General features: G+C 41.8%; 3 protein-coding genes across 4 annotated transcripts; 1 reads left to right on the top strand and 2 right to left on the bottom strand.

Moving 5' to 3' along the window:
- Nucleotides 1-11726: 11726 nt before the first annotated feature.
- Nucleotides 11727-39434, bottom strand: Asic5 (acid sensing ion channel subunit family member 5). Its single transcript, XM_003476985.2, has 10 exons — nt 38901-39434; nt 36230-36536; nt 27820-28057; nt 25488-25613; nt 23364-23513; nt 22405-22552; nt 20438-20494; nt 18311-18479; nt 13278-13369; nt 11727-12028 (listed from the first exon to the last, which is right to left on the bottom strand). The coding sequence occupies exons 1-10, from the start codon at nt 38983-38985 to the stop codon at nt 11838-11840; spliced, it is 1563 nt and encodes a 520-aa protein (XP_003477033.2). The 5' UTR covers nt 38986-39434; the 3' UTR covers nt 11727-11837.
- Nucleotides 39435-54427: 14993 nt separating this feature from the next.
- Tdo2 (tryptophan 2,3-dioxygenase) lies at nt 54428-69658 on the top strand. Its single transcript, XM_003476984.4, has 12 exons — nt 54428-54562; nt 54761-54866; nt 55894-55984; nt 57380-57450; nt 58505-58632; nt 60288-60474; nt 61809-61916; nt 64352-64463; nt 65612-65669; nt 66691-66770; nt 67221-67311; nt 69089-69658. Exons 1-12 carry the CDS (start codon nt 54531-54533, stop codon nt 69240-69242), a joined length of 1218 nt encoding a protein of 405 aa, XP_003477032.1. The 5' UTR covers nt 54428-54530; the 3' UTR covers nt 69243-69658.
- A 2234-nt stretch (nt 69659-71892) lies between these two features.
- Ctso (cathepsin O) lies at nt 71893-91447 on the bottom strand. Of its 2 annotated transcripts, none has more exons than XM_063260883.1 (8): nt 91198-91447; nt 82514-82622; nt 81793-81932; nt 80624-80716; nt 79333-79454; nt 77043-77206; nt 76276-76368; nt 71893-73975 (listed from the first exon to the last, which is right to left on the bottom strand). In XM_063260883.1, the coding sequence occupies exons 1-8, from the start codon at nt 91315-91317 to the stop codon at nt 73941-73943; spliced, it is 876 nt and encodes a 291-aa protein (XP_063116953.1). In that variant the 5' UTR covers nt 91318-91447; the 3' UTR covers nt 71893-73940. The 2 variants fall into 2 exon arrangements, with proteins under 2 accessions (XP_063116953.1, XP_063116952.1); XM_063260882.1 differs by having other exon boundaries at nt 80549-80716; nt 91198-91442.
- Between the last annotated feature and the right edge of the window lie 32962 nt (nt 91448-124409).

Raw genomic sequence — 124409 nt, 5'->3', positions numbered from 1 at the left:
AGAGTCAATGGACTGAAGGTCAAGCTAGAGTAAAGCGTGTTTCAGCAACAGAACCCTCAAGTATTCAGTAACCCTAACCCTCAAGTATTTTGTTTCAGTCACAGAAAATTGACTAAGGAGGGTGCCTCAGTGAGCCTTTGAAGACCTCATATTCCAGGCAGTACAGATTTAATGTTTTGATGTCTATTATGCCTACACCTCCTTCTCATCTCTAACCTGAACAACTGCAAAATTTTTCTGATAAACATTCCTGCTCCCTCCCTCTGCTCCCCATTCCCGAGGTGCCGTCACAGCAACCTTTCTGAAAATCAAACTATTCTGCATAGTCATGAAGTTGATACTGTCTGTAACACCTGGTAAAAATACAGTGTCATCTTTCCAAGCTGTTGTGGCAGTTTTATGCCTTGCTGTCTGGAACCCTCTGAACCCATATTTTGGTTGCACACTTACTTCTCTTTTCCGTTTGGTTCAGTAGCCTCTGGTTGGCAACGTCCCTGACTCTTAAGTCCTGGCTACCTAACCACTCCTACAACACTTGCAATTTCCTGAGCCTCTTCCTGGATATCCTGTGAACCCATTAAAGTAGACATTTGATAAATATGTGTTGAGCTGAAATATAGAAGCAATTTCTTCAAAGTAGAGAGGCTAGACAGTAGATGGGAAGGTAATGAGGCATAAGAAAGGAGATTGGGAAAAAGAAGACTGCAAGACATCGTTATTAGCTGTGCCAGGAGGAAGGCCGTGCTGTCCTGGTGTCACGGGCTGATTTAACGGGGGAGGACGCGGTGATGCAGTCTGGGAGCTGCTGTGTTGGGTACTGCCCAGCATTAACATGACAGCCAGGGGGAGGTTAACTGAGGAGCAGTGAGGTTCAGAATGAAAAGCGCTTAGTAATTGATGGGCTAAAGGAGGGAAGAGGAAGGGGTGGCAAGTAGGGAGCTTCTGGTTTGAAAGGAGGTTGATGATGACACCTTTCAAGAGGGGCTGGATGTAGAAAAGGGAGTGAAGTTATGGGGAAGATAAAATTATTATGTAAGGCCACTACATTTGAAAAAGGAAGTAGCATGAGGCCACGTGCATTTTTAAACAGCCAATTAAAGGGGATAGAGATTTAGCTCAGTGGCATAAGCGCCTGCCTTGCAAGCAGGCGGTCCTGAGTTCGATCCCTGTACTGAAAAAGACAAAAAAAAAAAAACAAAAAAAAAAACCTGTTGGTGGATTCTCTGCTCTTTAAGCTGACTGTGGTGGCTCACGCCTGTAATCCCAGCACTCGGGAGGCTGAGGCAGGAGGATCGTTGCGAGTTCGAGACCAGCCTGGGCTACAAAGTGAGCTCAAGGCCAGCCTGAACTGCACAGCGAGACTCTGTCTCAAAAAGACAAAAAACAAAAACAAAAGGTTTTTGATTGTAGTCGTCACCTAACTTTTCTGTAACCTGGTTCTCTTATTGTAGAGTTGAGCATCGTAGAAACCATCGCTAAGGCCACTGGTAGATCTCACTAACATAGGAAGAAATGCTTTGTTCATTTGTGAATCCTAGAAAGGAAAGCTAAAAACCTCAGCTGTAAGATCTTCTCAAAGCTAAATCATGATCACACAGGCCATGAGAAACCCAAACCAGGAGGCACATTTTTAACCTTGCCAAATCCTGACCCAAAGCCAGTGAAAATCACCAAACAGGACTGAGGTGTAGCTCAGTGGTAGAGTACTGGACTCACATGCCTCAGCATGAAAAACACTCAAAACAACAAAAACTTACCAAAATATTTAAAACCAGTTCTTGTGGAAAAGCAGTTAACTTGCTTGATTTGAAGAGATACATGCATGTTCTTAACTTTACCATTGATATTCTACATCTATGTGTCAGAGATTATTTAATTTTGTTTAAATCTGTGATTGATTCAGCAGGATGTATATATATATATATCCTCAGCAGTAAACAGAGAAACATAATTTCCTGGGCTCCTAGAACCGCCAGAGGGCAGCAGAGGACGCTGTTTGTTACTGAAGTCGGGAAAAGCTAAGCGCAGAACACAAATTTTCTCATAGAAAAGAATCACTTTTGGCTGTCACGTGACATCACTTCCTGTGTGTCAATTTGAATCCATTCTTACTCTCCCACAGGTTCAAAAGAATACAAAAAATAATTGTTTCTACCCAGGAAGACTGTCCATGTAGTATCAAATCCATTCATGCATAACTTTTTTTTTTTTTGGTGGTGGTACGGGGAATCAAACTCACAACTGCACACTTGCAAGGCAGGTGCTTATGCCGCTGAGCAAAATTCCCCAGCCCAATTCATGCATATCTTGTTCAGAAATGGCAACCAAGTATTTCCTACTAGTTCTAGGAAGCCATAAAAATTTGTTGAAACAAGCAATTTATAATGGAAATAATGACGCAGTATCATAACATCGAACTTACATGAGGCTCATGTTAAAAAACTATCAAATGTGCATAAGTGAACACTTTATTTGCAAGAGTGTGTTTTTGAAACCCTTTATTTTGCATTAATAAAAACAAACACTTTTGAGTTTTCTTTGCAGCTTCTGTTAGAGAGGAGGAATGTCATGATGATGACCAGACCACTACACTGGACAGAGGATCAAGCGCCTATGTCCATCTGTGGCAGTAACACCCTGTGACCTTTATTTAATTTATTAGTACTTAATTTCTTAATCTCTTAAACAAACTAATTTTTTTTTTTTTTTTTTTGTCTTTTATCGGTACCAGGGATCAAACTCATGACTGCCTGCTTGCAAGGCAGGCACTTAGGCCGACAAGCTAATATTAAATATATCAAAATTCCATAAGTTACTTTGCAGAAAATTCCAAATCATTTGTGCCTTGATTTGGTTTGGCTGTTTTGGAATAAGCTAAATTTTAGCAATTAAGGGACAGTAAGGCAGTTGCTAAATGATTGCAAAGCTCACATCTAAGAAATTAATCTGAAGCAAGCACCAGGGGAAAACCAAGTTAAGTTCCAATTTAAATCAGAATGTCTAGACCCAGATTCTTGTGAGTGTGAGGTGGTACTTACGCACACCGTGACAGTTACCTGATTTCACCAGCTAAACCAGATCCTTTAGTAAAGAGCTCTATGTCTGATTATCCAGAACGTGGGGGGAAGTTGTGTCTCCATCCACTTACTGTCCCCAGTTCCAACAGTGCCTGTAGTACAGTTGATCTCACATGGATCTTCAGCACCCAAATCTCCATGTATTCTTCTGAATAGAAGAGCATTTTTCAAAAATTAAAGAAAGGAAGTGTCAGTGTTACTTAAGGCTGTGTTATTACTAGTGAGGTTTATGGCCCATCTCTGTGGCCACTAAAATGTTAAACACAGTTGCCTACCAAATACTTTTGGGTCATGCGGAGGGAAGAGTTACAGGCAAGTAAAATATTAACACATCTTTTTAAAAAGAATCCATGAGTCCATTTTTGTGGTTCTGTATCACATGAATGAATTTCACATGGACCCATAAAGATAACATAATCAATACAATTCTGGACAACAGCAGTACCTAAATCTGACCCTGATTGCTGACAGTTTTGTATTAGCAAACAAACCAAACTGAAGAGATTTCCTTTATTTGTGTTTAAAAATCACTGCATTTGGTGTTGGCTGAACCAGCTACTGCTTGCCATGTTCCTGGGGCATCTGGGAATTGGAATCTGGCTGGGCAGCTTGGCCTGGAAAAGTCTGCCATGTCCTGGAACTGGGTGTTGGGGTGGACCCAAGTGCCCAGGGGTCTCTTAGAAATGTGCAGAACCCAAGCTCTGGGTGTGGCAAGAAGCCTGAGTAGCCTGGCAAAGGGACCCAGGAGCTTAGGCAGAGAGCAACAGATCTGGGGGTGAAGATTGACCGGAGTCAGATGCCTTTTCAAGGTGTCAGCTTCTCTGTGTAGTGAAACTGGACCTTACTGCTCTGATGGTTCTCTACCCTCAGCTGTAAACATAGAATAGGATATTAAACAGGTGCCTGGCATTCCTTGATACATTAGTATAATTTTTTCTCTCCAAAGCCTAATACTCTGGAGTCTACTTAGAAAACACAAAGGTAATTGCTATCAGCATAGCCTAATAGAGATAAAAGGTTAAGACACACATGAGTCAACAATGATGAGTAACTTTTTAAGTTAAAAAAAAATCCCAATAGCCACACTTTAGAAAGCAACCAGGTGTTGGGAGCCGCAGCCCCGAGCCCGGTCGCCTCACTTGGCGGACGTGAGGCCTGTAGTAAAGAGTAAAGCCTGAGGTAGATTACCCCTCCCATCGAGCACGTTAGTTTCCTGCTTACCGCGTAAGCAACCCGCTCAACAATATAGTCTGCCTGGCAACTGATGATGTTAGCCAATCAGCTTGCCTTGCTTACTTTAACATGATTGGACACTGTATCCGTATATATACTGGTGCCACCCCTGGGGGGGAAGAAGAAGCCCGGAAGTAGAAGCCCAGAAGGAGCCGCGGGGAGCGGACCAAAGGAGGCTTCGGCTGGGAGCGATCCCAGGGCAGGCTGTACGGAGAAGGAAAATAAAAGAAAAGGTTGTCCACTGCCAGACTTTGTCGTGTGTCCTTCCTGCCGGCCGGGAGCGACATCGACAACCAGGGAAACTAATTTTAATGCTGTATTTTATTTAACCCGGTATAGACAAAAGAGCACTTTAATGTATGGTCCTTTTCAAATGGCTAAGTAGCTATTTTACATTCTCTAGTTTGTCCCAAGTCTTTGAGATTCAGTGTGTACTTTACATTTGAGGCACATGGAGCTGCAAAGCGGGTACATTCAGGAGCCCAGCCTCCTAGGGAGCCCTGGGCATCGCTGGGACTCAGCAAGTCCCGACTTCTGGTGGGGACTTCCGTGAGACAGGCAGTCAGCCTAAGTGTTTGCTTTGTTTCCATTTGGCAAGCAAATTGAATCAACTTTGCTTTTATAAAAAGGGAAGCAAAGTAGCTGAATAGTTGAAAGAGAAAGTGGTCCCTGAATTAAGAAAACGTATGTAGATATTTATACTTTTTACCTGGCTTGCTAGTTCTGAATAGAGTAGTAAGTATTTTGAACTTCGATGTGGTGTAAACCGTGGTAAGAAAAGTAATCAAGAAACAAATGAGTTCCATAGGGGAAATTTTTTGAAAAGGAGGTTGGTCCTTTTTTATAAGTTACTGACATTAGCAACTTCACGTTTTGAGATGATAAATGATTTCACATTTGCATTTGACAAGCCCTTTGCAATTTTTTAATGAGGAGCAATTATGTGGCATAAAATGACATCGCTTGTCTTTTAACAAAGTTAAGGCTTTTTATAAAGACTTAATTCATCATTCAGTTGCCACCGACATGATGTTTCTTCTTTTCATTTGCCCTCTTGTTAAGGATGGTTCTTTTCCTATCAACCCAATGTAGTCTATTTGCATGGTGGGGAATATGACCAAAGTGTTCCCTGAGTTACACAAAAGGTGAACACCAGAGCGGTACACTGGTGTATGTACACGTAGTGTTTTTAACTTGTGCTAGGCAAAGTGTTCCAGAACTATAGGAAATCTTTAGTCTTTAGAGAAGGTAAATACTCTTACCTCCTTGGACATACTTTACTGCTTCAGTTTCCTGCAAATTTTCTAATATTTATTCCTGACTCACAAATATGGCCCATTGTATCTCTAGACATAAAAATGCTTTTAAATGAGTTTTATCAGAAGCATTGATACTAATAACATTTATAAAACTCCTTTTGAAATGTCTATTTCCTTAAATATTGCACTGGCAATGCAATTTAGTAGGCACGGGGGAGTGAAGTGGTCGGTGTCCCTGCTGTCCCATAAGAAAACACATACCAGCAGTGTGGCCCTCTGCCAGCCAGATGCCAGTCATCCTGTGTCCCTGTGGGCCAGCTCTGCATTGAGAATTTGCACGTGCATTCTTGCAACCGTCTCTGTAACAGGAACTCTCACTGTGTCCTCTGTTCCACTCATGAGCAAACCAGGGTACGTGCAGCTTAAATATCTTCCCAAAGGTCAAGTGGAGAGCAAGAAGTCAAACCAGCATCAGTGGTCAGGATGGTGGGAATCAGAGGCCAGGCTTCCAGCTAGCGTGCTCTGCTGCCTCCTGCATGAGCCGCAAGCCTGCAGCAGTGATGGCATAGTGTGGGGTGGTGAACTGATAGCCCACGGCCACAGCTGGTTCTTTGTTATCACTGAAAGCTTGCAAAGGTTCGCCATCCCCATAGGTGTTTTAATCTGGTGACTGTGACTCAGGTGACAAAGGCAAGTGGGCAAGATGTTTGAAAAAGAAAAGGCTGGTGGGCTGGGAATCTAGCTCAGTGGCATAAGCATCTGCCTGGCAAGCATGAGGTCATGAGTTTGATCCCCGGTACCAAAAGAAAAAAAAAAAAGGCTGATGGTTTGCCCTAAGTCTGATAACACTAAACAGCGATATCTAGTGGGCTGAGGCACAGCCGAAGACCAAAACGGCACAAGCAGCAGCCTTCACAGGAGATCCTTGTCCTGTAGAACCTCTCTTCCCCGGTAGGTTTGACATGCACCCTCTTTCTCTTTTCACACTGCAGCAGAATAACCACAGGAGCAGACTGACACCTGGATTAGGTGGCTTGGCCAGCACTGCCCTCAGAGTCACCCGATACACTTTCCGTCATGTTGAAGTAGACAGAGCAAAGGGGACTCTGGTCTGCCACTTGCGTGCTCTTGGCATCAGTCTCCACAGTGGCTTTAGTATACTCCAAGTCATGTCAAAGCCGCACTAATGCCCACTCGTCTTCCAGGGAAAGCTGCTCTCAGCTTTTCCTTGGTTGTCTGTTCTCTAGGATATCTTAAATTCTGTGTTGTCATTCAACAACATGCACTGAGTTCTTTCAGCAAAAATACCAGCGTGTATACCTCGCATTAGGATTTAAAAGATCTTAGAAGACAATGGTAGAATCTGAATTCTCATATATTACTGTGAACTGTACAAATTGGTTCAATTCTGTCAAAAAGCAATTTGGTAACATAGAATCAAAGTAAAGATGCATATACCAAACACTGCCAACAATTTTACTTTTGGGCTCATGACCAAAATTATAAGTAACAAAGTTTCATCACAATATGTTCACTGTGGATAAAATTTTGAAATTATATAAATATACAAGCGTGAGGGTAATAAATAAATCACAGTACACTTATGAATGCAATTTTGTGCAACAGTTGAGTAACCTATATTTTTGTGTATTAGAATAAATGCACTCTGAAAATGTGAAGCGAGTTCTAGACTAATTTGCAGCATGATTGCACACACGCTAAATCTGAAGGAAATAAGTCCAGACCTAATGTTGGTTAAATCTGAACAGTGAGAACATGGTTGTTTTATTTTTAAAAAAATTTCCAATTTTTAAAAATATTTAATAATCCTAAAAAGAACATGTTGATTGTATGTTGTATCTACTTTCCTGTGTTAATCTCTGTGTAAAAATGTATTCGACTGTCTAATTGAACGTATTAATTTATTACAATATTGAAATATTTTTAAAAATAGCACTGATAAAACACCTAATGTTTAAGAGACAAGGAATTAAACTGAGATGGAAGAAACCAGGGGCGTGGTTATTAGGGTGGCATTGTGCCCCATGCTGCGAGGTGCCAAGGGACACCAGAGCTGTCACACGCCAGGCGCGGAGCAGTGGATCAGGATGGTGGCAGCACCAAGTAAGAGGAAAGGAGAAAGCACCCAGGGGAGCAGGTGTGGTGATCTGAGGAGAGAAGGGGCACACATCCTGCAGCTAGAGAACCTTCATGCAAGGGCTCTTGTGGTCTGTGACCCCCAAGGACAGCTTCTGATGTGCTGGGAATGTGGGCAGCCAAGAAGGTCCTGACTGGGACGAGGTGAAACTGATGCACTTCAGTCTTCAGGCGGTGAGGGCGAAGCTGTCTGCTTATGGAGGGAATGCCTTCCGTTCCCCGGCGTGGTGTGCTCAGGCTATGCCAGGCTGACTCGTCTGCTCTGGATATTGCGCCTGCTTCTCCAATCAGCATAAGTGCCCGCCTGCTGCCCTCCAGTCCTCTCAAAGTCTGTCACCACTTCCAGAGCTCTGGGCTCACCGGTGATAGTCAGGAAGCTGGCAAGAAGGTTTTGATGTTCAAGCCCATCATTTTGATCACTTTTTTCTTCCAGCACTGTGACAGATCAGTACCTGTCTCTGAAAGCTTTTTTTTCTACTCGCTTTCTACCATTGAATTTAAATTCATCCAAGAGGGATAAGGGAAGTGAATAACACTGTGGGACCCTTGAGATGAAATAATCACCTAAGTGAGGAACAGAACTGTCTTCCTGCAGGAAAAATGTGTGCCCCTAGATTATCCCAGCCCTGTCAGTCTCCTACCCCTGCTCCTCATCCCTTTCCAGCCCTTCCCCATCCCAGAAATTCCTTTTACCTGGCCTGTTTCGTGTTCCAGTTTTCCTTGTTGCCATTTGCTTTTCTTGCAGACACTTGCAAACTTGTAGCTGACTCAGCTCTTTAAACTTCTGTGTATGCATGTAGGCTGCCAGGCACGCCCATCACAGCTTCAGGTCGCCCTGTCTCCTTGTGCAGCAGGGTATGGTCAAGCGCCTGTCTTTGTTATGATATCTAAAGTCTGCTCATGGCTGCCACACAAGGGTGGCTTAATAGTAACCAGCATGCCACAAACTTAGGGCTGCTGGGACCCATGACATTTCAATCGCTTCAACAGACTATGCCGTTTCCCTGTAAGAAAGTTCTAGATTACTTTAGAGAGTTTCAAACTAGATTATTTTCTCAATCGCAGAGAGGTACTATTCAGATATTTAAAATCCTGAGGAATTATTTAGATGCGTGGGTCAAGTGAAGATTTATATTTATCCCGAATAGCTTCCTTTATTTCAGTGTGCTTAGCATAATATTTTCTTACAGATTCAGGTTAGTAGATGGTAATTTTCAGACAAGTGGTCCAATTATGCCCAGCCTGTCTGGTACTGTATAGTATTTAGTTGTTTATCTATATAGTTTTAAATTAAGGTACAGTCAGCAAGCAAGACTCTCACGGGATATCTAGATGGTGTGTTTATTAACAGAGTCCTAGAGTAGTGGCCCTGAGGAGACAGTACTGCAGCATTCCCAACAGAACTTTTGGTAAAAAGCTAGAAATAATTTCTTCTTGCTGTTGTTTGCAACCATCAGTCTTAATTTCATATTGCTTGCGATAAATTTGCTTTTCTTCCTTGATCAGTGATTTCACTACAATGATTAGCAAAGCACCAGGGTCTTCTGTCATAGCATTTGCACCTTCATTCATTTAGCTTCTCTGTTTTAACCTATGCTACAGACCTCTCATGGGTCAGAAGTGTATGCAGAGAAGCTGATGACACCATGTGTATCTGGTCATCTGTTGTAGAGCTTTTATTACTTTAAATCAAGGGTAGGGTCATATCAGGTTGACATTAAAATCTTACCTTCCACATTCCTTGTTTTTTCCCACCCAGGTGCTTTTATTAGTCATTTTCCCAAAGCTGGGACAAATTAAAGGAAGAGGGGTTTATTTTGGCTCACAATTTCTGAGGTTAAGGCCAAGGCTGGCTGTAAGAGAGAAATGGCGTGGCAGAGGGCAACTGCCCACCATGGCAGGCAGCGGCAGAGCGAGGATGAGGAGCCAGGGCCAAGAATGCTGGTTTCCAGGTCACATCTCCAGTGACCTGCCTCCTGCCATCAAGGTCCGCCTCCTGACAGCACATTTAGATGCGTAACCTGTTATCCAATCACCTTCCAGAAGCTTCCACTAGAAACAGGAGACTTTGGGGGAACGTTTTACATGTAAACCTTAAGAGTGCCTCTGCTATGCACATGTGAGAGCTCACAGTCCTCACAGTTCTCTCACCGCTCAGCACTGCCCACACCAGTGGTCAGCACTCCTGGTGTAGGGTCCAGAGTCTAGGTTCTTTGGTCTGGATTACAGGAAGTGAGAGTTCAATTCTAATAAATTCCATTCTCAGCTAGTTAGCTGTCACATGGCAGCAATCACGTTAGTGTCATTCAGAACTACGTATGGTTTTCCACTTTCATGACATAGGAATGTTGGAAGGTAAATTATATGCAATACTTAATATTTCCTTTCCTGCTAGTCTCATCAAGTCCAGAAATGCTGTTTGGATTATATTCTCTAACTGACTCATTCTATGATAACCATACAACAAAATTTGTGGAGTCTTTGTTCTTTGAATAACTCAAAACATGAATTGTTTCAAGATTTAAACAGGGAAAAATATTTCTCTTCTATTTAGTATGTTTAAATAAGTATAGGGATTTTAAGCTTCCAACCAATGCAGCAAGCAAGAAACTGCACTCACAGAACCTTCGAATCAGCTGCAGTAGTATTACCAAAATGAGCCATTCTTTCCAGTTGTTTCTTTTCTGTTGCTGGGTCTTCCAGAGAGTGCATCTGCGTCACTGGCCAGAGATGGACATGCCAACGGTTGGCACCTCCACAGGAGACATGATATGTCATGGTTCCTCTGCTTGCTTTCCAAGACTGTGATTTGTGAGCCATGAGCAGTGTATATTCCCACTGCACCTGAGGAGCACATTGCACTGCCCTCGCTCCTGCAGCGCAGCGCTCCCCTCTTGCTAAGCTCACCCACAACTTCAGAGATTTTTCAGGAGTTGGTCTCAAGTATTCAGGAGGCAAATGCAACCAGAGCTATCTAGGATAAGTCTGGGACAAAAATGTGTGCGCTACATGTATATATGTGCATGTGTGTGTGTGTGCATATGTCTGTGTGTGCATGTGTGTGCATGCATATGTCTATGTGTCTTTGTGCATGCATACGTCTGTGTGTATGTGTGTACATGTCTATGTGTCTGGTGCACGTGTGTAGATTTCTTTGTGTGTGCATGTGTGTATGTGCATGTGTGTGCTTGTGTGTCAATATGTATATGTGTATGAATGTCTAAGTATATGTGCACATGTCTCTGTGTGCATGTGTTTTTGTCTGTGTGTGTACCTATATCTGTGTCTGTGTGCATGTGTCTATGTGTCAGTGTGCATGCATTTGTGTTTGCGTGTGTTGGGGACTGGACCCAGGTCTGCATGTGCTAAGCATGTGCTGCACCACTGAGCTGCGGCCACAGCCCTGTGCTAGAATTCCCTGACCTGATTATTATTGCTTCTTCAGTGACTTAGAGAAGCTTCTGAATAATTCACCACTGAGTGTGCATTCTTTGAGGGGAAAAAGTAGGTCACTGCCCCAAGAGTAGGCACTGAAACTTGAATTTTCCTTCTTTATGATATCAAGTACATTGGTACCCTTGGAAACAAAGGGTAAGATACCAATTCTGATGGCTTTCAATTTAAATCATTGTAAGCATCCATAACCATAGGTAGCAGATCCCTGCCCTCTAAAAGTCAGTTAAAATAGAGCCATGCAGACAAAAGAAGATAAACTGTGTTGAAACTCAGTGAAAACCAAAATTCTCAAAATTTTATAAAGCATAAATTATATCTACTATTTCCAAATAATGTACTTTCTTAAGTGTGATTTACATATTTAATTATAAATAGGGGTATTTTCCCATTATCAAACCTTTTTTCATTGGATGAAATATGAAATGTCTGTGATATAATTTTTACTGTTCTAGATGCTAATACAGTGGCAAAAATAGGACTCACTTCTTTTATAGAAATAAATAGTAGCGAATGGATAGAAACTTATGGAAAGAAATCAGTGTCTTCAATGGCTTTTATTCAACTCTCCAAACATAAAATTGAATAACAATGAATTAACCTTGGTAAATCTGAAGGAGTGAATGGGAAAAAAATACACTTTTATTTTAACTGAATATTAGCATTCTTCTATACTATTTTTATTTCCAGAATGGTTCTGAGATTGCAGAGTCCATTGGGTTACTTTAAGTATCTTCAGCAAAAAGAAGATGCATACCCAATAGAAATTGGTGAATATGTACTCAATAATTTCAATAATTGTAATCAGACTGGCTCCACAGAACAGGCCCAGTTGACCCCCAACATCTGCTGTAATAAAAAGTGGTAAAAAAATTGAGCCAATTAGTTTTCATAAAAACATAAAAATTATTAGAAATTAAATTATTCAAAGCTACAAAGTTAGTTAGATGATAATGGAAAAAAGATAAACAATATTATATGAAGACAGATTATATAATGTCAGACAACTGATATTGTATGAAAATTGATTGCACTAAATTAAAATTTGGCATCATTAAAGTAAGAATGATTCATAACATCTGGCAATGTTATTCATTCAAGTCATTGCAAAAAGGAGAAAACAAATATAAAATCTGTTTCTAGAAATGTACCTTAAAGACTTTAGGAGATATGCAACCCAGCTAAACTCTAAATGATCCCAAATAATACCAAGGTCATTTCTGTGTGTTTAATGACATACAGAAGAAGCATCATGGGATGGTGGCCTGAACTCACTCACAGCAATCCTCCTGCCTCAGCCTCATGAGTACTAGGATTACAGACGTGCATCGCCACGGCCAAGGCAAACACTGCTTTTTAAAATTTTTAAAAGCCATATTTATCTCACTTGTTTTTTATTGTGACAGAATACACATGACATACAATTCGTCATGCTTGCCACTTCTACACGCGGAGCTCCGTAGCGTGGAGCACAGCCACACTCTCATACACCGGCTGTGGGTGTCCACTTCCCCCCAGGGGATGGTTTTAGCGCCTGCCAGTGCCCGGTTCACGCTCGCCTCTGTGAAGTTGCAAACTGCTGCGCGGCCTTCTTAGAACTGCAGAGCATCAAACACCCTCTCCCTCTCCAGGGCCTCAGTGGCTGGCTCTGCCTCGCTGCTGCCTCCAGGCTGGCTCCCACCTCCAGCAAACCCAGCCTCCTGCAAACACCGGGGGCTCAGGGGGAGCAGGGACGCATGGTACGGAGAGATGGGTGACGGGAGCCCAAGTGCTGGGCTTGGCGCACTTGTCCTCTTTCACCCTCCCTGGCGGAGCTGTGCATGGAGGGTGAGGTGGCTGTAGCAACTCCCTGGCAGCCTCTGCAGAGGTCACTCTGTGCTGGCCAGTATGAAAGGAAGTGGCCACTCTGTGCTGGCCACTCTATCAGAGCTGGTCGGGCCCTCACCTATGCTTTCTAAGAACCACGAGAGGACCGGGCTTAAACAGCTGACAAATGTCAAGAACATTTTTCTCCATTAATAAGTTAATAAGTTAAAACAGCTACCAAAGGGAGGGAAAATCCCCATAGAAAATCCAGGGGCAAATAAGAAACACTCACCAAGTAACTCCGGCACGCTGACTGCTTTGTGCTGCTGTGTGATCTCATAGTTTAAGTCACTGTAGTTTATCTCAATGTTCACTAGATTCTCTCTGGAGATGAACACAGAATTAACACTACCCGTCAGCACTGAGTTAGACACACCTGCATACTCAATATTAATTCCAGGTGACACCATTTGGAAGACACCTTTGTGTCTTTATGTTGGGACTTGGGAGAAGGAATCATTGCTCACATCTCACTTTTTCCTCATTCCTGAGAAACTGGAAGAAGACTTTCATTCTCAACATCTGATAAGTAGGCTAAAGCATTTAAAAATAGTTAAATACATGTTTGATTTTAGTTTCACTCCTGGTTCTTTTCTCTGCTATTTATGCCACTCCGGAGGCACTGCGTTTGTTCACCTGAGATTTGGTTTGCTCATCTGTGGCCAGGACAGTTTTCAGCACTCCACAGAGTGGTGCTGAGAAGAAATTAAATAATGTTGCACAGGACTGCAGAGTGCTCAGTAAAGGTTACTCACTTCCGGTCACTGATGTACTTGAGCTAAGACTTCCTGATGTCTTTAGGAACCCTCCTCTGCTAGGAGATGGTGGCTCTCACACGGGGTGGGAGCTCTTACCCCAACTCTGTCCCAGACTTTGCTGTTCCAGTGGCTTCTTGGTTTTTCAGCTCGGTTGCTCATTGATTTAACACATTCCAGTCAAACCCTTGCTATTTCCTATGTCGGTCATGTAGGCATTGAACCCCCCATCCCCACTGCAGCAGTCCTGTCTGTCTCACCTTTGTAACCTGGCCCGAGGCTGCCACGCTCGCCCTGCTCACTGTTGCCACCTCAGCCAAAACTTCCATACTACCTCACCTGGGTTTTTAAGAGCTTTCTGGCGGGTCCTTTTGCTTCTCACTTTAAAGTGCTACGCACCTTCTCTGCTTTGCACAGTAAGCAAAATATATTTCTGCAAATTGCCAAATCATGACACTTCTGAGCAGTCTCTACCCCTTTTCCACTGAGATTTCCCCGTGTACTCCTGAAGAAAGTTCTGCCTGGACTGTGGGGTGATCAGGACTGAACCCAGGGAACTTCACGAAGCTACACCCCCACACTGAGTTTCCAGTATTTCACATTCTGTTATTTTTACTTTGAGGCAAGGTCTTGCTAAGTTGCTAAATTGCCCAGGTTGGATTTGAACTTGTAATCCTCCTGCCTCAGTCTCCCAGAATAGTGGGATTTCGCTCTCCATGGATTTTCGAGAATCACCACTTTAGGTCTTTGTTCAACTCTACCTTCTTAAAATGCTTCTGACTGATCACAGTCCCCAGCCTTGTGAACGACCCTCTCTGACTCCGGCTTCTCCAGAGCACTGTACTGCTCAGGTGGCTTCCTTAGCAAGCCACCTGAGCCTCGATGTGACTGTACATCCTCGCTGCTCGTTCCCATCTCAGTGGAAATAGACACACAGCAATGTTTTTGTTTTTCATATACTGAGGCATCCCTAAGTCCAGGGGTACCCCTCAACTCCTAATGCATAGCAGGTGTTCTCTTATATTTGTAAGAAATGGAAGCAAATTAAAAAGAAAGCCAATAAATAAATATTAATTTGCTTGTGGTATAAAATAAAGTTAAAACCAACCACCTCATGATTTTTCAGATGACAGTAAAAATGTTCATTAAGGATAGATCTTATTATACTGCTTCCTGGAATTACATGATATTCATTAACATTTCTAAGGAACACGGCTATAAATCACTCTCCTTACTGTTTATAGCTCTGAAATCAATATTCCCAAATGTACTTAATTCAAAATGCATCATTAACATGTGTACTTAATTTCCATTGGTTTAACCCTGAGTAACAGAAGAATGTACAACACTAAAAGAGACAAATAGGACACGTTGTTATATTTACAAATAATAAAGCAGTTGCCAAAGTGAAAGAAATCATAAAATTGTCTTGGCAATGCAGAAATTTTGGTAAGGTTCCAATATTTCTGTCTTCCAGAGTGCTTCTAATTCGCATGTGTACTGATAATACTGTTTAATTTCTCAAGCACCATGTTCATGATCACATCCAGGCATTATCTATCTGTGTTTCTAAGAGAAGAGAAATTCCTGTCCCACAAAAACACCACAGTGTTTATTCAGCTTCTCTCAGGCAGCTGATCTGCCCAGTAATTTGGATCTCACTGAATCTGCTCCTCCTGGTGATAATGAAACTATTCAACGAGGTCCAAGGACATTTGCTGGTCTTAGGAAAAGCACAGTTATAAGATAAAGTCTGGATTTTAACAATGACAAAGAGGTGGAAAATGAGCTTCATGTTACAAAACACTGAAGAAATGCTACCTCTCAGGTACCTCAACAGGAGTGGGACCTTCAGGGGAATGTGGTGGTTGATACATTGTATCAACTTGAGAAGTTCACAAGTTAACCAAGAGACTTAGCAGAGAACTAGGGTTCTTAGTTCTTACATATCCAAGAGGAAGGCAGGGAGATTTTGTAAGTGCTACACCCCCCTCGCAGGGATATAAAAGGGGAAAAGAGACTTGTTTTTGCCCCCTTTTTGCTCTGGCTGCTTTTGCTGGCTGCTGCCTTGAAGTGTGCCTCAGTGCCATGCCATCCTGCCTCAGAGTCAGCTGATTATGGACTGAAACCTCCACATTCAGTGAACTAAATAAACCTTTCCTTCCTTCATTTTGGGTGTTGGGTATTTTGTCCCAGCAATGAGAAAAAAGTAACCAAGGCAGAGAATGAAGTGGTGTTGCATAAAACTGTCTTGTAAAATTTATTTTCAAAATATATTAAACTTAGTTACTTTTCTCATTGCTGAGACAAAAATACCTGACATCCAAAATTGAAGTGGGGAATGTTTATTGCAGCACAGAGTTTGCAAGGTTTCAGTTCATAGTCAGCTGGCTCCAAGGCAGTGCAGGTGGCAGAGCGCATCACAGAGAAGACACAGTTCATGGTGGGCAGAAGACAGGAAGCAGCAAGCAGTGGAGTAGAGGAGCAGAAAGGAGCAAATAGCAACAGCAGAGGCCTCTTTCTTTTCCTTGCATTGTATCCCGGCTGCTCACCTTACAGGAGCGCCCTTGTTCCAGCAGCACATTGGAAATCAATCCTGCATCGAACCCTGGAACCCAGCATCACACCCTGAATCCATCCTGGCATCACACCCTGGATCCCAGCAGCACACACCCTAGATCCAGCCACTTTTGAAAATCTCTGTGATTGCATGGGGCTTATGGAGGACACTGAGATACAAAATGTAACAATAGAATAATTTTAACAGTTCACTTGAGGACTAATGAAATCTCCCAAGTCCAGCCACAGTTTACCCTTCACACCACCTTCATCTGAACTGAGCTTCTCATCATCTTCATAATGACTTCAGCAACTGCCACATGCTTGGCTCTGCCTAAGAAGAGCTTCTGCTATCCACAGCCACTTCCTCTCCATCAGTTGTTACAGTGATTGGAACACTATATATATACATCAGATTTAAAGAAATAGTGTTCCCCAAGATATTCCCATTTAATACATGGGCTTGCTTTCTGCTTTACCAGTGTGCCTCTGATACGTCGCCTACCTTCTGTTCAAATCCAGACACTCTGGATTCGGTAGATCTCTAAAATTCAAAAGTCACACAAAGTCATATTTAAGCATAGCAGGCATAATGCTACAAGCAAATCCCATATTAAAGCAGAATATATTGCCATAAAGAAAGATAAACTTTATTAATCTTCAGGAAAGTGAATATACTTTGAGGCCATAATGTTAAGTGAAATAAGTCAGAAAGACAAGCTTAAATATTACATGGTTTCTCTTATATTAGAAACCCAAGATATAAAAAGACCAAAATAAAAAATACGTAATAGGAAACATGGGGATAGATCCTTCCAAATGGGGAAGAGCATAAAGAGAGGGAGAGAAAGGGGAGGGAAGAGGGATTAAAAAAGAAATTAAACTGTGCTCTGTACAGTACCAGGAATGCAGGCATTCTGCACTACATACATGTAACTAATAAAAAAATAATAATAGATCCTTAATACTAAAAATAGAATTGAAAATAAAGAAATATCTGTTCTGGAGACAGTAGTATAATTAAGTTTATGCCTTCCCTACTTTTTGTCTCTATTTCATTTAATATCCCATGAACTCTAACTTAATGAAAATACTTTTTCTTTCTGATTTGTAAAGATCATTTTGTCTTTTATGTATTTACATGGAAGAACTTTTCTTTTATTAAAATAAATGCTAGGACAAAACTGAATCAAAACATACTCTAATGCTATGTAAAGATGCTGTGTACAGATAAACCAACTTTAATTTACATTTGTTAAAAGATATAGACACATACCAACATACTATTATTGTTGCTTCAGGTCCTAGGCCTAAAAGTAAAAATAAAAATCAAAGAGAAATGTTTCCTCATTCACTGATGAAAAAAAAAGGACAAAGCAAGAGTTCTTCATGAAGCTTAATTTAAAATTTCTAAGCAGAAAAAACCAATTTAATACTCAGTTTAGAAGCAGAAATGGAATCTTGTGTCCCTGAGGAAAAACGTTGAGACCAGATCACAGTTCTTGGACATAATTCCATTCTAAGCCACTGATTAGAAAATCATTTGAAATCCAAAGTGCTTCAACTTCATGTTCTGCAAATGAGAAATTGCTATTTCTCCTCAGTCTACGGATACAGTAGTTAGAAGATGCGAACTACACAATACACCGATAAGAGCAGCCCCTGTTTTAAACTGTTGATTGACCCCAGTCAGCGGGCTCTTCACCCAGTGAGGTGTGAAGGTGGGCTCTTGCACAAATTTGTCCAGCGAGCAGCTTTTCCCTCCTATAGAGGAAGGGATGGAAAGGCATCATCTTTCCTAAATTCCCAATCTGTGCTTGCACTGTTAAGCTCAGCGACATCGAGTTGCTTCCCTCCATGCGTACACATTTCATTTGCTGAAATTTTAATGTTTCCAACAAAGACAAACTTCACGTGAATTATGGATAATTTACGAGACTAACAAGATCACCTGATATAGGCTTCGCTTTGATTCAGCCTCCTGGAAAGGTGTTTCAGAGCGCTCTGCCTCGGGAAGGTGGAGTAGGAAATGGCAGCGGGGTACTCTGTCTCCTCGCAGGACACCGGGCAGCTGGAATTGTGTGTCCCCATGGTGCACAGCGCCTTCAGCTCTATGTGTTCTGGAATAAAAACCAGCACAGAGGATGGAAGAGTCTGTCACAGTGGGGAAGACAGAGGGTTATAGGGTTGGCAGAGGTTCCAATTCCAGTATTAAAAAGGGTGGTCAATAATTTTTATCCCTGCAGGGCTGTTTATATTTTACCACAATACAATGAAGGAAAGGAAATATAAACCATAAGAGCTGCTATCCTTGAGTTCCTTGAGTCATTCTGGGTTCAGACCTTTGTTAGGAATAAGAAATGCTTCTAGGAATCTCTGGGTCATTTCCATAAAGTATCAGCAGCTTGGCTAGGAGAAAGGTCGGGAATTGTGTGACCTCCTGTCACTATGAGAGGACTTTCAAACATCATCCCGGAAGCAGATGGCTTAGGTTAAACTGAAGTTGTCCTTCCGCTTGGCTCAGTGTATATTTGCCTGGAATGAGCTGCTATGATTTCTCATGCTGGGCCCTGTGACTACTCTGGGAGCCGCTGTGCTCTCCTCCCTCCTCCTCTGCACCGTCAGTCACTCTGGGGTACGTCCTGGTAAGAGCCCTGCAAGGGTGACTTTGGCCTTCCTGTTCCTTAGCACCGCCTGCCCCTGCCTGCTCCCACTGCTAAAGACCACTAAAGACCCTTGTCCCCGTGAACCTGTTGTCACCAACACCCTTGATTAACACCCAATCTTGGACTTGTTTTCTGTTCCCTAAGAGTGCACCACTTTTAGGGTGTCCTCCTGTATTTTAAGACTGCTGGTAGAAACGATACTCTTCCTCTCCACACACATCCACTTACATTCTTACACTCGTACACTTACATGCTCACATATCTCATACAATCCTATGCACTCACGCACACACACACACTTGCACACAGAGACATGCTCATGTACACATACTCTTACAGAGTCACTCACGTTTTCACTCTCACTTGCTCACACTCACATATATATGCTTACACACTCATACATACAGATATACACCCTTTACACTTGTTTGAGACACAGTGGCCTATAACCCTAACAGTCCCCAAAGAACCACATGTATGGATTTTTTTCTCCTCAAACTCTCTCTGCCTTTCCTAACAAGAAATTAGAAAACATGATTCAAACTCTTTTGGTCATCAGTGTGATTCTGTTTTGCAATATTTAATCTGTGAACCATAGGAAAACATGAAATCCCCTCCAATTACATTTATATCTTGAAATATTTTACAATCATTAAAAAGAAATTGTCAAATCCATTTCTGCTGTCCTAGAGATATTTCTACATTGGATTAGAAGAATATTTTCTTACTTTTTACAAAAAAGTATGCAATAATATTTCATTAAATAAACAGTGACTTAAAGTCATAAGTCTGAAGTAATAGGGAGAATTTTATGGAAGAATATACTAGAATGTTAACCCTGGTTGAGGACTAAGATATGGATGTAAGCAAAAGAAAAATAATATGTAAGAACTTCTCCCCAATAAATAGGCTTGTGTGGTTCTGATTTGATTTATGTAAAAATTTTAGATATAAAATGTATGTACTATGAAATGGATGGTTGAGTCATGTAGAAAGTGATACAGCTTGAACTAACATTTGGGATTGTCTTCTGTTCTGTAATATTTGATATATTCACAATAAACACATTTTGTTCCTATAATAAAAAAATGGTTCTTTTTATTTTCAAAACCAAAATTTTAAAATCATTGTAAAGATTCGGTAGTGAAACCAAGAATTCTTCCCGTTACTCTCATCGTGTGTCTTTAATTGAAGTCTTCAAATCAGGGAAAGTTTTGTTCTACGTTTTTATTTTACTGTCAATGTTTATGTAGGCCACAGACTAAGAATATTTAACAAATCTCTCTCATAGTCTGTTTCTGTTTCATTTTTGTGCCATACACACACAATATGACTTAATGGTGTATATTACTATAAGTAACTTTAACCTGTAACACAAATCCTCCCCCACCAAAAAAAATTAAGCTACTTACCAATGACCGGAGAGACACAGTTGTAGTACTTTTGTAGGTCACATTCTATTTTATTTCCTTGAGAAAAGTAAATGTAACATAAACAGATTGTTTCTTTTTGTTTTGGTGCTGATTATTAAACTCAAGACCTCACTCACATTAAGTATGCACTCTACCACTGAGTAACACCTTGACCTCAAGATTTCATGTATAAATTAAGCAATCTCATGACAAAAGTAACTGTCACATACATCTGCTGTTTATCCATCCATCCACACACCTGCTCATGTAGCCATATGGACATTTGTTCCTTTATAAGACAAGTATTAAGATATATTAAGACAGGAAAAGTATATGTTGAGAAGATGAAAGATGTTTTTGTTTTCCCTCTATATAATTCTAAAGCCTCTCATTAGGAATAATGTGCACAATGCCTTGGATTTGATTAAAGAATAAAATAAAATAAAATGGCTTTTATTGCTATTATTTCATTTGACTCTGCTCACAATCTTGTGATGTGGGAATTGTTATTTTGCAGATGAAGAAATTAAATTTCAGAAAATGACTTGCCCAAGACTTTGCTACTAGTGGGACCATGGCACATTCCGTATAACTTCTATCCTGCTCTGTTTGTTATCTTTCTATCATCTACCTATCTAATCTATCATCTATCTATCTATCTATCTATCATCTATCCACGCATCACATTTTGAGGTGATTAGGCTGCATTGTGTCCACTTGATGGGTTGGAGCCAACTCAGGGATTAGAAAGCACACATCTGGGTACATTGAGGAGGGTGACTGCAGGAAGACATTATGGCCCCTTTCTCTCTGCTCTGTTGCCCTGCTCTGCTTTCCAGCCACCATGAACTAAGCCTTTTTGCTCCACCACACCCTTCTGCCATGATGTTCCAGCCTTGAAGCCAGATGACTGTGGACTGAATTGTCTCAAACCATGAGCCAAGTTAAACTTCTCTTCTTTTAAATTATGCATGTAGGGTATCATGTCCCAGAAACAGGACACACACTAACAGATGTACAAACAAACTTGTTTTCTTTTTTTTTTTTTTGTTTGTTTGTCTTTTTCGTTTTTATTGGTACCAGGGACCGAACTCACGACTACCTGCTTGCAAGGCAGGCGCTTACGCCACTGAGCTAAATCCCCAGCTCCACAAACTTGTTTTCTTGACAGACTACATTTCTGTGACTAGACAAGGTAGATGCATATTAGTGTTTGTTAAACATTTACTGTGGATTTTGAGGCAAATTATAAAGTCAATATATATATTTGAGTTGAGTTCAATCCCAGGCCTGACTCTAAAACCTCAGTCTGAACCTTAGTAGAGTGTTTGTATGGTGCTGTAACCCGTGGTGTTCTTGTGGTTAATCCCAATGTGTGGTCAGCAGTCCTGCAGACAACCAAAGTAGGCCGTCCACCCAGGATTTGTGAACCGCGTCTGGAATGCCTGCAAGGAAACGCTTCTTGTGAAGAAACTGCAAAAGGTGAAAAACGGAAGAAAACGCTTGTTTCCAGCACCATTTTTCCAAGGTGGTCTCACTTCTTTCATCACTGTTTCTTCCATTATAAAAGGCAATGAAGCTTCAGGAATGACCTGTATCTAGAAAACTGATTTGAGGATGAAAGAAGAATAAAATGGAAGCAAAGGTTTTGTTTAGATTACGCCAAAGTCACCTTGTGTCTTTCAGATGTAACAAAGGTTTTGTAAATAAAGAGGGGCTGAAGGGAGGTGAGGGAGGAGGTGGGGGCAAAAGAATCAAGTTATGTGTTCAGGTACAAATTCCCGAGAATGAACACGATCACTATATACACTTCAGATGCACCAATAAACTTAGTTTAAAAAAATATCAGTTGAGACATTTGGCATTTTCCAGACTAACACTTTATAAGAATGAAAAACCATGAACGGTGTTCATTTTTTTAGTTCCAAAGTCACTAACTACATGGGAAAGTGCCATCCCTTAATTACCTGGAAGTGTGAATGGCAGACAGCCACACTGCCGCTCTATGTGTCGGGCTCTGCACTCCTTCAAGCAACCAAAGGTGCTATAACTGTCCAAACCCCGCAGTTTCATATTCGGGTTGCACTCTCCCCAGGGGTACTCCTGGTGCACTGTCTTAAGGTAAAACAAACACTGCATTCAGATTTCTCACAATCTGCCTGCTTCCATCTGCAAGACTGATGTACATATTTTTACTTTTCCCACGAGCTCTTTGATGTTTTAAAATTGCCTGTGCTGGCCAGCTTTGCCTACTCTCTGAATCTAAAAATCCCTGACGTATAACAGTGATCTGTTAACATTCACCCCAAATACTAATGCATAAGATCAAACCAATAATTTTAGAAATGAACTCATGCAAGGGAAAATCATTTATATAAAGCTCATGTTAGCCTACCAACACTGCCCATGAAATAGCAGGCAATATTCAAAAAAATTTTTTATTGGATACCAACTATGTGTCATGGAACAATTGTGAAAAAGAACCATTACCACCACATCCTCCTTCACTATCCTGGGAGGGGATGCAATTTCACAAAGTCCACTAAGGGAATTACTGGGCAAGCAGCCGGACACAGCAGGCAGGACCAGCCCCAGACTGCAACCTCTTCCGTCTCTCACCCTTTCATTCCCACTGAGTCAATGCACAGCTCAGCGCTTGGGGCATCCTGCTCAGTGAACTTCTCCTTTTCCAGAGGAATTTGGGTTGCCTAGGATCTGGCAGACTTCCCAACTAAATATATAGATTCACTGTCATTAAATATCTGCCTCCAGATATAGGAAAAGAACCTGAAACGAAATTGTGGTATTTTCCCCAATGGTTTAAAGGCATGAGAAAGCAGAGTTTCTGCGAAAACAGTGTTATTCGTGCCTTCCAAACACTCACCGCACTGGTGGTCCCCACACTCCACACGTCCCCGGTGCTCACCCTCAGCTGGCGGATTGTCACCCTAGCATGCATGCCCACGGGTGAGGACAAGCCTAAGCCATCAAACCGTGGCTCCCTTCTAGGTGGATGGATAGCAAAGACAATCCCTGCATCAGCAAAACCAAGGTCTGGGTTGTCTGTAAATTTCTCCTGAAACAAACAAACAAACAAACCATATTCAAAAAGCAAATCAATGACATCAGTCCCGCACAAGTTTAGGATTTCATCTGGTCACGTTGTGATGATGTTTCATCTACTTAAGGTCGTTATGGTAACCATTGTTGAATTTGTATTGTTTTGAAGTCCTGTGTCACACTGGTTTGTTTTGATTGCCTTTATTCTGTTTTGTTTTGTTTGGCTTTGTTCTTATTAAAGTAATAGCAAAAAAAGAAATATAGCAGGAAAGAAAATGGTGTCTTATGATAGAAAAAAATTATTTGTTGTTAGGATTCAATCTCTTTTTATGTAAAAGTGTGAAAATGAAATACCAAAAACATACTTTCATGGCTGAGTCACAGCCCGGAGCTCTGGGAGGTCCCCAGAGGTGAGCCTTTAGCATAGATGCTCCCTGGATGTCTACGCGATGCCTGGGAATGATTTCCTCCTCCCCAGCCTGCTCTTCCCCTGGGGTTTTTAGTGGCTTCCTCCTGGCCTGTTCTCTGCATTCCTTGCATTCGAGAGACTCACTTGGTCCTCTTTGCTTTGCAATTAAAGTCTGAAGCCTTATTTAAAATTCAGGTTTATTTTCATAAGAGTGGAGATTTAATTTTTTTTTTAACACCGGTACTTCTTTGATATAAACCCTATGTGCAATGGAGAAATTTGAGACTTACAATTTAGTTGTAATTTCAGGCTAAATAGAGCCAGAATGGGCTTGAGAATATATTGATTTTTTAAGAAAATGGGTCAGCTGCTTGTGTGACTGCCTCTAACCAACATGCGTAATGTTACATTTGAAACTCAGAATCCAGTTCCTCATGGGCTGCTAGATCTCCACAAAATACATTCCTACCCTAGGGGCATATCACAGTGCTATTTATTTATGTGATACTGCACTAAATTCATAGATTTTAATGACACTGAACAAATATTTGGGAAATGTAGCTTGTGAAATTCATAACTGACCACATGGTTATAATATTACCATAGGGATAATATTTGAAAGACTTGAAAGTGCTAGTAAATACACATACATGCACGCACCTTACACAAATATAGGTAGGTAAAGGCATTTTAGTGTACGTTGTCCTTGGAAATAAAGATCATATCGTGAATAGGATATAAGAGGAAGTTATAAAAGTACCTCAACAGAAATTCTCTTAAAATAATCAATGGCCTCATTCATACAGAGCAGAACAGAAGGAGGCTGGTAAGATTCAGCGTTTATTTATTATCTCTGTCTGTGTAATTTTCAAGTGTAAACTACCAGCACTGTAGAATCCTTATTTATCAGTCTGTGGTAATGGAGAGCACCTCTCCAAGCGGCTGCCGGGGACAGGAAGTGAGTGTTGACCTGTAGGGGGCGCTCAGCCTGCTCCCTTGACACCAACACTGTGTTTCTGTTGTGGGTGTCTCAACACCAGCCTCTCAGGTCTCCTAGCTAAGAATTTATTAGGCCGATGATAACTTTTTGAAAGCCAAGCTTGGAAAAAGCCCATTTATACAACATTCTTTATATAGCAATTATTCTTACATCATCTTTCATGGTACATTTTCTAGGGTTGTCAAATGTGTAGATAATTCCTTTCTAAAATACAATTGCTTGATTTACAGGAAAATCTTACTAATATTACACACATAGAGTCATCTTAAATTAACTGTATATATCACAACTCACAAGTCTCTGGTTTCCTTATTTTCTGGCGTGAACAATTCTTGGAATCGTAACAGAAGTCAATAGTACAGCAAAGATTTCCTGGCTATACTTGAAAATGTCGCTTTTTAAATCTGTAAATCAGTATTTATATAGAATTCAGAGGATACTGGGCTTAAGTGACAAAAACAAATAATATCCAGTTGACTGGATCTATTTGACAGAACAAATTATTCTGTTTTTTGTTGTTTTTGAAATCATGCTTCTTCCAGATTGTTCAAACCCTGGCTATGTTCAACAAAATCTGATACCTGATGTACATCAAACACCAAGTTTAAGCCTCTTCCAGACACGCTCACTTTCTTCTTTTCTTGGATATTTTCACCGTGATTAAAGGTAAAACAGTTTCCATATTCAGTGAAGATGTGTTTAAAATCCTCCAACATGAAAGGAAGCCAAACAAAACAAAATCAGTACAGTATTTTCCTCACTGCTAAAGTTTAAATTTCTATAACATTTTAAAAAATCACATGTCTCTAAACACGAATGCAAACATATCAATGAGAATAGAGATGCTGGGACTCAGGGGAGTAACCAAGAAATCAATCAGCCAGCCTTCCCACTAAGCAGCTCAAGCCGTACCTGCTCTAGGGAAAGAAAGCACAGCTCCTTCTGCGAGCCTAGAGCCTACCGGTGCGCAGGCTGAGAATCAAACACTGCCCATTGCCAGCGGATAGAACTTCTCTTACAAGGATGACAGTATGCATTACAGCAAATATGGGGGATTTCCTTCTGTCTTGTCTTTGTTTTTTTTTTTTTTTTTTTTTTTTTTTCTGTCTTGTCTTTGAAGGCCAATATAGTTTTCATTGTTTTGCTTTGTTTTGCTTAATTGTTTGGCTTTATTCAGTATTGTTTTGATTGGTCTTATTCGGTTTTATTGTTGGTTTGATTTTGCTATACCTAGTGGAATGGGTGACGTTTGTGAAGATAACGAAATATGCTATGGTAGCTATTATTGTTTTCCCAGGATCCTGCTCTGAAGTTCTGTACCAACTTTGCTGCATTGTCTTGATTGGCTTTGTTCGGTTTGTTTTGTTGGTTTTACTATCTTAAGAAAAAAAAAAAAAAGAATAGACAGCCTTGTGATTTACGTGTATATTCCATGCTAGATTTTATTCCTTTTTAATGAGCGTTTTTCAATCTGTATATGATTCTTTAAAGGAGGTTTCATCATATATCATTGGACACAATTTTGAATTTATAAAATTATTTTATGCTTTACTAAGGATTTATCAGAGCATGTTATTTGAAGCTATTGTATACTTAGAATTGTCATTTGCATTAAACAAACTCATGGAGACCTGCTCCACCATCTTTTGTTTGAGGAATACCCGTGGCTCTGCCCTTGACCCTGCTCTGCCACCAGGCTTTGTCCACCCAAGAGGTGAGCAGGGGGTGTAAGCCAGGCTGCTCTCTCCCTCTCTAACCCACCTGTGGCCTCAGTGATTTGGTCATAAAAACTTATAATTATCCAAGGTTACTAGTCGGGTTTCCATGGGATCACTAAGCGGACACGAGTGTGTGAGTGTGTTAACCAATGATAAGACAGCCCTGGTTTCCTGACAACCTCTGGGTGGCAATATGAGTTATGAGATGGAAACAAAGAATCATGTGATATTCTTGAAGGTCTTCAGTGCAGCATCTTTTGAAGCTATTGTATACTTAGAATTGTCATTTGCATTAAACAAACTCATTTATTTTGCTTTTCATCTTACTAGAATTGGGTTTCTATAATACAGAACTGAAAAGGCCACCTCTAACACAGAATTTTCTGGTGTTGAGTTTAAAATATCAGTAAATAAACAGCAAGGAGATAGAAAAGCTTCTTTTCTGAATTAGGAGTTGAGGCCATTTCTGTCTTGTCTTTCAGGCAGGTTTTGTGTGCTAATGGAGACAATGAAAGGATAAAGGTTGGACTTCAGAATCATAAATTCATAAAGTTTAGTTAGAATCATTTAGCAGTGTAGGGTACAGAACTGCTGATACAGGAAATATGAGATTTAGATTGCCTCCAAATCTCTTATTTAATAGATTCTGGATGTCCCACATTCTGTCTTAAATACAGATAATTACATAACTATAAAAGTAAAGTTCTATGTGCTATGAATAAGTATGTAATATATAATGGATATCATGCAGTTGGGAAATAATTCTCATGGCTTGACACTGGGGCACTGTCACTTTCTGTCACCGCTGTTAAATGCCCAAGCACAGAAACAGAATGACAGTTGCTTAAAGATGTTACAAATGCTACCTGGAGAAAGTTGTTTGTTGACAAATGAGAAGAAATAAAATATTTTGCTTTGGGAAGTTGTTTTCCTTTTGGAAGAACTGTGACCCAAGAAAGGCATGAAAATTTCTGTTCTCTATATTTCCTTATCTAGCTATTTGAAGTGGAAAATTTCTCGTGTATGCTCCGTATCTCCTGATATTATAATATCAGATAACACAAAGCAGAGCTAATGAAATATAATAGTTGAGTAAACATAGACTGACTCCCCAATGGAAATGATCTCAATGTGGAACGGTACAAAAAAGTAACATATTGTCTTCATTTTATTTGGAGAAATGTCAAGTTATTACCTCTGGGCCACACCGCATTCCGAAAAAATCGCATGCCAACAAGGTGCTTCTATTGAGGAAAAATCCGTTGTTCTTTACAAACTCTGTAATGCTGAAGTTTTGGTGAGTTTCAACAAAATCAATAACCTTTTGAGAGTCAGTGAAATTGGCATTGATTTCTTGAACACCGAAAACCTTGGACACAATACTCCATAAGTAGAAAATGTTGCCAAATCTGACTACCGCATCTGTTTTGAACCTATTAGGAAAAATAAAAGCAACAGTTAGAATACCAGAAACTTATAATTATCCAGAAAAGGTCAGACATCTGGACTCTATCAACTTTTTCGTATTTTGTATGTTGTCTCTCATTTATAGGAGGTAAGAAATAACAGGATTTCTACAAGGTCTTCAAGGCATTGTGCAGTTTGTCTTGTATTTGTGCACACATTGGTTTACCTCACATGTTGCCTGCATCTTGGTCTGGCTGAACCTTAGTAGATCTTTAGGCCCACTTCTTCCTCTTAAGGAGGAAGTAGAAAACAGTAGCTGTTAAGCTCACCCACTTAGACACCGGGCCCTTGGGTTCAAACCCCAGCTCTGCCACTGTCATGGATTTACTCTATGTGTGTTCAGCGAGACTGAACTTTGTGTCCCAGAATTCCCTTCCTCATATGCATCTGCTCACACCGAGGTTCCTCCCCGGGCAGGAGCCCCAGAGCGTCAGACTTGATCTGCTGACTCAGGTGCAGCAGGGAGGGACACAGGGCTTCTTACTGCTCTGCTCTCTTTCAGTTTCTTCAAATTCTGGATCTGGCGAGAGAGAATGCAGCCCAGTGAGGTGTTGCCCAACCCTCTGGGTAACTGTACTGTCACAGTCACACCAGTGATAAGGATACAAGCATTTCCGTTTTCCTTGTGTTCCTCCCATTGTACATCCATTGTTCCTTCACAACCCACTTACTCTATGCCAAGCAAGGTGTCTGCTTTTTTCCCCAGCCTGGTTAAACAGCTAAATAGTGATATCAATTGCCAAACGCCTCCCTCTCCTTGCTGCTTAGCTTCCTGGTTGTAAAATGCATATATGCTGCTATAACTGACCTGAGAATGTTATAAGTTATTTCTCCTGAATATGTTCAGAAAAGTGCTTAGAACATAGAGAGGGCAAGGTAAGGATTTGGTAAACAAATGTGTCATCGTGGAAGAGTTTTCAGGCAATCAAACCAGAAACCATCTATTTACCTTAGCTATTGTTCTGTAATTTTCTTATTTTGCTAAGCAATATTCACCTTGTATTGCATATTGTTCTTTATTTGCATGTCTTATGTTTGTTTCAAGATGCGATTGCTACTTTTGTATTTTGGATTCTAATTCTAAAACTGGACAAGTTTCCCCTCTTCAAACTGGGTGCTAGAAAGCCTAGACCAGCAAATGTGGTTTTACTTCAGGTAGCTGTAACAAGGTCATGCTATATGTGACTTTTATGTCATTTCTGTATCTTTTTAGGCTCTAGGTTATTTTTGTTTACTCTTTTTCAAAGCTATTGAGTGAATTTATTCAAGCTGATACATGAAAATTGTGTGTACTAACTGGGATACTTGTGATGCTTTCTGATTTAACATACCTATTTCCTCAAACATTTGCCATTTCTTAAGGGTGAAACATTCAGAATATTAACATACAGTATGCTATTTTTATCTTTGGCCACTCAACTGGACAATAGCACAGCAGAAGTCTTTTCTCCTAACAGGAACGGGGTACCCATTGGTCCACCTCTCCCCATCTCTCCATCTTCCTTACTCTCCACAGACTCTGGGAACTGTGGTTCTAATTTCAGCCTCTGTGAGATCAACCATTCCAGATGCCACACGAGTGAGATCATGTGGCACTTGTTTTGCCATACGTGGTTTATTGTGCTTAACACAATGATCTCTGGTTCCATTCCAGTTGTTGCAAATGACAAGATTTCATTCTTTTTGTCAATGAGCAGTACCCATTACATGTGCGTACCACGTGTTCTTTACACATTGATCAGCTGATAGTCATTCTAATTGATTCTGGTCCTTGCCTCTTGTGACTAACGCTGCAATGAGCAGGAAATGCAGATGTTTCTTCAGCAGAATGACTCCATTTCTCTTGGGCAAAAACCACACGGTACGATTGCTGGACCAGGTGGTAGTTCTATTTTTAATACATTGAAAGCTCTCTATATTGGCTTTCCATAGTGGGGGTACTAACTACACTCCCACCAACAGTGGCAAAGACGCCCTGTTCTTCCCACCCTTTCCAGCATTGATAATAGCCAGTCCAGCTGGAGTCAGGTGGTAGGTCGTCATGATTATGTCCTACATCTTATTTTCACTTTTCCTCATGTGATCCTTTGTACAGAGGGACAAGCCATTTTCAGCTCTTTCCCAGTTAAGGAAAGGAATTCAGAAAACCAAACCAAACTAAACCAAACCAAGCTCAGAAAGAAAGAAAAATGAAAAAAATCCCTAAGCCTACATGTAACATCTGAGAGCTGAGAAATTGTTTTGTGTTAAGTTCCTAATTTAATGTGTTCTTTAGCCAACAGTGGTCCTCACAAGGCCAACTCAGGTCCTAAAACACTGTAAATAACCTTTGTCTTCTTTATGCTGTGATGCTATTAAGCCTGAATCATAAGGGTATTTTTCTAAATACTGTTTATTTAATAGCCTTGCTTTTCCTTTTAATTTCTTCCTGGTGATCTTTTCAAGAGTGAACAGTTTACATTCACAATAGATTTGAGGGCAAAGCCCCTTGTTAACGCTTTACTGAGGAGTGGGCTTGTAAGTTACCTCAAGTCTACTTGGAATGACTGACAGGACCTCAAGGATTTGTGCCCAAGTCCTGTGAATTTGCAGTCTTGCACAGGACAAGGTTCACGCAAGGTTCACTGAATTCTTTCCAAAGTGATTATGCAGAAAAACGAAAGAACTGTCACAACTGTAGGAGGTGGATATTAATAAAATAGATGAAAACGATGAAAAGATGGCATTTTAAAATATTCTTTCAAAACATTTTTATTATGCTAATCATGGTGGAGTGCATGAAGGTAATTTCAATAGACGAATTAAATTTAACAAATGAGGTCAAATAAAACCAGAAACAAGGAAATGCAAATTTTGAGAGACGTATTTGGTATAAAACCAGATTGTTTTGTACTGTGTATTTTCAACTTTGTTTCAAACTTCTAAACCCATTACCCTTCAAGATCTTAATAGTATATATTAAAGAATAATTAAAACCATGTACTCTTTAATAAATAATAAGAGCCTAGTAAGAGAAAATAATAATAAAAATAAATTGATTTGTTTAGACCATTTAACAACTATCCTTTTAAATGTTAGGTTTACTAAACCTGTTCTCTCATGTATATTTACTGTTCCAAATGTACTTTTCTAAATTATATGCCCAAATGCTATGTTTTGTCTGATTCCCAAATTGATGCCTGACTCACTTTTTTTGAGTCCTTTCAATCCACCACAATATGTAGATCTATGTGAATTAACAAGAAATACATATTTTATAGGTAATTTTTATAGATAAGGGAATGGGGGAAATCATCTGAAGATTCTCTTGTAAGCCAATTTCAAAATCTTTCCAAGTCTCTAAGTGGCGAAAATTTTCGTACATTTAGTTTATATTGTGTGAGTTGTGAGTTTAACCTTCCAGTAAGAATCCTTTCACACACAAAAAAACACACGCACACTTGTGTGTACTGCATTTACAGAAATGTGGAATAAAAAGTACAGTGATTATAAAGATGAAGAGAGAGCTTGGGCTACTTGATTAAAATTAATGGATTAATTAACATCAGTGCTTAGCATTGTGTCCTTTATCTCTGGTTTTAGTACAAGAATTTCAGAAGTTTTAGCAAAATATAATGGAAATTTATCATGAATTATTTGCTGAAGCTATTTTAGTGGAAATTTTAAATCAATATTTGGAAGCTACTAGAATTTACTCCAAATTTTTAAAAGGACCCAAAACATTGCAAATTATGGAATTTATTGTGAAGTTAAATTTCACAAATCATTGCAAAAGGTATTCTTATGAGTTTAAATCCTATTTGTATAGCCACTGCTTTATGTAAAAGACGTTTTTCAAAAATAAAATAAAATAAATTTAATAAACTCTGAGTGAAGTTAAATTGAAAAAATTGGCTGGGCTAATTTTTGAACATTTTTATGTTACATGAGGGTAAATGTTGACAAGATAATTGGCAAGCTTACTGAAGGAGTCAAAAGTGGAAAAACAATGCTATTATTAATTCCTGAAGCATATTTAAAATATGTCTGGCTTTTTTTTTGTGCTATATCAAACTCATGACCTCAAGCTTGCCAGGTAGGCACTTATGCAGCTGAGCTAAATCCCCACTCCCAAAATGTATCCTTTTCTTAAAAAAAATTAGCATTCAAAAGTACTAATCTATTACCTTTTTATTTTTGTACTATAAAATTTATTTTCATTTTTAACACTAATATTGACACAAAAGTATACAAGGCATTATTGTCACTTGCTCAAACTCAGGAATATTACTGAAAATGATTTTGTCACATAGTGGCGGGCAGTAGAAAAGGATCCTCTCTGACTCACGCAGACCATAAGGCCCCGGTACCTACCGCAGAAACTCTTCCTAGCAAGGCTCACTTCCTTGGGAAAGCTTTAATATTTGGTATTAATTGCTGCTGAGACAGTTCAGCAGAAAGAAGGGCAGGAAGCCCTACCCGTAGCAATGCGATTTCCGTTTTCTGACCTCAAGTCCATGGAAGTGTTTATAAACAGAAATACCCAGTATTCCTGTTGGACTTCCTTATATGTGACCAATTAGTGCTGCTTTCAAGATTTCCTTTTTACCTTTCACCTTTCCCAATTGGATGTTTCCAGTTGCAAATATCTTTATATTTATCTTCTTAGAAGTTTGATGAGCCTTTTGGATGCAGATTAACGCTTTTCTCCAAATTGGAAGTGTCATTGGCCATTACTTCTATGTGTGTCTTTTTGTACTTTGTGGCTTTCTCTCTTCCTGTCACTCTCTTTTTCTCATGTTGTTATGCTGAATGCTGGGTCACATTTGTTCCAGGTTCTGTTCCTTTTTCTTCACTCATTTTTCTGTTTTCCAGTCTTATGCACTGTAACATGTCTTCAGGTTTACCAATTCTTTCTCCAACCAGTTCAAATGTATAGTTTTGCACCTCTAGAGAATTTCCCATTTCTTTCACTCAGAATTTCTATTTGGTTCTGTACATTTTTTTGCCCTTCTTACTCTTTATTTGATGAAGCATGGACATTATAGCTTCCTTTGCTTCTTTAAGCATTATTGAACTGCTTTGCTATCTTTGTGTGTTAAGTCTGACACCATTGCCAAGTTGTTTCTATTGCCTGCTTTTGCCCTCTATGTATGTAGGAAAATTCCCATTGCTTTTTTTATGTCTGTTAATTTTTCTGTTTAAAAACGTGACATTTTAGATAACACACGGTAGCAAATATAGATATCATTTGTAGTTATAGTTGCAATAAAATTTCCACAAATTTGTCTTAGAACGATGCGTATTTAATCTCTCACATTGCAATAGGTCAGAAGTCTGAGATCAAGGTGTCGCCAGGTCCCTCCGACCTCTCAGTGGTTTGGGAAGCTTATTCTTTAAGTTTTACATATTTTGGTGCCAGGATAAGCACCCTCCACTCCCGCTGCACACAGCCTTCTGCCTTTTTATCTCTGTGTGTCTCCTCTTCACCTTCTAAGGGCATCAGTTTTTGGACTGAGAGGTCAACATCCTGCAAAATAATCTCATGCTGACTTCACTAGTCACATCTGAATTACTCAATTCTCAAACATGTTAAATCCAAGATATAGGCACCGAAAATTTTAGGGAGCCAATATTCTGTCCATTTCTCTAATCTTCCTCCACTATGAATGTGCTTTGCCTCTGATGTCACCCACAAAGTGCACAACCTTACACATAGAACCATCTTTTGATGCCTGCCACTCCAGCAGGCCGACCTGTATTCCTGTCTTCCTAATTCCCTTCTGCCTCTGCAGGTATCACACCCAGGCTAGGCTGGCTTTGAGCAACCTGAGTCTATTGTTTTCAATGATGTCCTGTGTTATAAATTGCTCTATAGTCTTGTCTAACTAAATTTGCAGGAAAAAATTTTGTGGTCAGTCTTTGAGAGTTGTTCTGGCTTTAAAAGATTTCTTCTTCCTTATTTCTTCCTTAGATTTTCACAGTAAACTATGAATGAGCTTGTTGCATATATATATCTTTAGATTGTCAAGTTTGAACGATATTCTGTTCTATTATAAGCCAATCGTTTCCCTTATTAAGAGTTTTGAACTTCTCTGTTTTTACAGCCAGCTCCTCATTCTGAACAAAAGCTTCACAAGTGGAGCTCTGCTTGGTGTAGTGACTACTGATTCTGGTTGGCCCTTTCAGCGTGGAACCTCTGCCCCACACCCAGGTCAGGTGTTCTCCATCTGTCGTCCCTGGGCACAGCTTTCACCACACAAGTATGAGTGACTTGGAGGAAGGCAGCCCAGCCCCTCAGCTGCACTCCCCTGGAATTTAGCCTCTGCTGTGGTGGATTTGGATTGAGAGCCACGCTGGAGTCTGCATCCCCGTGGCACATTGTGGGCCTTGGCTGGTGGCAGAGAGACACAGAACCTTTTCTTTCTTGGCCAAATCCATCAGGACTGTAGTTCTTGTCAGACAGAGGCAGTAAAGGGGAGAGTGAAAGAGGCTTATAGTTTGAGTTATATAGACTTTCACTGTTGTTACTGAGATTTGGTGAATATTCCCGAATAAATACTTCTTCAGTCACCATATTCCCTTAGGACAATTTCCAAATACTTTAAATGGCTGCTTTTAAAAATAATTTTCACTACTTATGGTTGTTTTCATTGCAAAAGAGTCAATGGAAAGCTTCACAATATCCTGAAAGGACTGTCCACACTTTCTTTTACTGAAGGGTATCTCAACCAATCTGTGCCTCTGAATATATGCCAGAGGCATATATTATTATTACATTATTAGTCAGACTATATATTAGTCAGAGGCAATATTATTAAGTCTTTCGCATGGCGGCAGAGTGTTATCTTTACTATTTGACACCTTGATACATAACTTGAGTTCTTGAAATAATAGTCACACAAACATGATGTAATATGTATAACTTTTAAAACAATGGTTCTATAATTACCAAAGAAATAAAGCACAGTGGTGCACCTATTGTGTTGGCTGACATAAGAGCAAATATGTAAAATAGATAATGTAGCTTATTTTAAAAATATAGAAGTTGAAGCTAAGAAAAATTTCCTTGTCATCAGTCGAATCCTGATGAGTGGTGGGTCTCACAGAGACCCTCCTTGCAGGAGCAGTCTTCCCAGTATGTTTCCGGTTTCATGGTAGGAAGCTACAGTGCTACATGTGGAGGAAGCTGCTCTCTTCAGCGCAGAGTTGCTGCACAGAGAATTGCATCTTTGTTCAGTGAGATGCAGTCAAAACTCAGAATGGCAACGAGGAAATAAGTAATGCTTTTCTAAGCACGGTGCCGCGTGAAGCCACCTAGGAGCTGGCCTTCCAGCACATTACTTATCCCACCTAATGTGCACCAAGAATTTCATATCTTCCTGGGTTGTGTGGTGCTTCCCTCTTCCAGATCTTCATGTCCACCTAGGGACTTTGAGTCATCTCCAGTACCCAGGCTTTGGTCTCACATGAAGACTCTGTGACAGTTTATTTTGGTTGCCAAGAAATTACACGTGCGGGTGAGGGCATGTGGGGACACGGAGGTAAGACCTTGGGGACTGTATGTGGCCCCTGACCCCTTTTTCTCTAGTGCGCTTTCCCTGTGCTCTGCTTTTCTGTTAGCACAAAGTCATGCCGTGCCCTTCCTCCACGATGCTCTTTCCTTGCAGACAGCCAACCATAGACTAAACCCTCTGAAGCCTTAAGCTAAAATAAAGCTTTCCTCCTTTACATTACAGACATCCAGTTATTTTTTCCAGAAAAGTCATTGATGCATATTGTTATTCTGTTCTCTGTGTTTCTGAAGCCCTTGAATACATCTTTATTGTATTGTTCAATTATCATACTGCATTGTGATTGTTTCTCTTTTTTGTAATTAATACATTTTTAAAGTGCTGGCATCAATACTTGTTTATTCACTTAATCATCCAGTTTGGTATTTACTTAGTATATAATTATGAAAGGAACGAAGTAGTAAGCACATGAGAAAATTAATAAGCTCTTTTACTTCCCTAAGTTTGTGGATTTATGTACAACTTAAGAAGCTCAAAGAATTTAGCTGTGTGAAGCACTGCTTAAGAAAACTCTGCCAGTACTCGAACTAATGTTATACTAGCAGAGTAATAAAGACTAATTCTTATTAAAAGAGTAAATCTTACCTGTTCAAATTGCAGAATGTCACAGCAGGAAACTCGATCTTTTCCACGTACTGCACCTCTACAACTGTGGTGATGGGCCATGTGAAGTAGTTGACCAAACGACTGTAGATCTGCCAAACTAGGAGTGAGACTGAGCCCAGCACCACCGCTAACCAGATTACCTTTCGGATTTTGCTCTGGTTCCGGACAATATTGTGAACGCCATGGAAGGAAGTGGAGGTGGCGAAGTCATGGCCAAACTTCCTTTGGTCAGTGGGAGATGGTAAAGGCTTTCTCAGAAGGTAAAGCTTTATCTTTTCTAAGACTCCTTAGGATTTGACCAAAACATAAAAATATTTCATGAGTTAAGACCTTAGGCTACTTGTAAAGATCACAACTCATATATGGTTAAACAGGCTACTTTTGGATGTGTAACTCATTAAGACTCAACATTCATTTTGCATTGGAAGGTTTGTTCAGGAATTGGGAATTATAGATGTTGGTTATATAGATCTATTGAAAAATGCCAACACACTTCTGAAAGTATCTATTGATAAAGCAAAAGTGTAGGGACTCTATATTAATATATTGCTTTTTCCATCTCCAACTCTCCTTGAGTAGATTGCTTACAACAATTCAAATTCTGAACAAAAAAAATTGCTGATTTTTACAACACTCTTTCTCTCCCCCAAATCACAAAGGAGTGATTGATGCCACAAATGGAACAGGTTTTTTCTTCTGAAAGTTAAAAACAACCAGTTCTCCAGTTTATCTTTGTCCTTGGGTGTTCTTCTTTATGGTGAACATAGCTTCCATACTTAATAGACCTTAGTAAATAACTCTTTTATTTCTTTGCAGGTGGTGTAGTCAGATTGTTTAATGTTAAAGTTGCAATATTAATCTATTTTATACCTTTTAAAAAAGTGGATTCGTATGTTCAGTAGTACCAATAATCAATCAGTCTTTATTAATATCAATTGAAAGGGACTCATGATAGTTTAACTAAAATATATTTACAGCACATTCAGAACTTTCTTTTATTTTAATTTGCTTTCATTTCTCATTAGAAGACATTGCAAATCCTGCCATGGAGGAAAGACTGAAGGAATCAGAGGATGAAATGGCCTTTGGAGTAGAGGACGTCTGTGTGACCTTGGCCAAGTGTCCTGAACTCAGACCTGCTTTGTCAGACGGCATCATGGTATCTTCTTCATGATTTTGCAATATTAAATAAAATCATAGCCAGCAAGGGCTAAGCACATTGCCTAGACCGTGGTCAGGATTCAATGGTGTCAGCTACTTTTATTGTCTTATTAACTTAGTGGTGATGTAGTCCATGGTTGAAATTTCGGAGATATTGCAAACTTTAAAATTCTCATGTAAAAAAGAACTTTTGAATGGCCAACTAAACACTCATGATAAACTTATATTCTTTGGCCCAAGAGTATTATTTTTTGGTCAATTATCCAGCATTAATTATTCCCCAGATCTTCCAAACTGGACTTAGCAGTTATTAAATCATTAATACATTGTTAAACTCTAATTAATTAGCTAAGATTTTAGTCATTATACTGTGGAAAGTATAATGATGTGTAACAGATATTAAACATTTTCTAACTGTGTCAAGTTTATTTACAGCTTTTGTGCACTTATGAATTATGTTGTAATCGTTTTAAAGAGATTTTACACTAAACACAAAAGTTTGTATTAATATCATCAGTTTGAAGCTGGACTAAAGATGTAAGAATGACACTCATAAATCAGTTTTCTTTGAGTATCAAATTAGGTAGCATATATGAGAAATCTGGAAAAGTTGCAGGGTGAAATGAGAAACACGAACAGTTACGGTATTATTTATTAGCAAAATAAATCCAATTATGATGTTTTGTGTATCATTCAGACATTACAGTCAGACATATATGAATAACATTCTTGTGAAAAGATAGTCAGTTTCTAGACAGGTTGTGTACCTCCTATGAAAACTATCAACACTACCAGCAAAAAGAATAATAACCAGGGACTGGCCTAGGAAGTATGCTTGGGTGCAAACATCACCCTGAAGCATGAAAGTTTCAAGTTTGCCTTCAAAAATCAGCTCATCTCATTAAAATCTTCTCCTTGATGTCCGTGCTCATCTCACTGCAGCACTCTTAGAGATGTGCTGGACATTGCTGTTAGTGTAGGGAGGAGAAGGGAAGGGCCAATGGCAGCAGAACGCTGAGGACTGGTTTAGAGAGTGTGTCGCCTCTCCACAGAGCTGACACTGATGCTTTTCCTGCCTGAAGTGCTGTGTATGACTTACTGATGGTAGAGGCCCTGGCACGGGTGTTGATGATCACAGGAAAATTTGGGGGACATCGAGCAAGTTTTGTTACATTTTAAAAATAAAACCTGCAGTCACATGGTAGAGACCAAAATGAGTAAAACAAAGCCATCAAGCATATTTCACCACATAGTAATATTTGTAAACTATTTTCGAGTTGCTCATACAAGTTCCTCTTTCCCTACATAACTACATTTGCATTATGGGTCTTTTAAAAACATATCACTTATATTATCAAATAACATTGAAAATCAAGTTTTCCAAATGAGTAATTTTGTTTTAAATCTCCATTTTCCTTTGCTTGTTTCCAATGTGGAAAGAAGAACGGAAATTTTAATCCCTGGGAGGATCCTCCTTGTTTTTGCCTACCTTTCTCGGCGTGTGACGTTGGCTTCTCACACTGCTCCATTCCTGATTTCCCCAAGCAGGAGCCCTCAGGGACACCCAGGCACATCAGTGACAGTGCTCACCGTGTGGCCTTTATATGAAACACAGCAGTTAAGGTTGTAAAATGTGGGAGCCATTTAAATATTTGTGTTGCTATGCTTTGCCTCAACTAGTGCATAATCTGAAAACCAAAAACGGTGAGAGAGCCAGCTATGGCATTTATGGGTGGATGGCAGACTGTCGTAGAATTAAAAAAAAAAAAAGTATCCTTTAAAAACCACTTTCTGGAGAAGAGGGCTAGTCCTGCCATGTACCTGACCAGTCTGGTGGACACTAACAGGACTTCGTGGCACAGCCTCTCTCTCTCTCTATTTCTCTCTGGGTAAAACTTGGAATCAGAATGCAGGTGAATGGGATTTTTTGTGGACAAGGTATTTTTATTTTCCTTGAAGTTTCTTGCTTGGTGGTCGGAAACAAATATTAGCCAATTAAAATGACAAAATAAAACACTAAGCAAAATTTCTCAGGAAGAAATCATCACTAAAAGCATACAAGCTTAATTTTTAAAAAAGCAAACAATTCTTTTCCTGTTAACCCTTTTGAGAAATGGTAATTTGTGTTAAGTAATAAACTGCAGAATGGGCATTAGTGTGTATAAATGGTGCCACCTATTGACAAATCTCTGGAATTGCACATATTTCTACTTGGAGCTCATTCAGTCTTTCAGATATTTTATAAGCTTCTCACCACCAACAATAGAGTAATATATATATATTTCATATGTTTGGAAACTGTCCAGTACTATTAGTTGAAATTGTTCTTGCTTGGATGCAAACTAAGATATTTCAAGTGCAGTCAGTGGAGTATCTTGGATGGACTTCCCCAAACTCTGAAGAAAAGTCTCCAGGAAACGGGTTAGATCTCAGGATATATGAGTTCTGCATGATGGAGCTCTTCTTTAGGGTTAAATTATAAAGATGATGCCTTGTAATTTCTTCCTCGCTGGAACAAACTACTCAACACCTTCAGTGTAAGGAGGAGAGGTTTATTTTGGCTTAAAATTCCAATCCATTGCTGAGCAGCTCCAGAGTAGATGACACGGTAAAGAGCAAAGAGCAGAGAAAAAGTGGTTCAATTCACAATGCCAGAAAGCAAGAGACACGGAGGACCTGGTCACACTTTGTGGCGACTCCTCAGTGTCTTACTCTTCCTGCCAGATCCTACCTGCTCGTGACCAGTGAGCTACAGCCACGCAATAATCCGCACCACGGGAAACGCTCAGTGCTGGGCACGCCCGGCTCCGGGGAAATTTCCATGTGAACTGTAACAGTCACCCCTGGTCCCTAATGGTACAGGGGAAAGAAACTCCCTATCTGCTAGATGTCAGTACAAGTTCGTGTTCTCTAAAATTAAAGAGTGAATTTTAGTAACAGAGGTGCAGAGCAGCATGTATTTATTGAGAGAAAGAAAGCTTTAGTCCGAGAGACAGAAGGGGTTCCAAGTGGGTTGCCGAGGACCCCACCTTTTCCAGGGATTTCTATAGAGCAAAACCATGAGGTGAGGGGGGGGGTCCCACATGGCAGGCAGGCGTGAGGTGGGACAGAGCTATGCCCGGCTAATAAGATTACGAGTATAACTGCTCAGATAAAACTGTTTAAATTGGGGTAACGTGGGCAGGCGTTGCAAGCAGCAGGGATACAGAATGGGGTCTTTGCTGGTAGAGGTTGGATTAAGGGCTCCTTCTGGCTTCCTCAAGGTGACCCATACCTGTTTAGAATATCTGCCCCTGATGTTTATACTTACGGTGAGGGTGCATTTGTTTTGCCTTCTGTCTTGAGCTCTGGCCCACAGCAGAGGTGTCTGTCTCCCTCACAGTTGCAAAGTTTCTGGTCTCCTGCACTGGCTCCTTTAAGGGCCCACCCTGTCTAACTGCCTATAACATTTCCATCTCACTCAGTTGCTGATAACACTGAGACTCGTACACTATGTCCTTGTGTGAAATGCATTTCATCCTCGGAGAGCCAAAGTATTCACAGCTCCTGCGTCCCTGAATCTGCCAAGTTCTGAGGCTCTTCAGAGACTAAAAGCAAATTCTTGTGAGTCCCTTTCAAACCCCCCTGTTTCTCTATGTTGGAATGGGAACATTTTCTCTGTGCCGTTATAGGTCATCAGTATGTAACTTTCCTTGTGATTTTCACAGGGCTCCAGTGGCGTGCGGAACCTTTCCCTACCTGTGGTTGCCAGTGGCTGCGGCTCTCTTGGCTTCTCTCCTGGGCTGGCTTTGCTCACCCTTCGCAGTGTTCCTCAGTTCCGTTTCCCTACTTTCTCCAGCCGCCTGGGTTTCCACTGTTAGCTTCACTCTCAGCTTCACTCACCGCCCTCTCAGGGACACCCTGCCTGGCCTCCCAGGCCTTCTGAAGTGGAATAGGAGTGGTCTCACCAGCTCCGGCCACACCTCACTAAGCCTAGTGAATTACGCTGCAGCAGCCTCTGAATCCCGAGATGTGAGCACTGAGAACTGAGCGCCTGGGAAGCCAAGTTCCTAAATACCTTTTCTTGAGCATGGTGCCCTGGTGTTCTCTGCTCAGAGGAGACCTCACTTTTCTGCCCCAATGCCTTCATAAGGTGGGGTCTTGCTGGTTCCTTGCTTGCCCTCAAGGCACCATTTTTATTGTCCTGTTGTAAAGTACTTGACTTCTTTTTGATGCTGATCTTTTCAGCAGCCAAGCTCTGCTTCCTCAATGCTTCACAGGATTTTCCTTTCTGGGAAAACTGAAAATTTTTTATATCACTTACTTAGGCCTCATGTTCTTGATTCTCAGTGCAGAGCTGGGGAGATCACCCACAGCAGTACTCGTGCCACAACGTCAATAGTTGGGTACCGTGGAAGTTCTCTTAATCTCAGACTCTTGCAAATCTCAGGATTTAAGTAAGACCTAGAAAATGTTTCTGCCAGGGCTTAACATACATTATTAACGTAAGTCCAGCTGCCAATAGAGCCCTTATTCCCAGTGGAGAATTCCTGAGCCCGGTCTTTGCCATCTGCATTGTACGCTGCATTCAGAGCTTCCCTGAGCTCTGACCAGAATCTCTCATATAGCCCAGCTTCCAGCACTCTGTGGCTTCTGAAGCAGGGATCTCCAGGCCTTTCCCAACCGTTCCTGCAAACCAGTCCCAAAGGCTTTTGCATCTCATGATCACCGAGTCACAAAGGGAGTCTACTTGTCTAACACCAAAATCTGTCTCAGTCACTTTCCTGGTTCCTGGGACAAAATACCCAACTCCTGGGGCTGGGGATTTAGCTCAGCGGCATAAGTGCCTGCCTTGAAAGCAGGCAGTCGTGAGTTCGATCCCTGGTACCGATAAAAACGAAAACAACAACAACAACAAAAAAAAAAAATACGCAACTCCTAAACCTTAAAGAAGGATCATTTTTAGCTCAGGTTCCGGAAGTTTCAGTCCCATGAGTTGCCTCAGATGAGTGCTCTTGAGGGGCTGGTTGCCCCCAGTGAACCTCTGCCTCCCTCAGGTGTCTCTGTTTCTCACCTCACTCCAGCACAGAAAGGGGAAGTGGGGAAGACTGGCTTAGAGCCAAGCCTCCAGCAGAAAATGGGGAAGGCAGAAGTGAGAGTAGAGCGAAGCAAAGATTTATTTATAATTTTGTGAATGTGGGGAGAATCTGCCAGGCAGCAGAACATGCCACAGTGCAGAGAGAGCTCCCTGTGTTTCTCTCGTGTCTTTTGGAAGTGTGCTCACACTTACAGGGAGGGATGGGAGGGTCTCTAAAAAAGAACTATTTCCCTGATTGCTGTAATGTAGGTCAATCAAGGTCTTAGCCTTTGTTTCTGGGGTGAGCAGAATATCAGGGGGCCCAGGGGCACCCAGGAAACGCATGCTTAAATTCCCAAATGGCAGCTTCCCCAGGTTCATAGTGCAAAGTAGGCATGTGGTCGTTTCTGTGGCTGCCAGCCACCTGGATGTCATCCCTGCCTGTCCCTACACACGCTTGCTAAGGGGCAGAGTGGAAGCTCCACGAGCAGAGGACAGCTGTTCACGACCCATCTTAATCACTGCGTCACCCCTGAGACACCGTAGCCAACACCCGTGGCTGGCGGAAGAGGAAGTTTACTTTGACTCACCGATCAATCCATGGTCAGCAGGCTCAGGGGGTCGGGGGAACAGCACGGCAGAAGGGCCGAGCCAAGGAAAGCTGCTGGTGCCATGGTGTCCCGGAGCCCGAGGGCACAGGAGGCGGGGGACAAAGATGAGCCTTCCAGGTCAGGCCCCAGGTGACCCTCATCTTCTGACCTGTCCCACCTGCCAAGGACAAGTCACCTCTAAGCCTCCAGGGCTAGATTTGGGTCTTAGATAGGAAGTGGTGCTGATGTCCTTCTGTCATGTTGTGGGCTGTGGGTGTTGGTTGTTGTGTTTGTTGTGATGTTTTTTATAGAACATAGAAAGGAAGATATTAGCCAATGTAGCTTATCTAAAGAAAAAAATGTCAAGCTCTGAAACAAGAGCTTACAACGCAGAAAGTGACTTCAGTAATAGCAGGAAGCTAGCAGGAGTGGGGAGAATGAGCTGACCACAGATGAGTCCTTTCCCTGCAGGTTTGTCCAGTCACATGGAAAGAAAACCATGTCAGATGGGAAGTTATCACTGAAAGAATTTTGGCCCACACAGGACACTGTAGCCGGTAAAGCCTTCGAGGCAAAACCAAGGAGCTCCATCTCCCCCACCCCTAGGAATTTACCTCTGGCACCAAATGAATACCAACTGGCTGCCTGTGCATCCCTAATGCCTCTCAGGCTCCACCCCAAATCTAAGCTACCTGTGTGCCTTCACTCCTGGGTCCCAAGGAGAGATTGCTGACCCCAGGGAGATGCCACACCCCAGGGAGTTGGGGGGTCTCTCCCCACATTCTTAAAATAAAGGTCATTTATATTTCATACTTCTTATCTTTTCAGCCCCCCCCATTCCATCAATCACGAAATATTATCGAATGGCTAAAAATGCATTCATCCCGATACTGTTTTCATATCAGACTCTATTATAATAAAAAGAAGTAAATTAACTACTTCAAAGTTTATTTTTAAAACTGCACTTGGTGACATAGGCTTATGTTCCTAGTATTCAGGAGACCAAGACAGGAGGATTTCTGTGAGTTTGAGGCCAAGCCTGGGCTACCTAAGTGAGTTTAAGGTCAGCCTGCACCACAGGGGAAGACACTGTTTCAATAAAAAACAAAAACAAACAAAAATTTTTAATGCAAATTTAAAGTTATGGAGATTAGCCTGTGGCTGGCGCTGTACCGCTGGTTCAGCTGACAGCAGGCTCTGAGGTGCTTCCCAAAAGCAAGCTGGGGTGCACTGAGCAAAGAAAGGACTGCACTCTCCGAGCACCCTGGAAAGGCTGGAGGGAGCCAGGAATAGTGAGAGCCACAGGCCCTGACACGAGGGGTCTCCGGACCACTCAGTGATGAAAGCCAGGCACAGCAGCAGCGTCGCTGTCACTAGAAGAACAACACCGTGAGGGTGCAGGTTTCCTGGGCTGCTGGGGAATGCGATCTAAAGGGAATGAAAGGCCTTCCCGGGAGCCTGGAAACCGGGACCCCGTTGGTCTTCCTGGTCCCTTCCTTTCAGCTCAGGGAGAAGTTTGCTGCAGGTTCCCCAGAGCCCACTCACCAAAGAAGAATAAGGGACCTCTGGTTCCTGAGTTTTGGTCAGTGAAAATGTCACAGGCAAGAGAAGTCTGCCAACTGTCGGGCACAGAATCCCCGCTGCCCCCTGCCGTCAGTCTCATTCCCACAGGGCAGTGCTGGGTGCTGAGAGGTTCCACTCTTCCCGGACTCTCCCATTTCCCCTTCCTCCTACACAAAAAGGCTTCTGCAGGATTTTAAATTATGCTGGTGGGCGATCCTACTTCTGTGATTTTTCCTCCTGTCCTGCGATTTTCCCCTCTTTTACATGTTGATAATTTTGTGTGTCTTTATCCTAAATGATCATACAATATCCACATATTCTTTACCTCAATCCATCAATTTTTAATATTTTCAACATTTGCTTTCTCTTGCCTCCATTATGCATGATCATCTTACCTCTGAGGAAGAAAGGCATGCATCCTAAAAAATGTAATATTCCACTGTTTCATTCAGTAGACTCCACATGCAGCCATATGCAAATTCTCCCAACTTTTCTCCAAAGTAAATGCATGGTACTAATTTCTCCAATTCACGATCCAATCAGTGATTGCTGCTTGCGTTCAGCTGCCATAAGGACTCAGTCTTCTTTAATCCGAAGACACGGTACATGTCAGCTTGGGTTTTGCAGACTTCACATTTCCTGGCTGTTTTGTGAACCCTGGAGCAAGGCTTTACAGGGTGCCTCCTGGAGGTTTGGGGCGGTCCAGTTCCTTCTTTACGGTGAGGTTCAGCTCAGACGTTGGTGACTGGAGAATGAGTGAAGCTGTGTCCTCCCTGTTCCTCATGGTGAGAATATGGAGCCTCAGTTTCCCTTGCATGTGGGGGCCTTGTGTTCAGCCTGGCTGTCTGTCAGGTTTCTCCCTTGTGAATGTACCTTTTCCCTTTGATAAGTAATAAATCAACCATGGGAGCAATGATTTGAGATAAGAGTATTCTGTTCTCAAAATTTTTTCAGTTTTTAAAAAGTTTAATAATGTTCTCAGAGGGACCAGAGATTACAGCTAGGAACAAGCATCTGCCTGGCAAATGCAAAGTCATGAATTTGATTCCTGGTACCAAAATAATAATAATAATGTTCTCAGAATTAAATTCCATAAATAATGTAAGCACATTCTACTAATATATATGTAAAAAATTTTTTTATCCAAATCAGTTCTTTTTGTTGAGAATACTATTCACAATATAGCCAGTCCTTCAGGATTTTAAATCACACTGCTTTTTTCTTTATTTTTCTCTTTTCTTTCTTTTTAATTTTTTGATGTTTTATAGCACATGTTTGCAGTACATAATGTTTCTATTCATTGTAGGAAACCGATACACAGACATATCACACTCCTATTCTTTTTTCTTTCCCTCTACCCCTCTTTAATTTTTCAGATTCATTTATTCATAAGAACTTAGAAGGTAAATTATCATATATACAGATTAAAAACCAGACTAGCAAGTCAAAGAGCATATAAAACACATAAAGCAATTATACTAAGTCAAGGCACACTGCTCCCAATCTTTCATGCAATAATTTTAGCATAAACCAATGAATCTTAGCTGAATAAATGCTTACTATGTTGCTCACAAAGTGGTTTCAAGTTTCTCTCATTCTTTTGTAAAGAAGAGCTTTACTTTCTGGTCTTCCTGACTTGAAAAAAGTATTTAAGAAGTGTCTACTCAATTCATTGGCTTGTTTTGTGTTTTAGCAGGCTATTTGTTTTGGGGAGGGTTATTTTTTGAGTTTGTTACACATTCTAACTATTAATCCTCTATCAGAAGAGTAACTACAAAGACTTCCTGCCATTAAGTGGCTTATTTCTTCACTCTGTTGTTTCCTTTGCCATGCAAAAATTTTTAATTTGATGTGGTTTCAGTTGTTAATTCTCCATGTTATTTTTTTGTGCTTCTGGAGTGCAACTAAGGACACCTTTGCCTGGGTCTCCGCCTACAGTTGTTTCTCCTGAATTTTCCTGCAGCAGTTTCAGTGTTCCTGGTTGTATGACTACATCTTCATTCCATTTCAATTTGATTTTCTCACAGGGTGAAAATTAGGAATCTAGTTTCAATCTTCTGTGTGTGGTCATATAGTCTTCCCACCGCCATTTGTTAAAAAAGCTGTCTTTTCTCCAGTATACATTTTGGGTCTTTTGTCAAAGATCATAAATAAATCTGTAAAAAAGGCAAGATGACAGAAAACCAAGAGACAGACTTTTGTAGACTTCAGAGACTGGGAACAGGGCCAATGATGTGAAGTGTTAATGGGGTGAAAAATGATTGAGAGGTGCTGAGTGACACCCCAACTTTGCAGGCAAATAGCACCCTTCTATAATATAGTGAATAGACACTGATGAGAAATGTTTTCAAACGTATTGATTTGATTGATAGGTAGCTTTGTAACCTTATATAATATATAAGGTTACAAAGCCATCTTATATAACCTTATATATTATATAAGTCTTATATATTATAGACTATTCTGGGAGGTATTACTTAGAAATTCTTGAAGAGGGCAGAGTGCCTGAAAGGATTCATTGAAATAAGGTTACAGTGGGCACTGCTCTTTCATGTCCCACAATTAGCTACTAAAAGTGAGCAAATAAATACACTGCAGATGAGAAGCGTTGCTATTTTCACAATGTATCTTCCTAACACATGTGGAGGTATAGCAAAAGAGTCAAGAGTTCAGCGATCATCTTAGCTCTTAATGAGCTAAGCTCTTGAGAGGTTATAGAGAGAAAGATAAGGTGACACGTAGCCCTAATAATTTCTGGGTGTTCTTTGTAAATAACTCAACAATTTCATACATAAAATAATAGTTTTCTGCCATCTATGCTAGAAAACAAATTTCTTGAACATCTTGAGTCAGAAGGAAAGTGATTTTCACTCTTTCTATTTCATTTCATTTTTGTTGTATGACTACATCTCACAAGATGTTTTACTTGTTATCTGGACAGAACTTTTCTGCTTTTTATTTACACATACCGATTGAACAGAATACTCATCCTTAGATCTTTAAATATAGGAAGCTACTCTCCTATGTATTGTATGCCAGAGTAACACACAGAGAGTAAACAACAAATGTGTGATGTCATCACTAAAAACTTACTGACAATGCCATGGATTGATTCTAAGTATTTGTCTATTCAGAAAGCCCACACCCGGCCACTGTGCAGTTTCCTGCAAATGAGCAGCTTTGGGAAGACCGAGGAGTTCCTCATCCTGATTCTCTATCAGACGCTGCTATTGGTACAGCCTGTGGGAGGCTTCTGTTTGTCATTTAGCTACAGCCAAGCCACGAGGGAGACAGCTCCTGTCTAAACACCTCAATGGAGTACTGTGCGGAGTAATGGGAATGTTCCTGCCATTGGTCAGGGAAGGGGGGAGGGACTCCCCTAATGTTTAACCTGTAGGACCAGGAGGTAGCCAAGTGATGTGTCCACCCAGTACATAACATTGCATGTCAAGGTTACCTAGGCAGGGTTTCTCCAAATTCTTCTCTGCAATTTTATGCTCCTGTTTGTTTTCTGAAATTTGATCTTTTATTTCTGTGCAACAGAACATTTGAGAGAAATTCACCTGCTCTCCAACTTAGGACAAAATTATCGATGTGTTATCCTTTTAAGGCCTTTAGAGACTACCCTATTGGAGGGTTATAACTGGTGTGTTTGGGCCTCATTTGAAAAACAAAGCAAAATGAATTAAGACAAAGTAACTCAAAGATGGAAAAATAAAATTGTAGAACATTAACAGGTCACCAATCACGGCCAATAAGATACAATAAATAAATTCAAAATTTCACCACGTGGTGGATTTTATGCACCACAGTAGATTCTTCTTTAAATACAATGGAGACAGTGTATAGCTGCACAATCTCCACTGAATGTAAAGTCAAATTTTTAACATGGTCTACAAGCCATCCAGTAATGCCTGCCTCTCCAGAACTTTCTGGTCCCTCCTTTCTCTGTCTCCCTGCCTTCAGCATCATCGCTCTTCCAAAACATCTCATTGTGTCCCCTCGGGCTTTGCTTAGCCACACAGTTTGTCTGGAATGTTGTTCTCCCCAGAAGTAATTCCATAACTGCTCGAACTTCACTTTCTCAAGTAAGTTTGTACCCACCATTGTGACCAGCACCACGTCCACAAACTCCAGATGTGAGGGCTCCTTTATAATGTCCCACACCTTTTCCTACTGTGTATCTCATCTTTTAACACATTAGGCACCTTCTTGAGGCATTAGGTTTACTACCATCTACTAAGACAGAAGCTCCGATGACACAGGCATCTGAGACCAGAGCATCCCACACTCCTGGACCCAGCACCCAGAAGATGAGAATAATGGTAGTTATTCCTAGGAATGGAATGCTAAGCCTGAGCACAATGCAAAAGTATTTCTTGTTCATGGTTCACTGAAAACACCAACAGGATTCTGGCCTTCCTGTGACATTTATGTTCCTTAACTATTTCTTGCCATCACATTGCAATTGCCTTCCTTTAACATCTCGGCATCTGCATCTGTCATTCATTCACCTGACTGTTGTATTTGCTCTGCTAGAGCGGCACAGGAATGTATTTAACACATGGCCACAGTGGGCATTTAAATCACGGTAGGACTATGCTATATTGTTAAATTCTTGCAGCTCCCAAAGTTCAAATGGATGACTCTTGCATAAAAATTTATCTGATTTTTAAAATAGGGTTAGGACTGTAGTAATAATAACCACATTAATGATCAGGAGCCCAAATTCAAGGTGCACAGGAATCCAAAACGAAGGTGTCCTCAGGGCAGTGTTCTTCTCAAAGACCCTAGGGAGGAGCCTTCCCCCTCAGCCCATGTCTTCTCCCGACTTTAACACAAATGCATGGCAGCGCTCACCCCAGCTCCTACCTCCACGTCCCGTGAGTGTCTCTTCCAACAGCTCTGCGTGCATTTCTCCTTCTCGTTTTCCGTTTCCTTTACAAGAGCATCAGGTGTTGGATTTATAACTCACTGTAGGGCCAGGATAGTTTTATTATGAAAGCCTTACATGATTATATCTGCACAGATCTTATTTCTAAACGAGGTCACATTCTGAGGAGCTGGAAAGGCATGGATTTAGGGAGACACTAACATTATTTTATGCATAAAACCCAGCTACATGGGGAAATTTTGAACTTATTTATTGCATTTTATTGGCCATGATTGGTGACCTGTTAATGTTCTACAATTTTATTTTTCCATCTCTGAGTAACTTTGTCTTGATTCATTTTGCTTTGTTTTTCAAATGAGGCCCAAACACACCATTTGTAACCCTCCCCTAGGGCAGTTTCTAGAGGCCTTAAAAGGATAAAACATTGATAATTTTGTCCTAAGTTGGAGAGCAGGTGAAATTTTCTCAAACATTCTGTTGCACAGAAATAAAAGATCAAATTTCAGAAAACAAACAGGAACATAAAATTGCAGGGAAGATATTTGGAGAAAACCTGCCTAGATAACCTTGACATACACTACTATGTACTGGGTGGACACATCACTTAACCACTTGCTGGTCCTACAGTGCTTTATGTGCTCCCATGTTTACAGCATAGTAGCTAATTCCTGGAAACAATCCAAGTGCCCATCAACTGAAGAATGGACGAAAAAGATGTTGGTATTTTGTACAATGGAGTACTACTCAGCTCTAAAGAAGGATCAACTTCAGGCTTTTTTGGGTAAATGGGTGCAACTTGAGACCTTACTCGTAAGTGAAATAAATCGGACTTGCATATGTAAACACAATATTGCCTCTGTAGTGTAAGAAACTGAAAGAGAGATATAATTGATATAGTGAAAGGGAAAGAAACTGCTCCAAGGGAAAAAACTGGGATGAGGGAAAGGAGAAAAGAAGGAAAAAAAACATAAATATAATTATATATTTACAAGATAGCTAAGATAATTAGCTATATATATGCAAGATATACATATATACTATACATATACAAGGTATACATGTATACTATATATACAAGATATATACACATATATCTATAAGACATATACAAATAGCTAAGATATATATATATATATATATATATATATATGATAGCTAAGATAATTGTACTACTCATTCTATTAGTTCAAGAAAAGGAACAGTCAGTGTTCATATTGTTTGATCAATTTTGCATGCCTATGCCTGGTAATCTGAGCAAATCTTTTGAAGATAACAACATGCAATATAACAACCATTGTTAAATATGTATCTTGTCTTGAAATTCTATATCGCTATTGGGGTTTTTGTTGTTACTATTGTCTGTTTTTCTCTTTTCTGTGTTTTTTTCCTCTTTAAAAAGTACAGTGGAGACTTTTTGCAATAAAGGCATGATCTGACTAGTTTGCGTTTGTTCTTGGTTGCAGGAAGGAGGAGAGAGAAAGTGGAGGCTGGATTAAGGGGCAGGTTACTGGCTGTTTCCTCTGTAGTAAGCATTTGAATCCATCTCTAATGCTGGTTGAAGAGAGGGTCATGGAAGCAGGAGGTTCAGTGTTGTTGATAAATGTCTGTTCTGTTCGCGTTTTCCTGACCCGTGCTGACTTCACAAGATTTAAAGAGAAGTGACACACTGCTAATCCGGAGGAGATACAGCTCATAAACAAGGCAGGTGCAATGCCAGATGATGCCAATCCAATGTGCAAGGGCTGAGAATTCGAATAGGAGCGAAGTCTGGGAACTCATGGAGGAGAAAGAAACTGCTTTTCTTGGAGGCATCTTGGAAAGCATCCCCGCTGTTTGAAATGCATTTTGAAGAGTGAATTAGTTCAGGAGTTGGACCCACATGGAGTCACTCTAAGCATGGAGACTTTAGGAGATTCCAGATTTATCTTTATGACCTGGATTGGTCATGAGATGTTTGCATGGGAAGTGATGTCAAATGAAATCTGGAAATTCAGTGGCCTGCAGTAAGAATAGGAAGTCTTGCGTTCTCTGCTTGTAAGTGTGGAACTTAAACTGGTTTTGTTCTTGTCTAAAGAGAGAAGTTTATCGTAAGACCATCTGTCTTCCTTCTCAAAGATCTGACTTCTCTACTTGCATTTTGCAAACTTTCTTGACTTAGCTGTTGTCTTTAACCTTGTTTTGAGTATTTAATATCTAGTATGTCTTTAATAGGAATAAAAACATGAACATTATAAAATTACTGATGATTAACCATTCTGGCCTATCGGGCATCGATTTCATTTGGTTCTAACTGTATATCGTGGGGATAACATCTAAACTTTTTTATCATATTATTTTATGTAGTGTGTGAGTGATAAATCCGATCCTTGGTACTTCTAAAAACTTAATCAGTGCATTATGATTACAAGTAAAAAAGCTTCATAAAAATCAAAGTGCCTTTATATAATTCATACTATATAATTTTTAAGATTTCTCATTTACTTTTTTTAAAAATTCTGTAAATTAAGTACAACTTATATTTCAAATCTCAATAGAGTTTTAAATAAGGCTTATTTTTAATGAATAGACAGGTAAAATGAAGTTTATTTGTAAGTATCTCTTTCCACTGCCACTTTTCCAGGCCAGGGTGAGAAGGGCCCCTGGTTTTTGTTTCTTGGCAGTATAGTTACTGTTTGAAGAATGTCACTTCCTTGCCTATGAAATTGTTTAGCTTCATCTTATTTACATACTTTTTTCAAGAATTGTTTTTCATTCTTCCTTGCAATCCAGTAATGATATGACCTTGAACTGATCCATGATTAGCAATGTGAATCTTTCTTCTCTTGAAGGCAGGATCTTAATCTTTTCTGCTTTTCCTTGAGTCTATCATTGCTTCTATTATGCAATCATTAGATGTGGATGACTGATCATTGGATTAACCAAAAAAGTATTGCAAAGCTTGCTTTTATACCACAAAGATAGAACCTGGCTAAAGGCTTTTAATTCTCTCTAGACTCTCACTGTGGGAGTGAAGGAAACAATTAAAAAATACTTCCAACCAATGGTTATCACTGACCTTTTTGGAATGTTTGTGGAAGACACCCCTCATAGGAGTTGGGAGTGATGGCTTAGTAGTCAAGCACTTGGCTAGCATGGTTTTGACTTCCAGCCCTTTCCCCCAGTGAAACAGTATATGAAATGTATTAGGTGCAAAACATGAAGAAAAATTTCCTAATCTGAAGTAAACAACAGATCAACAAAATGGATTCCAAGTGAAAAAAATTAAATATTGGCAAGATAATGACCAGAACAAACTGGTCATCAATTAGATAATGCTGTCTATTGCAAAAGTGAGTAAGAATGTGTGGGCTTGAGGGTCGCCACTGGAATCACTGCCCTGAGTAAAGTAATAGTCGCTCTTCTGATGCAAAAGCAAACTTCTGGCTTGGTGGTCCTGCTCAGGAGATCCCAGTGCAATGCTGCTTTTAAAGAAAGGAATTGTTTTGCTTCTAAAATGTTTATTTGTTTCTAATTTATGTAGAAAATTATTTTTCTTTTATTCACCTGTTGACTAATAAGTAAGAGGATTTCTTAGCCCAAAAGAGTTAAGAGTAGAACAAATTATTTACTACTGTTCTTCACAACCATGTATCAAGATGAAGAATCAAAAAGAGTCAGAGAGGCGGTAAGCTTCTTTCTTCCAAGCAGTGGGCAGGACACCAGGAGGTGGTGCAGGTGCTGCCCTGCCTTTCCCACCCCAGGCCTGGTCCCACCCAGGCCATCACCAGGGTCATCCGTAAAATCCCAAAGGGAATATCACTGATGCATGCGTAGTTCTGAAGATTCCACGGTTCTCTTACAGCTTCGCCTTCTAAGTCATCTGTCGTATGTTGTTTACCTTAGAAGGTACTATCCAGCAATAGAAGGATTTCACTGGGGGTCAGGATTCACAATGACAATTAACTTACACAACTACGGTTCTCTTTGGGGAGAAGTGAATGTGTCCGAAAGTTACACTAGTCTTACTGATTCACACAGCCAGTGGTGGGGCCAAGACCAGAAACAAAGCTTCTAATTACTGATAGCTTCGGTACAGTTCACAAAGACATCACGGTCGATGGTAAGAGATGCAGGATGCATCTTTGTGAAGGTCTCAACAAGCAGAGGTGGCTGAAGTGTGGGGGGTCTCTCGTGGGTCAATAGCTCTCAGAACAATTGGGGAACTTGAACCAATTAATAACGTATCCAGAAGAGATTCTTTATCACTGATCTTGTTTAAATTGTGAGCACATGGTTCTAATGTTCAAACCAGCCTTATTGCGATGCAATGTACGCAGGCATCTTGCTACTCTGTCACGTTACTGGTGAGCACAGAAATGTGGTGAACTTACATAACACTGTCTACAAAATTCCAGGGCAGTGCTTGGGGCACTCACCTACCTACCGCTGTGTATTAGAGGAGATGAAGGGGGAAGAATGTTGATGGGGGATGGAAGTGGCCAATCGTGTCACCTTCGGTCATGTTGTGGATGCTCAAATGCAGTGTTCCAATTAGGACTTGGAAGAATATTCAAGTCTGAGAAAGCACTTATTCTTGTATAAGCATATCATCTTTACTTATAACGTGACACCAACATGTCAGGTGTTTGAATATTTAGGCGTAATTTTATCTTGACTTCTGTTGACAGTCTTGATGACTTCTTCTGTGATAGTAGAATTTGGCAAGTCAGACTCGGTCTGACAGAACACACGTTCTTCTAGCAAACATACTGCGCCTAACACAAACCCACTTTGGAGCTCACACAGGCTCAGTCCCGTACCAACTGAAATGAGAACCTGGTTGGGAACCAATTGAAAAGAGATCCCAGTTGAGAGCATAAGGAGAGTGCTGATTGGCTGAGAGCTCAAGGCGAGTGCTGATTGGTTGGGATGCAGCCAGTAGGGCCCATAAAGGCAGCTGTGGAACTTGTACAAAAGTCAGCACCTCTCATCAGCCAGTGTCACAATTCCCTGGGTTCAGGACGGTGCTGTGTCACCATGAGTGGCTGTCCATTCTCAGGACACTTCGGGTGAGTATCGACATTGGTTGTTCTAAGTGGATGTAGGTGCTTAAAAGCCTCAAGTATGAACAGCCTGACGTCTGAAAACTCTCCATCTTATTTTTTTTCTATAAAAAATAGAGCTGGAGACAGAATTTTAAACATTCCTATTATTAGTTGACTGTATTTTTTTGCAATATTTATTTTTTTCTTCATTTAAAACTGTAGATATGCTTTTAAAAATCTATCTGTGGAAGACAGTGAAGAAGATCAATCGCAAATTGGTGTGAATAAAGCCAGCAAAGGAGGACTTCTCTATGGCAACTACCTGCATGTGAGTGACAGAATCCTAACTTCTCTCTCTCTCTTCCTTCCCTTCTCTCTCTCATTCTCTCTGTCTCTGTCTCTCTCTCTCCCTCTCTCTCGCTGCAGTCAATAGTTTTCTGGACCTAAAGATACCCTATCAACAAAAATTTGTTTATTCTACTTTTATAAAAATAATTCCAGAGAATTGTTAGGTGCAAATTGACACTGCTGGTAGAAGCTTAGTGAAAGCAGATCAAGAGAAGGGGAAAGGGAACTGAAAAAAAGAATTAAAATGTGTCATGTACATGGACCAACTCCCCACAATGAGTGTAATCATTACATACTCCAAACTTGCACTAATAAAAATAAAAATTAACCAAAAGCAGAGAATCTAGAGTTAGGACACAAGAGCATAGATAAAAGGCAGGCATTACACAACTTGTATAAATAAAACATGATCAATAAACCTGGGCTGAGATAACTACACAGGCATCTCAGAAGATGTTACTATCAATCTCTCACCACGAAGTTGAAATGATAAAGACACATTCAAAATTTTCTTGAAGCCATTAGTCTTTAGATAAAAGAATCATCAATAAACAGACTGTTTGGAGATTGCTTTGGGATGTTTGTTTTTACGCATGTTTGTCTTCCTTTTTTTATTGAATCTATGGATGTGTTTCTAAGGACTGCCACGTGTCGATATTTGATTAGAACAGGCTCTAAAAGGGAGTAAGAGGGCACAGGACGGAATGACAGACAGCCTGAGCAAGTTGCCTAATTTTCCTTCTTATTTCATCAAATCGTAAGGAAATCATATGAGAGCATCATAGGACTTGTGGCTAAATCCTCCCAAACAAAATTTTGTCTGAAAAGAATAAAAAATCATAAATTTAAGTCACTCTTTATGATGAGATTCATTCATTGTTTAAAATAAAATGGAAAGGTTTTGGGAAGCTTGGAACTGTTTTCAGAATTTCATTCGTTTGTTAAAGCTGACCGAAATATTCAAGTTTTACAATTTTGAAATCAGTCTTTCTATTTTTCATTTAAAGTTGGGAAAAATTTTGAATGCACAAGAGCTTCAGAGTGAACTAAAAGGAAATAAAATCCATGATGAGCACCTTTTTATCATAACTCATCAAGGTAAGCCGCAAAAATTTAGACAATCACTAGTCTGCAGGCACCTGCCCTCCAAACGAGGACAGCTGTCATCTTGTATCTTCAGCTGGTGAGAGGTTTGGGGCTCCTCTTTGTTAGGAACACTTGAAGAGCATTTTGTCAGATAAATTCTCTCAGGACACCTTTTGGGCTTTGTAATGTCATCTTGGTGTCCTTTTTCTCCTAATTGAGACAAGGTTCTAGCTTTGCCCTTAACTCCATCTCTGAGAATTTCATGAAGCATTTGTGAGCGTAGATGATACTGCTTCTCCATGTGGAATGTTAAAAAACTATTCCCATGAAATAAATCCCTCAAGCTAATGAAGTTTATATAATTTTATAGAACATCTAGCACTGGCCTAAACTGTAACTCTTTTCTAAAATGTGTTTATTTTGGCTGAATTTCCTATTTCTGGGCAGTATCTTTAGCTTAAGAGACCATAGCTTGTCATGTTACTGTAAATTGTTAAGACATGAAAGCCTCAGAGTCGATGCGTGGGTGATTAGCTCTGTAACCACTGCACAAATGAGCCAATTCAAGGTCAGGAACAGTGATGTTCACTCCAGTGGCCATGTTCACACAGACTGATTCCAATTCTGCTTCTCCCTTATGCCCAGCTATGTCACTTCTGCCTAACGCCAGCCTGTCTCATGGCCTCCTGTGAAAGCGGAAACAAATGCTCACAGAAGGACCTTGATTCCACTTTTCCATATATACGCTTTCATGAGATTTGGGCTTGAACAAATAGCCTTAGACTCAAATGCGTCTTCTCAGAGAAGATAGACTGAATCATGCTGAATCGAATCTAGTGAAGTCAGACTTGGTAACAAGATTCACATGAAGCTTTGTCACTTTTAGAGTGCCACAAACCTCTGGCCATGTCCTCACTTGTCCTGAGACCAGGAGCTGCTAGGTTTTCCTCAACTTAAAAATAAAACACTACCTTTCAAGCACCTTTGTTTTACAAGCTTAACTTAAAACCTATAGTCTCTTATGCAGGTTTATGCCCATTAGTCTTTTGGTTTACAGTTTAAGCTGAGTATCCCTGCTTCGCCCCACCCACCCCACCTTGCCTACAAGAAGGACTGAGTTATGTGCTGTCTTCCAAAAGACTTGAATGATAGTTTTTTTGAGAGGAGCCAGTATAAAAACATTGAGGGTTCAGCAAGTCGATAATATGCCTGGCACATTAGAGCACTCAATAAGTAGAGGCTACTCTAATACCAATAGCTATTTGTAGCATAAATGGGTCTCAATTTCTTGTATTAGTTTTAAAGTTCCACTTTTCATTTATTTCCAAACATGTGAAATGTGTCTTTTGCATAACTGTGGTCAGAGCGTCTGTAACTTTCTGACTGACAAGCATTTTCTGATTACAGCATATGAGCTCTGGTTTAAGCAAATTCTCTGGGAATTAGATTCTGTTCGAGAGATCTTCCAGAACGGTCATGTAAGTTATCATGCCATGGAATTGTCTTATATATTTTTGGAAGCTTTGGAAAACATTAATGTGAAAAATATAAAACCAAATATTGAAACGACTAACGATTTCAAAAGAAAAAATGCTGCCTGATTTTCGCTTTTGTCTTTTGGTTTTTGATTTTTGTCTTTTGAGTTCGGGCTGGACTTGAACTCACTGTGTGGCGCAGTCTGGCTTCCAACTCAGAGAGGAGGCTGCCTCGGCCTCGGGAGTGCTGGATTATGGGATGCACCACTACACCTGGCTTAAAAACCAAAACCAAACAAAAAAACCAAACATTTCTGAGTAGATAGTTTCAAGATATTTTGTCAGTGCCATTGACTTGAAAGTTTTTTTTCAAACTTTGTTTTTAAGTTCTTTGTGTGGAACTCAATAATCTTTTTTGGTAAAAAAGTGCTATAAACCAAGGTAGATTATCATGCTCCTGAGATCGTGTAATTAATGGTAATAGAATTGTATTTCTTATGACTATGACTTTTGCAAAGAACGGAGCAATAAAAAAGTGAAAAAGGAAGAGGAGGAAGAGAAAGGGGAAAAGAAGAAGAGGGAAGTGGAGAAGAGGAGGGCCAAGAATGGCAGATGTCCCGGGCAGATGTCCCCCGGGTCCAGGGCCTCAGCCCTCCCCGCGTGGCTGCCCAGAGCCCGCGGACGTGCCGTGGACAGAGGCGCTCACCGCCCGGCGGACCAGAGCGAAGCACATTCCGCCTGCTCTTTACCTGCAGGTCCGTGTTGCCTTGGACTCTTTTTTTTTTTTGAAGCAAATTAAACTAAATTAAAATTAAAACAGAAACTTGTGCTGAAAGCAGTGGAAGTGGTGTTCTGGGATTCCCTTCCACCTCGCTTCCATATCGTCTCTGTTTTTAAAGAAAGAGAAAGGATCCGAGTTGGTTGATGCCTCTCCCACACAGCTGGGACCGGCTAGCGCGGGTTCGAGTCCCGTCTCGAGCTGAGGTCTCGCCTCAGCCGGGACCCACAGGGCCGCGCCGCAGCGGCTCAGCCTGACCCAGCTCCCGGTCCCACGCAGGTCCGGGACGAGCGGAACATGCTCAAGGTGGCCACGCGCATGCAGCGGGTGGTGGTGATCCTCAAGCTCCTGGTGCAGCAGTTTTCTGTCCTGGAGACCATGACGCCGCTGGACTTCAACGACTTCAGGTGCAGGGGCGGGGGAGGAGCGCACCGCCCACCTGCAGGGACACCGCTCCTGACCCACCCACTTGGGACTGAACCCGGGGCCCCTACCGACAGCAGCATCACCGCGGGGTTCTTATTTTTTATTGTCCAGACAAAACCTCCCTGAGTCACTAAACTGCCCAGGCCGGGTCAAACTTGCGACCCCCTTGCTGCAGCTTCTCAGACTGCAGCAGCACGGCCTGCTGGTCTGGGGGCTTTTCATCACAGTGGAGAAGTTATCAAAGCATGTATTGCTTTTACATAGAAAAATAATGCGGGTAAATAATTTTAATTCCTTATTGTATACTGCTTTTCTCTAAGGAGGATTTTACACGATGAGATGGCCAAAATAGCTACAAAGTATGTTGCTGATTTAAAAATGAAAACAGAGGGACCCGAGGTGCTGTATAAAGAAGTATGCCAATCAGAGGGGTCCCAGAAAAATGATGGCTTGAGCTATAAATTACCGAGAATCCAAGCCATGTATGTCAGTGTGCAAGTTCAGGGGTGCACACACACATCTTTTTTAAAGAGCATACTGTTTACTTACTAAAATCACAGGAGAAATTTTTTGAAGCAACTTACTTTGTTGATATGCTGTAACAGTCCCAATATGTCTGATGACCATAAAGAATACAGATGTATTTTGTGGTGGATTTTTAAAACACAGTGTTTCAGCATCAGTTAGATGAAAGACATGCACTGGAATCTAAGTGGCAGGGTGAGCTGTAGATGGAAATCCAGGCTTTTGGGGTTGTCTTTTCATACAGGCAGCATCTTGGTTATTTCACTTGGACTGTTTCATTGATGTGCACAGTAACTTCAGAAGTGAGATGAAGGGCAGGGTGCAGGAATGTCTTTGTGGCAGGGACTAAATAGTTGTAAACAGTCTTTGCGCATCGTGAAGCTGTGTCCAACTGTTTATCTGAGGGAAAAATCTAGCCTAGACCCACTTGCATATGCACAGCTGTGCACACTGCCCAGGTTCTATATAGTATTTGTTCAATGGACAGTCATGGAAATTTATATAAAATATGTCATATATACTATATACTAAGATGCATATTATAGGTACAAAATATCGGTGATACTTCTCTACCAGATAAAACGCCTATTGTCAAATTGACTGGCAGAGATGCTGACGTCTGGGTGGCTCATTTTCCTTATGTTAACAAAGGCCAATGTTAAGTGGCTGCCCACGGTAGTTTTCCAGCAGTCCTTAAGGACACAGGAGGCCATGTGCTGTTATCTATACAGAATCATACACTCAGGTCATTTGTAGGAAAAACATGGAACCTTGAGTCCATGTGGGAAGAGAAAGAAGTCAGACAGAAGGTTGAAAATAGCACAGTTGCTCTTTTGTGAATCCCAAAGTACAAATAATTTATGGGCAAAGTAAAAGAAAGATGATAGTAAACAGAGAAACAGACTTCCTAGGGAAGGGAAAGGGATATGGGGATGTTGAGAGACAGGAGGGAGGAGGAGGGCAGGGAAAGCCGGAGGGAGCAGAGCAGGACAGGCACAGGTGGCAGGTCCCCCAGACTAAGTGTCACGGTTTGCTGATAAAACATTAGTGAACTGACCACTGCTGTGATGCGCACTGCCAACCCATCTTTCCTCCCCTTCTCTCCGCAAAGAGAGTACTTAACTCCAGCCTCAGGCTTCCAGAGTTTACAATTCCGACTGTTAGAGAACAAAATAGGCGTTCTTCAGAGCGTGCGAGTGCCCTATGACAGGCGACACTACCGGGACAACTTCAGCGGGGAGGAGAACGAGCTGCTGCTGAAGTCCGAGCAGGAGAAGACCCTGCTGCAGCTGGTGGAGGTGCGCTGCCTTGCCCCGCGGTGGAATCAGTGCATTCTGTGCACCCAGCTGCTGCTGGAACAGAAGTTTAAAACTTAGATCAGGCCTGGGTGGCCGGAGTTTAGCTCAGTGGCACAGCGCCTGCCTGGCAAGTGGAAGGTCCTGAGTTTGAGTCCCAGTACCTCCCCACAAAAGAAATTGGGTTATGCGGAAACGATGGAAAAAAATTTACAGACTACTAACTCATAAATTCAACTTTTAAAAATTAAGTATTTGAGGAAATTAAAAAAATAATGCAACGAACTGTAGGTTAATATTTAAAAATCACATGACATTAAAGCAATTCCTCTAAACATCCCTATTAAGCAATATTTAATTATCTGGCTTTCAGGCTACTATGATGAATTTCTTTAAATATTCTGTATTTTTAAAAAATATAGCATAAGTTTAACTTTTATTGAAATATATATTTTATTTCTTTATAAATAATTGAAAATTTCCACTTCAGTGCTTTTCTTTATTAAGTTAAATTACAAAGAAATTTTTCCTTCATATCTAAATCCTTAGTGGTCTATAAATAGTCTTCAGGGACGGTTAATTTGAACCTTTATTAGTAAGTAATTAAATAAGATTTTTTAATTAAATAAGATTTGTATTGTCCTGATTTACTTCAGAAAGTCTTTCCTTTGCAAATTAAACTTTTAGTAAATTATACAGTGCTTATTAACTTGCTGGGTGTTTTAGATGTGGATTTATGTTATCATATTCTGCATACGCTCCTATAATAACTTATAAGAATGGAAAGAAAAAAATCACAAAACCAAGTTCAAAACTAAATATAGGCTGAAGGAGAACCCACAGACGTACATAAACTTAGTTTTATTTTTAGATGGCATGGTCTTATAGAATCTTAAAGTAATTGTATGGGTGGTTAATTTTAAAGCTGTTAAGAGAACCATGCTCCTGAGATTAAAAGAGATCATGTCTTATACAAGTCAGATTCCATCTGCTCCTAAAATAGAATATTTTGAAAACAAACCGGAAGACATTATTAAAACATGGCTGATAAATGTTCCTAGATTTCTAAAAGAAAATCGGGGCTCCCATCATCAGAAATTTATTTATGAAGTAAGAAATGAACATCATTAATGATGACAACTTTACAGATTTGGAAAGTAAACATGTAACTTGCTATTTTGTAAATGAGGCAATGAGAGGCAAAAATGCAAATAAATTTGCCATGTTTTTAAGTGTTATGGAGATTTCTGGTTTCAAGTTTATGAACGTTAGGCACAGTATATTTTATATGTTTAAAGTTTCATCACGTATTGACCTAAAAATAATATTTATTTTAGGCATGGCTGGAAAGAACACCTGGGTTGGAGCCACATGGATTTAACTTCTGGGGAAAGTTTGAAAAAAACGTCATCCAAGGACTGGAGGAAGAATTCATAAAGATTCAGGTATTTTTGAGGTCTTGAGTTAATATAAATATACAAAAAAGAAACATTAAGGATTTTATTTAAATATTGCCTGCTGTTCTTTTTGCCCATATTATTTTTTCATAAATATATCTTCTTTCACTATTAAATGATTAATTCAGTTTTCTTAATGTGCCATAAAAATCATTATTAAATTCCCTGTGTTGCAGGGAAGATTTCTGCTTGTTGCAAATAATGGAACTTAATAGAATTTTTTATGTCTCTTGAAAAATTCTATATTATGACTAATTCTAAGTATAACTAAGAAGCTAAGGGGCTGCCAACTAAATATATTTAACCTTATTGTTTTTCTTTTGCTCCTGTTTATCTGCTGAATCCTGTCAACTAATCACAGATTATGTCAATTGGCTTTTGCTTAAGAAATACTGGTGATTCTCATTTTCCTCAAACCACATGTCCTGCATTGTCTGTGTGTAAATTTCTCAGATGAGTTATTCAAATTCTCTCTCCTCAGAGGTTGGATCAGGTAATGTTGAAAATGGGGGCTTCGAAGTCTCCCTGGCTGGACTAGAGTTCATTTCTGCTGTGGAACTTTGTAATAGCAAACAAGTCATGCACCTTGCTTTCCTTATCCCATTAGTAAAACAGACAGAGAGAGCGTTTACCTTAACGGGTTATTGTGAGCATTCCTGTAGCCTGATGTTTGTAAAGCTAAATTCAGAGCAATAGTTAGGATAACTGCTCTTTCCTGCCCGGATCAGCCCACTTGGGTAAGCCTCCTCCCGTTCGCCAGTCCCGTGCCCATGTTTAATGTTAGCTCTGTTTGGCTTCTCAACAGTGCGTAATCTAGTGGCCACTGATTGTGACCCAAGCATTTACTCCCTTGAGTTTTAATATGCGTCATAATGTCTGCATACAATTCTCTGGCTCTTGTTTCTCTATTTCCTTTAATTGCTCATAACTGTCTCTCAGATCAATAAAGTAAGTGTTTAAAATGCAATCCCTTAGCATATTCTGTTCCATCTCTTTAATTTGCTTACTATCTAGTTATTTACCAGTAATCATCCAACATATATCTCTAGCATGCATATCCCTTTAAATTTCAGTACATATATATAATGTTTTACTTATTATTTCCTCTTGGTCTTCTTAAAAAAAACAATAAAATCAAACTTAGAAAATTTCCCCTTCCATCCACTGACATAATGACTTGGTTTTCTCAGTGTTCAGGAAGTTTTTCTCTACACACCTTCCATTTGGTCCAGTCTTCTACCTACGGGAGCTCCTTGTCCTCAGTTTTAGCCACCTCTTTAATCTATCACCACATTTGACCAGTTTCATCTTTCAGAAAGTCTCCTGTCCTGGTCTCCCTCTCCTCTCTCACCACCACCCACATGCAAACAGCCTCTGTTTTTGACCTGCTCTAATGGGAAAAGTCTCTGCCTGACCTACCTGCCTCCCAGGATACCTCCATTCCATTCATTCTTCTCCCCCTGGTAGTTGGAGTCATCTTGTCAGAATGTAAATTTGATTGTGTCTCCCTTAAAATCTTCCAATACAGCTTTCTGGTTTGCAGCAGAATGACAAAATCGTCACATGGCCTCTCCTATCTCCCATGTCTCCCCTGGCTCCACACCTCGCCCGTGCCAAGCTACCCTTCCTAATGCTGCTCGTGCTTCTCCTGGGCAGCATGGTTCCACTGCAGTCCATTCTTCAGTGATTATCTGACAGTACTTTCTTTGCATCAAGTTTTGTTCAAAATTTTAACTCCATCACCTTCTCATGAATGGTTATGATTCAAACAAATAATTAATTGGCAATAATAAGCCAGCAGCTCTTCCTATTCCATGTGTTTGTTCTGGGGTTTGAAAATAATTAGGTGAACTAATTTGCTTCACTTCAGTTGATTTATGAGAAAGGCAAGTGTGATAGGCAGAAAAGTAAGATCTTTAAACCAGGCAAGAGCTGTCATGGGAATTTAAATGTAAGCATATTTAAGAAAATATATTTATGGGATGTAGCGTGAAACACAGAGTTTCAATACTGTTAATAGTTTCCCCAAGAATTCTTAACTTTTCCTAGGTGGAATTCATTTAAACTCATGTTAAATAATCGCTGTTTAATGCTAGATTATTCTTGGTGACTTGTCCTTGTCTCTCATTATAACATCGTAGTCCATCTCGCAAGACATTCGCAAAGAAACTATTTGCACATATCAAACTATTTAAATTTAAAGGGTGGCACTGGTGTGTGCGTGTGTGTGTGTGTGTGTGTGTGTGTGTGTGTGTAAGATTCCAGTTCATTAGAAGTAATATTAAAATTGTAATAGTGGCTGATAAAATAAATATTCCAAGTATTCCCTTTATGCAACCTGACAGGCTACTTAACCAAAACCACTAAAACCAGCACCTGTTTTCTTTCTGTGTGTGACTATAACGCCATATTTTTCTCTAAAGGCTAAAGCAGAGTCTGAAGAAAAAGAAGAACAGATGGCTGAGCTTCAGAAACGCAGAGAGGTGCTACTGTCTTTGTTTGACGAGAAACGCCACGAGCATCTCCTTAGTAAAGGTAGGTGTTTCTACCTGGCGGGTTGTTTCCTTAGATACACGAGTGTGAAATCAAAATGTAATTTTATAAGACTGTGAAACCTTAGGTTGGCAAATAGCATAAAATTTGCTGTCCTACTTATATAAAGAAGCACTGGTAAGCATCATGTCCTCTGTTAGCAGGTTTCTATGGTCACTGAATCGCAAAACACTAGCAAACGTTTTCCTAGTATGTGCTCAACACCAGCTGGACTGAGGAGACCTAATCCAGTTTGTGAGTGCCTCACAGTCTAGCAAGGTGTATGAGTGCCTGCCGAAAGTGAGCCTGAGAAGGTGGGAAAGAACAAAATGCTTCTTACACAGACCAGGAAAGGATCTTTGGGCACAATCTTGCAATCTTGAGCTACTATTTCTTGAAACGAATTGACCAGTATGATCAGTAACTTCATTAGTCAGTGACTTTTTTCTTTATCTGAATCTCTTCCGTTCATTTTGATTCAGAATTGTTTTTGTGAAAGACCTTAAAGTCTTTTTAGAAAAACACTATTTAAGGAAAGTATTAGTAACACGTTAATTTTTAGAACATAATTAGGAAGTGTAGCAATACATGAAATTAGTGTTAAATTATTTAATCTTAAAAGCTTTAGCATGTTCCCTGAAGGACTAAAAGGATGGTAAGTCTTGTTTGCTGCTGTGAGGTAAAAGACCTTTTATTACAGTACACATGTGTGATTTTATATAGATTTTATATGGGTCTTTTATATTGGAAACTAATTGTAAGTAAGTTTAGGGAAAAGTACTTTCAAATGTAGTTTGAAAGGCATCTTCTCCAATTTTTTGAAAAGTAAATCATCATAGTATTTTAGTTGAGAACTGATACTTATCCAGCATGCTAAATATTTTTATATCAAGTTTTTCTAATATAAGATGATGCTGAAAGATTTTGAGAATCTAAGGTATACATAGTGTGTTTAGAATTCAGAATCCAACGTTCAAATAATGTTTTGAATGAAGGTTTCCAAGCTCACACAGAGAAATAAAAAATGTAAACTAAAACTTAAATTATTTTCTAAAAACACATGAACCCTTTCATTATGCAAAGTGATGATGCTCAGTCAGTATCACTGCCCTGATTGCCGCATATGTTGGGACTTGCTTTGTGCTTCGCAGGGGAGAGACGACTGTCCTACAGAGCGCTGCAGGGGGCATTGATGATACACTTTTACAGGTGAGAGCAGCAGGAACAGGAGGCGGGGCAGCGAGCAGCCGCTATGGGTCGCATGCCAAGTAGGAAGCTTGGGATCTGGAATCCTAGTTTGATACATAGTTGAGTTTTTAGATAAAGTGCAGAAAAAAATTGCTTTTTACTTTTAAATAAAAAAATATGACTTCATCTCTGAAAGTGTTCTGGGCACACTAGCAAACTATGCAAATATCCTTTTTTAGAAGATACTGTGTTTCCTCACGTGTTCTAGAAAACCCAAGATCATTTTTTTTTTCAGAAATTCAATTATGAAATGTGTTAGGTCACTAAACAATGTTTGCGATTATGTCTGATTTATAAAATGAAACTTTTACACTACTTACAATTGCCTTTACTGCCTGAAATATTTGAGTTAAGTAAACACGTCCTCCACCTCCATGGAAGTGAAGTCCCCTCCTAGTAGCTCACGTCTTGTGACTAAATAGGGAATGCACCAGCCCACAGGCTTCAGACACCAGTGTTATGAGGTGTTCATTTCCTTCTCTTACTTTAATTTAAAAAAAAAAATCCTTTTAAATTTGTTTCTTTGGAGTCAACATGAGCAAAATCCTTGACTCTTTTCTTGAACTCAGAATAAATGAATGACATTCAAACTTAAGTGTCCTAGGGGAAAAAAAAATGTACCCGGAGAGATGAAGGGTTTACGACAAAGGAAAACAAATTCATTAGAGACAGTAAGAAGCCGGGCTTTGTTTGTGTTTTTTAATGTGTTTATCTTGAAGCTTCAAACTTGTCTCAACTGGAAAATGCCAGGTTATGTGTATGTTTTCCTTCTGTTTAGAATTTAAGTCTGACTATGGCTAGTTATTTTATGTGCATTCAATGAAACTTTCTAACCTTTGAGCCAGTGTTGCAAAGTATTACTCCCGTTTTTGAGATGAAGAAACAGAACAATCCTAAACATTCCAGGGCTCTTCAGTGGCAAAGCCAGTTTCTAGATTTGCTTGACTTCCTGGCTGCGGCTCACAGTTTTCTTTGTCTTTAGGGAAGAGCCTAGGTTCCAGGTCCCCTTTCAGCTGCTGACCTTCCTGATGGACATAGACACGCTCATATCCAAGTGGAGGTGTAAGTTCCCCTCGTATCCCCGAATTCCTCCCCTTCGTATTCTTTTGCTTTATTTCCATACTTTTGCTGGCTCAAGAAAATACCTTAACCTATTTTTATAACCAGAAGGAAAAATCAACTTTAGATCAAAGAAATTTCTTCAATACAGCACGTAACAGTAACACAGCCATCATGTGGCAATGCAATTTTAAAACACATCTTCAACCATTTTATTTTTCAAATAAATGGAGGAAGGTCCCCAACAGGGCAAAGCTGTCAAGGACAGCTTTGTGTCCTGAGGGATGCTAGGCAACCCCGCTGTCTCCTGGGGCGCAGGCACCTTGCATATGACCAAGCACTAAGTTGACAGAGCTTTCTTGGAGGCAATAATCACTACACTTCCTTGTATACAGAACACTGTGGGATTAATGGCACAAAAATACCACGGAGTAAATGCATGTGTTTGCCTAGATAACCACGTGTGCTTGGTGCACCGGATGCTGGGCAGCAAGGCGGGCACCGGCGGCTCCTCCGGGTACTACTACCTGCGCTCAACCGTGAGGTGAGGCCTGGAGACCTGTGTCCCTGGGGAAGCTGGTGTGTGTGACCTAAGGAAAGCCCCTCCCCCTTTCATCCTTTGTAGTTCGATGCCCAGGTGTGGCTGCTTGCTGGTAACTTGGTAAAACCCCGATTTTGGAACTTGACCTTGGTGATCCTAGAAGGAGAAGGGGCACGGTATGGGTTGCTACCTGCTGGTGAAAGGTGAAGGCACTTAGCGCCTTCAAGGCTTGAAGGAGAATCCTTCACCTCGTCCTGGCTCAATTTCCAGGACTAATCACTTGTCCTTAATAGAATTGACTTCCTTAAGACCTTTTTGATTGACACAACTTCTTTGTGATAGCTGGGAATTAAACTTGGGACATTCACATGGGGCACATAACAAGCTCTTTTTGTATTTTGAGAAAATGTCTTGCTAAGTCAACCAGGCTATGTTAGAATTTGTAATTCTTCTGCTTCAGTCTCCCAGAATCCTGGACTCACAGGTGTGCATCACCATACCCAGCTGCTGCTTCTTCTTCTTCTTCTTTTTTTAAATGTGATCTCATTTTATATCATTAAGCAACTTTCAGCTATTCCCAAAAGTGCACTTTTCACACTCTTTACAAGGAAGAAGTCAGTACTTATTGAGCACATGTTCCATGCTTAAATAGTTGTGAGGACATTTTGCTTTTTAGTTTGTTTAATATATACATTATCTTGGGTGAAACTGAGAAATCATGTGAAATCAGGACCCCATGGCTCCCTGGAAAGGGGAATCAGCTCAGGAGGTTTGGTGATCAAGTGTGGCACTCCCAGGGCTTTGAAGTTCACAGCTTTCACCCCAATTCTTGTTACCAGATTGGCTGGTTATAAAATGCACAAGTTCCAATTTCTGTCATTTTTATGCTTGTCTAGCATAAGGCACTGAATTTCATTTCCAGCACTGAGAGATAATGAGAGAGAGAGAGAGAGAGAGAGAGAGAGAGAGAGAGAGAGAGAGAGAGGAGAGAGAGGAGAGAGAGAGAGAGAAATATACATTAGTCAACCAGTGGGAACAGTTAACCTAAATGCCATTTTTGCTGTCTCCTTGTCTTATTTAATCTTCAGTAAGTCTCAGCCAGAGGAAGGGACTGTTGGCTTTATTTATACAACTAGAAAGCATTCCTATTTACTCATGGAAGTTTCAGTCCCATGAAACCAGATTTTGTGGCAGAACCACGATTTCACCCTAGATTTGCTTGAGTGCAAAGGCAAAAGTTTGTCCCCTATGAAACTGTAGCAGTGAAAATAGCTTTCTAACAAACTGAAGCACAAAATATATTTTAATCTTAAAACCATGCATAGATATTTTAAGGGATCAAAAATGGCTCTCAGTGAACCAAGTCTTCAGTAGTTACTTGGCAACCACTTTGTATTTGTGAAATATTTTCCAGTGAACTATCACAAGCTCTGTAACATTCCACTGATAACTTTGCATACTATCCTTTGAAGGTAGCAAGTGATAACACTGTCTTTTTTAACATAGCATGCCGGACATTCTAGGTTTTAATAGAATTCACTGCATTCTGAATCATCGAAGGTATAATATTGTCTTATATTCATGAACTTTGCATATGAATTAAACCAAAATAATCTTAAGGCTGCATAACTGGCTATAATACATATTCACTATGCAAAAAAGGTAATATATAATTTTGAACATTAGTCATTTATGGTAAAATACCCAAGACAAGTATGAGGAGAAATTTTTAAATATTTCATATCGACAAATCTAATGATCTGTGTATATGTCTTTTCAGTGACAGGTACAAGGTGTTTGTGGATTTATTCAATCTTTCAACGTATCTGGTTCCCAGACACTGGATACCAAAGATGAACCCAATCATTCATAAATTCCTTTACACTGCAGAATACTGTGACAGTTCTTACTTCAGCAGTGATGATTCGGACTAAGTTCATATGGAAGAATCTGTAAAGAATATTAATATCCCAATGTATTTTTTATTTTCTGAATTTTCCTAAACACATGTAGAGTAAATGTGGTATATTTGATAATGTAATGTATTTGTAATATACAGTTAAACACTATGATCTTCTGATTTGATTCTGGAAATAATTGTCTCATGTTTGTGGTGATATAAGCATTAAGATGAAAAACAATTTAGTTCAATGGTAACATCATACCGAGGGTATTTTGCTACTAAAAGCTCAGTTTCCCCTGGTGCTTACCTTAATGTATCTACTAAATATAACTATTGTATTGATTCATACTCTATAGGCTTTTAACCAATAAAATGTGTCATTCTGTGCAGAAATTTTTGGAGCAAATGGAATAAAATAATACATTTAGTTGTTTTTGAAATGCTGTACTTGTTAAGTCTGGGTGATTAATGGAAGAAGCTTACCTGAGGCTTGTTGGGAGGGGTTGACCGGATGATCATCCTTTGGTTCCCAGACTCCAAGGGGGCCCTCAAAGAGGTGGCTGAAGAACTCTGATGCCTGTGGGGCAGGATGCAATCTCAGGACGAGTCCCCCATGAATGCTGAGGGACAACCGTAGGTGCTTGGTCAGCTTCACACCTGCACGGTCCTCCATGTGCCTGCCGCAGGCATGTGTGCACTGCCCGTGGTGATGGGGCTGAGTTACAGACACCAGCACTTCCCAGGCTAAGCAAGTGAGTTTGAAATCAGACACCTTCAGAGCGAATTCTGTTTCCATCTTCCCCATTCATTTACTCTCTACTGTGGAAAAATCACCTGCGTAATCTCTGATTTTCTGTCTAACTGGGAATAGAAGTACCTACAAGTTTTTTTCCTCTCACAAAGTCATGAAGAATGTTAATAAATATTCTCCCACTAAAATACCCTGGAACCTTGAAATAAATGCTATGTGTCAAGATATACCATTCTTCCTATAGATGGTATGATTTAACTTAACTCTTCATGTCTATAATTTTGGTGTGACTAATCTACCCAGTTGTAAGTTTTGCTTAAAGGATAAGTCAGTAATTCTTATTGTAATTATCAAAAGGACTTATAATAATGACAGTTCCTGTGCTTAACCCCACTGCAACTTGCTTCTGGGGAGTACTGGTGATTACTTTAACTTGTAACTTTTTGCTTTGCTTCTTTTCTTTCTTTTTTTTTTTTTTTTTTTTTTTTTTTTTGTATTTTGATACTAGGAATAGAACTCAGGACACTGTGTATGCTGGACAAGCTGAATAAGTGTTCCACTGAGCTATCCCACTCAAAACCCTTTAAATTATAGCTATTAAATGAATTAGCCAATCACAGTAAGACTGGCTGATTAACATTTTAATTTAATACTCAGCATTTGAAATCCTTGTGAAACCACATCCAAGTACCCTCTGGTGATTTTCCTGGTGTAGGGACTCTGAGATGAGGAGATCACTGCTTTACCTTTTTTTTTTTTTTTTTTTTTTTTTTTTCCTTTTTATCGGTACCGGGGATCAAACTCACAACTGCCTGCTTTACAAGGCAGGCTCTTATGCCGCTGAGCTAAATCCTCAGCCCCACTGCTTTGCCTTTGGATGGCAGCTGGCACTGCCTATGCCTACGTGGGAAGGGACAGAGAAAGCCTTTCCTCATGGAAGCTCCTTGAAAGATCTGTGTTCTCATGCATGGGCAGTGGAGAGCTTCTGAGTCATTTAAAATTCAGGAATGATATGATCATGTTTTTTAGAGTTGTATCTCTCAGGGGAATACAGTAAATGAATCGTTAACATCCTCTAGAATCACCAAGATTCTGCTCTAGGGACTATACTTTGAGAACATACCTGGCCCATGCAATTTACTTAATAGTGAAAACTGACAAAGAAACAGAGTCACTTGGGACAAACTCTAATAAAAAACGAAGACAAGCCAATAGGAAGGAAGAAATCCGTGAACATATGCCTGACAGCAAGAGTTGTCACAGAAGACTGCCATAACTGCACATGCACAAAGGTTCCCCATAACTTTACACAAAACACACTTCCGCGAGGACGCCTGCTAGCGACTGCCTGTTCAAACTTGGACTGACAGCCCTGTAGCTCTCCATCCTTGGAGCTGAGGTTAATCATTTCAAAACAGTTTCCTGCAACATTTTGTTAAAATCTTTTGTGTTCCTTTCCTTTTGGGTTATGACCATCTGGACTTGCATTGAAATGCTTGCCCTTGCATATAAGCCTTGTCCTCAGAAACTCTTGGGGACAGAAAATAGTGAGGCAGTGGAGACAAGACTGTCTGAAGGCCACACCTCCAAGGAAGGACAGAAAGTGGCCAGAGGAGGCAGGCAGTCATGTGAAGGTCTCTCAAGATGTGCATGGCCAGATTAATTAAAATTTAATCTTACTGACCAATTATATATTGATGCTGCCAACCAAAACAGGGACTCTATGAACTCAGTAGATTTGTTGTTGGTGTTGTTGCTCTGAAGCAAGGAATGAGGGGCATGATAGATGCAGTTTGTAGTCACTAAGGTTATTGTGAGTGTGGAAAGCTGAAAATCAAATATATGACACTGGAGACGAGGAAACTGTGTCTGAATGGAAAGGTGCTAGTACTATGTTGATAAAATGTAAACCATGCTCTGGAGAACAAAGTTTTTGTTGGAGCAATTTTTTTATTATAACTTCCACCAAAATCCAGAAAGTCTGAGAAGTAACCATTTTGAAATTCTTAATAATTCTTCAGTGTTTGAAAAAATACTAGAGAAGCATTTTTATAACATATAAAAAGGTAATGACCTAACCATATTAGAACAAACAGGATTTAATTCTTTTCTTGTGTATCTGGATATTATAGGTCAACTGAAATGCCAGTGTTTATCTTCCAGGAACACTTCTGAACCTGAGTTCAACATTATTTTGAGATTGCTTCTGGTCAGTGTAAGAAAAAGAGTTTGATTTTCATTTTGCTTTTCTAATAAAAGGATAAATCATATGAAAAATGATATGGAACAATGGAATTTCTAGAATTCATTCCTAATGTTGCTACCTCCTGTAAAGTTTTATTTGGTAAACCTCTTCTACATTATAAAACAATCATTAATTGGAAATGGTACCACACATAGTAATTCCAGCACCCTGGAAGGCCAAGGCAGGAGGATTGGAAGTTTGAGCCCAGCCTGGGAAACTTAACAATGTAGTGACACCCTGTTTCAAAATGAAAATGCAAAAAAAAGTCTTAGTTCAGTGCAAAGACCCTGGATTCAACCAAAACGAGAAAAACAAAACAAGAACACCAAATCTCACAAATTTTAGGGAAGATATATTTACAGATATAGTATCTGATATGATTTTATATTAACTTTTGTGACTTGTCCTTATATTTGATTAAAAGATCAGTTTTTTATTTTGAGTTTCTTTTTTCAATATAAAATATACATTTGTTTTCTCAGAAAAATAGTGGATTTGATTACAATGTCAAGAAATGTTTTGATGAAACTGTACCTATGTGGTAAAATACTTGCTGAGGGTCTTAGAACACCACCACACAAGAAGTGCTCCCATCCTTGCTGCAGGGTATGGGTATGAGCCCCACATGTCCTTTCTAGGCACAGTCCATTATTAATAACTGCTGAGGAGGAAAGTTCCTTGCAGTGCATCCATCTGTGTCACTTACAGAATCGGACACAGGGAGGACAACAGGCACTGAGCCCCATGGGCCACTCAAAAGGAGAAGGGAAGCACAAAGCAAGAGCTGACAGAGACCAGGCGATCAAAGCAGAAAACAGAAGTCAGAGAACCTGGGGTATGTCACATTTTTCCCCCTTGTTTTGAATGATATGGGAAAAGAAACTTGAAAGGCTCACGGCAGGCAGCCAGGTGTGCTCCTGGTGTTGCTAAAGGAAACCTATTAAGTAAGGAGAAAATCAACATAGAAAGCGAGGTACAAGATCAATTCTTCAGTCAGGGAAACCAAACCAGCAGGCACATTTGGGAAAGATGCTGTAAAGAGTAAAAGACAGTGAGTGAGCATGGAAGAATACTTTGTTCTGTAATGCAGACAGAAGAATCTAAAAAACTGTATCTGTTAGATTTCTGCTGACAATGAAAATTTTCAGAAAATAATTTTCATGTCTCTGTCTTCCTTTGTCCGTCGTCCCCTTCGGTTCAAAGGTGAGCACTATGAGGTGAGTAAAGCAACCAGCGTCCAGCTCTTGACAACATGGTTGCCTCTTGGAATGCTGCTGAGGTTCCTGTGAGGCTCCCAGCCTGAGGCCCATGTTCTCAAGAAGGAGAAGGGTAATGTCAGTCTACACGTTGCATCCCATGAAGGAAAATGAACAACTACCACCTCCTTGATCAGACCTGTACAAAGTTCCATGTTAAAATGAAAATCAGCAGATGTTGACTTCTTCCAGTTGGAAGACCCTGAAGGAGCATCTCGTCCCACTTCCTTCTAGAGTGGGAAACAGACACAGATCTTGCTGGCTGAGTACCGCAACTCCCCTGAGGGGTCCAGAGGGGTTTTGGGGTCCACCTCTCCAAGGAGGAGGCTTCTGCAACTTATTGTAGATTGGACCAACCACGAGACACTTCCATAAGCAGTTGCCAAAGCTTGAAGGTGAGTCATGCTTAACGTAAAATACCTTTGTTAGGTGGCATAGGTTTTATTTTCCTTACTGCGTTCTCATGTCCCCAACAAATCACACAAATACGGCAGAAACAGAGTCTGCAATACCTAAGGAAGGAAAAAAAAATACTAGTTTCAATTCATTTCCTCTTTAGGTGTTTTTTAAAATAGCAGGTTAAAACTTAATTTTCATGTGGGTTTAGAAGTATCTCTACCTGTTAGAGAAAACTGTTACCTCCAAAGTAGATGTAGGAAGAGATGCCTGATATTTTTATTTTCAGAAACCAAACCAAAGAAAACTACTTGTTAACTGAATAGGCAAATGCATTTAAGACCAATACTGCACTTATTTATACCATCTTTCTTAAAGGCAATTAAAAGCTTCTGTATTATTTCAAACATAATTTAAAATTCAAAGTAAAGTTTAAACTTAAGCAAAGTTTCACTGAACCACAGATGTGCTATAATACCCTAACAGCCTGCAACACAGACCTCAGCGCAACAGCAAAGCAGTAATTAGCCCATTTGAAGAGGAGGTGTTATTCTTAGAAATTTTATTGGGGCTATGGAATACTCTCTGCCTTATGCCATTGTTCATATGAGAAATATGACCATGAGTGGACAAATTTCAGGCAACATTCTCAGGAAAGATTTGGACCCCTGTGTATTAATTAACCAGGCAGACACTTGGAGATTCAAATTGTCAAAGCAGGTAGAAGACATTCTCCCAACTCATCCTGGGTAGCTAAGGGCCAGGCAAAGATGTGGAATCATAACTGAGGCAATTATGAAATGATACTTGAATACTATTCTTGTGACTTCCTGGCCAGAGTTTTAGAAACAGTGAAAGTCCAGGCACCAATGATTTCCATAGACAGCACTGTCGGCAGCAGAGGCGGTAATGTATCTAACCACAGAAACACGCCCAGTGATGCTGCAAAGCAACGGCTCATTAGATTGTCAATGCTCTTGCCAAGAGTTGTCAGTGATGCTGACTCTCTTCAATAAACAACTTATGAAAAGAATTCTACTTCATAGAACAATCAGAAAGTAGTCACTAGATTGAACCAGAACTTTCTCTTGAAATTTTTCCTGCAACTTATTTCCAAATCTGGAAGGATCTACAATTTTGAAAAAGTGGTATACTGTGTTCAACTGATCGCAGTCAGGATTATTTCCAGCTGTAATTCAGTTTGGGTGCAGTTTGATTTAGGAAGTAGGTTGATTTTCCAAATCTAAGTTTTAGAATGAACCTTTGAATATAGGTTTTAGAATAACATTTAAAATACTCAACTACTTTAGTTTGGTAACAATTAATTTTAAAAAGTTTGCTATTAAAAACAATGTTGGTATTTGACCAAAAAGTAAGCTACATCCTGTTGCTAGAATTTTTTAGGTTATAAGGAGCATATCAAGTCAGAAAAAAATCATAATACTCAGGTTTTCACATTTTGATGCAAGAAAAATCGACTCATCATTTTTTCTTTCTTCCCCATTTCCTTTCTCTCCTTTCCTTTTTCCTCTTCCTTTAGTCTCTTTCTCCTTCACTCCCTTTCTTCTTTTTCTCTTTCTTTTTCTTCTCCTCTCTCTTCCTCTTCAGCCTCCCCTCCTCCTTCTCTCCCTCCTTCTCTTCAGAGCTGGGGATCTAGCCTAGGACCTCACACCTCACATGTGCTAGGCTTGTGCTCTGTTCAGCTATATCCTTAGCGATTATTTATAATCATTGAACAAGTATTATAATATATAAATTTGGAAAAATATAAAAAGTAAATTAGGAATAGTAAGGCATCTGTGGAGAAATTCAGTCCCCTAACTTGAATGTTTATCTGGTTTTTGAAGTAGTTAATTCTGGTAAAATTATTACTTTATCTTATATTTTGACATATGCATGTGAAATATATGTGTAATTTATAAATTTATATATATATATTTATATATTTATATATTATATATATTTATATTTATATATATATATAAAATTTTTCCACTTCAGTTCGTCCTCCTTTTGAAAATGTGAATCTGTATAATAGTGCTTTTTTAAAAAAATTCTTTTATTATTTCCAACTGGTTAAAGGAAAAATATTAGTACAACAAACAGTATTATGAGTGAATTAGAAACATTTTATAAACTAGATAGTTTTGTAATATATAACATATAGAAAAGACTTCCCAGAAATAATACAGAACTCATCTGTAAATGTGAGCATGGAACTCATTGGCCAGAATGCAGGCATATGGCTAAATGTAGCCTAAAGGAAGACAGGAAATAGTTTTATATCTGGCTGGCAAAGTATCTACTTAAAATACGGAAATTCTTTCAATAATGAGCATATTAGTGTGCACTTTTATATTCTGAGAATCCTGCTTGATATTTAGCATAAAGGCTGAAGCACAAACTCACGACCCACCACAGACGTTGCTTCTCATTTTCACATAGGCGTAGCCGTCCACTCCCCAGGAGCTCCCCCACGAGTTGCGTACGATCCAGTACGGGGTGCTGCCTGCAAAACACAGGGTGGCACAGACCTGCAAAACTCACAAATGCAGCTTCCAGCCTCAGATTGGGGTTCTAGGGGTCTAGCAGCTCTGAGAAAAAGACGATGAATGTAATGTATGATTGAATATATACACATATATGTGATTTTATATATGTCATATAAAGGCATTGCAAATGTACAAATGTAATAACATAATAATTTACATTTGTATTACACACATTATGTTTATCAGCCCCAACAAACTAGCTAAGTGGGCAGGATTAGCGTCACACTTTAATCATGAGAAACATATGTTTGAATTCCTCTTGCTCAACTCAGAGACTCAACAAAATGAAAACAAACAATGAGGAAAGGAAAAGGAAGAATGATTACTTTGCACGATCAGTTAATAAGCACTTTCCCCCCAACAATTATCGTAAGTATTCCAGCTAGAGGATGCATGTTATTTAAGTGAAATTTCACTATCTGGATCCAGGTTCTGGTCAGTGGTACAGGGCTGGCCTGTCACGTACAAGGCCCCGAGTTCCATTCCTGGCACAGAAACAGAAGTCACCCTGACTACAAATGCAAAGGCAGAAGCCACGAGACACCGCGGCGTGCACACGCGGAAAATCCCTGGCGCATTGGTGATCGGGCAGTGCCGGGTCCGGAAGTGGCCACGGCTGGGAGGCACCCACCTGTCTGATCAAAGCCGGTGACCAGCACTGCATGGTTGGCCTCGCCGCTGGAGCAGTGGTGCTGGATGACACCGCCCAGGTAGTCCTGCCAGCTCACCGCGTCCACGATCACCACCAACGGGCCGGACAGCAGTAGCACTCGGGCCATCTCGTCCTCTTGGGCACTGTCAAAGAGAAAATCCTTGGGTGGGGAATTTAGCCATCATGGCAAAAATAAAAGCTACCTTTTCGATCTGTGTATGATTAGAAGTAGGTCTGGTTTCAATTAGAAGATTAACAGAGGCTCAAAAAATGTCTAGAAATCTGGGAAAGAGGTGTTTCAGAACTGTATGTGGATGGAAGATTCCAGAAATCCAGACTCACTCCTTTTCCTTTTTCTTGCCTCACCTCACCTCGTCTTGCCCCTTCTTTTCTTTTTACTACCCAAAGCTCCAATTCTCAAGGTGTCATAGGCCAGAAGGGCTGCGGGAGCCTGAGCCATTTCACACATACTTCAGACATCAGGGAAGGGAAAGGGACAGCCCTTCATCTGTACAGAGGAGGCTTCCAGGGGAAGTACAGGGGGGCTCTGTGTGTGCGGGCACGGGTCCCACTGACCAGAGCGCAGACACACGGCTAAGCGTAGCCTAAAGGAAGACAGGAAATCACTTTACAGCCTGCTGTAAAAGTACCTGCTTAAAATACAGGAAGTCTCTAATAATGAAAGTACACAGCCTAGATACTTAGAAATACTTCATCATCTATGTCACAGATGGACGTAAGAGCCTGACAAACACATGCTAGTGAATATGGGAACTTCAGGGGACAGTTACCCAAAGAAGCAACAGAATCACACAAAAGAGGGTGTGCCTTAAAAGATAAAGAAGAAATGTAAGGTGCCAGAAAAACTATGTAGTCTTGGCTACGTAGCCAAGACTACAAAAGCGATAATTACTGCTTGTACAATTATTATGGACATCTACTGGCAAAAATCTTAAGTTGCACATTTGGGCTTTATCCATCTTGAAAGTATATGATTAATCCATTATTTACATTTTTCACAGGTCAACTTTATGGGTGAAGGACATTGAAACCAAGTTACGGACAGCTCAGGGAGCATTTGGTAGTTCATTGTTCCAGCAAGCTGTGATACATGCATGGCTTAAAAGAGCAAGTAACTATGCCCAGCTGGAGAGCAGTTTCTAGCAAGAGGTATTTTATCCACAAATGAGGGAAATTCTGACTGCATAAAAATGGGAGTTGTTAAAATAGGAATTCCACATTCATTTACATACACAATCATGTAACCTAGTAACTTGAAATGTGTTTTTTATAGGCCTATGAGCAGAACCTTGTAAATTTTGCTCTAATACTTGGAATTCATTATAACAAAACATGCAAAATTATAAAACTTTTCAAAAGCAGAATGAATAGAGTTTAACCCAAATCTGGGTTCAAATACCAGCTGTACACTATATTTTTTACCCCAGTCATGAAGAATCAGCATCAACATAAAATTATATAGTTCCGCTGTTAGCTAGGCATCACTCACGTGAAACATTATACTCTAACCTTGTAAAACACTTTTTATTTATGCCACTTAAAAATGATCCTATTCAGCATACATTTGGGTGTACAGTGTGGAACTCATTCTTCAAATTCATTTAATATTTTGTTATTAAAATGTGAAATATATGATAATCTGTATTAACCAGCAGGTTTGTCTTCACCTAATTAAGCGAATAAAGATACAGTGTAAATATATCATATCAATGACCCAGTAATAGAGATAACATGAGAGAAGCATGAAGATTGAGAAAAAGAAATAATATTAATCTACATAGGTTGTGATATGTCAAAGACACAACATGTGACATCACCATAAAAACAGAGGTATCATTTATATGCTAGCAACATAAGAATCAAATTAAATATAAGGAAAAGAAAAGATAAACAAGAGAGAACAGGAGATGTAAAAAGAATTAAGATAAGTCATGTACAACAGGTACCAACTCCACACAAAAATGTAAATATTGTGTATTGTGAATATGTACCGTGCCCAAAATAAACAAAACAACAGAAGATCAAGGGGTGGAGCAGGGAGGGAGGGAAGGGAATTTAAAAAGTAATCCAGCATGGCTGTACATATGCCAATCCCCTGCAAAGGACATAAACATGTACTGCAAATGTGTAGGAATGAAAAAGAAGAAATACTTTAAACAAGAGTATATGACGAAGCCTTGGATCAAATTATTCATTCTGAAAAGTCAATGGATCCACATTAAGAATAGCAACAGGGGAAGATATTTACCTGAAGTCATATGCAGCATAATCTTGGATTGAAAATCCAGGGTGTGAGCTGGAAAAGTAATGACACAGGCCATTCTGTGCTTTAAATGGGTATTCTGAGTCTTTTACCAGTTTTACTCGTGTCTAGAAAACAAAAACAAAACACCCAAAGTGGTTACGTGCCAGTCATTTTGGGTCAGATAGTTTCCTTTAGCAGTCAAAATGGTTTAACTTCCCCTATTGCCATGCGCCCACCGGGTTAAGATCCTAAGTTACAACCTCAGGAGCTTGTTAGTGATGTCCTAGACAACTACAGTGACTACATTTTTGTCTGATCTGCTCCTTCTTCTCTTGTACCTATATTTTCCCCGAACTTCCAGCCCTCTGCTGAGTTCCTGGTGGGGAATCTTCCTCCCTGGCGTCCACTGAGGGAGCCAATTTTGAGAGCAGCACAGGCGTCCACACTCAGATGAGACTGAGGCCAGGCCTTTTTCCTGCCCCTCCCCCTCGTGCCGTCCATCAGCATGTGTCACATCTTTGTCTGCACAGAATCCTGTCCTGCATTCCGGGCTTATCTGAATGGAGAGGACACAGTTTACCACGGTCCGTAGCGGCTTCTGATTCAAAATGCAGCGAGTGGACAATGGAAGGCTTGGGGAGTCCTGGCTTGGTGAATTTTTTATAAAACCACCACAGTACCATTACTGGATGCTTTCATGCAGTTGAGCCTGGATGCAAATTAATGCCAGAGGAAACTGAGGACCCAGGAGTGTCCTGAGCAAAGCCCTAACGTGGGGCAGTGGCTGGTCGCACACTTCTGGTTCTGCAACTGATGCAGCAAAGCAACTGCAAGGCTTGGTTCTCATTTCTTCATCTAGAAAGTGTTACAGTTAGACGGTCTCTAACCTGTGTTTCCATTTAGAATTTAAAAGTTCTATGGAAATGGATAATAACAGACTTTCATGTTTGTGGGACATTATGTAATACATATCTTAAAAAAAAAGAATTACTGATCAAGGAGTGAAACAGATTTCAGATAACTTTGCTCACCCTTTGATAACTTGATAGTTAATTTGCATGGAAGAAATTAATTATTAAATCTTTTGACAATTAAAGCTTTGCCCATCTAAATGTTGGACTGTGGAAACATTGTTTCATCTGTGGAGTGATTGGAATTTTGTGCAAAATACAACAGGAAAAGAGGATATCGGGAATCCCAAGGCCGAGAGCCTGATTACCTTCTTCAGCCAGGTCAAGGCACTGAGGGGTGAGCCTCCATTGCATCCGAAATTATTATAGGAGCAGTCGATTACCTGCTGGGCACTTAGGTCTTCCAAAGGCTCCCCCCGAATGGCCCACGCAGACTCCACTGCACCCACCACGCTGAATGCCCAGCAGCCCCCGCACTGTGCAAAAGCAGAGAAGGCACAATATCGATTATAAAGCAGCATCTCTAAATATGACAATCTATGAAATTCCACCAAATTCCCAGAGTGTGGAAATCTGCAAAATACACAGGTCTCTTCTCTAGTTCTTCAAGTTCAAAACAAGAAGTAAACAGTTCTCTTTTGAACATCAGTTTCTGAATGTTATAGATTAATTAGCCCTATCGCTTCCGTGCATTAACTACTATAAGATGCAGTGGATTGTCAGAGATCCTGATGGCACCTGGAATAACCGATGGTCTCCAGAGGTCTCTGGTCCCTGAGCTCGGCCTGCGTTACTAGTAGCCCCTTTCCTGGAGACAGTGCCTGGAGCTCCACCCACCTTTCCTCCTTTCTTCTTGTGTATTTCTTAGTCATTCAGTATCTGCAAAGTTGTGCTACATGTTTATTAGTTTCCCACCAGCTTTCAAGATGCATCATGATGGCTTTTAAACATGCTCTCTAACCTGATGTCTACCACAGCTCTGTCACTGTATCATACAATTTTGCACAGCTGGTGATTTTAGAAATGTATGTGTCACCTTACGGTTGAGCTGACCAAACTTTTAAGGATCCTGAATTGAACTGGGAAAGAATGATGCCATAGGGAGTGAGAAGGTGGGTGGTTTTCTGATGCAGCTCACAGGATGAAGCTGAGATCCCTGCAGATCTGGGATGCTGCCGGGTGAACGTATGGGGCTTCACCTTCTGAATTTTCCTTCTGAATTACTTAAGCAGTTGGTGGTCATGTTCCCCTTCACTGCCTTGCTACCTGCTACCAGGTGTGGTATCTTTGGTGTAAGGATGGGGAGGCATCCCCGAGAGAGCATCTTGGCAGAAATGGCATTAACCAGTGGACAAACCCAGGCAGATTTATCTTCAGAAATAAAAGCCAGGCTTTGACACCTGCCTCTTATTCCTCCAACATCCTTCCTTCCTGGGCGTTTTTGAAGGACTGAGTTGCACTTTTACTTGTGTTTTTTTCCAAGTTTGGTCGAAATTGACCTCAGAAGTGCTTTCCACTTCTTCACAAATGACAGAAAGAACCTGAAACTTACCGCCTGCTGGTTTCTCACTTGTGTCACGACATGCTTGTCCCTCCAGTCAAATCTTGGTGGCAAAGACACGCTGCCAACGGAGGTCTGTACTTTTGATGGGTATCTGGGGGACCTGGAAGGTTTGCTTCTTAAATAAATGGCTGAGTGGAGAGAGGAAATGAGAAGACAACCCACAGGGCATTACAAGGAGGACCCGCAGGAGTCTTCTCTCTGGATCAAGGTTTTAAGCAAAAATAGACGCTTTGTGGTAAATCTGACATTTGAAAGTTTCCTCTGTGATTTTCTAAAACATGAAATGCCTTCTACTGAAAGCTATAATAGAAAATTCCTACAATTAGGTTGAAGCTGACATACAAACTGACTTGTGTGATAGATTCAGGTCAGTAACAAAAAATGAGCTCAACTGACATTTCCCTCACTGTAACTCACGAATGCACGATGCCCTAATAGAGGTGCTTATGGCCAGCTTCTTTACAGCTGCCTGAGTATGTGTGCCATGACAGTGTTCAGTTCTTAAGCAATAATTAGTACAGAGGGGCCAGAAATAAACTTTTCTTAAAATCAGGACACAGTATCTGCTTGATACATAGTAGTGGGTAAGCATTTAATAAACCTCCACTATTACTTGATTTGCCAGATTTACAATGAAACAATGCCTCAAAAATTAAGCAAAGAATTTTAAATCAGGAAATGAAAAAATAATAGTGCTTCTAGACCATACCTTTAAACTCTTCGGGAAACAAGTAAGAAAACTGATTTATTCCATAAAAAGCAGTGGAATTTTCATGAGGAAACAAAGAATTCAAGTATCGATGTCTCTTAAGACTTTCCTAAAACAAAAAAAAGAACATTTTACATACACCACATAAACTTTCCACAGCAATCTCTTGCATAATTAGCTTGCAGCTGTTCTTTGGCAGAAATGGCAAATCTTGGGTGCAAAACACAAAGCTTGATTTTCCGCATGTTAGTATGAGACATCATATTTATAAACACTTCCTATTGAAAACCACTGTGTATTTATATTTTAAAGGCTGAACAAGGATTTTATCAATTTATGTTTCCTCTTCACCGCTTACACTGAGAGTAGTGCATACGCATGGTTAGAGTACAGACAAATAGCAGGCAAACTCTGGCCACTAGCGGGAAACTGTTTCTTACCGATAACTCCTCCTGCTATTAATCAGATATGTATATGTGGAATCATCTTCCTCATTTCTGTTTTCCCAGCACTGAGTAAAGAAGCATTAAGAAAGGACCCAATGGGTCTAACTCTTTAAAAGCTTGGATAGCTCCAGCTCCTGTGGCCCAAAAGCCTTTGTGAAACGGATGCAATTCTGGGAGTCTTCCAGGAAGACTGCTTGGTTTTCCTATCTGGAGGGAAAAATGTAACCAGCTGCAGATTTATAAACTCTGAACTTTGTTACAATTTATGTTAGGTTTGTCTTTTCTAGAAAGGTTGTTAGGTTTTCTAAATCATGTAGGTTAATGGAAGTTCAGACATTCTCCTTTGGTAAGTTTCCGAGTTTGGTTCTTTCCTATATTGTTCAATGTACTTGCATGTTTATTATTTGTGTTTCTCAAAAATCAAGTCACAAAATGTGGGCGAGTTTGTTGATCTTAGTCATCCCTGGGGTCTGGACACCCAGTGCACACGCAGTAGCTCCTCAGTGGCTATTTGTCACCTAACAATTAGGCCAATGACACTTTTAAATAAATAATTTCTGGTAGTTGCCCTGATCATTTCCCTCTCTTTATTGAGCATTCTTAGAATAATTGTTTATCTGTTGGCTGAGGGCACAGGGCATGAGCAGGGTGTGGCAGCCCCAGCCACACCTCATAGAATCTGTGTCTCTGGAGCCCACACTTACTGGCTGCTGGCAGTTGCCACCTTCACACACAGAGAAGCCGGGGGCCCCTCCACTGCCCCTCGCTGATGATGGAGGCAGGTGACTGGAGGAGACATGGATGGCTCTGACAGCTGGGTTTTGACCCATGACTCCCTAGTGGCCTCGCCCACCCTGCAAGCCTCCCTGCAGGACACAGGCTTTCCTTTCTTTCACTCAGGTTCAAGGTCACCTTGCTGGAGGACAGCTTCCCTTACCCACCCCCACAGGCATCGCTCCTGTGATTAAAAGGAGAGAAGAAAAAGACACAAATGACCAATGTCAGGAATGAAAGAAAGATCATGACCACACATTTCAAGTGTCAGCATTACAGTGTACCAAAAACTTGGTGCCAACAATTCGGACAACATTAATGGAACTGACAAATTTCCTGAAAAACAGATTACCAAGAGTAAAAATAAGAGTAATGGGAAACTGGAACAACCTTTTACCAACTAAAGGCATTAAAATTGTAATTGAAAGCCGACTCACAAAGAAAACTCCAAGCCCAGATGGCTCAATGGTGAAATCTATACTATACAAAAGAAAGAAATGTTACCAACCTTATAGAAAATGAAATATAAAGGAATACTTTGCAATTTAAATAGGACAATGTTACCTTGATTCTGAACCAGAAGAAGGTGTATCAACAAAGTGTCTTACCAATAGCTCTCATGAATATAGTTGCAAGGTCTTGAACAAGGTATTAGCAAATCAAATTCAACATACATCACAAGAACAATACATTATGTCAAAGGAAGTTCACTGAAAATGCTGTTGTTTAATATTTCAAAATCAATCCACAGACTATACCACATTAATTGAATAAGGGAGAATGAAACACAGTATGTTTAAATAAATGTACAAAAAATACTTGGCAAAATTCAAAACTATTCCTGATAAAAATTATCAGCAAATTCTAAGACTGAAATAACACTTCTTTCACCTGATTGAGTAGATGCAGGAAAACTCATATTTTCTTAATGCTAAAGTTCTCAGTGATTTCTTCTTCAGAGTAGAAGGTATATTTTTATTACTTTTACTTCACAAACATCCTAGAAGACTCATTCTTTTCAATAAAGCAACAGAAAAAAATAGAACATAATTTTTAAAAGTAGAAGTAAAGTTGTCCATATTTAAAGAAAACAAATTGTTATGGCTTGTATCTAGCATCCCCTCAAAGCCTCATGCACTCCTAGGAGGAGCTTTTGGGAGGCATGGGTGGGTAAAGGATCTGTGATAACTAACTCAGTTCACTGAATGATTGGTTTAGCATAATTCAGGGGGTGAGTAATGGGAAGGTGTATCCTGGGTGTGGTTGGCACCATCTAACAGACTAGTACCCAGGATGGGATAACTGTCTGGAAGACCTCCTGCCTACCCTGCCTGGACTGTTTCTCCTCTGTGATGGTCCTCTACCATGTTGCCCTTCCTTGGAACCAGCCAACTATGGACTGAAACCTCTAAAACTGTGAGCCAGAATAAACTCTTCCTCCTTGAAGTTGTGGGTGTCATGTATTTTGTCTCAGCAATGAGAAAAGTAATTAAAACACTTTTCGTACAAAGCACAAGGAAATGGGCAAAAATGCTATAAATAAGTAAATTTTACCAAGTTTGTAAGAGACACAAGATCAATATCAATGACTAATTGTATTTTTATGATGACCAAAAACTACTAGAAAATGAAATTTAAAAATTTTTAATGAATATTTAAAATTAAGTGAATTTTTAAACACTTCTAAATGAATACATTTAACAAACATATTTAAGATTTGGATACTTAAATATACAATATATTACAAAATGAGATGGACAGAGTTTATAATTAAAGGTGACCTATGCCATTCATTGTGTGGACAATTTAATATTGATTTTAGCAGTGATTGCCCCCAAATTGATCTATAGACTAAATATCACCCCAATTGAGATTCTAACTTATTTTTTGAACAAACAAATAACCTGACAAGGTCATTTGTAATTGGATATTAAAAGAGAAATAATGTCAAAATTGATAGCAATAACTACAGAAAGTGTCTCTGTACCTCAGAAACCCCAAGTAAGATTTCAAAAGCAAAGCTAAAAAGAAAGAAAGAAAGATTACAACTCTGGTTTTCAGTGATGATTCCAGGAACAGTTACTTATTTCCGGTCTTGCACATTTGAAGAGAAAAACCTTTCCCCACACACTCACTCTCATTTGGTACCACTGTTTCTAGCTCTTCATTGTATGCAGCGCAGGTATTTCAGGAGGATGGAAATGTTGCTCCTGGCTTATGTTCAAGCCTCTGAAGACATTCCACGGTCTTGAATGCCGTGCCAGAGCAAGAAAACCTGCCACTATTTCATGTCTCAGGGCCCAGGGCTGGGCCATCACGTTGTTCGCTTCTTGGCAAGAGCAAAATGCTGTAACCTCAAAGCACTCAGTTCCACCCCTTCTCCATTACTACCATACTCCTCTCCTGACCCTGCAAGACTACCTAATATCGTTCAGCGTGCTTCCCTGGGGGGCTCCGAACAAAGCACAGCCGTGCACACACATGCAGCCGTGTGCAGGGCTGGCTCCCTTTAGTCTCTAAATTTGAAGCGAGCTTACTATTGCTGTGAAATCCTTTTTTGGTACATGTCTACAGTACACTTGGAGGAGAGTGGCTGTGTGTGCATCAGAAGTCTTTCTTTCTTTCTTTCTTTCAATCCCTGAAAACTCTTGCTGCAAAATCTTTAACTTATACTCAAACACTTTGACCTTACAGATTGAATAAGGAAAAAATTTGGAAAACACTACAGTGGCTGGAAGAATAGAGTCTCTATTTTTTATGTTCGAGCTTCTTTTTTCTTTAGTGACTTTTTCCTTTTCAGAAGGATTTTATACACTCAAAATTGAGGAAGGATTATTTCCACGTATGTCTCATTGAATTTCACAATATGTTGAATCAATAGAAATGCTTACTTGGAAAAAAAAGACATAGAATATTTGGGTTATAGTAAACAGCATATAAATAGCACACTTTCAGTCTTACTTGGGTTAAAGTGGACAAGTTTTCTCATGGTATTTGAAATAAGGACTCATTTTCTATTTATGTTTAACTACGAGTCACTGTAGTATACCCAAAACTTATTTTCCTATTTTCTATAATAGTAGAACACACACCACGTCCATCTAACCTAGTCACATATTATAAAATTATTGAAATTTTTAAAATTTCATTTCTTGAATGATCTATTTTTCAAGCAACTTTCCTGGCTGACCTGGACTCTGGCTATTCAAGTGGGTTTCATGGCAGCTCACACAGTGTGGGTCTATATTAGGCACCTGGGTCTCCAGATACTGACCCAGTATAGCATCAGCACAGATAAAGAGTCGATCATCTGGTTCACAGAAGGCAGTAGAGGACATAAGGAGAGGGAGATAAGGAGTGGCCTCAGAGGGAGAAAGTGCAGAGTAGTTACCCCTAAAGCCATAAAACATGAAATCAAAGTTTTGTAACCTGGTTCTGATGCTGACTGAACTGGGGATCTCACACGCACTAAGCCTTGTGCTCCAGTACTGAGCTATATACCCTTTAGTCCTAGAGCTGAACTGTTCAAGTAAAAAAGATGCAGTGCTTTAAGGCATCTAGAGAAAGCTTTTCACTCATAGTTTCAAAGCACAAAAACTGAGGATTAGCTCTTATGTGAGAAAAATCAGAACTGCCAATCAAAAAATTCTTTGAACAGATCTGGTGAAAAAAACCTACCTTCATGTATTTATTTAATTAAATATTTAATTCACTGAGCTACAATGAGATTTATAAGATTCCTGGGGGGATTTCTCAGGGTTGAAGAAAACTTTAGAAATGATTCACTGATTATAATCTAGGGAAAACAAATTTCATAGAACTAAAAGATATTGTGTAACCTAAATTCCTCTGACCAACATTATAACTTAAAACCCTGACTCTGTAAGATGCTGCTACCTTTATAGTGACTTCTAAGAGCTAGAATTTCTTAAAGTTCTTCCTGGGTGTGTGTGGGCTTGTGTGTGCAAGTGTGTGAAGCATGTGTGTGATCATATTCTTAATACAAAATCTAACCGAGAGATACCCTAAGTAGTCTTTTCTGTGCTTGTCTGGTTAGGGTATTTTGTTAAGGACAGGAAATTCTTTCCAGACTGAAATCAGAATGGAAAGGAAATTTTTTCTTCAAGGGAGAAGCAGAGAGGATTATTTCTCTACAGCAACTATGAAAGGCAATGCCACAGATGTCTTTGGTCATTTTTCTCATTGCTAAGGAAAAGCACCCCACACCCACAGTTTAAAGAAGGAAACAGTTCCGGTCCACACAGAAACAACAGGGAGAAGGGGCTGGGCAGAAGGGAAAGCTGCTCACTTCATGGCTTCCAGGAAGCTCAGAGTTAAGGAAGGAATCTCGAAGGGTTCAACTCTTTAACCCTAAACTTAACCCTGCCCCTCACTCTGACCTCCCTAATCGTAACACTAACACTAAGTTAACACCAACACTAACCCGACCCAACCTCAAACCTCACCCTCTCAGGCCATGCCCCCAGCTCAACCTCTCTTTAAAACAGATCCCACTGCCTACTAGAAAGAGGGCTACCAGCCCCACACTACAGCCACCGCTGAGCCTGGCACCCATGGCTTTGCAGCAATAATAGTATTTGAGAAAATGTTACAGGTACCGCCTGACTTTCACGTACACTGTGCCCCGGGGAACTCTGAGCAGGACACGGGTGCTGGCATCAGTTAGCCATCCACTGCTGAGAAATTGCATGAGATAAACCAGTTTCAGGAAGGAAAGCCTGGCTGGGCTTGTGGCCTCAGTCAGGCTGGCCCTGTGGGGCAGCTCTGGAGGCCACGGCAGGCACATGCGGCAGTGGATGCCAAGCAAGGGGAGGAAACTGAGGGAGTGGGTGATGTCTTCTCCAGGGCACTGGTGACACAACTGCCACCTGCCAGGACCACCGCCTACAGCCTGCAGGCTGGAGACACAAGAGGGGCACCACGGATGCCAACCATGGCTGCAACAACAGCAAAACCTCCCCTGCCCTCCAAAACCCAAGGCCACAAGGACTTTAGTATCCAGGCAGGCACTGTTGCCTGAAAACGCTGCCACCTCATGCTTCAGTGGACGCTGTCGCTGGAGTCTGCAAACATTGTTGGCTACTCGCTGATCCTTAGCAGGACAACGCGGCAGCTCAGGGTCCTCGAGGCTGACTCCTTTTCCATGCTGTAATTCACAGGTTCTCCCTAACGCCCCAGAGCATTTGCTCTCCTATTTTACTTTTAAAACTTGTTTCTTTTTTATTTTAAATTTACTTTATCACGCAACATGGAGATTTTCTGTATTTTATACCTGATTTACTCCGTTGGTGAACAGCAGCAAGTCTCAAACTCACCAACTCATATGTTAACGTATTTTTGTAAAAATAAAGTTTTTATCTCGGACTGCCATGAGGGAATAATAGATGATGACAGATCTCTGAGAGGGGGAATGGTACAGGCAGCTGAGTTAAGTTAGAAATGTCACAGGCAGCCAGACAGGGCCGGCCTGGCAGGAGCCAGCACAGGAGACCAGACACCTTGCAACAGTGGAGGAGACAGACACCTCTGCTGTGGGCCAGGGCTCAAGACAAAAGGCAAAACAACTCACCGCCATCGTTAAGTATAAACATCAGGGAGGGGAATTCTAAACAGGTGTGGATCACCTTGAGGAAACCAGAAGGAGCCATTAATCCAACCCCTACCAGCAAAGACCCTGTTCTGTATCCCTGCTGCTTGCCACGCCTCCCCATCTGATCCCAATTTAATCAGTTTTACCTGAGCAGTTACACTGGCCATCTTGTTGGCCAACCAACACTAGCCATCTGTCCCACCTCACTCCTGCCTGCCTTGCGAGTTCCCAGGTTTCCCCACGTGGACCAGCCTCACCTCGCGGCTTTGCTCTTTGGAAATCCCTAGAAAAGGTGGGGTCCTTGGCCACTCACTCGGACCCCTTGTGTCTCTCTCGGATGGAAGCTTTCTTTCTCTCAATCAATATATTCTGCTCTTCAATAAAACAATAAAATAAAATTTCTACAGTTATGCTGGAACTTTAATTGTTGAATATTTTAATCTTTTCTGTGGCTAGAAGAAAGCCTTGTAACTGCTCAGGGGAACCCAGGAAGCGAGGTACTCTGCAACTCTGCCCGTGTCCCGCCCTGTCCCCGGTCCTGCCCTGTCCTCAGTCCTACCAGCTGCCTGAATGCCAGTGCCATGAGGGGTCCCTAGCTTTGAAACCCAAACGCTCTCCATCCTGGGCATTTACCTCACCAGACTCTGAGGGCAGGAATTTTGCAAACGTTTCTCAGTCTTCCCGGGCCTGGGTTTTACAAAGTGCACCCAGATTTTCAGCGTGTCTCATCCTCCCACAAGGCTCAGTCTCCCAGCCTGTACAGCATCTAGCCACCCTGGTGTCACACTTCAGGGGAGCAGCACACTTTCTGTTTTACACGCTCAAAGGTATTTCCAAGGATTTTATGCTTTTATCACCCATAACATTTGCACAAATAAACTGTATTTAACTATATGGAGCCCAGCTTCCTTATGCTCTAGGCTTCAGTCATGGATTTTAGCAAGAGCCTGGTTCTATCCCAGAGGCAGACCCCACGGTGGGAGAATGGAGAGCTGGGGCTGCAGGGGAGCTCGGGAACCAGCAACAGCAGGGGACAGAGGGGTAGAGGGGAGAGGAGGAGAGAGGAGGGGGGGCGGGGAGAGGAGGGGACAGAGAGGGAGAGGAAGAGATAGAGAGGATAGGAGGGGACAGGAGAGGGCACAAGGGGACAGGAGGGGAGAGGAGAGGACAGGAGGGGCCAGAGGGGACAGGAGGGGGCAGGAGAGGACAGGAGGGGAAAGTAGGGGACAGGGAGGGAGAGGAAGAGACAGAGAGGATAGGAGGAGACAGGAAAGGGCAGAAGGGGACAAGAGGGGTGAGGAGAGGACAGGAAGGGACAGAGAGGGGACAGAGGGGGCAGGAGGGGACAGGAGGGGAGAGGAGAGGACAGGAGGGGACAGGGAGGGCAGAAGGGGACAGGAGGCGAGAGGAGAGGACAGGAAGGGATAGAGAGGGCAGGAGGGACAGAGGGGGCAGGAGGGGACAGGAGGGGAGAGGAGAGGACAAGAGGGGTCAGAAGGGCCAAGAGGGGACAGGAGGGGACAGGAAAGGGCAGAAGGGGACAAGAGGGGTGGGGAGAGGACAGAGAGGGCAGTAGGGGGCAGGAGGGGACAGGAGAGGACAGGAAGGGACAGAGAGGGCAGAAGGGGACAGGGGGCAGGAGGGGACAGGCGGGGAGAGGACAAGAGGGGTCAGAAGGGCCAGGAGGAGGCAGGAGAGGACAGGAGGGGAGAGGAGTGGACAGAGGAGGCAAAAGGGGACAGGAGGGGATAGGAGGAGACAGGGAGGGAGAGGAAGGGTCAGAGAGGACAGGAAGGCACAGCGGGCACAGGAGGGGGCAGCGGGGGCCGCAGGAGGGATGGGGCCACTCCTACCCGGAAGGCGGCGGCCCTGTGTCCGGGGCTCCCTGGGGCGGCGGCATCAGGGTCGCGGGTGTCGCCGGGGCCGAGGCAGCAGCAGCAGCAGCACAGGAGGCAGAGCCAGCGCGGGGCCATCGCGGCCTCCTCCTCCGTTCCGTTCTCCTCCTGCCCCTTCCGCTCCCCTGCGCTCCGCTGTTTGCACCCCTCTCCCCGCGCTCGCCCCGAGCTTCTGCCTTTCTGGTTTCACTTTTCCCCCTTGCGAGGAGCCCGGAGCCCAGTAGGGGGCGCCCTCGCTCCCCGCAGAATCCAGCTCCTAACTTCTCTCCAGCTTCTTTGAAAGTGTGTGGACCTTAGCTCTGAATTTCTACACTGCTCGTTCTCACCTGAGCCGTGACAGTGGTCACGGATCCCAGGCTCGAGGTGACAGCTGTGCATAAACGTGCCCGCCTCCCCTACATGGAGGCCCTGTCTTCTCTTTGCAAAGGAGGGCAGAGAGGACGCCCACTTCCTCAACTGGGGTGCACTTTTAGGTAATTCCCATCAACACCCAGGCAGAGGCTGGGTGCTTCCTGAGCCAGCCCTCACGCTTTCTTCTCCTTGCTTTATTTTATTTATTTATTTATTCGTTATCTTTTCAAATCATTTTACATTGGTCCAGGGTCATAGCAGATCTTCTAATGCAATATAAGGGAAATATGATAGCTCCCAACCTGCTAGGTGTCAGGTATGCCAAGTTTCTGTTCTCTAAAAGTTGAAGAATGAATTCTAGGAACAAGGGAGGTGTGGAGTAGGAAATGTTTCTCAGGAGATGGAAAGCTCTTGTCAGAGGGTCAGGAGGGGGCCCGAATGGGTAGCCAGGGACCCCACTGTCCAGGGAAACTATGGAGCAAAACCCACCAAGGTACAATGTGGGTTCCAGCTGTGATCAACTAATAAGGCTTAGGTAATACTGATCAATGGGGAAGCAGGTCACGCAGGGAGAGGGCATGGAAAGATCGAAGAGCTTCTCAGGTGATGGAGCTGGGGCTTTGGGGGCCCACTGAGGTGACCAGTGCTGATCTAGACCTTGTTACACCAGGCACTGTGGCTTATCTCATCTCCAGGGAGTGTGGGGGCCAGGTCCTTTTGTCTCAGGGCATAGCTATAGTAGGTTTTCACCTTTCCTCTTGACTCCCCTGGAGCCGAGCCTCTGTCTGACTGCCTGTAACATTTCCACCTCACTTAGCTGTCTACAGCAACAGCATATTAACCAGTCCTAGGGATGGACTGCATGAAAGAGCAAGAGAAACAGCAGAGGAGTGAATGGGATGGTCTGGCTGCAGGTTGGAGGGTTCACGAAGAGGCTCACGTGTTTGCTATCATTTGTTGAGGGGGACTGTGGGTACAAGGCAGCTCTGCTCCTCGGAAAGTGGGGTGTGCAGGAAATGCAATGGTGAGCAGAAACACCAAACGACACCCAGATCTGGAGCAGATTTATTTACATCAACAGGCACTGATCAGGGTCATTCCCAGAATTTCAGGCCCTGGTCTCTGGTGGTCTAGGGCTTATATGGGAGGAGCAAACAGGAAGCACAGAGGCAGAATGGCTTGTCAGTTGGGGATTGGTTTATGCAGTGTCCATCACAGCGACCAGCTATGCATCCCAGGGACCAGCCATGTCTAAGAGACAGGAGCAGCTGGAAGTGGAGCAGGAACTGTGACCTGGGCAGCTAACAAACTGAAGTGCACAGGGTTGGGGTGGGGCATTTCCATCCCAGAAGTGCATGGCTGAGTGGGGAGTGTGCTCTGACTCTGCCTTGCTTTGCTTTGCTTTTCTTCTCCTTCCCCTTATAGCAGCTCGTCTATGAACACTTGAGCTCCTCGGTCATGAGCTGCCACCCGCAGAGCAGCAAGCAGCAGCCCTCAGTTCTCCTCACACAAAGCAAAGTGGAAGCAGGACTGGTGCTCACACGGATGCTGAGTGGCCCCAGGGCTCCTGGGTGGGGTGGGCCACTGTGGGACGGTGGGCTCTGGAAGGCCAGGGGCTGTGGGAACTGGCTCAGGGCAGTGACTCTGCTTCCCCAGGCAGGACGCCAGTGGTTTGCCCTGCCACATACCACATCCCTTCTTGCCGAAGGTCTGCGGGAATGAGGCTGCCCAGCGTTGGACTGGGACCTACAGCACCCTGACCCAGAATAAACCTCAGTGAATTAATTGTCTCAGGTATTTTGTTATGGAAACAAATACATCTGGGTCAGCAATCTCATGAGGTTCTGTCTGCAGTGCTGAGTTTACATCCTGCTCGGTGCACAGAGCAGAGGAGCAAGGCTGTGTCCTCTGGGACCTGGCCTGGCTAGACAGTGTGGGGACGGGTGTGTGAACATGGGCCAGCAGCAGCCCCTCCCACACCTGCTCCTTCCGGGTCCTGTGGCCGTGACACTGGTCCTCCCCATGTGTGAGAATCTGTTCCTGTACCTCGGACAAGACCCCCAGATGCATTGCTTTAGATCTTGGAACCAACTCCTGATGTGTATCTTTAGCTTTTACTACAAATAGTGAGTAATGGGGTTCCCTGAAGGAAGAACTGATAATAAAAAGCATGTACATCTATCTGTTCTAGGAGGCACGAGCAAAGGCACAGGAGTCTGTGAGAAGGCACAACCTGGATAAAGTGATACATATTTAATTAGATGATAACTTCACAGATCAGAATTTATTCTACAGAATTCCGACAGGTCATTTGCATTTTGTCTTTCTTTCTTTCCTTCCTTCTTTTCTTTCTGTCTTTCCCTCTTCACCTAGTCTTTCTTATAACTCATTCAAGCCTGTAAAGTTTCTCTTACTGTTGCTTACAAGAACTGAGAACACAGATCCTGTATTTTCAAATCCTATGAATTAGGAAATTCAAGTAATAGGAAATTCATTTTTTCCCTGGAACAACTGATATTGTAAAATAAGTTTCTTTGAAATAACTTCATCTGAGTTCACATGTATAAATGTTTGCTGAGCAGTTATTAATTGCCAGGCATTGCTCTGGGCACCCAGCACACCTCAGTACCTGAGGGCTAAAGAGAGAGAGAGCTCGGCCCTCACAGAGCTGTCACTCCAGTGAGAACCAACATGTGGTGAAATTAGGGCAAATTTTAAGGAACAATAAAACAGAATAAGGAGTTAGGAAAAGGGGCACCGTAATTTTAAGGAAATTCTTCCCAATGGGGAGACTTTAGAGCAAAGACTTACCGATGAGGAGAAAGCCAGGCTTGCTCGCACACACCTGAAACCCCAGGTGGGGACTGAGGAAGCTGAGGCGGAAGAATCTCAAGTTCCAGAACAGCCTGGGCAGGGCAGTTTAGCAATTTAGAAAGACCTAGTCTCAAAACTAAAAGATAAAAAAGCCTGGGGTACAGTGCAAAGGCTGGGGTTCAGTCCCCAGGATCTGAAAGAAGAGGGTGGAGCAGCAGGAGCGGAGCTGGGGGAGGAGGAGCCAGGCAAGAAGTGGAAATGTGTTTGGCGCAAGTGTTCTGGAAACAAAAGACCTCAGTGTGGACAGTGTGGTGCAGAGTGCGGGTCGCAGACCGTGTGTGTCTCGCTGGGTTGAGAGGGAGGCTAAAGTCAGCTGTTCATTAGTGAAGAAATGTTTCAACCTCAAAAAGTGAAAGTGACAAACATCTGTGAATTTTTGGAGTCCATATGACAGATACCACATAGGAGGATGGAAACCTTCAATCACTGCAAAACACCACGGCGAGGGGCCCTCGGCTTGTGTTAGATATCCATTGGCCTCCAGAACTCAGCAGGGTTTTTTTTTTTTTATTTATTTTTTTTTATTTAAAGAGAAAAACAAAACAGTAAGAGGGTACAAGTAATACAGAATTTCAAAAAAATAAACAGTAAGAAATCACTAGTTAACAGGTTACATATTGTCATCCTAGAAATACTTGTTCAAATTACAAAATTAAAGCATACAAAGTGGACATTCAAACAGTGAGACCACAAACAGTTGCGTTCAATGATCCAACAAAAACTTAGTAATATGGTTTTCTATCTTACACACTTAAATATACATGCATGTTGTACTCTAGAAAAAATAACTTTGTTATATTTGTATCATACCAAAATACCAGTAATGTGGCCATACTCTATATATGTTTCCCTTCCCCCTTCTCCCTCTGGGTGACCTAACTGATATGTTAATCAGTGCTCTCCTCTGTAAAGAATTGACTTCCCTGTCCTCTCCTAAGGAAAACAAAGGTTGTTAATTGCTGCTAGACTTCTCTATTCTCTGCTGAGGAAAACAGGATCTTCTCCATTAGCCTATCTCCTGATCCATGCCCATGACCTTTACTTTGGGAGCTGTGATAGGTACTGGGGTGGGGGGCAACAAGGGTACAGGAAGGACACACAGCTTTTGCAGTCTCCAGCTGCCCTGTGTCACTGGGCCCAGGGTAAAATAAATCAGCACTGCTTTTTAAAACATGTTTTTGTCTCATTTTTTGAACTCAAGCTTGGGGGCTCGTTTGTGGATTACAAGAATGCAGTTATATCCTTTAGAGCACTTTCTTTTCCTCTCTTTTTTACAATAACAATTACATATTTTGGGTTTTATTACTCCCACAGTTCTTATTACTTTTTTTTTTTTTTGAAGAGAATAAAACTCAGTAGGTTTAAAACACCGAGTTCTTAAGCCCCCAGCTCCTGCGGGTAGCGAGTCTAGGGAAAGCTCAGCTGTGCTCTCCTCTGGATGAGCTGAGTCTTGCAAATGGACGTCCAGTGGCAGAAGAGAGGCAGCTACCTTTCCTGATGGTCACAGGAGGGCCCACCCAGGAGCGTCTGCCAACAGGAAGGCAGCACAAACAGCAAAGTGGTGCCCAGAGGCAGGAACATGAAAAGCACAGCACACAGACCACCAGGCTCCCTGAGTTTAAAGGTAAGCACCCCAGCCCAGGACTCCTCTTTGCATCTCAAGCTAAGAGTGACAGGAGTGCCAGGCAGGGGGCTGAGTCATCCCAGGAGCTTTCTGTGAGCCTGAGTGTCTCAGATTCCCTCTGATTGAGTCCTCAGATGAAATGACCTCAGTACTGATGAAGCTTTAATAAGATTTGTGTGGGGAAAATGTGACCTAAGGTCAGGCCAGGAGATCTGACACACTTGTGCTCCAGCCTGGAGCCTGGGTGATTTCCTGGGTCTTTGTTATTTTACTTTCTCTCTCTGTTATAAGAGTGGAAGGAGGCTTGGCCCCAGGCTTTTGCTTAAATACCAGTGGGTGGAGGAGGCATGACCTTCCAGCCCCATTCCTGGGATCTGTACTAGGTGTCCCCTGCTCACTTCTGGACAAAACCTTCATAAACTTGGTATCCACCCAGGGCTTCCTGGCATGAGCAGCAGGAGGCTGTGCTGCTTGTGACTGGGGATCGAAGTCTTCAGTCTGTGAACTCTGGTACCGTGTCCCCTCTAGCCCCTCAACATCCCTTCAAATGGACCTGGTAGTAATAGAACTGTGGGGGACTGGTGGAAGCTGAAAAGATAAGAAGTATGAAATATAAATGACCTTTACTTTGAGAATGTGGGAAGTGACACCCCCAACCCCCTGGGGCACGGCATCTCCCCCTGGGGTTGGCGATCTCTCCGTGGAACACATGAAGTGGAGGCATATAAGTAGGCTAGGTTTGGGGTGGAACCTAAGGGGCATTAGTGATGCACAGGTAGCCCATTGGTATTCTTTTGGTGCCATAGGTAAATTCTTAGGGGTGGGGGAGATGGAGCTCCTTGGTTCCGCCTGAGGCTTTACCAGCTACAGTGTTCTGTCTGGGCCAAAACTCTTTCATATCCCATCTTATGATTATTATTATGAAAAGGGGTGAAGATTTCTCTCTTTATTGCTTCCTGCTGGCAGGGGGCGCTCTACTGGGGTCTAGGGGAGTCAACAGGATGACGGTTGATGCCCATGTAGAAGCTGGTGCCAGGTATTTTAGCCAGGACAACTTCACTGGTGAATGCACGTATATTAGACTGGAAAAACAAAGAGACAAGATGCTATGAGTGTTAGGTCTGAGAGAAGGGAGAGGAGGAGAGAGAGGGAAGTCCGTGGGAGGAATGGAGTAGACAGCCGTGAAAGTAGTGGGCAGCGGTGACTTTATTCTGGGAATGCTTGGAGGGGGCCCCCCGCCGCCGGCCCCGGGCGCAGCCTCCACTGCACCCGGGGCCGTGGTTAACACGGGGAGAGGAGACTGGTGCGCTGGCCGCTGGAATCCGGCGATATCTCTCTGGCGAACTCTCTCTCTGGCGAACTCTCTCGGACACGTGGCGTGGAGGAATCTAAATAGCCTAAGCTTAGGGCAGCGCCCTAAGGCCATTAGAGATGTATAGGTATCTCATTGGCGCACAGGTTCTTAAGGATGGGCATATAGGGTTACAATCAAGTCCATAGGGGGCGGGGGGGGAGGAGTTTAGCTGCAGCCTTTTCTGGTTACAGTGATCAGTCTGAGCCAGCAACTCTTTCAATGAGGAGGCATGGCACTGTCATATTTAAGGACCCAGGTGAAGAAGGGAAGGTGTCTTTGATTTAGACATGTCATTATATCAAGACCATGTTGAGGTAGAAACATTTCCAGGGTAAGGCAGATTTCTGAAAATTAAGGGGTTAGGAGGAGTGAAGTTATGAGAGGTGATTACTACCCCATCTGAAAGTGTAAAAGTTAAGAAGGTAGGTGGGTAAAACTTGTCTCTGGTTCAGGAGTTGAACTGAAAAAAAATAGGGGGAGCAGGGAAGGCGGTGGCTGTACCAGAATAGGGAAGGTAAGGGCCTAGGCTTTCAGGGATGTCACGTTTAACCAAACAGCTGAGGGTAGAAAGAGCTAAGACAGTTGTCATATAGAACATTATGAAGATGATCTTATTCATGATGTGAGAGACTTTAGGAAAGACTATCAAGAGTCCTCCTGTAAAAATGATCATTAATAGAACGTAAGAAATTACAAACTAAAGTGGATAACAAAATATGACTTAGCCTGTGAACTGTGGCTGTGAGGCCTTCATGAAACGGAGACGGGTGGGTGACAGAAGATGAGAGGACCACTCAGAATGATCAGATTTAGGGCTGAGAGGGCACTGCTTAGCCTGAGTGATGTGAAACCAGGATGGGAGTCCAGCAACTTTGATTACTGTTGAGATTGCCAAGAATATCAGGTAAGGGTCACTGTAACCTGGCTATAGTCCTTGGAATGATTTGCTGTAACAGAACTTTAGCAAGTATATCAGCAGTCTCCCTGGTTGTGGGAAAGGCTTTTATGTATCCTGAAAAAGTATAAACAAAGTGAGAAGACAAAATTTATCTGACAATCTTGACCAGGGTTGCCTGAGAAATTGGTGAATAAGAAAGGAAGGGGGTGGTTTATATCACCGAGGAGAGGTTTACTCGTGATAACAGGTGTAAGCTGTTGAGGCCTCAGTGTCTGGGTCAGCCTGTATAAACACAAGGGAATGAAAAGCATTTTAAGATTTAGGACTGTAGAGTGAGTGGTGGAGGGAAGACTTGGCACCACTGGGTAGATTGGAAAGAAGTGGTCTGGAACCTGACGAAATAGGCCTGTTTGTAAATGGCATAGTGTTGGGAGCCGCAGCCCCGAGCCCGGTCGCCTTACTTGGCGGACGTGAGGCCTGTGGTAAAGAGTAAAGCCTGAGTTAGATTACCCCTCCCATCGAGCACGTTAGTTTCCTGCTTACCGCGTAAACAACCCGCTCAATAATATGTTAGCCAATCAGCTTGCCTTGCTTACTTTAATATGATTGGACACTGTATCCGTATATATACTGGTGCCACCCCTGGGGGGAAGTAGAAGCCCGGAAGGAGCCGCGGAGAGCGGACCGGTAGAGGCTTCAGAGTGAAGCACGGAAGGAGCCGCGGGGAGCGGACCAGAGGAGGCTTCGGCTGGGAGCGATCCCAGGGCAGGCTGTACGGAGAGAAAATAAAAGAAAAGGTTGTCCACTGCCAGACTTTGTCGTGTGTCCTTCCTGCCGGCCGGGAGCGACATCGACATTTGGAGGCCCGCACGGGGAACAACTGATCACCCCCGAGACGTGGTAGTGGACAACGTTCCTTGATACAGCACTGCGAGACAGGTGAGCAGGGGATAAACCTGGGCCCTGGGTGGCGCGCACCTACAGGGTTTTTAGACTCCCCTCAGGCTCACGCGTAAGTGGCGGATTTTTGGGCCTCACGCGATGAGTAACATATTAAATATGGGTAACGTACCGAGTAACGACACCCAGCCCTTGGTACAGGTCCTCCGGAAGCTCTTAAAGTCCAGAGACCTCAAGGTGGGACGCAAAACGCTGGAGAGCTTTTTTGAGGAGATTGATAGTTTCGCTCCCTGGTTCTTGCCCACAGGGCACTTAAACCTGCCCTCGTGGGAGAAGTTGGGCAGGGATCTTTCTCTATCGGAAAGGGAGGGCGGGGCTTCGGTCTTCGCTCGGCCGCTGTGGGAAATGATATATGCATGCTTGAAGAGCGAGGGTGGTTGCAGGGAAGGTTCTCAAGAGCTCATTAAAGTGCGTAGGGCATTCAAACAGGCCCAGTCAGGGAGCTCCTGGGAGGGGTCCGTCAAAGGAGACAAAGATATAAAGGAGGAAGACGGGGCTCAGGCCTCGGAGTCGTCTGACTCCGAGAACGAGGAAGGCTTAGACAACGATGAGACCAAGGAGCCTAGATGCCAAGAGGATAGGCCGCTCGATAAGGAGTCGCAGGGTTCTTTCCCAGCGTTGCGCCGCGAATTGCGCTCCGCTCAACTTGGTCTGCGGAGGAGTAGAGAGCTCCTGAGCGCCCCCTGGCGCGAGAGGGAGGCGAAGCCTTCCGCCCCACCTTGGGAGCTGTTCCCGGAAGCGATCCCTCGCCACGAGGCGGCCGCGTGGGAGCTCCCTCCCCTTTCGCCAGAACAGGAAGTGATGCACGGGCCCCCATTTTCCGCCCAATCACGGCCGCCGTCTTATGCTCCGCCGCCGGCGGGTCGGTATTTTTACAGGTGGCTTTGGCAGGGGGGACGTTTGTCTCATGAGGTACATCCACCACCTGGGATAGATAGTGGCCCCTACGGGATATTTCCTGTACAAGTAGCTATGGGCCAGGGACGTAATGCATGGGAGCCTTTTGAGATAAAGCAGATTAGAGAACTTAAAAATGCAGTTACAACCTTTGGGCCGACTGCGCCTTACACCATTGCCATGCTGGAGAATCTGTCTTCTGGGCCCCTCACCCCCGCGGACTGGATTCAGCTGGCAAAGGCGTGTCTGCCCTCGGGTAGTTACCTGGATTGGCGAGCCTGGTACACAGAGTTCTCTGCCGAGCAGGCTGAGAAAAACGCCGGTCGAGGAAATGGGGGCTGGGGATTTAGCTCAGCGGCATAAGCGCCTGCCTTGTAAGCAGGCAATCGCCAGTTCGATCCCTGGTACCAATAAAAAAAAAAAAAAAAAAAAAAAAAAAAAAAAAAAAAAAAAAAAAAAAAAAAAAACGAAAAAGATAAAAATAAAAAATAAAAAACAAAAAGGGGGAGTAAGCCAAGGCCTGCCTCCAAAGGCGCGGTTATCTATGGCATGACAATGGATGGGCCCGGATCCGGTAATCAGCTGGAACCGAGGCGCGGTTTGTGTTTTTCTGCAGGAATCGGGACGAGAACCACTGTGGGTACCGGAGAGACTGACACGGGCGACAAAGCCCTCGACTGAAGATCAGACCTGCCCTACCGGAGATCCATCACAGACCAACCAACAAGATGAATAGAAATAGCGGTAGCCCGAAATGGACAAGAAGATCCTCAGGCATATGCATGGCTCGCTCGCCTAGCCTACGACCGAGTCTAGGGGCGGTGAGCTTCCCACACTTCTCCTCTAAAAAATTATGACATAGCTGGGTAGGAGAGTCAATGACGGGTAAGAGCGTACTCCCCCGGTGCGACTCAACCTAAGCCAGGCCCTACCCCATCCTGCATGTAAGCCACTGGACTGTTAGATGCTGCCCAGGTCTAAATTTCTCTCCGAGGGGATTTCTTTACGGAGAAGAAATGAGTGCAAGCTTGTGTACATCCAGGTTCCGTCCAGTTTGTGCCTGGCCCTAGAAAAAGGACGAGGGCCTCAGGGCCTTGGCAGACCATGGCACGGCCGACCAGGGTCTAAGCCAAGGACCTACGGTGGGCCTACGCATAGGGCATAAGCCTCTGCACCCAGTCCAGGAAGGGCTACGATGCGCACATTCATAAAAAATAAAAAAGGGGGAGATGTTGGGAGCCGCAGCCCCGAGCCCGGTCGCCTTACTTGGCGGACGTGAGGCCTGTGGTAAAGAGTAAAGCCTGAGTTAGATTACCCCTCCCATCGAGCACGTTAGTTTCCTGCTTACCGCGTAAACAACCCGCTCAATAATATGTTAGCCAATCAGCTTGCCTTGCTTACTTTAATATGATTGGACACTGTATCCGTATATATACTGGTGCCACCCCTGGGGGGAAGTAGAAGCCCGGAAGGAGCCGCGGAGAGCGGACCGGTAGAGGCTTCAGAGTGAAGCACGGAAGGAGCCGCGGGGAGCGGACCAGAGGAGGCTTCGGCTGGGAGCGATCCCAGGGCAGGCTGTACGGAGAGAAAATAAAAGAAAAGGTTGTCCACTGCCAGACTTTGTCGTGTGTCCTTCCTGCCGGCCGGGAGCGACATCGACAGCATAGGTTGACCTTTAATACCTCCTAGAGATTGAGGACTTACTATAGTAGCCTGAAAACTCAGGAAGAACTCTGTATATATGGCCTCTATGTCCACAAGTATAAAGAATGTCTTACCTGAGACTTTTAGTGGGACTTGGACTCTGAGACAAGCACCTTAAAGTGGGCTACTGTTGGCCCTGAGCTCCGTCAGTCTTTAGCAGCAAGTTTAAGCAGATCTCTGGCAGTGTTGGCCTTTCCTGTGAGGGCTGGAAGTTAGGATGGCCTACCCACTCTCTGGTGGCTAAGACAGTCCAGTAGCCCTGGGGTAAGGTCTCAAAGGAATGCCAGGGTGGGGCACTTTCTTGCCCAATGTCTTCTGCTGCATTTGAGGCATGGTCCATGGGGGCAGCCAGGCAGCTCCACCTTGTGTTGGTTTACCTGTCTCAGAACTCCAAGTGTCACAAGTGTTATCTCTGTTGTTGAAAATATGAAAAGCCATATTAAGGTCTCTATGAGGTTTGAAGGTCAAGCTTTGCCTTTTTGTTTGGGATTTGGACTACAGTAGAAGGTTTCTAGAATTAAGTAAGTATGAAGGAGTCAAATATAATCAACAGGGCATTTATAATTTTAGTAATGACTTCCCATAAGGAGGACAGGTCCAGAGAATTTTAGGAAGACATGTCATTTATGTCATATATATAAGTATCTCTTTATGTTACTAAAATGTCTAATGCCATCTGATTTTTGGAGAATGGCCTGTTTAATTAATTTTTACCTTTTTATTTAGGAGAGAAATCAGCTATGGTGTTATTTAATATCAGTTAAATATAGTTAATTATGGCTCGGTGGAGGGCTGAGCCAGGGCAGGCAGATAGGCTGGGAAAAGGTTTAAGTATGGCTTCTGCTGCAGTGTCAGTTTGTTGTTTTAAGAGCTAGTGGTTCTCAGCAAAAGGAATTTATAATTATTTTTTAAGATAGGTGACAATACAGTATAATATAGGCAGTAAGTTCAACACAGAACACCACTGGTGGCTGACAGCAAAAGAAATCCACAAATACCTCCCAATTTTAGTTGTTAAACAGGAGATCGGTGACAACACAGTACAACATAGGCAGTAAGCCCAACACAGAACACCACCAGCGGTCCACAGCAAAAGGCATTCACAAATACCTCCAAACGCTAGCTGCCAAACAGGAGATTACTGAAGGCTTTAACTGATAAACAAGGCTGGTAAAATTACCAGGTGGCCACTTTCTGTTTATCAGTCAAAGTCTTGTCTGTTGCTGGCTTATTTAATCTTGATTAAATGGTTTGAGAATGTAAAAAATAGCATCTCCAAGCCGAGCTGCCGAGCTGCTATTTATCTGTGTTTGTGGTTTAAAAGCGGCACTTGTGTTTGGGAGATGCGCAGTGTGTAAGGCAGGATGGAACTCTGATGCTGGGTGGGGTGTGCGCAGGGTGGGGGCGGCGCACGCAGAGTGAAGGCTGGGCGAGTGCCAGGACATAGCGTGTGGGGCAGGCTGGGACTGCCCCCGGAAATGCGCTCAAGGCAGAGGTGGTATAAGCGAGTGTGCTGGCAGCAGCAGTGGTGCACGGGTGCATGGTGGGCATGCGGCTCATGGGGGGGTGGGGTGCGGAGCTGGAAGGTGGAGTTGGGAGAACAAGTGAAGCTGCGGCTGCTCCCAGAAGCGTGGCCAGTAGCCTACCGACGTGGAGTTGAGCCACCACATGGAGCCGGAACTGCTCACAGGGCGCAAGGATTAGGGCACGGTGTTAGAGCCGAGCAGGTATAGACCTGGAGTGTGGCATGAGAGCCAAGATACCGCACAGAGTTGGGGTGCGGCATGAGAGCTTAAAGCAGTAGTATCTCCCCAAACTGTTTGGACTGGAGTGCGCTTGAGAGGTTAAAGCAGCCCGTGCATGTCTCTCAACACTGTTTGGGCTCATTTCCCATCTCAGCGGGGGAATGGGTCAGCATGTGGCGGAGGGAGGGGAAGCGGTGAGGAGACAAAGGGACGCTGAGAAAGCTCCAAAAGACTGCAAAGAAACTTGCTATTATCTCTTTAGTGTGGGGAGAGGGAGGGATCCTGGAGGAGTGGGAAAGGGCACACATTCCCAAAACAAAGGCTTAAAGATAGAGTTTTGTAAACTTGTCGTCAGTGTGATAAGCTATAAATAGGTATGGTTTTATTGGGGGGGGGGCGGGAAGTGGTCCCCAAGATAAAATCTGGTGTGGGGTCTGGCCCACGGTGTTATAGCCAGATGAGGCAACGGACCGGTGGTCTACTAAGTTTAAAGTCATCACTTTTTACTCTAGACTGATCGGTATTATATGGTTCCAAAGCTCTTAATAATTGGCCATCACCAACATACAAATGGCTTTCTTGTGGGTTTAGTAACAGCTCTGCCCATGAGAACTTAAGAAGCTCTGAAGGATGTGAGAGTCTCTCAATGTGGACGCAGGCTGCCCCAGGAAAACTCTGCCTTGGGCTATCCGAACCCAAATGGTGTGAGAGTCTCCCAGTGTGGACACAGGTTGGTCCAGAAAGACTCCGCCTTGGGCTATCTAAGGATGTGAGAGTGTCACGGGAACCCAGGGAAAGGGGAGAAAATCCACCTGGGGCCTGGCCCAGCAGCAATCTCTGGGGGTTGCTCACCTGTGGTAAATTGGGTTGGTGTTGTTTGCGAGTGAGCAGCGACAAGTTTACAGCTCCCGAGTGTAGAAGTGAGGAGTTAATGCAGGATGTAGTCCGGTCCTGGTCCTGCACGACAGGGACTCAAACTGGGAAAGCCCCAGGAATCTCTTATCTGCCGTTCCTGGTCAGAGAACCATATGATAGAACTTTGGGGGACCGGCGGCGGCTGAAAAGATAAGAAATGTATGATATGAAATGTATGATATGAAATGTAAATGACCTTTATTTTGAGAATGCAGGGAGAGACACCCCTGATCTCCTGGGGTGCGGCATCTCCCTACGGGGTCGGGGATCTCTCCGTGGAATATGTGGAGTGGAGGCATATAAGTAGGCTAGGTTTGGGGTGGAACCTAAGGGGCATTAGTGATGCACAGGTAGCCCATTGGTATTCTTTTGGCACCATAGGTAAATTCCTAGGGGTGGGGGAAATCGAGCTCCTTGGTTCCGCCTGAGGCTTTACCAGCTACAGTGTTCTGTCTGGGCCAAAACTCTTTCAGCAGAACCCTACAATCCCCAGGGAACACATTATTCCTGTGAGCACTGACATTGCCTGAGCGTGGAGCCTGCTAAAGTTTGGCAAATAATTTGATACACAACTGAGAAAGATACAAAGGTAATCAGAAGGAACAGTGTGGGTGGGTACCACTGTTATAGGAGATTAGTGAGTGCTTTGGGGACCTGAGGAATTTTGCACCCAGGCTTTCAGAGGACAAGTGTGCTGATAAGCAGGAACGCTATCAGTCATCTCTAATCCTTGCCACTTCCTGCAGGGCAGGGATTCTTGTTCTCCTTTGTGCTAGAGGAAACTGATGCCTATACCACAGCTTAAGGAACTTGTTCCAGGGCCTGAGGCCCGAGGGGCCTGGTGAGATGTTTATTGAGTTGTCAGCCCTCAGAGCCAGCCTGCCTGGGGCACTCCAAGGCTAAAGCTTGTTTCTTACCTGCCAATTTTAGGCATGCTTAGTGATGCTTTGCAGTGCAGTAGGAGCTTCCTGTGTTTGCATACAGCACTGGGAGAGTGTGTCATTCAGTAACACAACTGAATTGTGTTGTTTTTCTTTGGCTTTTAAATTTTTATTCCTATTTTATGGGGAAGGATATTATTTTTCTAGGTGTCTAATTGCCTAGGATTTGTGTTGAAAGATTGGATTATACTTAATCTTGGATTTCGCCCCCTCCCAATTTTACCAGTGTCCTTTTGCTGTTTTGTCATTGTCCTTAATTGAGTTCCTACAGTCACTACAATTATCCATAGTTCCTTCTGTCACCTGCAATCCAAGAAAATGACACAAATGCTGAATAAAAAAATATACTCCCGAAGTTACATATTCTGCATATTAGATACTCTACATAGTCGACCTTGATATATTACTTAAATTTCTACAGAAGACATAATCAAATTTCGTTTCTGGCCAAAAGAGAAGAAATACGGTCCACTGTAGTGGCTGGAACCTTGGAGATTCATCAAGGCTTAGAAGAGAGTCTTTGCCTGTCTCAGGCACAGGCTGCTGTGCAGAGGCTGCCAGAATTACAGGGAGACAAAAAAAGAGGTGGGCACTGCACCAGCTCAGGGAAGGAAAGAGTCCCATGAAAAGCCGAAGGGTCACCTCTTCTCTGAATGCTTAACACAAAGCCCCGAGAAGCACCTGAAATGGGGAGTGTTTCCATGGAAACCTCAGCCCATTGCTAGTCTGCTGACGTTTGAATTAAAGCAACAGACAAATGCTTTGCTGTGCTGCTTACATGGAGTACTAATGGGTTTATCTTAGTCATGATTAACCACTGCAGCGAAGCAAGCAAGCGGTGTCAGGTCTCTCCTCATGCATTCAGACTAGCCCACAGTGGTTCTGAGAAAATCTGGGATCAGTAGTCAAGAACAATAGTTTTTTCAGGACTATAATTTATGCTAGGAACCTGAAACTTTCTACCTCATTTATGCAATAATTTTAAGTAGAAAGTGATTAGCATTTCCTTGGGCTAAGAAAACACTTTTATTTTAATATGCACACTGCGTTAGGGCTAATGTTACATTCTGCTCTCAGAGCTGTCCATTCTCCTTAGGTTGGGTGGAGCTGGTGTGAATCGTGTGCCTTTTGACAGATGGTGCCTGTGCAAATATCACATGATCCAAAGCAGAGATTGTGAGAAACAGGAAGGCTGAAGAAAGAAGGAGGAAACAGGAAGAAGAAATCACCTGAGGAGGACCCACAAGGTCTGTAAGTCTCTCAAACAATGGAACTAAACTGAAAGTTAAGCTTGGCCTAAGACTCGAGGTAGTGCCAGCTGGCATAGTGGAGTTGGTGCGTCACATTCTTAGTTGTGGACAGACGTGGGCATTTTACTTGTCACTGGGTTTGGGACCTTAGGCAAGTCATCATTTTTCAGACATAATCACATTATATGTAAATGGAACCATAATCACATTATATGTAAATGAGAAGTAGTAATTTCTAGCTCTGGTGTTTTCATGTGGCTGAGATGGTGAATGAGGAGTTCTTGCATCACTGGAGTTGACTCATAATGGATGCTATTAGTGTTTGGTGATGACGCTTTTTTTTGTGGCAGGGCTCAGGACTGACATTAGCATTTCCTGTCTTCATTTTAAGTCCTGGTAACAATCATTTCATATGTGAAGAGTGTGATGCTTCCTTTCCTTTTCACATCTTAATGAGTGTCTTTGCTAACATCAGCAAAGCTAGCTATCATTCATGCCAGGGAAATCAGGTAATTTTCTAAGGACCTTAACTTGTAAATACTGTAATTCCACCCAGACAGCATTTGCACTGCCAAGGCAAAACATCTGACATCCTATATCTTAGAAGAGGGAAGGTTTGTTTCAGCTCACGGTTTTTGAGTATTCAGTCCATGTTTTCCTAGCTTCAGAGAAAATGTAAGTAGTACTGTGTATCTGTACCCACTGTCCAAGGCTACCTTCAGCTGCAGGTGCTGCAGTGTGCACTGCTACTAAACAAACACTATCAGGATGGCAAGAGGGAGCAGAGCTGCTGCATGCACGTCAGCCAGAAAGGAGAGAACAGCAGGGGATGCAGAGAGAGGGGACATGGGGCCACATGTGGTCCCCAAGATGCCATCTCCATGACACACCTAGACACACCTAGAAGTTTGTTTTCCGCCTCTCCTTGGACTCTCTCAAGCCAGGATAGGTAATGATCAAAATGATCTGCTTCAGATATTCCCACTGACTCAGCAAACACAGAATTTTTGCTTCTGATTACATTTCTACAGTGAGAGGTATTTTGGAATGTAAGATTTTGGGGTTTGGAATACAAAAAAGAGGGATGGTAGCACAGGAAGACAATCTGTGCCCTGACATTTTGAGAGAGAATGTGGAATGGCATAATGACCCCCACTTTCATCTTTCAAGGCTGTCTACCACCTCTTGGAGTGAAGAAAGTTTTCTTACTTTCAAGACAATAATTCTTTTATTTTTGTGCAAATTAAGACACACAGTGATGATTTGTTTAATGAAGTTATTCCATATAGCTACAAAAGTTTAAAATATTCTGCTCAGTTACAAAATTTCAAGTGGAAATATCAGGGTGTAGTTCAGAGACACAGTCCTGGCTTAGCATGCCCAGGCCCTGGGTTTACCCCCAGTTCTGCCTCCTCCAAGCTCACAAAGTCAGATACTGTGGTGCTCACAGGAGTAAAATTTTGTCAGCAAGTGGTTGACAAAACTGATCATTAGTGGCATAAGATATTTTATGTCTTTGTTAGTTCCCCTTGGGATTGATCATGAACACTAGTTATTCAATGGAAGTGTTGCACAACTAATGAAATGTACATCAGTAAAATGTGTTTCTTCTCTGAGCTTCCGTTTTCAATTAAGAGTTGTGATAAAATAATTTTTATATATCGTATCTCACCACATATTCAAGCATTTTATGCCAATTTCCTTATAAATGTTTCCTAGAAACAGTGTTAGAGAGTAAGACCTTGCAGGTGTGAATTTGTGAGTCACACAACTTAAATTTGAAGCTGGCTATTTCCCTTAATTATCCTCACATCTTGGCACAGCCACCAAATGCACTTTAAGCTCCTCATCCAAAAACAAGTAGATTAAATAAGGAACTAATTAAGAAGCTAAGTGAAATAGCTAAAATTTTTATAAAGTGTAGCACATAGATAATGCTCCTTAATTTTAAATCTTATTAATGTTAGTAACTATTGCCGTAGGGAAGAAAAATAAACCTCTATGAATTAGTAAATTTGTGAAACTTTTTGTGGATAGGTGTTTCGAGTTGATTTGATTTGATTAATGGCTAGGTGTGAATTTTAACTTCAAGTATGGGTTTCACTTGCCCCTGTGAACAAAATCAAACTCCTATTTAAAGGCTGGAGCAGTCATTTGTGGGGCTACTCCAGGTCGGACCACATGAGGGCAGCATGGTACTTTTTATGGCAAGGTATCTTGTGGGTTTCTAGTGTTAGAGTCAAGTAAAAATCATGGATGCAAAATCAAAACTAGGGGACTCTGTGATGACAGCAAATCCAGTGACACGGCCGCTGTCTTCTGAGGGTGGAGCTCAGACCTACTCAACAGTAAGAGTTGCTCACTGGTGACTGCTCCCCAAGCACCTGGGTGTCTCAGGTGACTCTGTTCTGTGACAGTCTTTCATGGGACAACATTGTGCAGGGAACTGAGTATCTCTGATGACGAATTAGCATGGGAATGCTTTCTGTTTAAGAAATGGAAACATGCATGGTAGAATCTCATTGTCTGAAAGAAATTCTTTGCTCCTGCAGGCAGAAGAGCACACAGTGATCCTCAGGGCTGGTGTTAATATTTTGCTCACAACCGTGTCTTTGTGACTGGCCTGAGAACTGCAGTGTCACTGTCTCCAAGAAACAGCAGCCAGTGAGGGAAGGAGGCAGATGTCCTCTTTAGCCCAGGAACTTTTCTGTGTTTTTTGACCTCTTTTTCTCAGCAGCCTGACCTTGGTACATTGCACGCAGACACCCAGTGGCTTGGAAGCCAGTGCCAATGAAGGCCATGCAGGAGTGCCTGGGAGGGGCGCTCACTTCCCAGCCGGACTCTTCCTCCTCCCCGTGTCTTTGCAGAACTGCTTAGAGACACAATGGTTCGATGCCCACGGGAAGCAGCTTGTCTCACTGCCCACCCCCCACGTGCCCGTCCTCCTCTCCGCTGTCTTAGTGTCTATCCAGCCTTTGCTGCTCCTCCCTTCCTCTCTGCATCCTCCGCTCAACTGGGTCACACCATGGGCCGCAGGAAATGGACCCTGCATGGGCCACTCGTGGTCCACTGGACTGGGACTCAAGGTGCGCTGAGAATCGGTCCAGCGCTGTTCAAGGTGCTCCTGAGAGGCTCGTGTGGAGTGAGATGTTCACACTGGTGGTCTGAGAGGAGACATCCCCATCCGAACACACACAGTGCAGATGGGATTCATCCAGCCCCAGAGAAGGCCTGGGTACAACTAATGTTTGACCCTCGGGGTGAGAGACTTCTCCCTGCCTGCCTGGCTTGCAGTGGGAAAGCCACAGTGTTTCCAACCTTCAGAGTCAGATGAACACCTTGGCTTTTGTCCAGTCTCCAGCCTGCTGGCCCTTGCACGCCCAGCAGCTGAACTGGCTTCCGGTTTTAGACTCTGCCTGCAGCTAACCTGGCTCTCCTGGGCCTCCACCTTGCTGGCACAGCCTGCAGGTCTTGGGACTCAGTGACCCCCCAATTGCTCACGGATTGACTTTCCTCTAATAAATCTCCTTCTCATTGGTCTATTTGTGGATGATAGCCATCTCTTCTGGAGTGAGATCAAATCTCAGTTTGCATCTCTTGAATGACCAGCAATGTTGAACATTTTTTCCTATCTTTTATTTGCCATTTGTATTTCTTCATCTGAGGAGTGTCCATTCCAGATGCCCAGTTTTGGGCTGGGTCTTTGAATTTGCAGGTGAGGGGAGGAGGATCTGCTTTTTTTGAGTTCTTTATGTATTCTAGGTCTTAGTTCCTTGAGGAACAGTGGGTAAATTTTTCTTCCCACCCCGTGAGTTGTCCATTCACTCTCTTGATGGTTTCTCTTGCTGGCAGAACAATTTTGATAAAATGAGATCCCATTTTTTGGTTTATTGTATTATTTTCTGTGTGATCAGTGTTTTGTTCCTAAAGTCATTGCCATTACCTTCAGGAGTTATACCTATTTTCTCTCCTGATAGATTTGTTTTAATATCTAGGCGTTTGATTCATTTTAATTTTAGTTTAGTGCATAGTTAGAGATATGAGTTTAGTTTTAATCTTCAGAATATGAAAAGACAGTTTTTTCCCACACCATTTATTAAAGAGGCAATCTTTTTTCCAGTGAAAATGTTTGTCCCTTTTATCAAAGACAAGTGGGTTGAATGTGTTTCAAGTTGTTTCTGCATCCTCTAATCTGTTCCACTGATCCAAAGGTCTGCTTACTTTTGCCAGTACCATGCTGTTTTTATTACAGTAGTTTTGTAGTACAGTTTCAGGTTTGTGATTGTGATGCCCCCTACCTTGCCTTTGTAACTAGAATTGCTTCAGCTACTGTATGTCCTTTTGGTTCCAAATAAATATTAGATGGTTTTCTCTAATTCTGTGAGACATGCTGTTGGAATTTCAGTCAGAATTGTGTTCAATCTGTATAACAGTTTTTGAAGTATGGCCATTTTCGCTGTAATTATTCCTCCTACCCAAGAACAAGAGACATCCTTCTATTTTCTGATACCTTCTTCAGTCTTCTTTATCAGAATACTGTAGTTCTCAGTGTAAAGGTCTTTTTGGGTGCAGGGGGAGAGGCCAATCTTTTATTTCCTTTGTTAGGTGGATTCTTAAGTTTCGTTTTTTTTTCAATGCTATTGTGAAAGGTGTATTTTCCCTAGTTTCTGTCTCAGTAAGTTTGTTATTTACGTACAGGAATATTCTTAATGTTTGAGTATCAACTCTGTATCCAGCTAGGCTACTGAATTTGGTTCTTAATCCTTGAAATATTTCGGAGGTGGAGTTTTTGGGGTCTTCTATGTAGAGTATCATGTCATCTGCAAATGATAATAATTCAATGTCTTCCCTTTATTTCTTTATTCCTTCTATTTCTTTCCATTGTTAAATTGCTCTGGTTGCTGTTTCCAGAACTGTGTTGAATAGGAATGGTGATAGATTTTAGAGTGAAAGTTTTCAGGTTTTGACCATTTAGAATGAGGCTGAGAAATGTTTGTGGGACTGTGGGGAAAAAGGAACACTTCTCCACTGCTGGTGGGATTGTAGAATGGTGCAACCACTCTGGAAATCAGCATGGAGATTTCTCAAAAAGCTAGAAGCAGAGGTTTGAGTTACTCCCTTCTGTGTATCTTCCTGAAAGAATTAGAAGTATCATACCACAAAGATGCATGTATACCCCTGTTTATAGCAGCACAATGTGTAATAGCTAAATCTTGGAATCAGCTCAATTGCACATCAAGGGATGAATGGATAAAGAACATGTGTCTTGTTTTAAAACAATGGAGCACTATTCTGCTATAAAGAAGGATAAACGTGAGACATTTCTAGGTAAATGGACGCTCCTGGAGACCACACTGTCAGATGAAATAAATCAGATACACATTTTTAAATATTGCATTGTCTTTCTGGTGTGAGAAACTGAAAGTTTAAATAAGGACCAAAATATATCCATGACAGATATTACAAAATGCAAAGAACACATTCAAGTGGGAAGGGATAAGCCTGAGAATGGGTAGAAGGCAAAGAAGGAAAGGGAAAGGAAAAAGAGGGAATAGAAGGGGAAAATGGAAACAAAGCTTTTGTAACCGAGAAGGGGTTTGAAGGAGCAGAAGGATGGAGGAAGAAGCCTCAATTTAAATCACATGCAGGTACAAATTCCCTGTGGTGAATGTGTCACTGTGTACATATAAAATGTACCAACTTGAGAGAAAGAGAGAGAGAGAGAGAGAGAGAGAGAGAGAGAGAGAGAGAGAGATTCAGAGAGGGAGGGGAGGGAAGGAAGGAGAAAGGGACAGAAAAGATATGAGTTCTGTCCACTCCTCACCCTCAAAAAGGGATGCAATCATTGTATCCTGCAAATGTGTACCAACAAAAATATAAAACAAAAACCCCAAACAACAAATCAATCAATCGATCAATCAGTCTCAAGATCCAAACATCTCATTGCCTCTTTCTCTGGAGAATCCTAATAGACGTTCCTTTTTGCTATATTTTCAGTGTAAACCAGACTGTAAATTGTGTAATAATTTGTGGGTTAGGTCTACACGTTAATCCAACAAACAGCCTGCTCCTTGTGGAATCTGTACCTGGTACTCTACCCTGGCCTCAAGTCCTTAGTGACCCTTCTTTTGCTTGGCATTTAGTAAGCATTAAAAAAAATACATGTCCAGTGAGTGAATACAGAAATTCTGCCTGTTTTCTTATGAAAACAGTTTTATTTCTATCGGAGCGCCAGTGTTTTCCTCCCCTCGGTGTGTGAGAATGTTAAGGTTTTCAGCTTCCTGCAAAGAAAGTGCTTCTCATTTTGTTGCTAGGATACCACTTGGTCCTGCCACAAAGCTATGCTTATTATAATTTTCAGCCAAAGGACAGAAGAGATTCCAGTATGATTAACTTAAAGAGGTTTAGTGGAGGTGTTAGTTTCTAGTCAGTAGGTGAAATCATGAAGTGTTTGCTTAATTCGACCCATTACAGTGCATGATAATTTGATGGTACGAACTCCCACATCTTACAGGTTATTCAGATGAGATCCACAGAGAGGTTTGTTTGGCAAGTTTGCAGCTAGGGAAAAGGGAGAGTGATGAGCAGGAACCCGGTCCTGGAAGTTCCTTGAGAGGTACATTGTTAGGGGCACCCTACGTCCCGGAAGCCACCTCTGTCTATGCCCAAACGCCCTCCCTCACCCAGCCCTGCCCACCCGTGGGCTCTCAGGGACCAAGCTTCCCTGACACTGGGCATCAGCAGCCCGCCTGTTCTTCCCCAGGTATCCAGACCCCGGCCACCCTCATCCCCACACCAGGGCCTCTAGAAGTGCCTGCCACCATACCTCACGCAGCGGGGCTGTTGCCTTTTTCTTTTTTTTTTTTTTTTTACTGATACCGGGGATCGAACTCACGACTGCCTGTTTGCAAGGCAGGCACTTATGCCACTGAGCTAAATCCCCAAACCCCCCCCCCTTTTTTTTTGCCTTTTTCTCTCAAGATATCAGTTCCTGTGTCCTCACTGGCTTTTTTAATTTCCTGCCACCATACCAAGACTCATTTTCTTTTCCATTTACCTGCTTATTTTCTTCATAACACTTTGCCCCAAAATGTGTTTCCTTTTTGCTTTGTTTTGGTCTGTCTTGCCTGTGTCTGTGATAAGTAATATCGGGAAATCTATGACAACAAAAGCTTGTTTAAGCTGCTGGCTTTTCTGTTTTGCAGAGTTCTCAGTACCTATCACATAGGGATGATCAATACGCATTCTCTGAAATGACCGAGTATGGCTCAATACTAGGAAAATTCAGTTTGTGAGAATAAGAATGTCACATTATAACCTGAAAATATGGGCCCAGAGTAAACAGACACCAAGACTACTGTCTTCTAAATTGACAATTGCTACTTTTTAGATTTGCTTGTTAAATCTGTATGGAATGTCTAAATTTTCCACATTGGAAGTGCTACATGTATATAGTATTAGGCTCAGTTTTGAATGAAAATTATGTGTTTCTTAAGTTAAAAAAATAACTGGGGGATTGTCTAATATTTAATGTTAGTCAAATGAAATGGTATCAGTTATATGAAACTCTACTATCTGATGTTTTGCTACCCATCGTACGAATAATTTTTTAAAATAAGGGTGTGTGTTGTCTGATAAGAAACTGTAAAACTTCACGGCAGAGATCAGCATGGAAATTTAATCTATCTTAAGCTACCGTATTTCACAATTTTACTGGTATTTGGGAAACTCAACAGCTTATATTTTCTTGATGTTTTAGGTGTAAATATATAAGCACAATCCAATATATATGATCTAAAATTCTTCAAGTACATTGACTAGTCTGCCTTCCTAACGTATTTCCATTGATTCACAAATGTCCTCTTTTGAGAATAACTATTATTCTTGAGAGGAAGTTGGCTATTTTAACACCAGAAAGCTCAGCCTAGAGAGAGGGACTCTGGTCAGGCTGTCACTGCCACACCCTGCGGTGCGACCCCAGCTGAGGGCAGCCCTTGATCCACCTTTGATGAGTGAAAATAATGCATTTGGTAAGAATGAATGTGTGAGGCAGAAGGCAGAATCCAACCGAGACACTGTCATGGCTGCTTTGATGTCCTGAGCTGGTTCAAAACATTCACATTTCATGGTCATTTTGACTTCGGGCAAGAGGTTCCACAGTGCCAGGCCTGGGAGATAAGGTGGCAGACACACTGTGATATTTTCACAAGTCTGCTGTTCCAGTGGACAGCACTCAGCAGCAGTGGACACTGTATTTTTTTATCACCATTTGCAAGCTATTCACCAAAGAGCACTTATATCCATAGGTCTTCCATAACTGCCTCAGAAAGTGCCAAGAATGACAGGAGAAATGTGTTGGAAGCAAGGGCAGAGTGTTTTGGGGACTTAGGGCAATGTATCTTTTGCTGTGATACATTAAATAAAGAAGCATTGTCCGTATTTTCCAATCACGCCTTATATGGTTGAAATTGTTGGTTCCTCCAATGTAAGAAGCCTGTAGTTATTTCTCTGCACCAAAAAATGCTGCTCTTGCATTATTTTGCACTCAATTTTTGTGTATTAAAGTGTATCTCTTCCAAAAATGGGAAGAAATGCAGCCACAAGTAAAAGCTGTGCCTGCAATGTTTGCCCCTGTTATTAAACTGTTAGCATTTCTATGAATGTGGATCCATGCTTCCCTTCAAATTTCTTTCTGTACTATCCAAGACCAGGAAACCAGAGACCGTGGCTCTTGTACAAGTCCCTCCTGGTCTCAGGGAAGTTTGCAAACAGCTGTGCATTCAGTAAATGCTGCCAATTGCCTCTGTTTTCCACTTCACTTCGCTACTACGGATCTGGCCACACGTTGGTTGAAAGAATTGCATTTTTAAAAATTTTTATTTGTTTTAAGAATTGCATTTTGGGTTCCAGCTAATAAGCATTTTTGGGGAAGAAGTTCAAATTGCTATTTAGGACAAAGTATATTGTACAGTGAGCATGAAAACTAACATTCAGCAGGTCCACGATGATGTGCGTTGCCCGGAGTCTACATTCACCAACTTGTTTAATTTCCACAATTAGCTGTGTAGTACTCTTTGTACGCAGCTACTGAAGCTAACAGAAATGACTTGCTCAGAGGTGATGAATGAGGGCAATGGGCTCAAAGTCAGGTAAATGTAATGTGTAACCATCCTTTCTCACTCTGGGGCCAGGAGGTGAGGGAGGAAGCCTGACATAACCACACTGAAGCTTCCCCAGGGTCTGCTGCATTTTTCTCTTCTAATCTAGCTTGAAATGCACTCTTTAGTTATAGTTCTCCTTAACTGGATTTGTCAAGTATATGGTGATTCTCTGTCAGTTCAAGCAATGACTCTGTAGCTAACATAGTAAAGGAAGGTGCTGTCTCGCCTAAGGTGCACTTCCTTGGTTTGGGAGGTGCATCTCGGTGTCGTGGAGACAGTACCCTCAGACCCCTCAGCGCGTCGCCATGAACATGCCAGCTGGAGAGGGAGGATTCTCTTCATGTTCCTTGGCCCACAGCCGCCTGGATCTGACTTCTGAGACTGTGTCAGTCTGCGAGCCGGGTTTGACCCCTCTGAGTGTGCCCCTGGTTCAGGCTCCTGAGGTCCTGTTTCCACTTCCATTTGCAGAGTGAATGGAGGGAGGAGGGGAGGATAGGGCAGAGATGATGGCCTCTAACTTTGATATTTTTTATCCTGGAGATTTTGGAAGAACCACTCCAAAGGCACCCCCCCCCCCCCGTACCAGGTATGGAACTCACCACCGCGTGCTTGGCAGGCAGGCGCTGAGCTTTATCCTCAACATTAAAGGCAAGTACTCACTGAATGGCTTACTCATGTCTTTCCCCCTGAGAGATCCAAGATTCTAAAAGCAAAGAGTATATTTTCTGGTAATTTATTTACTCCTTAAATTTCCTTAAATTTCATAATTGCTCAGTTTTGAAAACTGATCTTTAAATCTGTGCTCAGTATTTGACTAAATCTCACTAGGGGATTTCTGTCGTTCCTTAGAGGACTCACATCTTGATCTCTGCTTTCGGGGTTGCGCCTGTGGCTGCTAATTGGAGACAAAATGAGTGGGGAAACAAACCTAATCCTCTCCATTTTTTGTTAAATTTTCACTTTGTGTCTTATAATAAGCATCAGCACTCATATTTGTGTGTTTAAGTCTATATTTATACAGTAACAGAATAAATCTTTGTAAATGCCAGCGGACAAGTGAACATCTAAATTATCTCCCAGACTGCCCTAGTGACAAAGATAGTGGTGTTCTGCTGAAGTATTCAGCTGGAATGTCACCAAAAATGGGGCAACTTGAAACATTTAGCTACTCAATATGGTAGGAATGTCTGAATTTGAAAAATGGAAGGTGACTTAAGGTTACCAATAAATAATCTACACCAATATTGGGTACATAAAAGCTGAACTCAAGAACATTGCAGTCTAAATCTTAGATTTCCCCTTTACCACAGTAAGTCCAGGCTTTGATATGTGGCCAGAAGAAAAAAAAAAATGTTACAAATATGTTCTTTAGATTTCCTTGGCTGCCCCTGCTGCTACAGTCAGGGCCCCTTGCCTGGTTGTGTCTGACTGATGTCTGCAGAAGGTGGTGGCTGGAACATTTGGAGACTGTGGTGCTGCTGGCTTTTCCCAAAAGGGAGTGGTGATCACGCATTGGTTGGTTAATACCGAGAGTTGCCTGGGTGAAAGCAGCTTAAAACCATCTCTTCTAAATTCCCAGCATCACTTAAGTGACCCCTGAGAGGCTGACTGCATTGTCCTTCGCACCTGTTTACTCTTTTGAGGTGAGAGGACAGATGTAATCTCCTGGATTCATTTCTAAAATGAAATCTATCAACTTCTTTTTGTTATTCCTATGAGCCTTCCCTCACAAGCAATATATCCATCCTACTGAGTGGTTATTTGAAAAGCTCAGTGGGTAAAAGCTCTTTGAACTGTATTTTTCTTTCTAGTTGAATGAGACCGTCTGAAAGTCTATCTCCCATTTTCTTTCACTGACATTAACTCGGTCTGACAGCCTGGACCCGGAGAACGATGTATCACAATGTGAACTGGAGTTGACTAGACATTTAAATGCTTTTCCAGCCCTGAACTTGCAACACAATTTTTAACTTCTATTTTGTTTGTAGACTGCTGTTCAAGGTAAATCCCCATGGAAAGCTACTGCTTTTGTTCTACATGGAATTCAGTTCTGTTTTTTAGACAGACAACCAATTTTTCTTTCTCATTTGTTACATTGCAAAAGAGTTTAAAAGCCCAAGAAAGTAATTGTGCATTCTTTTTCTTTTGATATTCAATCATTTTTAAATTTGTATCAAACAAGATGCCTACCACAGAGATCAAAATCAGGTACATGATACATAAATATAAATTATGCACAAAAAACTAGGTGCAGACTTGCTTCTATGAGTCAAAATGAAAGGTCCTATTTTGCTATGATTATTCTCGATGCTTCTGAAACTGCTCTAATGTTAAATCCATCACTATTAGACATTAGTCTTATGATGCATATAAATCTTAGAATTTGCTTATATACAGATAACTTTATTTAGCTTGTTGGAAAGAAATTCCATTCAGAACATGGACTATATTCCTGGTTTTTCCTCTGCTCCTGATTACCTCCTGGGTTTCTAGAGCTTCCTCCTCAATTTGAACAAAGGGCTCTGAGGTAATAAAACCATCTTGGTCTCTCTGTTTTTAGTGCCAAGTTTATTGAGTGAACTGGTTTGGTACAGCAATCGAGACTTTGTTGAAACACCAGCATTCAGTTGAGGCAATTGTTTATGAACAAAACCCTTTGCTTCACTGCTTAAAACACTTCTTTGTATCTTAATGGGCAAGACACAGTTTGAGGGTGTGTGGTCTCTGCTGTTGATGGATTTCCCTTCTCCTGAGGAATAGTTACACACACATCACAGCACCTCACACAAGTACCGTGCCTCCAAGAGGTGGGAACAAGCATTGGAGGGCCCGAGGGAAAGGAGATTGTCACAGGACTCTGAGTCTGTGAGAATGTGATACAGGAAAGAAAGATAAGAATTCACTATCCGGAAATGAGACTGGGAGAGGAAGCAGGCAAGATACCACAGGCATTCTGATGCTTTGGCTTTTCTCTTAGAATCCATTCAAATTATTTTCTTGAACACACAAAGCCCACATCAATGACTTGCTCTTTTGCCTGCATGTCAGAACCTAATGCCTGACATTCAGGATTTCTAATGCCTGAAATTCCTCCCCGGAGACTGTGATGTTTTGCATCCCCAGGGAATCCTGCAGTAGCACAGGTCTCCACTGAAGGATCTGAGTGATCGGCCACCGCCTCGCTTTCAGACCTGGTTTCTGCTCACCTTCCCTTCTGTTCACCCAGCCCCACCCCTGCCCTCTGCTTCTCCTTGCCCAGGGACTATGGTTCCCCCAAAGCATAATTTCTTGGGGGGTAACTTGCTGGTTCTTGGGCCTAGACCATACTTTCTGAGATGGGAACAAAAGTTGACCTTGCCGAGCTGATGGTGTCATGTGACACACACCTGTGAGGTGTCAGCTCATGAATGTTCCCAACAAGCCTCTGTGTTATCCTCGGTTACTGCTAATAAACCCCAGCACCAGGCTGGGATGCTGGGATGGGAAGCGATGCGCATGCAGATAGCAGAGCTGGATTTAAAAGCAGGGCTTCCATCCTCGGAGTCCAGATGCACTACACCGCCCAGCTTTCTTTCTTCTTCTCCTTCAGAGCATTTGAGCCTGCATCTGAAAGTCATCACTTTAGAGAAGCTGCAAAGGACCAGGCCATGTGAGAAAGCTGCCCCCGCTACTCTTACTACTACCCTTGTTTCTCAGTGGCCTTCGCAATGGAAGGCTCACTCATGTATTTACAGACACGTGATGGATCCAGTGATCTCTAACTCAAGGTATAGCCATACAGATCAGCAATGTCTCCTTACTCACCACTGTGTCTTTGTCACCATAAAAGTCATGTAAAAGACTTCTGAGAAATATGAATTAAAGAGAAGTATTCTCATGTGAGAATAATTCAGGGGAGGTGAGTGTCCTTTTCTGATGCACAGCTGCCGAGTAACCACGATTTGAAACACGGGGAGGGCCGAGGCTGCAGAACGTTTGCTTCTGTAGATGCAGCCCTGTCTTGAGCATCCCAGGCTGCAGTCTTGTGGTGGGGCTTCTCTGTGCTTGATGTTCTTTCCTTGTAAAATAGGGAACAAAAGTGCCTGTTCCGTAGACTATCAGCAGGAAAAATGACCTGGTGCATTTGCTCAATTCCCTTCACTTGTGAAGGGAAAATAGCAGGAGGTTACCCAGGTCTGTTTCGAGCAGCCCCAGAGGCACTGAAATGAAGCGGGGTGCAAAGCCATGTTAGGAAGTCCTCGTTAGACGGGAAACCGGAGGGAAGGAGGGGAAGGAAGGCAGAGCCAGGACCACATCCAGGCAGCTCTCACGGAGGTCCAGGTTGTGCCGAACTCGGAGCCATCTCAGGCTTAAAATTCTTTCATATGGTTTTTAAAAATACATTGTCCTAATTCAAGCCAGTGAAGCCAGACCTTTCTTTACCCTCCAGTGAAAGTCACCTTGAGTGACACATTGCCTGTGACCATAGTCACAGGCTGATGTCCTTCCTGGCTGAGACCCAGGGCCGTGAGCTTCTTTCCATGTGACAATGCACATTAGAGTCTGTCTGGAGTTAGGGAAGAGCCTCTAACTCACAGGAACATCCTGCTTCCCTGAGGGAAGACGTGAAGATTTTGATGTTATCAGCTTTAAAGACCAGCAGAGCCAATGTCAAGCCCAGGACAGGGCTCCACACTCTGATAATGTGCAATGAACCTGCAAGATTTTAAGACTTCATCTTAGGCTAAAGCACAGGAAATGCTCAGATATTTTGTTTTTTGCCTAATCTAGCTTCTATGATCAAAATTCTGAAGTTCAGAATGCCCAACATTTAATTACCAACATATACTGAGTCTTGTTTAAGCAAAAACATGGTGATTGATGGGTCCAGCTGTGATCATGGTGCAGCCTGAGCTTTCTGATGGCTTTTAAATCCCGGCTGTGCAGCTGTCATCTGGAACTTTAGAATGCACTGCATTAAAATGCCAAAGCTATTTCATAGGCTGGTCTCTGTCCGCCAGAGGGATGGCATTCTTCAAGGGGACAAAATACAATTTGTTGCATATTTGAGGGATGCTGTAATCAGTCATAATTTTTGTTGCTTTTAAATTCCTGGATTAGTTTGATTGAGCAGTTTGGAAAGGGCTTATCTCAGGAGAACTTTCTCCCTTGCATAGTGTTACTCCTTGAAGTCCCATTTACCCAACGCTGCTTATGAGGGCCAGGACTTTGGAATAAAATTCTTGTTTTGTGCATTCCCACAATATGTGAAAATTACTAGGCAGACATGGGAGGAAGGACTGGTTCAGAATTTGCTCACCAGGGCTGTCACAAATCAATGGAAGAACAAAGGATCTTCCCACAGAAAACCGTTTGAGTCTGGGAGATAAAGACTTTGGGATAGAAGGCTGCAGGTTTGATTCTGAGTCACCCTGCATTTCCTCTCTGTACCAGGGAAGGTGAGGCTCTGTCCTTTAGAGATGTTCTGACATGGGATAGGAAGGTAATTTCTATGGGGACAAAAGTGACAGGAGGGATCTGGAGTTCGCCAATAGCCCAGTAATAAGTGATAACTGTTTTATTATTGTATGTGCTGCCAAAGCGAGCATGATAACTTTTTAAAATATAATTTGACACTAAGTGATGGTTACACCCCTTCTTTTTCTTGTGCAATGGCCTGTCCTGTATCTGTAGAAATAAAAGTGACTTGAGCATGAGTGGAGAGTCTTGCTTGGGTTAAGGATGTAGCTCAGTGGCGCAGTGTCTGCCTGGCAAGCACGAGGCCCTGAGTTTGAGTCTTAGTGTCAAAAACAACAAAACAAAACAGAAAACCTCATAAATACAGATTCTTGGTGTTGAACCCTGAACAAATAGATCACTTCTTTGTTTCCAAGATGAACTTTCCCAGTGTTAAGCCAAAGTAAAGAACCATTATTCCTTAACCGGAAGGGTCTGTTTTGGTGTTCTACAAGGTGAAGAAATAGTTCTTTTACACTATTTCTCTGTGGAGTCTATTAACATTAATAATGTGGTCTGTTATATAAAAGCATAGCTTTCCTTTTTTAAAAAAAGTAATTGAAGATATTTCTACTTAAACTCAAAGAAGACTAAAGCCACATACAGCTTAGCAAGGGAATTTGTTTTTAAACTGATCTCATGGAGTCTAAGCAAATGCTTATTTCTGTTTATAGAAATATTGAGAAAGTGTGATTAACTGTGGATTTGTAGAAAGCTTGGTTACATATTTATTATAGTAAACATTAAGACTTTTCATTTGGAGACTCTTCCCCATGAAGTAGAAGCTCCTTTACAGCTTTCAGAGTTATTTATCCACATAAAGTACCTTGACCTTTTCTGTTTGAGCGCTACTAAATTTTTTATATGTGGCTTCTTTATGATCAATTGTGTCTCCATCTCCTACCTAGAGATGAATAGATCTCAGGAGTAGATCTATTGAATAGATCAATTCTTTTCATTCACAGAAAAATGTTCGTTTTTGTTATTTTGGAGATTTAAAGGTCAAAGATCTTATCTTATTCTCCACTGGTTGTTCGTAGGGGTGCAAGCCCACTGCTGTGCAGCGGGGGCCAGGCTCATGAGCAGTTTTGGCTGAAGGAAAGTAAAGATGAGAGGATGCGGCCATCAAGTCAGAAATCAGGAAGACACGTAGCTGGCTCTGGCTGGTGACTGCAACTTCAGTGTCCCGGTAGTTATTGCAAGAAGTGAATGAAAGAGATTTTCAAGAGTGTTAATGTTGCTTTCACTTTGAGTTTCAGGATGTGTGATTAAAGGATGGGAAGAGGTCTCAAAACTAGGTGAAAATCCATAAAACTTGAAATACTTATTATTTAAAATATAAACGTCCGAGCTATGTTTAACCATTGCAGTGTTAGATTCTTCTTACCAAAATAAAAGAAAACCGTAGGTATATATTTTTTAAAAAAGAAACACTTACCTATTCCGCCCTCAAAGTGGCTTGTATTTAATGTATAGAAGTGTTCCCTAAGGAAGTCAATTTTTTTATCTTTTGTGGTTGAAATTTTTATAATTTCTTTGTAATACAAAATTTTTTATCCAAATGTTTATGTATTTAAATGGTGAATTTGTACTGTATTTACTGGAACCAGTTTATAGAATCATTTAAAATGATGTTGACTGCTGTGTAAAAGATTGTCTTTCCACTTCCCTTGGTCCCTGAGCACAGGGACCAAAGACTGAAATCAGCACTGTGGAGACGTCTAAGTGGACAGCGCTTTCAAAAAAAAACATACATGCAGGTGGAGAAGACTGAAATTACAACAAATGATAAAGTCCTTTTCAGGGTAGAGTGAAGACGTGACATATTAGAGGAAAAGTATGGAACAGAGAAAGATAAATACAAAAAACATGAAAAGAAATAGTGATAAACTACAAATTAACTGAAAAGAATTGTAAGAAGTAGCAGCAAATTCCATAAAAACTAATTCTTTTTAAAATTAACTTTGAAGCTACCAAGACAAAATGATTATCAACCTAAAATACCTTGATAGTAAGAGTAAAATGAAAATAAAGATGCATTAAAATTAAATAATTTCCTAAGTGTGGGGCTCTGATCCCATAGGATGAGGGTCCACATACAAGCAGACCCCAGACCTTGCTCTCTTTAGCCCATGTTTTTCTAGGGACGGTCACCAAAAGGACACAGGTGAGGACTTGGGGAGAATGTGGCTGTAACAAAGGAGGGAGGAAAGAACTTTCATCAGGAGTCACCTTGATTATGACCTTCGACCACCAGAGCCACATGAAAGTAGCGGTCTCTCGTGGAGGCCGCCTAGTCTGTATCGCAGAGCTGGTGTTCACTAAGCCACTTACTGAGTTTTTCACTACTGACAAAGACGTTTTGCTTGGTCAAACTTAGGTAAGACTTAGCATTTTCTTATGTCCATATGTTCATTTCCTTAAAATATCCAGTTTAGCAAAATAATCCTGTGAATTCAACTCAACAAGAACGCTACACCCTTGATATCTGACCAGACTTGGTATCTGATTAGGTTCCTGATCACCCTGCACCGTGTGAGCCCTGAACCCCATCAGTTGGTTCTGCCAGGATGCCCCTTCTCCTGATGCTCCCATTCACTGACTCCTACGCCACTGCTTGGCTATAAATTATCATTTTCCTATGCCAGTGGTGGTAAACCCAGCAGTGCCTCAGCAGCTGAGCATCAAATGCAACACGCACAGAAGCCACGTGCATGTGTCGGGGGAATGGGGCTCCGGGCAGTGTCATGAGCTGCGACTCATGAGCCACGACACGTCTGGGATTTCACGAGGCTGCTCAGTGCAGAACCAAGGAGATTGTATATTTCCCCTTGGACTGGCTGTGCATTTTAATACAGTTGTTTTTATTAACACAAGATTTTTAGCTCTGAATTTTCGTATGAAAAAATGATATTTAATGTCTAAAATTTTCCAAAGTAATGTTCTAATTAAAAGGCTGAGAGTCTTTTAATGTTGCGCTATCTCCTTGGCACATGTAAA

This window comes from Cavia porcellus, unplaced genomic scaffold, assembly GCF_034190915.1.
Source record: "Cavia porcellus strain 051 isolate PalLab524CR breed Dunkin Hartley unplaced genomic scaffold, mCavPor4.1 scaffold_14, whole genome shotgun sequence".
NCBI lineage: Eukaryota > Metazoa > Chordata > Mammalia > Rodentia > Caviidae > Cavia > Cavia porcellus.
Note: the sequence above shows the minus strand (reverse complement) of the source record. Positions and strands in the feature narration are given on the sequence as shown.

Bases quoted from the DNA above. Each gene is read 5' to 3' on its own strand.
- Asic5 (XM_003476985.2), bottom strand. From the start codon at position 38,985: ATGTGCCTGGGTGTCCCTGAGGGCTCCTGCTTGGGGAAATCAGGAATG. The intron at 36,537-38,900 runs GTAGGCAAAAAC...TCAAATCCTAAG, and splicing joins AACGTCACACGCCGAGAAAG to GAGTCTTAGAAAAGATAAAG. The intron at 25,614-27,819 runs GTAATAACTTGA...TTCATGTTGGAG, and splicing joins GAATGCGGTGTGGCCCAGAG to GATTTTAAACACATCTTCAC.
- Tdo2 (XM_003476984.4), top strand. From the start codon at position 54,531: ATGAGTGGCTGTCCATTCTCAGGACACTTCGG. The intron at 60,475-61,808 runs GTGCGCTGCCTT...TATTTATTTTAG, and splicing joins CCCTGCTGCAGCTGGTGGAG to GCATGGCTGGAAAGAACACC. The intron at 61,917-64,351 runs GTATTTTTGAGG...TTTTCTCTAAAG, and splicing joins AAGAATTCATAAAGATTCAG to GCTAAAGCAGAGTCTGAAGA.
- Ctso (XM_063260882.1), bottom strand. From the start codon at position 91,317: ATGGCCCCGCGCTGGCTCTGCCTCCTGTGCTGCTGCTGCTGCTGCCTC. The intron at 82,623-91,197 runs GTAGGAGTGGCC...TTTTTGTTTTAG, and splicing joins ACAGGGCCGCCGCCTTCCGG to GAAAGTCTTAAGAGACATCG. The intron at 79,455-80,548 runs GTAATCAGGCTC...TTTGTTTTCTAG, and splicing joins CCTTGACCTGGCTGAAGAAG to ACACGAGTAAAACTGGTAAA.